This window comes from Astatotilapia calliptera, chromosome 6 (genome assembly GCF_964374335.1).
Source record: "Astatotilapia calliptera chromosome 6, fAstCal68.1, whole genome shotgun sequence".
Taxonomy (NCBI): domain Eukaryota; kingdom Metazoa; phylum Chordata; class Actinopteri; order Cichliformes; family Cichlidae; genus Astatotilapia; species Astatotilapia calliptera.
The window spans coordinates 29,545,057-29,686,230 of NC_137427.1; the positions used below are offsets into that span (position 1 = coordinate 29,545,057).

At 42.5% G+C, this 141,174-nt stretch overlaps 9 protein-coding genes and 2 non-coding genes across 15 annotated transcripts; 6 read left to right on the plus strand and 5 right to left on the minus strand.

The window, feature by feature from the left end:
- Positions 1-1,516: 1,516 nt before the first annotated feature.
- Positions 1,517-16,706, minus strand: chtf18 (CTF18, chromosome transmission fidelity factor 18 homolog (S. cerevisiae)). 2 transcript variants are annotated; one of them, XM_026171530.2, is made up of 22 exons: positions 16,342-16,706; positions 13,673-13,762; positions 13,444-13,594; positions 12,651-12,840; positions 12,432-12,524; positions 11,621-11,673; positions 10,751-10,892; positions 10,424-10,648; positions 10,239-10,336; positions 10,001-10,124; positions 9,781-9,917; positions 9,576-9,669; positions 9,399-9,497; positions 9,179-9,309; positions 8,509-8,623; positions 7,905-8,129; positions 7,629-7,778; positions 7,214-7,344; positions 5,642-5,786; positions 5,460-5,555; positions 4,275-4,344; positions 1,517-2,739 (listed from the first exon to the last, which is right to left on the minus strand). In XM_026171530.2, the coding sequence occupies exons 1-22, from the start codon at positions 16,427-16,429 to the stop codon at positions 2,618-2,620; spliced, it is 2,769 nt and encodes a 922-aa protein (XP_026027315.2). In that variant the 5' UTR covers positions 16,430-16,706; the 3' UTR covers positions 1,517-2,617. The 2 variants fall into 2 exon arrangements, with proteins under 2 accessions (XP_026027315.2, XP_026027316.2); XM_026171531.2 differs by lacking the exons at positions 1,517-2,739; positions 4,275-4,344; positions 5,460-5,555; positions 5,642-5,786 and adding an exon at positions 6,436-6,806.
- A 3,386-nt stretch (positions 16,707-20,092) lies between these two features.
- On the plus strand, positions 20,093-41,104 carry slc5a10 (solute carrier family 5 member 10). Its single transcript, XM_026171538.2, has 15 exons — positions 20,093-20,428; positions 20,516-20,587; positions 21,134-21,238; positions 21,709-21,768; positions 22,835-22,939; positions 23,055-23,160; positions 23,351-23,431; positions 23,532-23,737; positions 26,145-26,280; positions 36,188-36,295; positions 36,386-36,536; positions 36,618-36,786; positions 39,205-39,420; positions 39,930-40,023; positions 40,201-41,104. The coding sequence occupies exons 1-15, from the start codon at positions 20,321-20,323 to the stop codon at positions 40,395-40,397; spliced, it is 1,914 nt and encodes a 637-aa protein (XP_026027323.1). The 5' UTR covers positions 20,093-20,320; the 3' UTR covers positions 40,398-41,104.
- On the minus strand, positions 24,991-34,216 carry fam83gb (family with sequence similarity 83 member Gb). Of its 2 annotated transcripts, XM_026171535.2 has the most exons (6): positions 33,958-34,216; positions 32,917-33,853; positions 31,284-31,451; positions 30,247-30,371; positions 27,645-29,031; positions 24,991-25,916 (listed from the first exon to the last, which is right to left on the minus strand). In XM_026171535.2, exons 2-6 carry the CDS (start codon positions 33,406-33,408, stop codon positions 25,545-25,547), a joined length of 2,544 nt encoding a protein of 847 aa, XP_026027320.1. In that variant the 5' UTR covers positions 33,409-33,853; positions 33,958-34,216; the 3' UTR covers positions 24,991-25,544. The 2 variants fall into 2 exon arrangements, with proteins under 2 accessions (XP_026027320.1, XP_026027319.1); XM_026171534.2 differs by having other exon boundaries at positions 32,917-34,216.
- LOC113024435 (GRB2-related adapter protein-like) lies at positions 36,916-49,607 on the minus strand. Its single transcript, XM_026171537.2, has 6 exons — positions 49,096-49,607; positions 48,914-49,011; positions 48,509-48,628; positions 42,573-42,882; positions 39,873-42,463; positions 36,916-37,546 (listed from the first exon to the last, which is right to left on the minus strand). Exons 1-5 carry the CDS (start codon positions 49,171-49,173, stop codon positions 42,284-42,286), a joined length of 786 nt encoding a protein of 261 aa, XP_026027322.1. The 5' UTR covers positions 49,174-49,607; the 3' UTR covers positions 36,916-37,546; positions 39,873-42,283.
- A 149-nt stretch (positions 49,608-49,756) lies between these two features.
- On the minus strand, positions 49,757-60,241 carry brat1 (BRCA1-associated ATM activator 1). The gene is made up of 12 exons (XM_026171533.2): positions 59,857-60,241; positions 59,089-59,237; positions 58,846-58,993; positions 55,582-56,038; positions 55,142-55,249; positions 54,897-54,988; positions 54,707-54,810; positions 54,171-54,357; positions 53,726-53,799; positions 52,952-53,036; positions 52,577-52,863; positions 49,757-51,643 (listed from the first exon to the last, which is right to left on the minus strand). The coding sequence occupies exons 1-12, from the start codon at positions 59,981-59,983 to the stop codon at positions 50,723-50,725; spliced, it is 2,739 nt and encodes a 912-aa protein (XP_026027318.1). The 5' UTR covers positions 59,984-60,241; the 3' UTR covers positions 49,757-50,722.
- A 137-nt stretch (positions 60,242-60,378) lies between these two features.
- Positions 60,379-67,260, plus strand: eif3ba (eukaryotic translation initiation factor 3, subunit Ba). The gene is made up of 19 exons (XM_026171536.2): positions 60,379-60,625; positions 62,181-62,373; positions 62,489-62,608; positions 62,712-62,769; positions 62,930-63,058; positions 63,174-63,331; positions 63,575-63,706; positions 63,809-63,875; positions 63,962-64,008; positions 64,087-64,297; positions 64,390-64,462; positions 64,565-64,687; positions 64,780-64,858; positions 65,066-65,204; positions 65,318-65,443; positions 65,685-65,762; positions 66,090-66,198; positions 66,285-66,397; positions 66,694-67,260. The coding sequence occupies exons 1-18, from the start codon at positions 60,526-60,528 to the stop codon at positions 66,383-66,385; spliced, it is 2,043 nt and encodes a 680-aa protein (XP_026027321.1). The 5' UTR covers positions 60,379-60,525; the 3' UTR covers positions 66,386-66,397; positions 66,694-67,260.
- LOC113024877 (small nucleolar RNA SNORD60) lies at positions 64,915-64,996 on the plus strand. Its single transcript, XR_003272739.1, has one exon. It is a non-coding gene; the product is annotated as a small nucleolar RNA SNORD60 (small nucleolar RNA).
- LOC113024876 (small nucleolar RNA SNORD60) lies at positions 65,491-65,575 on the plus strand. Its single transcript, XR_003272738.1, has one exon. It is a non-coding gene; the product is annotated as a small nucleolar RNA SNORD60 (small nucleolar RNA).
- Positions 67,261-71,323: 4,063 nt separating the features above from the next.
- LOC113024437 (carbohydrate sulfotransferase 12) lies at positions 71,324-80,712 on the plus strand. Of its 2 annotated transcripts, XM_026171539.2 has the most exons (6): positions 71,324-71,756; positions 73,045-73,675; positions 73,885-74,027; positions 77,118-77,246; positions 77,349-77,541; positions 79,829-80,712. In XM_026171539.2, exons 2-6 carry the CDS (start codon positions 73,154-73,156, stop codon positions 80,099-80,101), a joined length of 1,260 nt encoding a protein of 419 aa, XP_026027324.2. In that variant the 5' UTR covers positions 71,324-71,756; positions 73,045-73,153; the 3' UTR covers positions 80,102-80,712. The 2 variants fall into 2 exon arrangements, with proteins under 2 accessions (XP_026027324.2, XP_080159214.1); XM_080303088.1 differs by lacking the exon at positions 71,324-71,756 and having other exon boundaries at positions 73,007-73,675.
- A 1,900-nt stretch (positions 80,713-82,612) lies between these two features.
- On the plus strand, positions 82,613-93,115 carry ern2 (endoplasmic reticulum to nucleus signaling 2). Of its 2 annotated transcripts, XM_026171541.2 has the most exons (24): positions 82,613-82,943; positions 83,766-83,883; positions 83,978-84,011; positions 84,552-84,624; positions 84,714-84,786; positions 84,909-85,031; positions 85,107-85,208; positions 85,415-85,474; positions 85,589-85,805; positions 86,018-86,096; positions 86,263-86,413; positions 87,392-87,543; positions 87,638-87,826; positions 88,988-89,117; positions 89,291-89,398; positions 89,554-89,644; positions 90,365-90,554; positions 90,647-90,743; positions 90,867-91,066; positions 91,191-91,338; positions 91,597-91,724; positions 91,965-92,088; positions 92,210-92,277; positions 92,375-93,115. In XM_026171541.2, exons 1-24 carry the CDS (start codon positions 82,854-82,856, stop codon positions 92,555-92,557), a joined length of 2,928 nt encoding a protein of 975 aa, XP_026027326.2. In that variant the 5' UTR covers positions 82,613-82,853; the 3' UTR covers positions 92,558-93,115. The 2 variants fall into 2 exon arrangements, 1 of the variants encoding a protein (XP_026027326.2); XR_013909740.1 differs by lacking the exons at positions 92,210-92,277; positions 92,375-93,115 and having other exon boundaries at positions 91,614-91,724.
- A 5,701-nt stretch (positions 93,116-98,816) lies between these two features.
- gna12a (guanine nucleotide binding protein (G protein) alpha 12a) lies at positions 98,817-125,840 on the minus strand. Its single transcript, XM_026171542.2, has 6 exons — positions 124,214-125,840; positions 118,900-119,118; positions 103,527-103,577; positions 103,244-103,444; positions 102,720-102,926; positions 98,817-99,802 (listed from the first exon to the last, which is right to left on the minus strand). Exons 1-6 carry the CDS (start codon positions 124,529-124,531, stop codon positions 99,641-99,643), a joined length of 1,158 nt encoding a protein of 385 aa, XP_026027327.1. The 5' UTR covers positions 124,532-125,840; the 3' UTR covers positions 98,817-99,640.
- Between the last annotated feature and the right edge of the window lie 15,334 nt (positions 125,841-141,174).

A 141,174-nucleotide genomic window follows, 5' to 3' on the forward strand; every position in this document is an offset into this window, starting at 1 on the left:
CGGTCTGCACCCGGCAGCGCACACACTCGAACAGCGGTCCTCTCCCCGGTAGGCCTGACGGTAAGAGCGGCTTTGTCATTCACTCGCTGTCACCACACGTTCACGACGAGGTACATTTATGTCCTTCCTTTATGAGAGGGAGGACAGAAGCTGCTGTAAAATGGGAGGAAGACCGTGATGGGGCTGTAGCATTGCCTGTAATTAAATGATGAAGGCCTTTTCATGGACCGGTTGGCTGGTGGAGAAGCGCAGCAGGATGGATGCTGGTGGTGGAAACCGGCACCGGCAGCCGACCTACTTAGATCCATTAAAAAGATGAAGAGCAGGAGGAGGGAGACAGCTTCCAGTAGAGAGGGCTTAACCGATCCATGATTGAACTCTCTGGCTGTGTCTTGCTGCTGTAATGTGGCCTGAGGCAGGGTGGGGCAGGGCACAAATAAGATAAGAACACGAGACCTGTTTTCTAACATTAAATATATTAAAATATCCTGAGGTGTCTTAAGAAAGAGACAAAACGCGTTTTACCCTGATTATTTACATTTAAATGGTGTAACTCGATCCTTTTTCTGGGAACAAGAGAGAGAAAAATGGAAAACAGTTCATGACCTGCTCTTCTTTTAAGAAATTCGCTCTGTGACTGTTTTTCTTTGTGCTTTCCGTCTCCACTAAACGAATCAGTTTATTCTTGCTCTAGTATAAACATTTTACATGTCAACAGGATTCAAATACAATGGATAAACCTAACAAAATGAGGAAAGCACAATTTTAATGTGGCGTCATATTTTCCCACTAGCGCTGTCCCATACTGCAAATTTTGGTACGATCCAATACCAAGTAAATACAGGGCCAGTATTGCCGATACCATTACCGATACTTTTAACCAATAAAGGCAGCTCGTGTAGGGCAGAGCAGTGTGGCATAATGTAAGAGTTGAATCAGATTTGCCAAATTCTCCACACGTTTTAATGATCACCAAATCACTGATTTTGAACTTTCCACAATAACGCGTTAACACAACAATAACACAACTTTAAGCTTTTTATGTATTTTGAAGACCTGGAATGTAAACGTGCTGAAATTTGCTCTAGGCTATAAATAAAATAGATGCGACAGTCAACACAAAGGTTGAGACATTTTTCATAGCGCATGTTTGAAGCATATATTTTCTTTTTTTTAAAAAGAGAGAATAGAAACAAAATATCAAATCCTGTTGCGGCAGTATCAATCTGATGCCAGTATCAGTGTTGGTATCGATACTATCAATATTTGGATCACTCCTCCCACCTCATTAATTAAGTCAAGCCCTTTTACTTCTGATCATTTTACTGGCAGTCTCTCTGAAACCTGCTTCTCCATTATGTACATGGACACTGCTGTATGCCTAATCCCACACAAACCATCCTTCTGGAGTCAGAGGTCAACAGCCAGTAAAATCGTATTCATCCACAGCTGAAAATAGTCCACAACACAAGCGCAATTTACAGAGTAATGTTTGAGTTTGAGAGTAATGTTAGAGTAATGTTTGCAAAAAGTTGTGTTTATTAGTTTTTTTTAAACGTGAGTTTTATTTTGAAAAATTAGAAAATAACACAACACTGGTTCTCTGTGCAGAGCTTCTCCACGCAGTGAATTATGACTCAGAGCAGAAGCGACAACAAAAATACTCCCGCTTCAAAAAGGAGCTGGAGCAGGATCAGTCGGCTGCTTTTACTTCTTTTAGCACTCTAAAATTGGCGCAGTTGCAAAACAAAAACAAGCTTTAATCATCTGTGTAGTAGAGCTGTGCTCTTTCAGTCTCTGATCTGCGTGTGTGTGTTTGTGTGTATACACAACAGTAGCATCATGGAGGAGTGGGACATCCCACAGATGAAGCGCGAAGTGGAAAGCCTTCAGTATCAGCTGGCAATCAACAGAGAGAAATCTTCCATCACTGTCACTGAGTGAGTCCACCTGCTGCACACACACACACACACACTCGTTCCCTCTCTGTTCAGTACAGCGTGTGACCCGTTGCTGACCGTACGACTCTCTCTTTCTTTTATCTTTTTTTGTAGGCTGGTGAAATGGATCGAGGGATGTGTTTGTGAAGATCCATTTTTGAATCCGGAGCTCATGAGAGCCAATCCCTGGGTGGAGAAGGGCAAGTGTGTGATTCTCTAGCGGTCACACACACACACACACACACACACACACACACTCATATATATAAATATATACGCACGCACGCACGCACACGCACACGCACACACACACACACACACACACAATCACGGATGCATACAAACTGAAGGATGACGCACTGCACTAACTCACATGCTCGCTCACACACACGATCAGTGCTATCACCGCTTTTCTCTGAATGCTTTCTGTGGAGACGAGTGTATGTGTGAGTGTGCAGCACCGAGTAGCTTTCTAGAGGTTTGTTTTGATGAACAGCACCTTTTTATTGGCTCTTTACACTGTCAATCCAAATAAAGACTGTTTTGAATTTAACACGCATTGATTAAGATTCTTTCATATGATACAACAACAAGTGCAGCTGAGAATGAGACAGTAGCGTGTGTGTGCGCGCGTGTGTGTGCGCGCGTGTGTGTGCGCGCGTGTGTGTGCGCGTGCGCTACAGCAGATCTCTGATGTAAACATTTCGTCTGACAGCGTTGGACATGCCCTCATTAAACCGGAACCACACGTCACTGTTGCCCACTGCTGTCCCCATAGATAGATCTGCTCTCTTCTCACCTGCGGAGACACAAACAGGCTTTGAGTGCACTCATTCGGGTCCAAGTATTTTCATATTTGATTAAGCTGGTGGCTTTTTTCACAATGAATTAAAAAGTTCATACTTCAATTAATATAAATTTTCCAGTCCAAGTTTCTTAAACCAAAGAGTTTTCTGTCATTTCAGCTCAAACCAATGACTTTTACATCAATAAATCCCACAACAGAGCCGATGCTGATCTGTGTAACTAGTTTAGCTCCAGTTTCACACTAAGGGTGAATTCTTTTTTTTTTTTCTTTTTTTTTTTTGGATGGAGGACTTGAGGAGGTGGAAATAAGTTATGAACATCATCAGCCTTCAACTTCCAGTGGAAAATTTGCAGTTAGGCAGCAACACTGTTTATTTACAGTTTATTTTTAACTTGTTCTGTTAGCTCTACTTTTGGTCTCCTTCTCCTGAGGAGCTAAATGCTAACTACTTGCTAACAGTGGTGTCTTCCAGTGAAAACAGCCGCCTGCTGTAGTGTAAAAACGACACTATGAGAGCAGTGAGGCTGAAGCCGCAAGTACAATAAAAATCTGATCCATCGGCGTAAATATCTGTGTATCTGTGGCTCAACATAAAGCTCTGTAAAGACGATGAAAGCTGCAGACTGATAATCATTTAATCCATAGCATCCTTTCACTCTCACACTGTTGTCTCATTATTGCATAATTCAACTATGCACCCATCTAAAGTACTGATGCATACCGTTGACGCCACCAGATCCAAATTAGTGCTTCTCAGTCCTCTCCACAAACCGATCCAATCAAAATAAAAGTCTGGGAAGCATTACAGAGGATGTGGAGCTGTGCCTGTTTTAGTAAATAAATCCTGCTTTGACCTACAAATGACCACAGGTCTGCGTTTCCACCCTGATTACACTGCTCATCAATGCCCCTGATGGTGTGGTTTCAGGAGGGTTAGTGCTTTTAATGGGACTTTTTGGTCATACGGTAAATAAGACATGCACAGAGACATGTTACGGGTCCTGAGCTAACGATGATGCACTTTTCCAGAACTGCAGGAGGGGTGGAGATTTAATGTATTCAAACAGCAGTCACAGTTGCCTCCACTGACTCAAAAGCACCAGCAGGCTCAGAAATGACCTTGAAGAGTTTTATTAGCATCCAAGGGCTACAACTGCTACATCTCAGGAAAATGTAGTAAACTGATTTTGAGGAATGCTGGACACTATTATTAATGTACATTTTAGGAAATAAATATTAAGTATGTTTGTTCTATTGGCTGATGCATAAATATAAGGATCGCGCTGTGCAAAGTAGTTTGTTTGGCTAACAGAGATCTGATAATAAATGCAAGTGGTAACAGTGCTGGCAGTCCAGCAGCTCTGCCTGCAGACTGCAACAAAAACGCTTAATTACCAAAGTTACATAACACACATTAGTTGTTACCTCTGGTGCGTGTGGACCTGATGTGCTTCGAGGCATTAAGTATTAAAAAAAAATCAGAGCAGCCTGTGTTTTCCACATTTGAGATAAATGAAGTCAGGTACCTGTGTCTGATGACGGCTGTGGTCTCTGGGGTTTAGGGGCAACAGCTCGACCAAAGAAATCCACCTCAGGCTGCAGGACGCAAACACAACAACAAAGTGATGAGAAGGATGAAGTTAAACAGGAAGTTTCAAACGCTTTGTCCTCAATAACGAGGTCAATATCAGTGAACAATCACACACACACTCTCTCTCTCATTAGCCTAATTTCCCAGTTGTCTCCATCGGGGACTGTGACCCAGTGGCTTCTTATTAGCCTCATTCCTGCCCTCTAGAGGGAACTATTATAACTCATCTAGGCTCAGTGCAGACAGGCTGCTCCACTCTGGCTCCACCAGCAGGCACCAACTAACACCCACATGTGTGAGGAGCACAGTGACCACACCCTGAACATACAGTAGAGTCTATAACAGTAAACATGTTACCGGCAGTGGAAACTTGAGCTCTGTGGTTTTTTTCTTTTGTGCAGTGCTGCGAAAAACTAAGCACACCTCATGACTCAGTAACTTTAGCAGCAATATTGAGGTTGAAGGCATTCAGAGGAGTTTGCATGACTCAGTGACTACAAGGTGACCATTTCCTGTGGTTGTAAAACCGCCTCAAACCATCACCCCTCCACCACCGTGCTTAACAGCTGGTGTGAGGTATTTGTGCCAATATATTGTGTTTGGTTTCAGCCAGAAATACGTTGTTCTTCCTAATAGACAACGTTTCACCATGAAAGTGTGCCAAATGATAATCTTAAAGAATTAAAGAATAATCCCAGTGGATTATTTCAGATTTTTTTTTATGACAACATCACCAAAACAAAAGGCAAACATGTTGTGCAGCTAATGTGGACCAATCAGAAATTAGAGAAAATTTAAGATCAGTTTTGAACAAATAAACGAAGCCTGTATGTGGTTTATAAAGCTTTCTCCTACGGTAGTGCTTCTCCTCCCCCCCCCCCGGTGTCAGCTGGTATACACTCCCACCCCCATGAACTGTATCAAAGGTTAAGAGGGGGCACTTTCAAGTTAAAAAAATAACAAATAAATTATTTAAATAAAAGAAAAAAATAAGTGTTTTTTCTGTGTTCAGGCCAAAAATAACAACTACAAATCAGACCATATTATCAGGTAGTGTTGGTCCAGAGCAGCAGTGATTTTCCAGCAGCTAACAGCGTGTCAAAGTGTTTGTGCGCCTCACCCTGCTCTCCACTGTGGTCTGCTTGACGATGTTCTCCAGCCTCTGCTGGTGGTTCCTGCTTGCTTTAGGACCGGCGCTCTTTTTGTCCTCCGCTTTCTACGTCACACAGACACGGTGCATTACAAACACGTCACGTTAATTAGCACGCGCGGGGCCAGGTGCTACGCGTGCCCGAGTCTCACCGGTGCTGGGTTTCGCAGCAGCATCAGTTGCTCGGCCCTCCTCATCTTCTCCTGCTCCATCTCTCTGCTGATGGTTTGTTTGGCCTGGTACGTCAGCTGGCGGCGCGGAGGCAGGCCTGGAAACCTCACCACCTCCTCGACGCGCCTGGAAACCCGCAGTAAACACAAACAAACGAGACGCTCGTTGTTTACACGCAGTAAACACAAATGCACTTGTGATGCAACTGACACTCGGCTGAACCCTGTTAGATGACGAACAATAACAAAGAGCTTCCACTTCTGGTGCCGTGGTTGTTGTTTTGGTTTCCCCCCCCCAGAATAAAACCCAGAATCTCTCATTCTCTAAAACTTTAATCCTCTTACTGCTGATCTCCAACTCAATCCACACACACACACACTCTCACTCACAGCCCTGTGGACCAATAAATACAATAAAAGCAGTCATACGGTTCAGTCGGCTATTTATTGTGGAATAGCGTTATGTCAACCGTGTTATCATTAGCATCTACATGTGCAGATATCATCTTTAACATCTGAATCCACACAATTCAACAGCAGTTCTGTAACAAACAATAAAAATGAACAACACTGGTTAAACTTCATATTACTAAAATCTAGCCGCAGGTTACTTTTAAATTCATTTTTAACCGTATTAGGACATATTAGGGATTTATAAGGACACACAGTCTTCTGCATGAAAGCAGACATCAGTTCTAGGGTTTATTTTAAATGACCTCTCCTCATCTTTCCCACTCTTCTTCCCTGCACATCTCCTCCTGCTCACAGCGTCCGACATGACCAATCACCAACTGCGGCCAAAAAGAGAGCAGTCCAATCAAATAATCTTGTCCTGCCTGAGCGCATCCGCTGTTTGTGATGTTAAATGTTTAGATCCACGGCTGCACTCTGTGCCTTTTATGCGTGAGATATCAGAGAGTGGAGTTGTGGTGCGCTTGAGAGGGCAGGTACAGAAAGGTGTAGATCAGCAGCAGCAGCAGCAGAGCCAGCACTAGAGGCAGGCCCCAGTCGCTGGTGACCAGCACTTCGTCACAGCGAGCCTGTAGAAAGGAGCCGTCCTGGGCGTCCCGCTGCTCCTCCACACGGGCCGGCATGGCTGAGGTAACAAGCTGGTTATCCCATTCTAACTGCAGCAGGCGCCGGCATCCTCAGAATCACAAAAATGAGGGTGAACATTAAGTAAAAGTCTCTCAAGTTAAAAATGCTCTTTTTCTTCTTTTATCCTTTCATTCCTCGACCTTTCAAAAGGCCACCTCGTCACTTACTGCCTACTAACCTATCTAACTTAAACCCGCCCCTCCTTCCATCCTCTCCTCCATTCACCTGCATCCAACGGTGAGGCTTTACTGCTTGCTACCCTGCTTCAACCCCGACCATCACACACACACACGCCCACCAGGTGTTAAGGGGATTAATCTCTTAAGCCTCCATGCAGAGAACCACAGTGTGGACAAGAGCAGTGACCTTCAACACCCCTCAAACACACATCAGCTCTGCATGAGTCCAGTGTACAGTGGAGTCCAGCCAAGTGTGCGTACGTGTGCGTGTACTCACGGCTCCAGCACGTAGGTGTACTGTCCCTCTGGAGTGCGGTCCTGCCTGTAAGAGAGATTGTATGCCAGCATGGTGTCGATCAGCTCACGCATCTGCTCCTTCTCTCTGCTGCTGAACAGCTGTGGATTCACCTGAAAGAAGAATAAGAAACTTTGATATCATGACCCACCCACATCTATCTAAGCAGACACAGAGGCTAAAACCTGGCATTTCAGGTCCTACATTTACAATGCTTTTTGTCAAATTTAATGTTTGATGTGCAAAATTTAGGTTTATAAGATCTGCACCATAAAACCGTAGATTTGTTTTAAAAAAAGGCATCATCATCATTGCATTCTGCACATTTTGCACAGTTTTGGAGTTTGGGCTGAACATACAGGCATGTACCAAGGTTACAATGTAAGCTTTTACATACGGGCCGTAGTTTGGGACAGATGATGTCGAGAAGCAAGGTGAGGATATCGAGGGTCAGGCTGAGCTGACTGATCCTCGCTCTGATGCTTGCTGGGGTGTCGGCCAACATGGTGGACAGAGCGTTCTTGCAGCTGAGGAGCCGGGAGGAGGCCTGGACGGGACACAATAGTGACTGATCAGCAATGATGCCTTAAAAAAACCCAAACAAAAACGTCTTCTTCTCCTTTTATCACTTTTCCTTCGCACTGCTGCACAGGTGTGTGTAGGAGAGTCGTACCTCGTGCTGGCTGTGGGGATAGCTGATGCGGGGCACGTTCGTGTGGGCAAACAGGAAGTGAAATGTGATGGAAAGGAAGGGCAGGTATTTCATCAGAGAGAAGTTCTGCCCGTGCAGAATCACGTGGCTCAGCTTGTCTGAGAAGGCCAGCCAATCCAGCGCCTCGCACGCGCTCTGGAGGTTTGGGTCCCTCACACGCATGGACAGATAATTATCATACAGACCCTGAGGAAAAGAGATGTAATGCAACATTACACAGTGAACCATGAACTACTTTATATTCTGGAAACTTCCACATGAGTCAGTGCTCCTCCTCAGCTTTTCTGTACTGCTCCTATTAAGCACGGTTAAAGTTTCAAACATTGAGGTCAGCGTGAGTTAAGAAATCCCTGTGAGCCAAAAACTCAGAAGCCCCACCCACCTGCTTTTCAAACCTTCTGTTTATGACAAGCAACCAATCAGAAGAGAGTCGGTTTAAAGGTGCAAGAGTTAAAGAAGCTCGTTTCAGACAATCGATGAGCTGAGGAGCGGCGTGAGGGCCCGATATAAGATAACAAGCAATTTGAAATGAGCAGAGCAGGTCCCATAGAGTTTCCTGTATTACCTGAGAAACCTTTTCATATTCTCCACTAGACGAAGCCAGATGCAAGATGTGCTGGAACCTGTGAGCTCCACTTCCCGAACCCGGTCCGTCCTCAAACCCCTCACCGACACGTTTCCTGAAAATAATGAATATTTATCAGTAATTTGCAACATATGGTCCTCTACACACCTCAAACACCTGCTGTACCTTTTATTTGTGCCAAAGATTTAACATTATCTTATGACTGTTTACGATGGTCTGGCGGTCGTTTGTTTTTCAGGCGATTCAGTTTTATTTATATAACACCAGCCACCTCAAGGTGCTTTATATTGTAAGGTAGAGACCCTGCAATCACATGACCGCCTGTGAGTAAGCACTTGGCAAGAGTGGGAAGGAAAAACTCCCTTTTAGCAGGAAGAAACCTCTGGCAGAATCAGGCTCAGGGAGGGAAAAGAAAAGACACAGTGACTCGTTTCAAGGCTTCCTACGACTTTCACCTGCTTCAACTGAAGACTTTAAAAGACATTTTAATACTAAGCTCAGTTCATATGCGCTATGATTATCTTCAAGGTTTATCTATTTACTTAGTGATATTTGCATAATTTTCACACCCATAGGTGTGAATCGTCATCTCTCTCTCTGTGTTAGCCATGTGACAGACTGCTGGCCTGTCTCGGGGAACTCGCCATACCGTTTTGTACGTGGTAACTGGAAGATTTCCTGCCATAGATGGAACAAGCCTTTGTTCTGGTCCTTCTGCCCCACAGAGATGCTCTGAATCGTCTTGCTGTCCAGCTGCTTGACGCCACGACTATGAAGGAACTGGACAGAAGCACAAACACATGTTTACACCGAATTCTTCACACTGGCTGTGCATCTGCCGGGCTTTCCTTCTCAGCCGCGGCACCCACCTGCAGCGTGTTGATGCAGGACCGGATGTCGTTGTCGGTCTTCTCGCACAGTGACATCAGGGTGCCCGTGTCTGCCTTCAGCCCCTGGCGGAGTGAGATCTGCAAACAGCGATTTCGTTTAAACAAGCATCAGCAGCGCGTGTCGAGATGTGTGCGTGCATCTGTGACTATGCTGACCTCTGCCAGTCTCTGTGCCAGGCGGGAAGGCTGAGTCTGTGGGAAAGCCAGGAGGAAAGCCTGCTGCCTGAGAGGCCGGAGAGCTGGGACATAACTTAAAAAGAAACAGATGACTTTAAAACGATAAAGAAGTAAAAATAAAGTAAAAACAAATAACAGGTATTCACAGTTCCCACTCTGCTGTTAATGCCACAGTTTCTCTTACAGGTCGTTACAGATGCAGATGATTGGTCGCAGTAAGATGGACTCCCTCCTCTTCTTCTTCTTCGCCGTCTCCGCGCCAGCCTCACCCCCGTGTCCGTCTTTCCTGTTCAGAACTGCCAGCAGTATGTTGATGGCAGCCTGCGGAGCACATCAAAGGGCAAGGCATTAAGAACGGCTGCGGTCAATTAGCTGCTCTTTACCAATTTAAAGCAGGAGTGTACCGCAGGTGCTCCGTCAATCTCATCGATAATGAGGCAGTTCGGCCTCTCATTGGCTCCCAAAACGGACTTCATCTGTGTCGCTGTGTCGATGCGTTTCTGGAACACCTCGGCGCTGCGATCGTCACTGCACAAACATCAACAACGCCAAGTGAGGCTGTGAAGGAGGAGGATGACAGTAAACCTGCCATCTCCATGACTTACTGCCACTATCTGCTCACTTATTATTATTGTGACTAACCTGGCATTGATTTCAACCACGTTGTACCCAGCATGCTTTGCAATGACATGAGCCAGGGTGGTCTTCCCCAAACCTGGAGGACCGGATAGCAACGCCACCTGGAGAGAGGCCAAAATAAATCACACCGTGTGTAAAAGCCAGGTAATCAAATGCAAACAGATGTGACAGATGTGCAGCTTTTAGACCTTAAATTTGGGTCGTTTGTACTGGTCCAGTTCTGCCTCCAGCAGCTCCTCGGTCACCTCAATCTTGCTCTTGAAGCGATTTTGATTCTGATTTCCTTGATTGGGTTTAAATGCGTTCTGATTGGCAGCCTGTCTGTCGGATCGGGCAGGGCGGGACTTCCTCTCTCTTCCAAACACTACGGTGTCCCACAGCTTCAGCCACTTGAGCAGACAGCGGTTGGTGAACTGAACGACACAAGACGCGCCACATCAACAAGCCGCCTCCACAAAGACTTTAGAATAAGCCTTCCTCCTTAAAGTCACACAGAAACACTGCACATCACTTACATCGTCGCTGAGCAGCTCTGTGTAGTGACGCGGTGAAAATCTGTCCACCCACAGCCGAGATGCTCGGCCCTCTGTGTCCTCTGGATCCTCGTTTTCTTCATCTTCTGGGTTTTCAGACTCAACTAACGCGTCGTTTACACTGCTGGAATGTGACATAAACACAAAAACGCAGTTAAAACTCCTGCTCGTGTATGTAAACTCAGTCTTGATGTGTCTCAAACGAATGAGATTGTGGATATTAGAGGGAAATGAGCTTCTTCCAACAGGTGGCTTGATGCTCCCTTAGAGATGGGGTGAGGAGTTCAGTTGTACAGGTCAAAGCAGAGTGGTTACTCCTCCGCATCAAAAGGAGCCTGTTGATGTGGTTTGGGTATATCAGACTGAGGGAAGACCTCGGGCCAGAGCCAGGACAGGCTGGAGAAATGATGTCTCTTGGTTTCCCCCCAGGCGAGCTGGAAGAGGTGGCTGGGGAGGGGGAGGTCTAATTTTCCCCTCTGAGACTGATACTCCCGTGCCCCGGATAAGCGGCAGATAATGGATGGATGGATCACACAGCACTTATTCTGTGCACTTCAACCACTCCATCTACCCCATATCACACGACCCATATAGAATCACAAACTACATAACGTGCTTGTGTTTGGACTGTGGGAGAAAGGCTGAGGAAACCCACTCCGGGACATCAGGTGGGATGTAAACCAAGAACTTGCTGTGAGGCGACACCGCTAACCACTCCACCACTCACGCCATCTTATCAGTCTCAGCTGATGTTTTCTGTTTTTGTTATTTTACAACCAGCCCAGTCTGTGTCCTCTTTTGAGCCCCACATGAGTGTGTTGATGTCTGTGAGTGAAACAGGAAGTGAGTTACCTGGCTAACAGCTCTGTAAGACGCTGCGATTCCTCCACAACCTGTTGGTGGCGCTGCAAGATTTCAAAGGAACACGAGACATTGATGTGACTTTACAATAATTGTATGTTCTGCTATTAATGTAAGGGCTACAGCGCCTACATTATATCACACATTTTCAAATGAATTATATTTATAGGCTTTTGTCACACTGGAAATCTAAACGCTCTTATTCTTAGATCTTCCATAACGAGACGAGCAGATGAAAAGTCCCTCTACTACGTGCTGTAGCTATGAGAGCTGTACATGTAGAAAAACTGCTAAGTAAGCTACTCTTCTATATCTCCCAGTCCTTCAACTTAGCCCCTGTTGTGCAGAATTAAAAAGTTAACGATGACAAAGTGAAGCAGAGCGTTAAAAAGCATGAAAGCTGTCCACTGAAGCTGCGCTTTGTGTTCTTCATTCATGCTTCTTTGAGCTTTGAGGAAAGCTGATGCTGCGACAACTGAATATGTGAAGATTATTTCTTGGGTTTCTTCATCTTCTTATTAGCATTTAGCCATTAGATTAACACAGAACACTAGCCAATCAGAGTTAGGGTCGGGACTTCGTGGTCTCTGTAAGTAGCGTGATGATGAGATTTCTTAATTTGCTTTTAAGTTTATACTTTAAGCACATCTAAGGTCATCTTTGAGGTCAATATTAATTCTATTAATAGATTTCAATATAAATCCACTTTTTTTTTAAATGAACACAATTTTAGTGGATAAAAAATATTCTTGGTAGATGCATTTTTTAACACTGGGTGCAGGGAAGGTAATGAGTCACTCACCCTGTCTGCTTCTTGCTCTCTCAGCAGTCCTATCGGCACTGCCAGCAGCCCCAGTCCACCCTGGGAGTTTGGTACTATTCTGGAGTCTGCTGTCTGAAGAGACACATGGAAATGTAGAGAGAAATAGAAATATTAACCAAACTCTGGAAGCTGCAGCTGCTGCACATGCTGCCTGTGCGAAATTCAGCCTCACGGATAAATAACCGGGGGGCATTTAACCTTTGTCTCTGCGTTCTCTTTCTGTCGGAGGTAGACCCGATTCCCAGACGAGTCCGTCACACTGATGTAGTCTCCCTCTAAAGGAGGTCGCTTCAGCACACGCAGGGATGCCGGCGCCGCTGTGGGAGGTCGCTGTGGAGTCAGTGGAATCTCAGCAAAGCCGCTGATATCCAGCACAGCAGGGGTAGAGCTGGAACACAAAACATGTTCAGAAGTCTCAGATTTATATTAAAGGCTGAAATCACGCTTTTGTACAAGTATGATTTTAAAATAACAATTTTATCGTGCAGGTTATTGTTATGCCCATCTCCACGTACAACAATCCCATCAAGGACAAAAACAGAAACTGCTTAAATATGATGGAAAAAAGACGACTGCATTCAGCACCAGCTACATCTGCTCCTCAGGCACCTGTGCGCCGCTGTGCCCCCAGCAATACTCGCCACTTTGCTTCAAATGACTGTCATGTATTGTTTTTAAGTGCATCTTACTTGTGTGTGAGTTTCTGCATTAAAATGTATTTCCGCTAGAAATGTTTGGGATTTTTAGGAACATCTTTTTGCTCCGGTATCAATTGAAAGAGATGCAGATGAATGTTAATATAATACATGTCTATTATTGATCTCAATACAATAGTTCAATAAAATCGCCACAATATAACAAAGCAAATGAGCTCAATAAGTAAAAATCAAGGTAAAAATAAAACATAAATAAATAAAACACATTGAAGGTGTCTCTGAGTAAAACAGGTCAAATTCAATGATGCTAAACAAATCATTTAAAAAAAAACTACCTGATGGCGTGAGAGGGCTCATAGTGCTCTGGAGAGGATGGCGGTGTGATGTCATCACTCAGTGAAGGGACTTTGCTCTCTTGAACTTGTGCTGCGTTGAACAGTCGCTTGACCACACCAACGTCCTGCTTCTGTCGCTTTGCCTTTGGAGCTGGAAGAGGCAGGCTTAGATTAAAGCTGCAAATTAGACAGGTGTAAAAATACAGGTGCACCCCGAGGGTGAACTCACTGATGGGCTGATTGTCCAGCAGGTGCTCTATATCCGAGATGTCGTCTCCTGGACCCTGACTGTGGCGTTTCCCCGGCTTGCAAGTTTCGTCTACGATGTTAAAGCACACATAAAATCATACATTAATTACTTCCTGGAGACTTAACCCTAACTTTATCTATCTTAACTTTATCACCACCATCCTCCTGAGCCTGACCGATTTGCTATCAGACCAGTATGGCTGTTTGCTGATCAGCTGACAAATGAAGAGGATGAAGAAGTGGTAGAAACACCCTTCAACCATGTTATAGGTGCTGAAGTTGCAAAGTCTGTCCTCAGAGGGCGCTCTGCAACTTCCCTGTTCCCAGCATGTTTATATAGCCACAAACAGCCAGCTGAGCAGTCCGTCTTTATTGGGTCACGGGGGTTGGAGACAGAGAGCACTCACATGTACAATTTAAAATGAACCAAACTGCATGTCTTTGGACTTTGTCAACCAGTTCTCGTGTTATCGCGTTTCAGAATTTATTTTATATTCTACTCTGGTTTATAAACGTAACAATACATACAAATAATACAGTTTGACAAAGGGTTAGGTATTGTATATAGCTATGAATAAGTATGAATTAATGATGTCAGAATCATGAACAACTGTACCACTGTGTGGTAAATGATTACTTTAAACTCTTCTCATTAATATGGGGAATTATTAGGGATAATAATGGAGCAGATTACATACATCTTCTGATGTGTGGAGCCTGTTTCATCAGAATAGACAAAGGACTAAACAAAGAATTTAGTTATAAGTCTTATTCAAATACCACATAGTATGTATAATCATGGAGTTCACACACCCATTGAGGGAATAATAAACCAAACAGAGACAAAAGTCAGCATTTTCTTGGATGTATAGTCCTGAACAGAACAGCACCATCAGTGAGGTGTCAGAGGGGTCCGAATTAGTTTTGCTGGATGATGATAATGTTAACTTCACTTGATTTATCTGGTGTTGCTAGTCCGGTTTCCTCTGCAGTTATCTGCTGGTGTAGGAGCATCTGAAACTGTGACACCAAGAAACTGAATAGGCTGACTGGGAAGGCCAAGGCTGTGCTGGGGAGTCACTGGTCTGGCTGAAATGACCAAAATGCATAAGAAAAAGAGCATTCAGGCCCCTTTTTCCCTTCGTTTTTCATAGCATAGCTTCAACAAAGTGATGGAAACATTCCTTAGAGATTTTGGTCCATATTGACATGAAAGCATCGCAGTTGCTGCAGATTTGTCAGCTGTAGATCGATGATGAGAATCTTGTGTTCCACCACAAGCTAATGGATTGCAGAGAGGCCATTCGAATGCAGAGAACTCGCTGTCATGTTCAAGAAACCGGTTTGAGAGCATCTGTGCTTTTGTGGTAATTGTGTTATCTTGCCAGGAGCAGACATCAGATGATGCGCATACCATAGTCATAAAGGGATGGACATGGTCAGCAACAACACTCAGATTCTCTGTGGTGTTTAAATTATACTCAGAAGTATGCCAAGAAAATATATCACACTACATTTCACATTCACCAGCCTTAATCATGGATGGATCTATGTTTGTCTATGTTTATGAGTAAAGTCTGGCCCTATAATTTGAACACAGCAACTGAAGTCACAGCAGAGAACATTTTTCCAGTCTTCTATTCTCCAGTTATGATGAGCCCGTGTGAAGTGCAGCCTCATTTTCCCGTTATTAGTTCAAATTCAAATTTTTATTTGTCACGTACACAGTCATACACAGTACGATATGTAGTGAAATGCTTGGACAATTATTATTATTAGTTATTAGTTCACAGAAGTGAAGTCTGCTGTAGCACATCTGCATCGAGGTTTGATGCAGATCTGCAGAGATTCTCTTCTGCATACCTTGTTGTAATAACAATAATACAAATAACAACTTATCTCCCTATCAGCTCAGAGCAGTCGGCCCCTTCTCCTCTGACCTCTGGCATCAAAAAGGCACAGAGAAAACTGCCACTGGGTATTTTCTCTTTTTGGGCCATTCTCTGTAAACCCTGAATATGGCTGTGCAGGAAATCCCCAGTAGATCAGCAGTTTCTGGAATACATGACCGTGTTTACATGCCTAAATGCATTCAATTGATACGACGTGACTAGCTGGTTAGATGTGTGTGTTCACATATCTACACATATACTGTATATTAATAACCTATTTTTTACTTTTATAAAGTCACAGCTACACATATCTAGATGTGTGCGTTCACATATCTACATATACGGGTGAGTGTATAATCACTGCCTCTAAGTCTTATTTGCAAACTCTACTTTTTATTGCACCTGTACAGATATCTCAAACTCTATTTTCATTATATTTATTATTTTTCTTTATCTTGTGCTATTATGTTGTAGCTTGAATGTATGCACTTCTATTTCTTTTTATTCTACCCGGAGTCTGTTTTTGTTGCGTTTTGCTCGATCCGAACTCACTGACACAGCTTTCCCAAAGATCCTGAAAGCCATTTAAACGCACCTCAAGAGCCGCACTGTTCAAAAGCAAAGCAGCCCTAAATTAAGTCTACTCCTAAACAAAAACTCCACTTTTCTACGACGGTTTCCGAGAAGTAGCTCGGCGATTTAACAGTTGAATCATAGGCTAGCTACCCTTTTGGTAACTTGAGTGTTTTGGACTCACCCTCCATCTCAGCCAGCACCTCCAGCTCGTCGGCAAACTGCTCCTCGAAGTCGTCGTGTACCTCGAACAGTTCATCGTATTCGTCCATTTTGCCTGGTCCGATAAAACCCGAGACACGGCGGCTAAATAATCAGGAAAAATATATTTCCCCCGATAGCTTCTTTCTCAGCTTCGACAGTAGCTTTGGCACAGTCGTGTTCCCGGCAAATTTTTTGTTATGAAGTATTACATCCGGGTAAGTCCGTTGCCCTCACTCCTGATTGGCTATCGCAGTTCTTTCCTATTTCCCGTCATACACTACTTAGCTAAATGATCTGAATATCTGAAAAAAATGCCGACATTTCCCTGTAACAGTGCGACTAAATGTGTGCCAAGCTGTCTCCCTTAAAGCAGAATCGTTTCAATTTCAAATAGATAAACCTTGTTTCTGCTTGTTTGACCAGAGGGTGGCGCTGTCACTTCTCTTTAGTGACATAGCTCGGATGTGTTCATTTCCTGCCCGATTCAGATAATATTTTTTGCGCATATACCTTTGAAGTTGCTTCTTTGACATTTTAATTTGGATTAATTTGGAAGGTTTTCTCTTGAATTAACATCAACTAACTCTGCACATATTTAGTTAAAATGCAGTCAAACTTGCAAGTATTCCAATAAAATGCACTAGTGTTGACATCAAAGTCTATCTCCCAGCCCTAGAGAAGATTTTCTTTATTCATTACTATATTATTAATGGTAAATGGTAAATGGCCTGTATTTATATAGCGCTTTACTAGTCCCTAAGGACCCCAAAGCGCTTTACACAACCAGTCATCCACCCATTCACACATACAGACCTCTATGCACACCAGTTATTCTTATCGCTTTTACCAATACCACATATGATGTTGCACATGGTAATATTGTATATTAATAAGTTATTTTTAATTTTATAAGGTCATATTTCCACTGTAAACAATGCACTGCACTGTTAAAACTCATGAAACACAAGTTATAACATCCACATGTGTGAATATTACAAATAATAGACCTTCTGATATCTTCTTATATATTTTTTCTATGCGTTTTCTCAGTTTGCTGCTTTTTACCACCAAAAGCTTGAAACAAACTGCAAACAAATTTACATCAAGTGGAAACTTAATTAAGTGATATTTTCTTAAAACGTGACTGGTGGGCTTTCTGTTACCTGTTGCTGTGTGTTTTGCGAGTGTGAGAGTGGGGTTTTGTGTGGCTCTGTGTGAGAGAGAGATTAATGATGATGGTGTGCGTGACGTCAGGCCGTCTCCATCATCGCCATCTGCTCCTTATAGCGGACAAACACCGGCCAGCGGCTTGTGTGTGACACTGAGTTAATTTCACATCAGGGAGCACAAAAGCAAGACCGATAAACTCTCCCTGACACCCACTCTTGGACTTCTCCATCCTTTCATGCTGTCACCGATGAAAAATGTACAGGTGTGCTCAGAGAAAAGGCTTTTTCACTGTGAGGCCAGCAAAAGCAAACATGTCAGAAAGCATAGCTACAAACAAGTGTGTGAAACAGTAAAGGTCAGAACTCTTCATACTTTATACGGATGAAATATCCAAACTGATGATGACTGATGAAAGAAAGGTAGAGGAAAAATAAACACTAAAATTGAAAAATACATGTATTTGAGAAAAAATAGAGCTTTTAAAAACTGCAGTCAGGTCCGTATGATTTTTGAAAATTAAACATATTTTCTCTAAACCACCTCAGTAGAGTTTATGTAGTTAATCAAAGATGTACAGACTAACACAATTTGACTGATAATTTGATTGTTTTTCATTCTTGGATGAAGTCTCACCATAAACTGTTTCCTTCACTTATCATACCTCCAGATCTATTTTATTTCACACGCTCTTTGTCTTTCCACATCATTCATCATAATTTAGTTGTCTTCTGTGGTCTTTCGGGCGTTCTTGGTGCTGCAGAGCTGACCGCTGCATTCCTTCTTTTTGAAAATGAACCAAATAGTTGATTTGGTCACTTGTAAAGTTTTTGTCATCTCTTTTTCGTTTGGTTCATTTTGGATTTTAAACCTAACGATGGCCTGCTTCACTTGCATCAACGTCTCTCTGGACCTCACATCAAGAATTCCAGTAAACAGCTACCAAATGCAAGTTCTGCTTTTTGTATCAACTCTTTCTATATACTTAATGTATCATGAATTAGCAAAAGAGCAGATTTCACCTGGCCATTAAGCTGTTTCTCAGTCAATTGTCCCATTAAGTTTCAACCTCTGAAAATGGGGACTGTGAATTAAAAACACCTGTAATTCCTAAACTTCAGGCACATCTCGATCGACTAATCTAAAATCCGCTGTGGTGGTGTACAGAGGCAAGATTATAAAATATGTGCTACTGTTCAGATATGAATGGCAAATGATTCTCATATAAATGGTAAATGGTAAATGGCCTGTATTTATATAGCGCTTTACTAGTCCCTAAGGACCCCAAAGCGCTTTACATATCCAGTCATCCACCCATTCACACACACATTCACACACTGGTGATGGTAAGCTACATTGTAGCCACAGCCACCCCATATAGTGCATTTATACTCTACCTGAAAAGTCTACCTGAGCAATCAAAGCACTTTATACAACTTTCCTGGTTCGTACAAGCACTTTGTTGTCTACCTAAGGGTTTTCTCACACGTTCATATTCTCATGTGCGATGACCTATTTCAGCATCTTGCCCCCGGATATTTGGCGTGCAGACTCGACCTGCTCTACCTCCTGAGCTATAACCACCCGATGTCTGTATTTATGTACCCAGTATAAATAAATAAATGACAGCACAGTGGAGAGCATACAGGAAGAGACAGAATGGCGAGGACATACAGCAGAGGGCTGCAGGTCAAAGTCAAATCCGGGCCGCTGCATTCAGCCTTTAGTGACATATGGTTTCCTGCTCACACTGTTAGCTAAACTGGTGCCACTTAAAATTTAAGCCTAAATACATTTTTACAATCTCATGACCTGCACAATGAGGCAAATCCTTTTTTTTCTTCATTTTATCCTTTTGTTAAGATCTCATTCTCAAAATAATTTATGTAAAAAGGGAAATACAAATTTTACACACATTAAAAAAATGTTTGTGTGAATGAGTTTTTACAGACTGTAGCACAGGCAGATTTTACAGCAGCAAATTTGCAATGAAGTAACAGGTAAGCATTAATTAGGGGTCTGATATGAAAGCATCCAGGTGTGTGAATTATACTATAGACAGAATGAACTAAACTACTACTATTCATCAGAATAGCTGCTGTAAGAAGAATACACTATATTTATTATCCATTTGTGGCACTTTTCCAGCATTTCCAGCATCTTCTTTTGTAAAGAAAGGCCTCTATGGGGTCTTATTTACTGTATCACCTCCTGAAGATATCAGGATGAAACCATAAACAGCTCAGACACGTTCTCACACACTTCCACTGACCCTGCTTAGCACTTCCCAGAACAGATTTTTGTGTGTTTAGACGCTAATGATTATAAACTTGTCATCGGCAATGATTGACCATCTGTGTGTGTGTGTCACCGTGGACTCTGATTTACATCAGTACTTCCCTGCTCGCACACACTGTGCACTCCATTATCCCCTAGCAGAGTGTGTGTGTCAGCACTTCAGGTGCCACATTAAGGTGATGTGTTTAATCATCAGTTCAGCCACTGGTCTGCCCTCTTCACACTCAGATGTAACAGTGTGCCTCGAGATGTTTTGGTAGCAGACCAGTCAGCTCGCAGGCGAGGGCCAGGTGTGTGTGTTTGACAGCGTGAGTGCATTGGATGGGAAGTGAGCATTTAAAGGCAAGGATTTGCAGATTTTTAGGGTGTCTATCATCTTCTTCTCGAGTTTATGGTGTTTGCAAAGTTCCAGCGTCAGATGAGAATCTAATCGCAGAGGCGGACAGGTGTGTGTGGCCGCAGGGAACCTTTCGACAGTGCCGCGAACGCTCAGGATGTCTAACTCCACCATCAGCTTCTACGCCCTGTCGCAGTCTTTCAGCTTCTCAGACATCATTGTCATTGCGACCTACTTTCTTCTCAACCTCGCTGTTGGCATCTGGGTAAGAATCGAGAGGCGTGAATGAATTTGTGCCGTTCTACTAATTCAGCTCGTTTTGGATGTTTGTGCAAATCAGTTTGTGTGTCAGTCCTCCTGCAGGGTGAGCAGAAACACACTGAGTGGATATTTCTTGGCTGGGAGGGACATGGCCTGGTGGCCGGTGAGTCCATCTGACATTAACTGTGGAAATAAAGCGTGACCTGCAATAAGTTGATTTTAGTTTTCACAGATGGTAAAAGTGATAGATGTAGGCTACACTGACTTTTTTAAACAATTGTATGGTTCTTACAGGCACTTAAAAGGGTGGATTTTTTGTGTGTGGGGGTGGGGGGATAGAAAAATGTAGAAATCAATTCTCCTTGTTTTACTAAAATTCAGCCACCCCTTACAGCTAAAACTGTAAGGCCAAGCTGGGTTCTGAACTTAAGAGAGACTTGGTAGACTTATGCTTAACGGAAACTGTTTCTCATTAAGTAAATAACAATGTGATGATAAACACTGACGTTAATGAGGCTACATGAGAAATGAAGGAAGACAAATGCTACAGTTGCAGGTTTAAAAAAAGAAAAGTTTTGAACCCTCTGAGAAGATTTTCCATCATTTTGAGCACAAGCATCAAGTCCACAAACTCTGCATGTAGGTCAGGTGTTTGCAGCAGAGTATTTCTGCAGTAAAACCTCCAGACCTTTTCTTCTGTCTTGCACAGATTGGATCGTCTCTCTTTGCCAGTTCAGAGGGCTCGGGTCTGTTCATCGGTCTGGCGGGGACGGGAGCTGCCGGAGGCATCGCTGTCACCGGCTTTGAATGGAATGTGAGAAACACAAAACCGCAGTCAGAGAAACATGCGTGCTCATCAAAACAATACGAGATGCTGTTTTGTTGTATCTGTTAATGGTGATTAAATGCATTGTGGCATGGAATGAAGCAGAACAAGCCTGCCAATCCTTCAACAACTTCTCTCTTTTGTGGTGTGCTGACTAGACAAAAGGAGGGGGGGGCATATGACATTTGCAGCTAAATAAAAATAACATCAGTTGCAATTACCTGCTTTACAACAGAAAGTTTACCTAATATGAACATGGCTGTCTAGACCACAAAAGTTTGTCATTTCAATGTCTTCCTCTCTTCAGCTGTAACAGGCAGCTTACAGCAGGGGGCAGCAGCAGCATAGCTGTCCTATGTGGACGCAGAGCATGCGTCTTAAATAAAGAGACCTGTGAGCTGACTCTGGCAGATTTCTCATTAAACCCCTCTGTTTTCTATCTGACCCCTTCTCCCCAGGCCACCTATGTGTTGCTGGCTCTAGCCTGGGTATTTGTGCCTGTCTACATCTCCTCAGGGGTTGGTCGGCACACACAAACACACACATGCACACACACTCACACAGGTACCCATCTGCTTGTTCAGGCTGGTTCTGCAGGTACATTTTGGTGCCAGGAGGCTTTTCCCCAACAAGGATTCCCCCGCCTTGTAAATTCCCCAGAAGGGTGTTACTGCACAGCACTCACACACACACACACACACACACACATCTTAGTACTCATTTTATTGTTTGTTGGCACATATTTTTAAAAAAAATAAAGTCATAAATACAGTTGTGAACGTACTAAACTTCTTCATAGTTGGTATCTTGAATCCATCCAGAGTTTTCTTAAGGAAATAGGTCACTGGACATAACTCGCATTTTTTCCTCCCCTTTGGGTTATTTATCCAGCCACATCAGGGGTGTCAAACATAAGGTACAGGGACCAGAACCGGTCGGGAAAGATGGCCCACTGGACAGCTTTGGAAAATGTTATGGCGTGCATAGATTTTGACCTGTGAGCTGTGTTCTCATAAGTTTTACAACTTTTCCTACTGATCCCACAACCTTCCACAGAAATGTCTGTTTCTGCAGTAGTTAAAAAAAGACAGTATATGCATTTTTATAATTACAGTCTGGCCAATGAACTACCAGCACCTTTTCTGTAATTTGCACATTTATCACAGTTTCACTGGTCAGACCCACTGCAGATCAAAGTGATCTGTGTGTGGTCAGTGGTATAAATAGACTTTGACCTTATTGATCTACCCGTCCTTTTTTTGTACAAGTCACTTAGGGTTTTTTCCCCCCCGCACATCTTGTGATGCAATTTCACAGAAAAGGGAAGCTCGCAGCTGAGAGCAAACATCAGTAGTGTTTACTTCCTGTCACATGCACAAATGTTTTCTCCCAGACAGCTCACACTTTCTTCTACAGACTGATATTGCATTATCACTGAAAAATAATCAAAATGGCAATATGAGACTATCAGGCCATGAAGAAAAATATATAGATTTTGTAGCTTTTGGGATAAATTGTCTCTTAAAGTATGCCTCCTCCGTGTAGCTGTGGCACGCTGAAGATGTTGAACTGTCTTGTGTCCAGATCGTGACCATGCCAGAGTATCTGGGACGTCGCTTTGGAGGAGAGAGGATCAGAACCTACCTGGCTGTCCTCTCGCTGATGTTGTCCATCTTCACAAAGATTTCAGTATGACTATGTGGCACAAACACACCTACATACAACCCCATCTGACTGTACAAGTGTCTCAGATGTGAGTTCATTTGTTTGCCAACATTGCTGACTGGCATGTTTCTCTCACCAGACTGACCTGTACTCTGGAGCCTTGTTTGTTCAGGTGTGTCTTGGGTGGAACCTGTACCTGTCTACCGTCCTCATGCTGGTGGTCACTGCGCTCTACACCATTGCAGGTAGATATGAAAGTGCATTACAATTCGCGTTTTTTTGCTCTTTTAAAGAATTTCAACAATTCTGATGAACGTTAATTCTAATATTTTATTATGCAAACAGAAATCCCAGAGACAAACATATTACATATTTTGGAACGTAAGACTCGGCACTTGTTTGTTTCTTTGCGCAAATAAAATCTCTGTTTTTCAGGTGGTCTCGCTGCTGTCATTTACACAGACACCCTCCAGACGTTTATCATGCTCGTTGGTGCAATTATCCTAACAGTTACTGGTATGTGCTGTTTCATAAACACAAAGTATTGCAGGGCCAATTTGCAGAATCAATATCAATCAATAATTGTTCAACAGCAGCAATAAATGTGCATCCACAGCTTTCAATAAGATTGGTGGCTACAGCCAGCTGGCCGAGCGGTACAGCAGAGCGATACCAAGTAAAATTATTCCCAACAGTACCTGCCACCTGCCACGGCAGGACGCCATGCACCTGTTCAGAGACGCCGTCACCGGAGACCTTCCCTGGCCCGGGATGACTCTGGGGCTCACCATACTGGCCACATGGTACTGGTGTACCGACCAGGTAAGTCTGGAAGGACGAAATTCAAATACTCAAGGTGTGAGGATCGATCTATATACTGGTATTGGTATCAGATTGATACTTTATTTGTATCTTCTGAGTACAGAATTATTGCTTTTTTTAAGAATTTTTTTTTCACCTTTTTGTGTTGACTGACATTATTCAGGCAGGTGTTTTTGTTCCTCATAGATCCCTTGTGAGTTCCACAAAGAAGCATTTGTGAAATGCCATTGTCGTGTTTGCTGAGGAATTTTACATTCTTTTTGTTGTCTTTTTAGTCTTGGCGGGGCTGTCAAACACTTGTCATGAAGTCACTTCATGCTGTTTCCCAGTTGTGCTCAAAGATCTGCATTCTGAAGCACATTTCTTTTACAAACCTCAGTGTGTTTGGCTCTATTTATCCTTTCTAGCACGCTGACTAATCTCAAGATTGAGGCACTGAAAAGCACGTCTATACTAGGATGCTGCTGTCATGCTTCACTGTTCCCGCACTTCACCATAAGAAAAGCATTAGACAGGCGCTGAGCAGTGGAGACTGCAAGTTTTGTTTCAACGCACTGCCATGACCTCCACGTTTCTGCTGAATAACTAAATTATCAAGGTCTACACACATTGGAAAGGATGTTTCTGATGACAGTTTGGTCTGCCATAGCACAGGGTCTGAATACTTATAATACTAGTTTTTTAAAGAAATCTGAGAACGTGTTTATCTGCTTTAACTGTGGGTCATGGAGGACTTTGAAACTGGACTGTTTGGAGAGCCACTCCAAGAAGCTGAATTCCATTCTGGTCAATATTAATTTGATCTCTTTATGAGCCACAACACTCCCAGTTTCTTATGCGGCACTTTGGAAACTAGACTTTGTTCCGCTAGTGTCACTGCATCCTCAAACCTCTGCAAAAAGAATAAAGGCTGGGCTCTGCCGTGTTGCCCAGATGCTGATTGCAAGCCAAACCTCAGCTCCAGGCTACAAAAATCCCTTCAGAAAGCAAGAAGCTACAATTATATTTTTCTGCAAACCAGGAAGCAAAAGCAAACATACCTAAAAATACCTCGGAGTGTTCATTCACAGTCATTTACCCTGGAATATTTCCTGATCAGCTGTCTGGGTTGTCAGGCGCTGTATGCTTGAGATAATATCTTTCATTTTTAGTAATGATATGCTTCCTTCAAATATTAAGATGTTTGTACAATACAGTGGCATTTTTAAATGAACTAATGCTTTATGTGAGCTAGTTGAAACAAAACAATGGGACAAATTTAACTGTCTTTTTATTTACAACATTACAACTTATGGTCCCATGTTTTTCACACATGTTCATACATCTGCAAAGGTAATCAGGGAAGTCTGCCAGTGATTTCAAAGCAACACCCTCTCACCATCAGCAACCAGTCCCCATGATATCAACACTAGAGCCTAGAGCCTGCATGTCACAGATACACTGCACGGTGCGTGACATGGGTTGGCTGAAGAGAATCACAGCTGACCAAACACAGTACCATATCTTAAAAAAAACCCAGATCACTCATAAATCAGTTGCAAGAGTGCATGCTATCTTGTTTTGCATGTTGTAAACACAAACACCTGATATGTTATTATCAGAGTTTATTTCCGCACAAACACGTCAGCAAACTTTCTTTTTGGTCAGTCACTCATTTGAAACCACCCAGAGATATCAGAGTAAAGCAGATCTTGTAAGCTTTGCGTCGCAGTTTCCAAACAAAAAGAGGATTAAAAACAAAACAAAAAAACAACACATCCCACAATGAAGCATTAATGTCCTCACGTTCCCTGACCGGCCCACAGATCTACCTGACAGGCTTATTATTCTGAGGTGCTTTCTTCTGCGGTGCTCCTCCTCGTGCTCTTAAGTGTTTAAAAGTGTTAATTTTTGAGAAAGAAACTCCAAGTAATCCCGTCTGGTTGGCTGGTGGCTGTGGTGACGTGTGGGCTTCCTTCTTGTAGCCGGGACTGTGTCGTCTCGGTGACCGCCCGGAGCGGGTCTCTACGCGCAGCTGGGCCGAGTCAGGCTGGAGCATTTGGCCCTGCCAGTAGCGGTAACCTCCTATCACTGGGCCAGCTGCTCGGGTGGGCCGATGATAACTTCCTGGTTTGGCGATAACTACTGTTGGTCCTCTCGCTCTTGCATCACGACCCGGAGATCTAGAGGTCTGAAACAACTAAGCAGAAAGAGCACAGAGAGGGAATTAAAACTCTAAATCCTCCATTATTCTCTAAGGAGTACCTCAGGGGTCAATTCTGGAGCCACTGCTATTCATTATCCATGTTTTTCTCTACTGTTAACAGGAAATGTTACTATTTATTATATTCATTTATATCTTATTACACCATATGTTACCTGATTATGTCTTATGGAAATATTTTTAAGCACCTTTCTGTGTGTTTAGGTTATCGTACAAAGGTCCCTATCTGCTAAGAACATGAGTCATGTGAAAGGAGCCTCCATCTTTGCCGCCTATCTAAAGATGTTGCCCTTTATCTTCATCGTCCTCCCTGGCATGATCAGTCGAGCTCTCTACCCCGGTGAGTGTACACGAGCGTGGGTGCTCAGTCGCTCATGCGCACAGACACGCAAATACCTTTTAAATTGGAGGGGAAAAATATGTCATGTAAGCATGTACCGCAAGCAGGTAGGGACTTGCTTTTGGTACCACTGATGAGACACACCTATTTTGACGTGGGTTACATAAATGTGTGCTTTTCCAGTAAGTGCTGCATACTTTTGGACAGCAATCACAATTTCTGGGAATTTCAGCAGTGATTACTCATTACGCATTAAAAACGTTTAAAAGATTAAGCATTGTGTCATCTAGGGCAGAAACTTCCCTAATGGATTAAGCTGTTTTGTCTTTTCTTTTTCTTTTTTTAATTGAATGATTACGCGACTCATCAATATAGCCTGACACTGACATCTTTGTAAAAGAAGATATTCAATATAGATTATGCAGTAAAACAGTGTGTTATTGTTTTTAAAAAGCTTAAAAATGTCACTTAAACTCTTGGCAACACTTTATAGAAACACAAATACATTTACTTACTGTTAAAAAATGAAAAGATAATAATTCATGTTTATTGTAAAGTGGTAAATTATGTTTATAAGGCTTCATTTTAAGTGGTAATAAATATTGAAAAGTGAAGCTATAAACATTATATGGATATCTGTCACAAAGCAGTTTGTATTGCTTGCTTTAAACCGTGCCTAAACAGGCGTGCGGGTTGGCAACAGAGTAAATCACAAGACCGGAGAGGAGAGAAGTGCACGTCCTGTTTCACTCACGGCTTAGTTTTGTTTTCATTGGCTGTTTGGTTTTCTTTTGGCACTAAGATCTACTTAAAAAATGAGATTTAAAAAAATAAAAGTTTGAGTCAAAATACACTCCTCTCTGAAAGACTACACCACAGGGTAACTGAGGTTTTAAACTGTGACTTCGAGAGGTTCTTCCTGAGCTTTCATATGTGACGAATGTGAAGTGAGTCCAGCAACAACACCTTGTGTGTACATCTGACAAAATGTGACTTGACACTATGAAAATGAGTAATGAACCTTCTATTACAAACTCACTAAAGCTTCATACTACTTGGTAATCATGAACAAATAGAACTTTTTTTTATATATACTGATGCATGGTTCGGGTGAAAGAGAGGGTCAGAAGGTCAGCGACTCGATCCCTGACTCCTCATGCTTGTATGCATTCTTGGGCAAGATAGTGAACCCCAAATGACCTCTAATGCATCCTTCTGTGTGTGTGTGTGTGTGTGTGTGTGTGTGTGTGTGTGTGTGTGTGTGCGTGCGCATGCATTGATAAAGTGCTGTATGGATGTGTGTGTGTGATTTCCCATTTTTTGATTATTTTAGCATCACTCGAGCAGTAATACCGAGTGCTCACCTGTCCTATGTGCCTGTGTGGGGAGAGGTGCTCCTGTCTGCGCAGCTGCTGTGATTGGCAGATGAGAGCAGCACTGTCCTCTGATTGGTTGGGCTCTCGCAAGTCCAGCATGCTCTGTGAGAAGCGGGCCATCATGTTGAAACCGTCTCCTTGGCGTTGTCCTCGGCCGGACCCTGTTGTCACTCCATTGGTTAGCTGGTTATTGGGCTCTGGCTGCGCGCAATCGTAAAACTCCTCATCCGATGCTGTGGAGTTACTCGAGGGTTCGTCATTGACCGCTCGGTCACAGTTGACCTTGGTGCTGTCTTGGCTGTCATTATCGTTGCTCCCAGAGTCCTGGTCATTGTCCTTTGACGTTAAGCGGCCACGTATCAGGGTCACCTCTTTCTGGGGTCTCTTTTTCTTAAATGAGCCTTCTAGACTCTCCAGCTGGTCCATTTTTACCAGAGTGACCTGCGCTTCACCAGGTTTCTCTGAGGAGGCAGGTTCTATGAGCAGCTGCAGGGTGCGGCGTTTAGGAACAGGAGGTGCTACAGGTTGTGTCTGTGGAGGTTCTGCAGCATTTTCTGTTGGCTGTGAATCAGCAGTAACACTAGGTGGTGAAGTGGAAGTCTGTGCAGCTGGTGTGTGTGCATCCTGTGCTGGGGGTGTGTTGGGCTGTTTAGGGGAATCAGTTTGGTCTGTGTTGGGAGCTGCGGGGGATGGGAGCTGTTTGTTAGTTGGACTCACAGGAGTCGAAGGCTTCAGGCTTGTATTTGCAGAGGGGGTGTCAGCTGATCCTGCAGCTTTTGCAGGATGTGAAGCAGGCTGCTCAGTCTGTGCTGGCTGTGAAAATGGTGAGCTGAAGCGTATAGCCTGACTAACCTCAAACCTCTCCGACCTCTGCAAGTGAACCTGATTGGCCCGCTTATCATCCCTGATGTTGATAAAGCCAATCACGTCACTTGGTGGGTCTGGCTCAGGCCAGGTGGGCAGGTACGGAATCAGGTATGCTTTCTCCAGATTGGCTAATCCTGGATGTATGGGTGGCTCTTCAATAACGCCCTTCAGCCGTGCTTTCATCATCTTTAGCCCAGTGGGATTCTGGGAGTTTGAGTTCTTGTTGCTGGAGTTCTGGTCAGATGAAGTGGGACTTATGTGGGTCCCCGTGGTGACAAGAGCGTATTTGGGGTTGATGAGCTTCCTGGCAACAGAAGCCGGCACAGGTGCAGGAGCCGCCTGAGGGAGAGGGTCAGGTACCGGCTCGTCTGTCATAGGAACCTTGTTGAGTGACACGCCTCTGGACGTGAGGTAAAGCTCCCGAAACTGGAGGTCAAAGGTCTCCACTGCCTGTCCTGTGATCACAGTGATGAGGTTACGGTCCAAACGAGACGAGGACCAGGTAAAACTGGAAAAAACACAGAAATGGAGAGAAGTCTCAGAAGGGACTTCAATGTTTTCTTTGCACATTTTTTTTCCTACCAGCTCTATTCCAGTCCTGTTTATCACATCTAAACTCCTTCTTCCAAGTCACAGCTCCCACTGAGAAAACAGAAATCTGAGATTATAATAGTTTAATCATTATAACACGCTTTTGTACTCTGATGTAATGCACCACATTTTGGTCTTTGATCACATTGCATAAGTACTCCTCCTCAAATTCCTTCTAACAGATCCAGTCTCACATTACACCGACATTTCAGTAAAGAAGCAACTATAAATGACAGTAAACGGTAAGGATAACACACCTAATTTTCAAAATTTGCTTTGGCCGCTAACAAAACCGTATTGTGACTGTTATGACATGTAACTGCTGGCTCCAAAGCAAAACAAGCAGAGCAATGGACTTTAATATACTTCCCTTACACTCCGTCAACATCTTTAGCCTGACACTGAGTCTGCATTTACTCTGTAATTTCAGCTGGGGAGGGGAATCAATTTTCCCCAACAAATCAGTCTGAATCAAACTATTTTAAGCCAACACTGATCCGCTTGTTTCTCAAAACACAATTCACTAGCCATGCCTCACAATGCATAACAACAAGCTGACAGTAAAAAAAACCCCATTCGATTCATGTCACACTTCCGGAGGAATCAGGCACCTGGATCAAGTGGATTCAGAGGTCAGGACCCTGACAGGTGAGAAACCACGATAACCATCAATAATGAAAAAAGCTGGGGTACAGTGGCTTTAAGCAGTTGTCCACATTGATGCTACGCTTTTTGTGTTATCTTAGCAAACACAGAACAGCAATCACTCTCCGTGTAGCTCTGTTTAGCTCTTCACCACAAATGGTGGTCAAAGGCTCCAGCATGTTCACCAGTTAGTTACTAGCTCTGTGTGTCTTGTATGGAATGCATGTGTATGACTGATTTATTAAGGCCATTTCCTGCAAGCAGCTGCATGCTGCAGCAGGAAGGACTGGGTAAGACTAAACCAGACCAGTAAACCTGCAGGTCAGAAAACCAAAACAGCGAGCTGAAAGGCTCTAAAGCCCTCCACAGAGGTCATGGGAAATGCACGGATGCCTGTTTATTTTTGAGTGGAAAAGGTCATGCAATTAACGGCTAATTTAAAATATGCAATTGTGCAGATTTAGAGACACAAATGAACGCTGCTCACCTGTAGGAGCCAGAGATGGCTCTGTCTCCATCTACCAGAAGAAACTTCTGGCTCAGAGATCCACGCACCTTCTGTGCCGATCGCGTAAAGAACTCCACGCCTCCACAACAGCGTACGCGCAGGTTCTGCACATGCACACATACATAAAGGGTTAGTGCTTGGTAACCAAAGCCTCTAGAGGGTTTAGTGCTGATGGATGGAAAGGTTTCAGTGAACAAAGGGCAAAATAGAGGAAACAAGAGAATGGAGAGGCAGAAGAGAATGCGTTTCCTTGTTACTCAAGAGCCGGTGCTCAGCTTTAATACCTCCATAGTCTCCCACTGGGTGCCTCTACAGGTTAGAGCATAGACTTTCTATCTACGTACGTGCATGCCTGTTTGACACACCCTGTGGTGTTTGTGTTCGGCTCTGTGATAAGGGTGTGGTTGACAGGCTGAGCGTTACCTCGTAAGTAAACGCTGTGTGTGAAATCTCACAGGGGACATTAACAACGGGAGTGATGGCGCTCACAATAACGGAAGAGATGTCAGATAAAAAAGAGACTGGCAATGCGGTAAATGCCGTGAGGAAGGAATAAGGAGAAGCGAAAGGAAAACATGTTACAGAAAGTAAAAAGTCTGTGTGGTTTTATTGCCTGCAGCATAGACAGGAATTTAACTGCCGTCGTTCTGGCCTCCAGTCCAAAAAAAATCCCCCGTGAAACTCTTAAGTATTTTCTGTTACTGCCTAGACCAGTTCAACTCAACTTAAGAGAGCCAGAGAATAACAAAGAAAACCAAGCTATTGCAAACTAGCTGCAGCATGCACCTCACAAATACCCGCAGGCACAAACCTGGCAACCTACATCAATCATGGGCCGCCCAAAAATGTTCCTTTGTATAGTGACAATATAATTTCAAAAAGGTGTCTTTAATAACAGATGTTTTTTCCAATCCTCCCCCTCCCCATTACTGTATACTTATTGGGCGTACCCTTCTTTATAACTAGCCCAGCAAAACATCATCCATGCGTACATGCATGTGACTGGCAATACAAACCTTTAGGTGTCCACGGTGCATATCAGCTCTGCCACACATGGAAAGAAAGCAGGGCACCGCAGCCATGTCGATGATTATGTACACAGGAATCTTGCGTTTGTAGGCCGCATCCATCAGGTCTCGAAAGATATCCACATCTGTAAACACATCCATCACCACAGCTATCACCTAAAAAAAAACAAAAAAAAAAACAGCACACATACACATAGAGGAAAACCACAAATGTTAGTTTTAGTGCTTCCTGGTCTCTGAGGGTGGGTTCTATTTCAGCTGCTTTTATCAGCGATATTCAATCCCCAAAGGAAGCTGGGAACACAAGAAATTTGAGCATAATATTCCTGTAGTTTAGAGCCTGTTAGGAACAGAGGCTGTTTTTTGGCAGAGAGGTGATAAAATGTGGGTGGACAGTATGTGCTGCGCAACACTGCAACAGTAGAGACAGGCGGCTCTCTTTATGTGATCCAGCTTAAAGATTACGTTTAAAGCAGCAGCATTAGGTAGACTTTGGAAAATGATGATAAGTCTTGAAATTTTTCATGTTTTTTGTATTACGTTTATTGTGAAAATACATGTGCATTGAAAACCAGCCTTTCTCTTTGACACTAAGTCTGATTCATTTAAGCCTCAATGTTTCTTTTGTCGCTCAGGTGCAAAGCTGGACTACTGCATGAACATGTACCAGCATTTATGGATGTGACAGGAAGACTGCTGGCATGTGACAAATTCAGTGATGTCAGGGCATTTCCCCCCCCCCCACTTTTTTCTGTTCTCGTGTCAAGACAGGACTTGTTTTATTTAAACTATAATGAAGGGAAGCGGGTTTCTGAGACGGGTCTGTGGCAAATTATGAAATGAAGACAGAAAGGTGAACTGAACTTGGAACATGTCCAAAAAAGTCAGGCGAACATAATGTGCTGTGCTCTGCATCATAGGTGGCAACAGACAAATATTAATAACAAGATAAAACGATCATGCAAACAGCAACAGCCAACAAATAAATAGATTGATAGAAGAGTTATTGTCATTAACAATTAATCTTAATTGCCAAAGTGTTTTTCAGATGAGGCACAACAGTAATTTCCTGTCAGACCACTAACTGATTACTCGCCTAATCATTTTAACGCCAAGCAAAATCATTTTTATTAAGTGCACAAAGTGATTTTTCTTCTTTGCTTTAATGTGATGGTGAAGCATTGTTTTGAAACTTGCGGGTTTGTGGCAGTGAACTTCTTTATACATTCACTGACTGGAGAAATATTGAAAACAATTATTCACTGTGGTGCATTCACTGACAGCACAGAAAATGCACTCCAGTTTTTGATGAGTTGTTAATGCGGTTTCCTGTTGCTGCGTTGACTCAGTGCTGTGGTGCGTTTCAGGTCTCTGTATTATGCTGCTCGCCATGAATTTGTACTCAGCTAAGATGTGTTTTGTCCCCCACATTTTGGCTACATGAATGGAGGAGTCAAATAAAAACACCTTGCGATAAAAATCCAAGCATCAAATCGCGAATATTAACATAATTCAACATAAAGAGGTGAAAAAACAATAAGCTAACTGGTTAATTCTCGTCACTGTGAAGCGTTTCTGTTTTGGTGGAGAACCTCTAAACTCCATCTTCTTCTCTGCCTACCTTCTGGGCTGACGCAATGCTCTTCCGCACCACTTCCTTGATGTGCGTGTGCCCCTCGGTTGGAGGCTGTGTGTGCACGGTCACGCGCGTGACCCCTCGGTATGAGATGGCCTCGGGCCAGCCTAGGTCCAGCTCTGCCACGGAGCCCTCAGACCGGTCCGGCCAGTACTCGAGAGACACCTCATCGTCTCCGGTCTCTTCCCAGGGCCCCGGAGTTGTGTTTCCTGGCCCTGGCGTCCCGGGTTTCTGGAGATGCTCGTAGCCGGGCCTGTATGCTTCCGCCGTGTGTACAATCCGCTCCAACTCCGGTTCCGAGAGGAACTCCCGGACGCCATGCTTGCTGATGTATTCCGTGAACGCGTCGCGGCCCTCGACGATGAGTGCCTCGAGGGCCAGCCGTTGGTCCTCGCTGTAGAAAAACTCCGGTTTGCTCTCGCTCACGCGCCAGTTGACGTGGTGATCGTCTAGACACTGGACCTGAGATAGCGCCATGACCCCCAGTAAACCCGCCGGTCAGTAAATAGTTAAACACTGAAACCACTCTGACCCACTTTCCACTCGTCCGTCCGGGGGTTCAAACATGGAAGAAGTGCGATCTGTCATTACGGTCCATTTCGGGTCCGCGTGACCGGGGACAAACCAGACCAGTGGCAGATATTTTCATCTGAGGCAAATAAACCGCTATCAGTTCCTCAACCCGGGCAGGCTCCAGCTCAGCCCTGCTCTCGGGTTACAGATATCTCTCTCTCTCAGGTGTGGTTGGAACAAAGCCCCCCTCCTCCACGCCCAGCGCCACGCCTTACACCTGACAGGAGCCGGAAAACTGCGGAAAGCTGCGGCCTGGCTCGGCTGCTTCTCCAGCCTCGGGGCCCGGCAGACACGGAGAGAGACGAGCAGCTGTCTGGGTGGATGAGTGTGTGTCTGCCAGTGAGTCAGTCTAAAGCGGAACAGGCAGTCGACACAAAGAAAGAAGTCATTAGTCCTTCGGTAAAACTTTTAAACTGTGTGTGACTCAGTCTGACTGAGGCGCTGACGACTCACTTTTCCACTTTTTCTTTTTTTTTTGTTGTGTCGGAGCGCGAGCCTGAAGCCAGAGGTGTACAGATGTTCAAAGAAAGGAAACTTCCCGGAAAGAACACAAAGCAGTCTTCGCTAACGTGGCGGTACCGAGCCTCTTTACTTTAAAGTGTCGCTGCAGTCACACGAAGTTCGTCCAGGTCCAGCAGACTGTGTGGCGGAGCCGCCGCCGAGTGTCTGACCCTGGAATCCGGCAACGGAAGCTCGGTGTCCGGGGGCAGAGAGGCGGAGTGTCCGGTAGTTGGTTAGGAAAGAGAGGCATTAAACTCCACCCTCCTGCCAGCACACAGGGGGAAATCTTGTTCTTCACCCCAAATTAGAACCCTTACGAAAGCCCGTGGAGCTAACCCAAGAGGCTATAACAAGTTATACAATATATGATTTTATTATTTGTGTGTATATATATATATATATATATATATATATATATATATAAAACGTGACTACTCTGTTTAAGCTTATACTTTCACTATTCATTCATTTAAATGAACCTAAAAGTTAATAGTTATTCTACTGTTATATCAGTGCAGGCTTTTTCCCCGGTTTCCTGTGATTGCTGCTTATCCACGGGTCTCTGAAAGGTAACGCTGAAAAACAATAGCTTTATCAGGGTTAATATATAACATTAGCCAGATAGAGAATCAAATAGGTCACCCTTTTTGCGCTTTTTAACATGTAGCAGACTTGTGAAAATGAAATGTGTCTCAGGTCTCCTGGATGTTTCAGCTGAGCTGTGGGTGGTGATTTGGGAAAAATTATTGAGTAGCTTTGATGAAAGACTCCAGTCTTACTGGAGCCAATGAAGCTGGAGCGTGTGTAGCTATGTAGTGTGTGATTATGCATATACATGTTAAAGTTTGTGGCTTTAATATATTCCTTTCCTCATTCTCGTCTCACAAGGCTACACAACAAGTATCCAACATTTGGTCATGATGCCTCTGAGCCAACTCAGCTGTTTGTGCAAACACTTTTCCCACAGATAGTGTTTCCTAGTTCCTAGCTGCACAATGGATGGTAACTCGAAAAGGATTTTATTTTTTTTTACTGAACAGGCAATACATTTGAACCCATCTAGCTCAGACTGACCCTTTGAAGTACCTGGAAAGAGTCATTCCAGGAAAACTCAATCAATGCCGTCCACCTGACCCAGAATCAGTTGTTTGTTAGATTTCTTTTAACAATAACAAATTGTCCATATTTAATAAAGCCATGCCAAGTGTAACCTTCTGTTTAACTTTATAAGTATAAATACAGGAGCTAGACACATGAAACTTTCACGGCTGAAAACTACGTTTAAATTCTGTTTTAAAAAATCGATTTTACATTGACCTCAAATGCCACAGTCTGAAGCCATGATCTAATTTTTCTATAAACAGGTTTGAGCGTGAACATCATGGGACGCAGTTTTAATAGAGAAACTCCACCAGTTTAACATCAGTGACATAAGTTGACAGAAACCTTATTTGTGCATGGATGTTGTATCTTTTTTCTGATAGTTCACTGGAGAAAACTTTTAAAAAGTCCAAGGGTCATATCAACACATGGAACAAAGTATTGGTTTTATCTACAGTTTGACCCCAGCCACATCTTCTACTCATGATTTCTACTAAATAACTTTGTCATTTATTAAGTTAAATTGGTTTATGGCTATGAAATGAAGAAACAACATTCACATGCTCCATGTACAGGAGCTTGGACACATTACACTGATCAAACGGCTTTAGACCCAGATTTTGACAGTGCCCTGGATCACAGAGGGTCTCAGGATCAGTGCATGCTATGAGAATGAGACAGCTGGATGGGCAATGCATCAACCACAAGGGTCACAGCGATTAGATGTGTCCGCTCTAAACTTCGGTAAGGTGAGTAAAGGGACATGCCATCTTATGTCACAAAGAAATTTGTCATCAGCTAAACAGGTAACGAAGCAGCAAATTGCAAAGCAAACCAGTGGTGTTCAGGGTGGTTAAAGAGGTAGAGCAGTGGATACTAGCTGGCTACTCCAGTGTGACTGTGAATGAGGGTTGTAGGTAGTTGGAACAGACACATTTGAATGCTTTCACATGGAACAACCCTGAATCTGCCCTTTAGTACCTTTCGTGGGACTTAAAGGGAACAAACTTGAATTCTGGATGAGAGGAAAAGTCACCTTCCACTCATGCACACAACTTTTGACTATGCCTCCATGTTTCAGACTCTGTAGGCTGTGTGGATCCAGAGGAGTGTGTGCGAGTGTGTGGAGCTGAGGTTGGATGCTCCAACATTGCTTTCCCCAAACTGGTCATTGAACTCATGCCAAGCGGTGAGAATGTGTTTTTTTTCCCAAGCAGCCACACAACACTTTTCAGGTGTTTTCACCTGCATCTGAGTGTCTGCGTATGCATTTTTGCAGGCCTGCGGGGACTTATGATAGCTGTGATGATGGCCGCTCTGATGTCTTCGCTGACGTCCATCTTCAACAGCAGCTCCACGCTCTTTACCATGGACATCTGGAAGAAGCACCGGCCACGAGCCTCTGAGAGAGAGCTGCTGCTGGTTGGCAGGTGTGGCACTCATGTGTGAATGAGCTGGAGGTTGATTCATAAAGAAAAGAGACGCGCTGACACAGTTTGCCTTTGCCCCAGGATTGTGACCGTGATTTTGGTGGTGGTGAGCGTGGTCTGGATCCCCATCCTCCAGTCAGCCAACAGCGGGCAGCTGTACGTTTACATCCAGTCGGTGACAAGCTACCTCGCTCCACCCGTCACTGCTGTTTTCACTCTGGCCATCTTCTGGAAGAGGACCAATGAGCAGGTAGCACACTGACAATCAATATAATAAAGTTACAGCTGCAACTCGAAATTACTATTTTGTCTTTCATTCATGATTTTTCTGTGACATGATGAAAATAGCAAAAATCACAGCGGTTCAATTACATCATGATGTAGTTTAAAAAAGCTATTTTATTCCAAACACACTTACAACACAGAAAGAAAAGACATCTGTAAGTTGTTGTTACACACTGAAGGAAGCTTAACCCTCCATCCCGGATACCTGCCCTCAGAACATTCTGGACTTTTGAGGTTTTCCCCTGTTTGCTCTGTTTGTCCTTTCACTTACACCGTAACGGCTGCATAGTTTTATTAGCCTCAAATGGGATCAAGCTGTGTGCAGCTCTCTCACACACACACATGCGCACAGAGTGCTTGGTGTGGTGTCCCTTGTGTGTGAGCTCAAAGCTGTGTGTATCAGTAATTCACTTCATGAAGTGTATTGTTTATTGCTTCCTCTAGAGGAGCCGGAGTTCTCACTTTAAACAATAAAAGTCATTGGTGATCTTTGATAACAGACTGTGAGCGACAGAGGCCTGCTGTGACTGTCACAATTAAAACCTGCAGAATGAAGTGCAGAGGAGATGAGAAGGAAAGCCATACTGGGTTAAATCTGATATCATACGTGTTCAAGCGTCGATCGCCAGCAAGTAAAGACCAGTCCTCTGGATATTCACGATCCCTGTTTTAATAGAGCACGTCCTGGGTGTGTCTGCTCTCGCTGCTGGCACGTTGTCCACAGACTGAAAGAAAGAGCATTTTCTCAGGTTTTTCTAATGAACAGGATTTCCCTTCCCTCTTACTGTGAATACTACTTCCCCTCCAGCTCAGTTAAGCTGCACAGAATCTACTTTAGAGGATTTTTATTATTTTGTGTTTGCAGTGAAATCGCCTGGGGTTACAACATGAGCTGGCAATCACCAAGCAAACACACATTTGGTGATTTGCAGGTCAAAGGACATCTCTGTTACGTAAAAGAAAATCTTATCCACGTCGGCTCACTTCGTTGGCCAAGGCTCAAATATCTCAATAGCTTCTTTAAGTTTTCCTCTGGCATCATAATCAGGCAAAACATGGATTAGAAGAGCACTTTAGGTTAGTCGCCAGCATTGATTTAGGCTCTTCAGTTTTGTTTGCTACTAACATTACACTACAGTGATAATAAATACTGTTGGCCATCAGTGCTACCCCTCAAACTAATAGCAGGTGCGCCAATTTGAAAATCCTAGGTGAAAATCCTTCTTGAAATATCCCATACGTCACCTTGTTCTCAAGTTATTGCATACACGAACTTGTGTGTCCACACCACCCGCCTGCCCACCCAACACTCCCAGTAGGGTGATGACCATTCCAGATTGGCCTTTTTTTAGCCAAAGGGTAAAAATGTGGCAGAAAAAGTTTGTTAAATGACCTCAGTCTCTGAAACATTTAATCCCAAAAGTGAGCCTATTAATAAACTGTAGAGATAAAAGTACTTGGCCACCTGAAGGAGCTGCTCAGACATGGAAACCCATGCCATGAAGCATGAATCCTTAGACCAAACCAGTGTTTGTAAAGGCAGACTGCCTTTACAAACACTGTGGCAATGGGACTCAAAACACCTGAATTCAAGGATTAAGAGGCGTGTCCCAATACTTTTGTCCATATAGTGTCTCATATGGTGTCTCTGTTTCTTTTCTATGTTACCATTTCACTTTAGACCTATTAAAAGGTTGTTATAAAAGGTGAACTACATGGTTACACAAAAGCTGTGAGCTTTGTATGTTTGGATAAACACAATAAAAATATAAATGATATTGAATCACGGGGTCAAAGGACACACATTACAGCACGGGTTGAGTCACACGCTGAGCAGAATGACACTGTAGATTGCAAACAATCGAAAGTGTTTGCACAGGAATGTGTGTTGTGTTCAAAGCTGGGCAGTGAATTAAGCTCATAAAAATGTCAGCTAACCTTGTAATTACTAACACAATATCTGGATCCTAGTTAGTATCTGTGCATGTTACATTATAGGAACTGTACATGTGAGGTATGTCTAAAAAATAAGAACAGGTGGAATGAAAATAAAGGAAAAATAAGATCAGATATGTTCTCTGTGTGTGGCTACAAGGCAGTTATTTTCAAACTGCACAGATCACATTCTTCACTGAAGGCTGAAGGAGTCGGAGAGTGATCTGTGCCTCTCTGCGTGTTTGTGTGTATTAACAGTAAGTGAGAAGTGAGTGATGTGACGATGACAAATTATATCTCTGGGAAAGTGATGACATTAGCTGAACGCACCCATGTGTGGTTCACAGTTGCCTCGGGAATGAGACACATGCTTCCTGTCCAATTAAATTCAGCTACTCGGCTCAGAAAGGCATGTAATCCAATCTAGGTGTATTTGTGTGATTTTTAGGGCGCCTTCTGGGGTCTGATGGTGGGTTTGGTGGTCGGCGTGTGCAGGATGGTGCTGGAGTTTGCCTTCCCTCCTTCCAGATGTGGCGTTGAGGATTCGGCACCTGCGGTGCTACGTGGTGTCCACTACCTCCACTTCGCCATTCTGCTCTGTGGGCTCACGGCAATTGTGGTTGCCGTTGTATCGCTGCTTACACCACCGCCCACTCACGAACAGGTGTGCACAAATGGATACAATAGATAATACGACTATGAGGGAAGTAAGCTTAATCAAGTATGGTCTGTGTCTGGTGGGGAAAACACTCTGTCACTACAGAGAATTAAACAGACTTGCACTCATCTATAACATAGAGTCTGCACTGGGGTTGCTTTAGGAAGGGCGTCCGCTGTTATACTCAGCCAAAACAAACAGGCAGAGCATGCTGTGATGATCTCTCATAAAAAGGGGGCAATTGAAAGCAGCTTTTATCTCTAGCATCAGATAATCGTGCCTATCTGCATCGTCCCTTGTTTACAGCTTGTGATAGCACGTTATACGCACTATAAATGCACATGCAATAAAGATCTTATACATTTTTGCAAAAAATAGCAAGTGGGGGTAACTTTTGAAATGTTAAAGTCAGGGTGTTGTCAGGGTCACCTCATGTCAAAATGGCAGTAGAGTTTTACCTGCTTGATAGTGAATAAATGAAACTTTCTTGGTTTTGCTTCTTCGATTTTTCCCAGGTGTGTAACCTGACCTGGTGGACAATAACTGAAGAGCCAAAAAGAGACATTCCTCTGCAAAAAGTGTCCTCCATCAGCCACCGTAGCTCCCAGGGTAAGTTTGTCAGCAGTCACGGGGAATAACCAGCTATCATGTGAAAAACAAGTCATTCTCACACACACACACTGCTCCTGTTTTTGAGTAACTTACTGTGTCCGCTCTGTGTGTGTGTGTGTGTGTGTGTGTGTGTGTGTGTGTGTGTGTGTGTGTGTGTGTGTGTGTGTGTTGCAGACTCTGAACCAACACGGCGGGTGACGACATGTGGTCAGAGGGCAGGACTGTGTATCTCAGCAGTACGGAGATCAGAGGAGACTCCAGCTCCCAGAGTCCCCAGCATTCGAGAGAGCGTGTTGTGGTCGAGGTTCTGCTGTTTCAACGCTCTCCTGCTGGTCAGCATTAACATTTTTCTCTATGCATACTTTGCCTGAGGTGAGGTCAGATTTAACATCTGGCCTCAGCTGAACTGTAGTCCCTCCAACACGAGCTGGAAAGTGATCCCTCTAGATCCAAGAATGTGAAGAAACAAACAGGTTTTTGCTCAGATTTCACTCGAATCATTAAGACATCGACTGACAGTGTAAAGCCGGTAGATGCCGGTGGACAGCACAGCACACATATCTATTAAAACAGTTACATTTAGATAATAATGGAAATAAAATGTTGAAGTGTGTGGATTATAACAAACCAACAATAAATAAAAGGACATCAAATATCACCTTTAATTTAAAGCTTCACAATATGCAGTGAGAGCACATCAGTGTGGTTCAGGCTCTGCATGTGACATAATATTGTTGCCTAGAAATGACATGCTCAGTGTTGATTATTTAGTTATGTTTAGAGCTTTGTGTGAATGTTTGCACTAAATGTTCTTTTGATTTAAAATTTTATTTACATGATTTATGAATTTTAATCAGAACTTCTCACACATGACCTAAAGCTGTTATATTGAAGTCTTTACCAATGGAAGCAATGGAACAGTGAGTGTAGCTCCAAATGCATCCCAATGAGAAACAATGTGAAATTTCATGTTCATTTTATCAGTAGTAATATTTCCATGTGGTCCTGTAATCTTTTTTTCCAGGTGATATCAAAACTGAACTGAATGATGTGTGCATAAAAAGATAAAAAAACGGAAGTTTGTGTCCAGACTCTTTATTCGGCTTCTGTGTAGTTTATGTACAATAAGCACTGGTGTGGTGGGTGGTGGTGGTGGGGGGGGGGGGGGGGGGGTACAAGCAAAGATAAGATGGCTATACAAAGCAAACATGGAGTTAAATTTCACTTCATATTTTCAGTATAAGCCGTTCAGAATGACTCAGATTAAACGGCACAATTTGGCTTATGATGAAATTATCTGTAAGTTGTTATTAGTTTTACTGATAAGTCTGTAAAATTACCCCACAAATATGAAGCACAGCCAAGCTTTGCTATATAAATAACTTCCAGAGTTATTTAGGAAATAAGGATAATGGTGTCAGACACAGAAAGCGGCAAATCCTCAGATCTGTGAAGAGGGAACCAGAAGCATTGTTTGCTATTTGTCTTTATTACTTAAAATGGCATACATTATTTTTTTAAAAAAGCAACAAAAACCTGAAAAGTGCTACACTGATTTTGCACTGAAGTCCTCCAGCCTGCCTACAAAAGGCCGTTGGTTCATTTCTTTATAACTAAATAGACGTAAATCCACTTACACTCGCAGGTATTAGGTAGAGTTTAACAGTCAAAGGGTAATCCGGAGCGTAAGGGTGTGTTTTTGTTGTGATTTTGTGTAAGTGTGTGTGTGACATCTCTTCCTATCCAACTGTATTCAACCACAGACTGTATATAAAAGATTGAAACAGCCTTGGGGTGTGAAAAATGAAGCCGCCGGTGAGGTGAATTAAACCTGGATTCTTTCTAATGGTCAGCAGCATTGCCGGGCAGCAGGCCTGTATGAGAAAATGACTGCAGTGCTCATGGATGTATGACCTCAGGATCTGAACTGGTTCATGGTCTCAGTTGCCGTTTTCAGATCTTGCTGTCTACAGCGTGGTGTTCATTTGATAAATGATGGTCCCGTTTGTAGTAAAATAGGCGATATGATTTAGGGCGGGCAAACCTTGAGATTGACAAGTCGCTATCGTAGAGACAGGACCTATCATTTAAAGGTCATAGTGAAAAGATGACAGGAAATAGGTCTTTAATCAGTAATGAAATCTGCTCAGTCAGTCTTTGACTAATCGTTTCAGCGATTGGTCACTGGATAAGAAAGGTGAGTCACTGCAGGCTGACCGATAAGTGTCAGCAACGCAGCCCCGGTCCTGATATGGCGTCAGTGGTACAGCGGCTGCACGTATTCTGGTGGAAAGACCCCCACCCGGCCTCGGCAGCGACCCCTCCAGCTCAAGGAGCTCGAGCAGTCCAGCAGGTCGATGATGTCACCGCGCAGGAAGTGGAGGTGGGCGGTGTGAGGGGGGGTGTAGTCGCAGAGGGCGTGAGCCAGCCGAGGCTTCTGCACAAAGACGGAGCCAAAACGGGGAAGTCAGACAGACAGGTGCGTGTTTAACAGAAGCACGAGTCGTTTATGAGAAACAGAGACGCGTCGAGGTGGTGTGTCATACCTCCACAACTGGTTTCAGCAGACGCGATGATGTATTTCCCTCCGGGTGAGAGGGGTTAGAGTAGAGACGGCCCGAGGGGATGGACTCCTGAGAGGTGCTTTTGTAAGGGTTAGGATAGGGGTTACGCGCCAAGTGCGACAACAGCTGAGGGGATGAGGGAGGATCTTTGAGGCAGACCACCTTCTCCACAGCAATGCTGTGAGTTCTGTAGAAATCCACCAACTGGTTGAGGGAACAGAACGACTCCTCCCAGATGCAGTACTGACCGCCGCCCTCCAGGACGCGGAAATGCTCCACCCTGTCGCCATAGCTGCAAGATAAGAGTGGTGAACATGGAAAACGAGAGAGCTGATGAGAAGGAAGACAAGCATGTGCGTCCTCATTCTTTGTTCGGGAACTCCCTCAGTCACACCACCAACTAAAATCACACTCCATCATTTTCAAATGTCTTTGTGTGAGCAGCCACATTAACCTGCACAGAGCAACCGTGAAAGGTGAGGCCATGAAATGACTAGGCAAGCTGTTATTAACACTATTTCACTATTTCATCAGGAAGATTCAAACATAGACCCCATAATTTAGTCAAAAACAATTATTTTTCAAATGTTATTATTTGTATTTGTTTTATAACGTGTCCCATCACAGTCACTGGGGTACTTTTATCTCGACTTAAAAGACGCACAACACTCGGATCTATTGCCTGCTGACTGCCCAATAAGAGTTCTGATGGACGTCATGCACTGGGTTAAACTTCAACTGTGATTCAAACAGCACAGCAATGCAACCATGGCAACTTTCAAACCCAGGAAACCCTCGATTAAAAACATGGCTCAGCATAATTCCTACCATATATAAACATATGACCTTTACACTTATAAATCTCCACATAAATGACAATAAAGATGATGATGAGTTTGTGTTGAAAGCGGTAGTGATGATGATCACGATGATGATGAACATGAGGAGAAAGATGATTAATATTCCTGATGCTTCTTATCATGACTGTTGCTCATTAACTTAAATTTCTTTCTTTCTTCCCGCTTTCTCTTTCTCTCGAACTCTGTTTAAGAAAACTGGCGTACACACATGCAGCACCTCTTGCCACACACTACACGTCATAGTCATTCACCTTTCCCAGTATCTACCTGTCCTGATATCTTAACCAACCTCTCCCTCTCTTTCTATTTTTCTTTGGTCTGTGCTGTTTGGCTGTTTTTTCCTAATATGTCCTGTTCTATTCTTAGTTTAGTATTAACAACAGAAAGGAAAAGATGGATTAATCAAACAACAAAGACTTGTGTAAAATTATTTTTGCAGCTGAACATTAATATATAATGAAAAAAAATATAATACATATTTCAACCCTCCTTCTCTCTCTTGCTGGGAAACACACTGTGTTTTCTCAGGTCGACTTCACGAATTACAAAGAAGGGTAAGCACTTTATTTAGGGAACACATTTCCATCTCCACTATGAAACCTTATTACATTTGAACTGTAGCTTTGACCAACACACTCTCACTTCACATAATCTCTTTTGTTGTGTTATCTGTTTTGTGGGGAGTAACTGCCTTTGTGACGTTTTAGATGTGTAATCATTGACAGACTGAGATATCTTTTCAGTTTCAACCATGCACCTTATACTACATATACTACTGCATTTCTGTTGTGTGTAACTTAGATGTCAGACCCGCCCCCCGCCAACACACACACACACAATGCCGTTCAGCTATCTTAGTGAGGACCTTCATTGACATAATGCTTTCCCTGGCCCCTTACCCTAACCCTAACCATTAAAAATGAATGCCTAACCCTTACCCTAAACCTAACCATAACCTAATTGTAACCCTGACACTAAAACCACATTTTGAGCCTCAAAAATGCCTTTAAATGTCTTCACATTTGTGAGGACCGGGTTGTGTGTCCTCACAAGTGACTGTTGGTTCTCACAAGTATAGTAGAATGCAGCTTTGGGTCCTCACAAAGATAGCTAGACAGGAACACACACAGACACACACACACATGCAGATAACTAAGTCTTAATTAGACTATGCAATGGAAACAATGGATTTACTGTTGTGATGATCTTACACAGGCATAACTGATAAATTTAGGGACCTTTCAGCAAAATGTTTTGCGAAATGAAAAAAAAGGTAATCTATTATTTTTAGTTTTATGAGATGTTCCTGGAACTGTTTAACCAACAACAACAAATAGTTTCAAAAGTTTTTGCTATGAGGAGTTTTTCACTGACAGGAGCAAGAGGCCCATTTTGACATGATGTTGCAGGATAGGCACAGGTGTGATTTATATAATATTGATTATGGCACTTTTGTACATGGATAGTACAGTACCAAGATCCTGGTACAAAACACGATGGGACCGTCCATTCTCTTCCACTTAGCCAATTCAGGGTCGCAGTCGTGGCTGGAGCCTATCCCAGCGTTCGTGGGGCGAGAAGAAGGGTACGGCCTGGACAGGTTGCTAACACATATTGAGACAGGCAACCATTCACACATACAGCTGATTTAGAATCACCAATTAACCCGACGACTGTGGGAGGAAGCCACACCTGCAGAGAACCCACTCAGACACTGAGCATGCAAAATCCACACAGAAGGCCTTGGACTAGAGTTAAACCCAGGATCTGCCTGCTGTGAGGAAATGGTGCTAACCACCACACCGCTGTCCCACTCCCAAATATTATTATCATATTTATGAATAGTGTTTATGAGAAACGCGCCCAAGCTGAAATGTTTTTAACATGTGTCTCAGCAGTGCAGATAACGGATTTCCCCGTTAACAGCTCCATCTGCTGGGAATCCGAACTCTCACTCAGCGCGTGTTACAGAATGATAACAAGCCTACAGACAGTTCTGTAAGGGTCAGAGGTCAGGGGTGTCAAACATGCGGCAAAAGTTTTGGAAAATGTGGACATTTCAAAGTTAATAAATTCTGAACGTTCAACTGTATTTTTTAGAGGGCAACGATACACAAAATTCACGGTTCGGTTCGATACTTTGGTGTCACGGTTCGATATTTTTTCGATACAAAAAAAATGTTCATGCATTTTTAATTTGTCATTTATTAAAATTATAAATATATATTTTAACTCAAAAGTACAGTTTTTAAATTTAACCCTAACCCTTGTGCGCGTTTTTTATTTTGACAGCGAATGCGCACCTGCGGACCACTTATGTGCAGCCCTGGTTATTTAGCTCGTCATATTGCAGCCACAGAAATTCTTTTGTCCATGAAACCATGAAGCTGCACTTTCTTTTTGCCTTATAGTCTGATTTGTCATAACTTCTCCGTTTTGTGGTAAGCTTTTCTTTGGCTGTCACTTCTTCACCCTGACCTGTCTTGTTTGGCTCAGCAGAACTGAAATGCTTTTACACACTCACTCACATAAGCTCAGCGATTCTCTGCGCGATCAACCTCTCACATGTTTAAGCTTGCTGCGGGAGATTTCACTTGTCATGTTTGCATAGTAAGCTAACGATTAATAAGACGATGTCAGAGGAATTGGTGCGCAAATTATCATCACTCACAGATCAGTGCTGTCGCTCTCTATACACAGTTCGCACGATTGCAAAGTGAAAGCAAAAAAACAAGCGCAAATTCAAACGCGATTTCAATATGTCACATATTGACAGTGGCTCACCGATGCCAATGACATAATTACCCAGCTACATTTCTGAAAGAATGCAAAAGCATTGACATATATTTTTCCTTCCTACAATAGCCCGACGGGCAGGGTAGAGATAGATTTTGGTAGCCCGACTGAAAAAATCGCTAGCCCCAGGATGTCAGGCTAGCGATATTGCAAGCCCTGTATCTGATTGAGGAATCACTCATCTTTGGAAAAGAGAGTTTATTACAGAGAAATGTCTCTTTCCAAAATAAAAGCTATACTATCTGCTTCTTCTGGGCTATATTCTCAGCAGCATAAGGAGAATCATGTGCTAACAGCTGTCTAAATGACTCGGCTAAAGTTAGTAGCATGCTTGTTGTTTTTGTCTTTGCACTAGGATGATGTCGGCGTAAATGTGCAGTCATATTCGTTGTGTTCCCACTAGTGCTTTCAGGTTAATCTCGTTGAAATGACCTTAACACCACAACACGGCAAATCTCCGTTAACGAGCTACCGCCGATCGCCCTGTGCATGGGGCTGGATGGCCAACACGTTAATGAGCTAACTACGCTAACACACTAGTTCCCACCCATGTAATTGAGCATTGCATGGCACATCCAACATACTGTTTTACTTTAGTCCATGACTCGCTTACCTTCAGGGTCATACGTCACATGAAAACCAAAATAATTCCAAACGCCAGATCTGAATGAGGGTGGGGGAGGTGCCCTGCGCTCTTCCTTCTGACTATGCTGTCTGTGTGGAGCGCTCAGTGGATCTGCGCTCGACAGTGCAGCCTAGGCGGAGTAGTCGAACGCAGATTCACTGAGCGCTCCACACAGACAGCATCGTCAGAAGGAAAGTTGATAAAATAAATTACAAATGTTGTATTGTTCGATACATATGCGTACCGAACCGAAAGCACTGTATCGAACGGTTCAATATCGATACGAATATCCTAGTATTTTTGTTTGTTTTAGCTTCTTTACTGTCAAAGACACAACCAATGGGCTGTTATCCACCAGTAACAGATAAACCATTAACTGCAAGGAAATTTCCTTTTTTTATTGTTAATATTCAGTTTAAAAACAGGAAAAATCCCTTCATAATCCCTGTTTACAAAATAAGTTTCTTTTTACAAATGAATAATGCTACACTCAATTCACAGATGATTTCTGTCACAGCAAATAAACGAAGTCCTTCATTTCTTTATTTCCTTTACAGTCTGAGCCCAATGACCCTGCTGACAGTTTTTTTTTTAAATTTACTACAGCAGTATTTCTTTGTAATGATAAAAAGCAGAAGTATTGTTTCTGAAGACATCTCTGGCAATCAAACTGTAGTTTACCTTCTTTACATTGAAAATCTTTTAAATGAGTTACTGTGCGTTAGCTTTACCGCTCCAACCCACTTAAGATGAAACTGAGCGTATGTGGCCCATGTTGTAAAACTCCTGGTTTGTCCTGGAATGTATTGTAATGTGTTTTCCATGATAATAAAAACAAGACTGGGCACAGACTACACAGCCATTCTTCGTGAATCTTTATCGCCCTCTGCTGATCGACTTTAGCATCACATTGTTTTGTTTCTGTACACCTCTCATCTCTCGTAAACCTCGCAGGTAGACAGATGTTACGCCTTAAAATGTTAACATGAGCACATTGTGTACGTGCCCGTCTGTGGCATGTGTCCATTACATAATGTACCTGTGTTTAATTAAAGACTGTCTGTTGTTACGCAATGGCCCGATTATTGAACACATTCAATTTACCCTTAGTGATTAAATGTGTCCCACGTCACTTTGGTGACCCAGATTGCACCGCCCCCTCCTCCTCCTCTCTGTGCTCTGTCTGTGCTGCTGTGATATTTTTAGTTCAACCGGTTCTCATAAAGCAATTTAAATAGTCTGGCTCTCCTATGTGCCGACCCTGACACACGCTCAGAGACACGTGGACGCTTTAATGTGCTCATTTAGTCAGTGGGATGGAAAACAAACATCCAACAGCACACTTAATACCGCAGGGACACGCTGCAAGGATGTGTGCGTGGGGGAGTGTGTGTGTTTCACGCAGCATGTGTGGTTTGAGTTCAGCCCCAGCTTTGAACAGTCGTTGATCATAAAGATGGAGTTTGATATAACCGGTGGATGAATGGGTTATTTAAGCAGGACAGCAGAGTGAGCCCATGAGAAATGAACATGGAAATGGACAGATTTAAGCACATGGACAGATTTAAGCACATTCTTTCATCCCGACTGAAGCTGACGTTCTTGTTTTTGTGTGTGTTTGTGGTGCATTCACTGACCTAACAGAGAGGGAAAACTCTCCCGGAGCTGATTCACTCTCCCTCACCAGGAACACTCCAGTGTCCTGCCAACGCAGACGCTGTTCAGCCTCAAGTCTTGACACCGGTCCTGCAAACCACCTACCAGAGCACACAACAGCACACACTTCTCACACACTTCTCTTGGCATTTAAAAGACAATTAAAGCAGTATTCAAATCAGTTATGTAAGGCAGTGTTTCCCCCATTAGCTCACAAAAGGAATAAAGCACAAATGATGACATCCTAAATTGTTGCTTTTTTATCTTTAGGCCTCTAAAACTCCTTAAAATGATACAATCCAATCACAAGAAAACAGTCTGACTACACACTGAAGCCTGATAAGAGTTACTCATGCAGCACAAGTGGACAAAATAGTTCTTTTTACGGGTGTGGAAGGAGGGAAATGTAGTTCCCGGGCACGTAGCCACGCTTCCCCTGGATCTCTGCTGTCACCCAGCAAGAATCCTCCTCCATTTCTGTCACCTATAACACACATGCACACGCACAATTACTCTGCGTCGACATACAAAACAAAACATTTCTCAACGCATTAAAAGACCTACTTACCTTGATGATATCACCTTTGTGAAAACTGATCTCGTCTGCTTCTGACGCTGCAAAAGAGAAAAGAGCCACAGCCTCCATCCCAGACAGAAAGAGTGCAGCGGAGGAGCCTCGGCAACAGTTTCACTTCATGAATGGAGAGATACTACAGCTGAGTAGAGGACAGCACGGGGTGATGACATAATCACTGTGTGTGTGTGTGCGTAGTGGCTGATATTCTGCTCTTAAGTTAATGAGCAGAGTTTTTCTGCGTCCCTTTCTGCATACATGTGACAGAGTTAGAGCGTGAACACGTGGAGATGGCGACCGCCTTTTTCCATTCCCAGCTTCTCTGCCTACACACTTTAAACTCTGGGGCTTTATTAAAGCATGTCCACCAGGGAAACCAGCGACAGTGGGAGGCTCACACTTTGAAGCAATGGAAAAGGACCTGAAGTAGACTGCAATGCTAAAAGATCAGGACAGGAGGTAACAAAGTGGCTCCAGCGGATTTGGTTACTCGCGCTTTTGACAGGGAAATGCGTGTTTTGAAACCTGAGCCTAAAGATTGCCTGTGTGTGTTTAAGCACAACAAAATAACATCTACGCAGTCAGAGGATGCAGCGGAGGACGCCTTCACAGATTCCCTTAGTGACTGATAAAAAAAAGCAATAAAATAACACGCTTTTTTTTTTTTTTTACAAAATTTGCATTTATTTAGAGGATTTTGATGTGAATAAACTTCAGTTGAGCTTTTAGATCCCACTTATGTGAGTGGCCACTGTGACATCATTCAGTGGCAGGTTGGACAATGCAAAGAAAGTGTTTGGCAACTCTTTTGCTTCACATCAACTCTGGGATTGTCTATATTTAGCTCATATTCTCATTTAAAATGGTGCACGAACAGCAAACAAATGCTGACAATTTACTGCGACACATTGCTATAGCTATATGTTTTAAATGTGGCTGGGGTCCTTATAGGATGTTGGGTCTTTTCTTTTAATTAATTACATGAAATATGATCAAAAGGTTTGTAAGTACAGGTGTAAAAATGCTGTCACTGTGCCTTTATGCTTCTCTCCTCCTGAGGGCTGGATCTCCTCCACTGCGAGCCTTCAACTTGAATTTTGTTGCGGAAGAGAGGACAAAGTCGCAGGGAGCCAAATCTGCTTTTTCATTGAGCTGTGTGTAATTTGGAGTGAACGTTCTCCCTTTGACGCTTCAGGGTGCTACGGGAGAACTTGGCACTGAGGGGGTGATCCCCCGGGACAAATTCAGAAGTAGGTCAGCTCAACAACCACTCTCCTGGTCTTACCCACAGCGCCACCTTTGGGGCTTTAGACTACACTGAGTCTGAGTCATAGCTGAGATCCAGGATTGATCCTGTACATTCAAGCTGGGAGCGATGCATAGCAGCGGCACTGTGAGTGGTGTAAAGGTGCAGGTGACAGTGGGCACATTTAAATCAGTGGAGTGGAGTCACAAAACTTTTTGATTACAACTCAACTGCTGCATTACAATTACCCAGGTGAAAGAAGTAAACAAGCAAACAAATAAAAAAACTACAATTAGCGTGCTCCTCTTGGATTCAACGAATTTGAATATTGCAACAACATGAAGAGAAATGTAACTTGATTTATTCGTGTGTGCGTTAGTAGCAGTCCACTATGACCTCTTGCCCTGGTTGTGTGTTTGAATGAGTGTGAGAGGTGCTCGCAGTTAGTATGTCCTGCAGTAGTGAGAGGGGCGAGTTATGCACGTGGTCACTGCTTCTACTGAGGATCTCCAGCTTGTCGTCCAAACCCAGAGAGCCCAACGCTTCACACACGCTTACGCGCTCGCAATGACTCACAGCGCTCGCTCCTTCCTCGCTGTGGTCTTCAAAGCTGGTGGCATTGAGTGCATTTAAATCTCTCTCAGCATTAGCCTCAGTCCTTACACCCAGTATCTTTCTGATCTCTTGTGCCCAACCTGCTCTGGGCAGCTCACAGGACACTCTGGCAACTGTTGCCGTGGCATCAGATACATCTGGGTCCCCTTGCGATGCCGGACAAACTGTCACTCTGAGTGTTATCAGCAGTCTACAGGCCTTTAAAGCTACAGGCCTATCGCAGTCGACCAGACCGCTCAGCAATGCAGAGATGACTCCCTGCTCAACCAGACTCTTCAACACGTCGACTAAATCTGACTCCGCGTCCTGTGCGCGCGTGTCTCCGTGTGTGTGAAGTGTGTAGGCTCGGTCAGGCATCACAGCGTATGCGTGTGGTTGGGCCGGACGTGCGTCCGAGCCCTTCGTGTAACTCCCGTGCCCCAAAAAGGCTTTGTCCAGCAGCAACTCCGCCAGCTCCAGCGTGTGAACTTTGACCTCCCAGTCCAGATCGGCACAGCCTCGTGAGAGGACGGAGCGTACAGACTGCATGAGGAGAGAGCAGGAGGGGGAGGCAGGCGACGACGGGGGCGTGTGTGACGTATGTGAAGAGAACCAGGCGATGAAGAACTTTACAACAGCCCTCCTGGCAAACCCTTCTGTGTCCTGGGAGAGAATCTCAAGCAGCCGGGTCACGATTTCAGTCTGGAGATAGACGGGACATCGAGTTAGCAAAACCGGGCAAGTTCAAATCAAACTACAGATGAACTATTATCATTTAAATCTGATATCTGTTCTGAGCCCCACTATCTCTATCTTGAGTGTTGCTGTTATTCCACAGAACAAAACAAAAAGTGGAAAAATTCTTCCCTAATGCAATTGATGCTTTGAACAGAAGCTGGAGGCGTTTTCAGCTCAGGCTGTCTACTATTAGGAATGTCCACAGTTCGACGCCCAGCTCATCTAATGTCGCAGTGTCTTGAGGCACAACAATAAACGCCAAATCCTACTGCATCTCTGCTCTGTTGCCCTCTCAGAATAAGCCTTTTACTTCTACTAAACACAGCGTGTTATTGCCTTTGCTACAAAAATACCTCCTTCCAGCTGAACAGTTGACTCAAACAACGGCAGGTTCACACAGAGCACATGTGGCAGCTGTGAAAGAGTCTGGATAGACCACGGCAAAAATTATATAATTATTGCTGATGCAAGATCATCTGTGAAAACAATGGGGCACCACTGGTGAACCTGCCAGTTCAGGTGTTTTCTTACTAATGCCTGTGCCAATCTGTGACCACAGGCTCCACTGAAGGATGCTGGGTACTTGTGCCACCCTCATGGAGTCTTCTTCTGACAGCTTGGTGATAAAGCCTGCTGGAGGACACTGTGCTGGCCACACTGTGTGATCTTCTTGTTGCCTCTTCAGTGCACATGTTGTCACTTTTATTTGCACCAAAGCAGGTGAAATAAACCAGTTTGTTATAAAAATACATGCTACATATATAATATCGGTGTTAAGATTCTAATATTTACTGTTTTTGAGTATTCACATGTGTCTTTATCCTCCTGTCACGCATGCACGTTCATGTACACATTCCTCGGTCCTATTTCGACAGGTTTGCCTTTACTTCTTCTCACCTGCTCCTGTGTGGGTGCTGCCCCCTCCTGCCAGCTGTGCATCACTGTCTGTGCCAGTGCTTTGATCGCGCTGGCTCTCACATAACTCTCTGGATCCTGCAGAGCCTCCCTGAGGAGAGGAGTGGTACAGCAGCAGCCACCCAGCAGGGCCTCAGAGGCATCGCACGCCTGCTCAGCTGGCGCCCGGCAGACACGCATCGCTCCCAGGTGCCCTAGAAACTCCATCGTTGAGTCTCTTACCTCCCAGCGCATGTCACACGCACGCTTCTTCACCACCTGGACGAGATCTAACAGACACAAACAATGTGATTTGTTGTGCAGATCTATTGCACAGGCTTTATGAGCTACAGGGAAGATGCTAACGCTGTGATTTACCGTGTCTGAGCTGGTCTGTTATAAAGGAGACGTCTGTGCAAACACTCATCCACTTTACCAAGGCTTGGTAGGACTTATGTAGCACCTGAAAAACAAAGACGCATTCATCTTATCACGATGTTCAGTCCAAAAAACATTTTTGTTCCCCTCAACCTGCCTTTTAAAATCTTGAACCTTTCTCTATCTCATTAGTTCTTGTCCATTCAAAAATAAAAAGCAGAAACTTGTGCTTTTTACATGACTCTATGACAATTACAGAAAATTGTGTAAAGAAGATTTTTGATGCTTGAAAGTGAGCAAAAGAAATTTAACTTTGACCTGTGTAAAAACAGGTTGAGATACTCAGGTTACTGACGCCATCTGCTGGATGGTTTGGGACTCTTAGTTCCAAATAATGAAAGAAGTGACAGTCCTTCAACGTACAGTGATTCTCTCAGACAACAGTGTGTTACGACCACAGTCTGGGGAGAGATATTCCTGGCTTTGTGCGCTATGGAAAAACTTGACTAACTCCAACTTTAACCACATCCATCACCTTTACAACGAACTAGAAATGAAACTCTAAGATAGATCTTCCACAGGTCAGGATATTGACCCAACCCAGTGTAATGGGATGAGAGCCAGGGTGCATCCATATTAGAGCAAACACAGTGAAACAGACTCACGTTTTAATTCACACCTACAGCCAGTTTAGGTGTGAATCAAAGCAGCTGTACAAATCTCTGATAGTTGTGATCATCTTGCATCTGTGAACAAAAACACGCACAAACTTACAGTGGGATCAGAATCAGGATCGTCCAGATACTGTATCAGAAGTGTGAGCACGTCAGTCAGCTTGCCATTTGCTCCTGAAACACAAACAGACACGTAAATTAACTCAGCGTGTTCCTTTAACATTTGTTTTTCCCACATATGCCATATACTACTTTTGTTTTGTAGAAGTATCTTACAGAATTTTTAAAAACTCATCACTTTACTTTTCTTACTTTTTTTCATTGATTGTACTCAATTGTATTTTTGTATTTCCTTCATATATCTGTACTTGAGCTGAGGTGATGCAAAAATTTCCCCGTTGTGGGATCAATAAAGTCTTATCTTATCTTATCTTAATATATGCACTAAAGGTCTTTATATCCTCCATAAAGAGAATGGTTGTTTTCAGTATTCCCTTTTAGTTCCATTCATGTAATATGGATTCTAACTCTAATGACAGCTTCACCTGGGCTGTTACTGACAGCTGTCAGAGCCTCTAGAGCACATTTCTGAACTTTCCCACTGCCAATGACATTCCTGAAAACTTCACTACAGCCAGCGGAAGAGGAGGACGAGTCGCCGCTGCAGATCCTCAGTAGCGACAGAATTCCAGACACGATTAAATCCGGAGCGCAGGGGAGGCAGTCAGGATCCTGAGGGAGAGAGGCAGATTATAAGCCTTTCCATGCGTTAGAAACAAAGCTAACACCTTATAACATGGCGTGTTACTTCTATCATTCAGATTTTATCAGAAATTACAATGTAATTATGTTTACATGCATCTACTTAAGTGTACAGTACAGGAAAGAATTATTATTATACCTGTTATCCCCTTATTCTAGTGTGCCTGCCTTTAATTGTGTGTATGTAAATATAATTACATTGTAATTACAAATAAATAACCTAAAAAGCCTGCTTTATTACAGAGGAATTAAAAATTATAGTGTTAACCGAAAAAGATCCAATATTTACTTAGCCACTCTCTCCTGTCCTTACACTCACCATGTGTGCAATCTGAGGTGTGTTTGTTAGACACACACTGATCATGGAGATGCAGGAGGTTTTGCTTTTCAGCTGCTCAGTCATGGCAAACCGATGCATGTCTCCTATAGGCCCAGATCTCATGTTACTCCATAACATAAGTGCAAGATAACACAGATTTTTCTCAAGAGTGTACGTCTTTGTGGGTCACCTGCAGTGTTTGTGCCTAGTCGGTTCTGGCCAGATATGATGTCGAGGGGTAGCAGCAGTAATCTCACAGACTGAGCTGTGTGGACACGGTCACTGCACATAAAACCAGAAGAAGAAGAAGAAGAAGAAGAAAAGTTTGCAGACAAGACACTAGACTGACAAATCCTCATGGCTTTTTAACAGAAAACCCAACCTCTACAGACTTTTGTGTACAGAGTTTGTGTTGGCTGAACAAGCTGTGCTTACTGATGGCTGCCGCGGAGAAAAGCAGCTGCAGCATGGACGAGGTCAGCAGGTTTCCTGACGTTCAACATGAAAGTTAAAAGACGGGTGATGCGCTGGTCTGGGACGCGGCTGTAGGAGCAAGCACAGCAAGAGTCTATAAACTAAACCAGAAAGAGGCTGAACAGCAGCACAGTCACTAATGTATACTTAAAAACAACCACTAAGTAAATGCTGTGAATGATGGCTGACCATTACACTGTCCTGTTGTATTGCATAGATCAACAGAACAAAGCCATTGATGCTATATCTATTAGCAGATTTGCATATTCAGCCAGGAAGCTCCACTGTCCTCACCATCCTCTTAAAGTCACTACTTAAAATCTAAATAATCTCTAGTAGAGACAAAAAAGGACAGACAACTCTATAAAGCTACACTCTAGTGTGTTTTATGAGGGGTTTACCTGCATGCAGCTAGAATGACATCCATCAGAGGCAGTGTGAGTTCACTACAGTCTGCTGCCACCATTTCCTCCAGAGAAGCTGTGACTGTCTGCAGCAGCTTGTCATGCAGAGGAGGCTTGGTCTGGCCCAGGAGCAGAGCCAGCAATCGGAGGGTCTGCTGACACTGATGAAGCTGTGCGCTTCCCTTGGGAACCCCCAGCGCCCTCTTGAGGTACTCTGAGATTGCATCGACAACAGCGGTGCAATCTTGGTTTATTTCCATGGGCTCGGCTGGGTTTTCTACAACTGCCTTGGACACGCTTGTGTTCTGCTCATCTTCCTTCTTATTGGTGCCATTACATCCTATAGATGAGACAGGCTGACAGAACAGCAGGACGTGGGCGAGCATTTGATTGGCAGCTGAGGCAACAAATAGGCTTGTGTCTGTCTGGAGTTGCAGAAGCGGCTCAATGAAATCTAAAAAAAACCAAACAAAGATAATACATATATATGAGGATGCGCAGTGGCGTGTCCAGCAGGGTCGCCTGGGGGGGCACAGGCCCCCCCCCCCCCAACCAGACTGGCCACCCCAGGTGCCACCCCGAAGCTAAAACAATAAAATTTAATGAAATATCAAATGTACGATTATGGTTTCACAGTGAAGCTCAGATATCCGAGGGTAAGTGAATGCAGCACCGGCTTCTGCACTATGAGCATCATGTTAGCAAAGGTAGAAGAGCCAAGCACAAAAGACGGCACCGCAGAAAACAAAAAAAAAAATTTTCCGCGAAAGATTAACAAGTTAACATAGCCATCGGACATTTGCATGGTGGGCTGATGACTTGTTTTTTTTTTGTAACGGCATGAACAATGAAAGTGGTGGATTGGCCAGATGCTGGCCGATGTGTAAAAATAACTCAGTTGTTTGGTGGTGGCTATGGCGGAGCTTCCACAGATTCAGTAACATTAATAAGTGGTGGAGGCCAGCAGGTGGATGAGGGAAGGTGAGGCAGGAGGAGAGACCCGAGGTGGCCGCCGGTCCGAGTGTCAGGTGAACTGAACTTCAGGTAAGAAGTTATGACCTGCAGTCTATCTGGGTCAGATATAAACCAAGTTTAGGTGCAGTTTATTTTTGTTATGCTGACTTTTTACAGTCAGTTACAATACCTCGTACTGCGTGAGCTAGAATGACGAGTTTCTATACAGCTGTTCGGTTGCTATGATGTTACTGATAGTGAACTTTATTTTATTCATAAGGTTAGTTAGTAGAGTTGCCAACAGCTCCTTAAAAAATGGAATGGTCCCTCATTCAGAGAAAATATTACACGTTTTGTATTGAGCTGAGAAGAGACGCAGTTTGTCCCGAACTTTAGCTATAATGGAAAAAAGACACACAGCTGGAGTTATTCTGTCTTTACAGCTGCCTCTTCTATTGCTACTTCAATCGTGAAACTGATCAATGATCAGCTGATCGGCTCTCTTGTTTGTTTATCGCTCACTTTGCGCCAGAAACAGGAAACCAGCGGATGTCGCGCTAAACAACAGCAGCACGTTTAAGCTTGATCAGCTGTTGTTAGAATTTATTTAATATTAATTTCTACTATCAGCTGATGTTTGCTGGAGCCACAGCTGTAAACCTGCTGGTCATGATGTCGGTTTGGATATGTGGTGAGAGGGAAACATGAAGATGAAACCAGGAGACGTCCTTACTGGATCATCAGAGCTGTGATGGAGAAACAGGTTTACCTTTTAGGTGACATGAGTGAGTTGAAGGGAAGTTATGAACTGTTTCTGAGAGACAAATAACACCAGGATCCTTTTCTAAGTAGCTGACAGCTGGTAACTGTGCAGGGGCGGGTCTAGCAAAGTGTTGCCAGGGGGCCAGGTAGGGCATTAACAGGGAGAGGGGGGCACAAAGAAATACTTTTCTTTTTTATTCTCAATTCAAATATCTAGCTTTTATTAAATAATTATCTGAATCTTGCGAACAAAGTTTTTATCTGACGTAAAATGCATAGAAATCATACATATACCAAAAAGACTGTACATCACTGTCACAACAGCATTTGTTTTCATTCAAAGTCTTTATGGCTTTAATACCTGGTGGGCCGGTCTCTAGTCAAAATGCCCAATTTTTTGTCCCAGTCCAGCCCTGCAGGTTAATACTGGCAGTGTCACCATGCCAGCTGACTGTATTTCATCATCAACCAGTGTATATCTTTATTTTAAAGGGCGACCGTGGCTCAGGGGGTTGGGTAACGTATCTGTAACCGGAAGGTCGCCGGTTCGATCCCCGAGCTCTCTGTCCTGGTCGTTGTGTCCTTGGGCAAGACACTTTACCCTACTGGTGATGGCCAGAGGGGCCGATGGCGCGACATGGCAGCCTCGCTTCTGTCAGTCTGTCCCAGGGCAGCTGTGGCTACAACCGTAGCTTACCTCCACCAGTGAGTGAATGAATAGTGGCATTGTAAAGCGCTTTGGGTGCCTTGAAAAGCGCTATATAAATCCAATCCATTATTATTATTTATACATCAATATTACCAAAGTTTACCATAAGGCAGCATAGAAAGTATTTACTTGCTTTCAGGTTTTATTCAAATGTTAGTCTTTTCATTTGTTTCCCCACTTTTTTCCTGTTTCAAAATCAAACACCAGTTTGTGAGAAGATTATCTTCTTTTTTGTAACAGGCATTGGTTTTGCATTGGCATTGGCTAATTTGCCAATTGTATGTTAAAAATGTTCGTATTTTAATATTCAAAAATGTTTTTGCCCAAAACATATGTGCACTACATGTCAGTAAAAATACTATGCAAATATTGCTGTCCTTGAATACTGAGTAAACACTGACTGATTGTATCTCTTCTACTTTATCAACGCAGTATCTAAAAACTTTGCACCGTAGTGGTTAAAATCTCATTCTAATAAGAGTTAAAAGCGCATTCGGTTATTAGGTTTACAGGGTTATTGAATTATGGTTAACGGTTGGTAGAATTGTTTTTAACATTATCTGCCAATTACATCTGCCACCCTTCTCCAAATCTGTGCCCCTACCTGGCCCCCCCAACAAAAATTTTCTAGACACGCCACTGAGGATGCGTCAGAATTACAACAATATAATACCTATAGCACAGTGCCTCTCGCCCTATGGCAGCTGGGAAAGATCCAGCCCCCAGTGACCCTGAATTTGATATGCAAGAGCAAACAAATGAAAGGATGAACAGAAATAGCATATTATCCTTAACACTAATGATCCCCCTCTCATGAATCGATGCACAAAACTCACCTGCTTGTCTAAAGAAGCTAAGACCATTTGGATGCTGCAGTGTGGTCCTTAAGCCCTGGATCCAGCCAATCCGTATGCAGGGATCCTCCCAGAGCCCTAACTCCTGCCAGTGCTGACAGCTAAAGACAAGATCCAGTACTAAGGACTCCTGCAAGAGAGAGAGGGAGGCACAATAATAGAGCAGATAAGTACTGGAATATTTTGTAACAGTTTACTAAATGCAACAGGCGTCAGAAGCTCTACCTTAAGAACTATGAAGTCATCCTCAGCAGCAGCCAATAAGCCGATGAGTCTGAGAGTGAAGGAGAGGACACCTGGGGCTGAAGCCGTGTCATGAATCACAGCAGATATGAACTCAAGCAGACACGGACAGGCCTCCAGCAGAGACTCCCCTTCAAAGAGTGAAAGAAAAGAAAAACAATGATACAGATTTGAAAAAGGAACATTTTAAATTTTAATTTATCTTTATTAATGCAATATAACATATATATATATATCATAAGTATCTTTGAGTTTTGGGATCTTTTACAAAGTGTAAATGTTATCTGCAAATATCGGTGATATAATCTGAGTAATAATCACCTACAAATACAGTGATTCGCTGCATGGTATTAAGTTTAGATCAGTTCTCTGGAAAATGAGGGCTCTTTAAAACACACCTTTCAGCTTTTCATGTATTTTGAAGCTGTTTTTTCGAAGAACTGGAATGTAAATGTGCTTGTCTCTGTCTCAGCTTGTGTCGTTTAAATATGCTATAAGCCATAAATGAAGCAGAAGTGACAGTCAACACAAAAAAGACAGTCATCGCATGTTTGTTTCATTTTCAAAATATCTGTTATTCAACCCAGGGTAGAGGGTTACATACTGAACTTAAAGAAAAGAAATAAAGTATCGATTAGATGGTATCGATACTTTTAATAATATAATTTTTGAATCGATCCTCCTATTAGAAAGATAGTGGGAGAGGAGGAAGAATGAAGACACTATCCTGTTAGGGTCAGTACTACTAACCAGCCTCGGTGAGCGCTGTGAACCAGTCCAGCAGTTTCTCCAGAATGGTGTCATCGGGCAGCGAGCTCCCTGAGGCCGCCAGCACCTCACAGACCCGGGGCAGCAGTGACACACACTCTCTGTCCATGGTGCTAAGGTGTGCGTGTTAATAACCGCAGTTGCTAGCTTAGGTCTTTACAACTAGGAGTTATATAACGTCTACACATTCTCTAACCACTCATGTCAATGTAAATGTGACCTCTAGCTAAATTGTGCAGTACAGACCAAACTGAAGCAGCTACTTTAAACACACAAAGTCGTTGGTTTTTGTACTTTACTAAACGAACGTCTCGCGGGAAACAGTTTCGGATCTACCGGTGTGTCGTTTCCTTTTCCGTGCTTCTGGGCGGGTCTCACGCCCCTGCGCTCTTCGCTGATCTCTAAACATCACTGTGGGGGGAAAATTACCACCAGTAGCTGTTGTACTTCCGGTCCCTATGCTTTACAGCTTTACTGCTTCTGCGCAGCCTTTCCACGCGCCTTTGAGGAGGTTCCGGTGTCGCGTTTCCGTCACGTCGTCCATTTTCACGGATCCGCACATGGTGCTACACCGGCTGAGAACCGCCAGCCTTTTCGTTTTCGGGATTTTTGCTCCGCTGTAGACAAAAGTCCGTGTCGTAGTTCTGTTAAATGAAAGAAACGGTGGATATGGTGGACGACCCCGAGTATGAAGAGGAGGAGCCTTCCTTCAGCGACCCGGAGGACTACGTGGACGATGTCGACGACGACGGTAAGCAGTCACAGAAAAAACGCCGGCTTTCCGGCCTGCTGTTAGCAGTTAGCTAAGAGCTCAATGGTGGGGATGTTTTAGATGCTACAAAGCTAGCTAGCTTGCCTCTCTGCTCACCGGCACGTAGTAATAGTGAATAGTTAACAATGAACATGAGCTGGATGCATAAGCGTAATTACCAGGAATACAACAGCGACACCACCCTTTTTCTCCAAAAAAAACCTCCAACATAACGTTATCACAGTGTACTTAACGCCCGTTACAGCCTCACCCAGACCCCACACTGGGGCCTGTGCGATGCGATCTGAAAAACCGAAACATGATTTTAGCTAGTAAAGCCGTTAAGGCGCATTATTTTCTCTGTGCTGTTTGCCTATATAAAGTAGTTTGAATGGGGCAGCTGGTTGTAGCTCAGTGGTAATCCTAACCCAGGTCTGAGGGGCGTTTGCTCAGTAGAGCTTTTCAATTGTGCAAGTTTTGCAGTTGTGGTAAAATGACTCATCAGATACACGTGTTTTGTCTGTAGTAGTCACAATATAATTATTTATGTATATAGAAACTTTGGGGGTAAATTTACAACAAAATTAGTACCATTTAATATTAATATGCAAGCTTAAGTTAAACAGAGACTCAAATGAAATAGCTTCTGTGAAGCTAAACACGCCAGCATAGCGGTTCTTTATCCTCATCAAAATGATGTATATTAAGCAGTGAGTGTAAAGGAGATGTACTATTGAATCAGCTTTATTATGATGTGATTATATGTTGTCTACTTATAATCAGAATCAGAATCAGAATACTTTATTGATCCCTGGGGGAAATTATTTTTTGTTACAGTGCTCCATTTTAAACCAACATTAAGACAAGACAGACAATACGCTAACTAAGAATAGTACAATATATACATATATATATACATACATACATACATAAGTCACTTATAAATAAATATTTGGAAAAGAAACGTGTAGTTGTAGCAGCAAACAGTGTGTTAAGTGGATGCGTTGTACAGGGAGATGGCCACAGGCAGGAATGATTTCCTGTGTCGTTCAGTGGTGCTTTTCGGTAATCTCAGTCTCTCACTGAACGAGCTCCTGTGACTGACCAACATGTCATGGAGTGGGTGGGAGGTGTTATCCAACATTGTCTTTATCTTGGACAGCATCCGCCTCTCCGACACCACCTTGAGGGAGTCCAGCTCCATCCCCACAACATTGCTGGCCTTACGGATCAGTTTATTAAGTCTGTTGGCATCTGCGACCCTCAGCCTGCTCCCCCAGCATGCAACAGCATAGAGGATCGCACTGGCCACAACAGACTCATAGAAAATCATGAAGCGTAAACCTACACATCTCTAATGGAAATTTAAACAAAAGAATTATGTCTTTTTCAACGATGCAGTCTTCCCTACCAGTAACTGAAGTGGTGGCTATAAAGTTTAGATTGGTTTTTGTATATGAAAAGAAGGTCGTCATTAAAATGAGATAAGAACCCCAACCCCACACAGTCCGATGAGCTTGTTCATCACCCCTGACCCTCCTCCTTCACTTTTCAGAGCTTCTTGATGACATCCTGAGGGAAAAACCCCAGGAGGCAGACGGCATAGACTCGGTGGTGGTGGTGGACAACGTCCCTCAGGTGGGCCCGGAGCGTTTGGAAAAGCTCAAGAACGTCATACACAAGATCTTCTCCAAGTTTGGCAAGATCACGACCGAGTTTTACCCAGATGCAGATGGCATGACCAAAGGGTAAGACCACAGATGTTTTCTTTTGTGCATCTGTTTTGATTCAAGGTGGATTTCTGGATTTGAAGCAGAGAGTTTGTTTTATTTTTTAGTAATTGTTTTTTTCTCCTCGTTACAGTTACATCTTCCTGGAGTATGCTTCTCCTACTCAAGCCCTCGAAGCAGTCAAGAACGCAGATGGATACAAACTCGACAAGCAACACACGTTTAGGGTCAACCTCTTCACTGACTTTGACAAGTGAGTATGGAGTACCACCCAGTAAATGCATTGTCCAGGTATTGCTTGCCAGACTTGGAATACAAGTAAATAATCGCCCCTTTGTTTTTGTTTTGTTTTTTAGATACATGAACATCAGTGATGAATGGGAAGCTCCAGCAAAGCAGCCTTTCAAAGACTTTGTAAGTGTTACCTTAACTTTTCAGTCATAAGACTTAGAATTTGTTTGACAAAAATAGCTTCATGTCAGCACTTTCATTATTAAGTTGACCTTTATAAATCAACAGGACAGTCTCTATCCTGAAACCCTGCAAGCGACAATTACTTTGTCTGTGTTTTCAGGGGAATATGCGCCATTGGATCGAGGACCCAGATTGCCGTGACCAGTACAGTGTGATCTATGAAGCTGGAGAGAGGACTGCCATTTTCTCCAACGACGCTAAAGAGCCAATCACAGTTGAAGAGAGAGCAGTGAGTTTTTAATTACTCACACAGAGTTGGTGGGAAATGCAGGGCTTGTATCGAACATGATTGGTCAGTAGTCACTGGTTTGGAGAGTTCTGATGTTTTTCCTGCTTTGATGCAGCGCTGGACAGAGACGTACGTCCGATGGTCTCCTAAAGGTACCTACCTGGCTACGTTCCACCAGCGGGGAATCGCACTGTGGGGCGGCGAGAAGTTCAAACAGATTCAGAGGTTCAGTCATCAGGGTGTGTCCCTCATTGACTTCTCACCATGTGAAAGGTAATAAAAAGTCGATTTTTTTTTTAAATCCAAAAAAGCACATTATAGTGCACAGAGTATCCTGTTCTAGTATTTATTTATTTCCTGTAAATAAGGCAACGTCACCTAAATCCTGTGGGTTGTTGCACCATGACCTGGGGACAGCAAAGGATGATTAATGTGCAGATAAAGCACTCTAAAGAGGTGCCGAGTTGGCCTGTGAGCCACTGTCTGATTTTAATGTGTGGTTGTGTTGGCTTCCAGGTATGTGGTGACCTTCAGTCCACTGATGGACACCAAGGAGGACCCACAGGCCATCATCATCTGGGACATTCTGACCGGACAGAAGAAGAGAGGCTTCCACTGCGAGAGTTCTGCACATTGGCCTATTTTTAAGTCAGTATTATGCTTTCTCTCTTTTAAATCTAATTTAAGTCAAATTTGCAGAGTCCTTGCAGAGTTTGGATGCGTCTTCTAATTTTACATGTTTGTTGTCAGATGGAGTCATGATGGGAAGTTCTTTGCAAGGATGACACCAGACACACTGAGCATCTATGAAACTCCGGTAAGTAGGCCTGAAAACAGTCTAGATGTGTTTAAATGAAATGTGCAAATGATATTAAAGGTTTATGTTTTGTTTTCTTCTTGTAGTCTATGGGCTTACTGGACAAGAAGAGTCTCAAGATTACTGGGATAAAGTAAGAGTCCTTCATACTCTCATGCTTTAAAAAGCAACGGCATTTTGTATAGAGGTATTAATGTTTGTGCATCTTCAGGGACTTCTCGTGGTCTCCTGGTGACAACATCATAGCGTTCTGGGTACCCGAGGACAAAGACATCCCAGCCAGGGTGACTCTGATGCAGATGCCCTCCCGTCAGGAGATCCGCGTTCGCAATCTCTTCAATGTCGTCGACTGTAAACTGCACTGGCAGAGAAACGGGGATTATCTGTGTGTGAAAGTTGACAGGACTCCCAAAGGAACACAGGTACTCATAGAAAGAGGACAAACCGCTTATATGTCACAGATTTCTTTTAAAAAAAACAAGAAATAATAAGTTGACTTTTTTTGCCTTCTCAGGGTGTCGTTACCAACTTTGAAATCTTCCGCATGAGAGAGAAGCAGGTTCCTGTCGATGTGGTGGAGATGAAGGGTAAGACATGTATTTGTACAAACACAGAAATGAGCTGCAAGTAATTCTAATTTCCACAGAAAGGAAGTTAATCTGTTTCCCTTCGTGTTGTTTTCCTTATAGAAAGCATCATAGCGTTTGCATGGGAGCCCAATGGCAGTAAGTTTGCTGTCCTCCACGGCGAGTCGCCAAGAATCAACGCCTCCTTCTATCATGTCAAAAACAACGGCAAGATTGAGCTCATAAGTGAGTAGAAGGACAGGCATGCAATGTTATAGCAGAGCGTTGTTGCTTCTAATGTGTCCACTAAACTGAATGTGACACTTTTCCTTTCACAGAGATGTTTGACAAGCAGCAGGCCAACAGTATCTTCTGGAGCCCCCAGGGACAGTTTATGGTGCTGGCTGGGCTCAGGAGGTAGGTTTTATCGGAGTGTGTGTGTGTGTGTGTGTGTGTGTGAGATGAATATAAGAAGCCACTGATGACAAACTAAACATTTTTTCTGACACCTCGTATGAGAGCTAAGCTCCTGATTCTAACGCTAATCTGAGGCTTGTTTCATTGGTATCTGTAGAGATGAGTGTCTTTGTACATGGATGTAACCGCTTTGCCTCTCCTTTGCAGTATGAACGGAGCTCTCGCCTTTGTAGACACGTCAGACTGCACCATGATGAACATAGCAGAGCATTACATGGCCTCTGACGTGGAGTGGGATCCAACGGGTCGCTACGTCGTCACCTCCGTCTCGTGGTGGAGCCACAAGGTGCGTAGCACTCCACAGGCCTCGCCAGTCCTTTGCAGATGAGAGGAAATGCAGTCTGGTCTTTTTCTGTCATCCATTCACTTCGTTTTTCTCCACCTTTACGTGCGTGCTAGGTGGACAATGCGTACTGGCTGTGGACGTTCCAGGGCCGGCTCCTCCAGAAGAACAACAAGGATCGGTTCTGTCAGCTGCTCTGGAGACCAAGACCTCCAACCCTGCTCAGCACAGAACAGATAAAGGTACAGTTTCTTCTCTATACTGTGTGTGTGTGTTGTTGAGTGTGTGGAGCCAGTGATGACAAACATAATTTTTCTGACACCTCGTATGAGAGCTGCACCGTGGCTCCTGATTCTAGCTCTAATCTGAGGCTCCCAGCTACACCACATTATACATGTGTCCACCATGTACTGCGATGATGCGTTTGTGAAGCCATCTGTCACGTTAACATGCTGTCATATACACTCATCTGTTCTCTTGCAGATGATCAAAAAGGATCTGAAGAAATACTCAAAGATCTTTGAGCAGAAGGATCGTCTGAGCCAGTCCAAGGCTTCTAAGGTTTGACCTGTTTATATTTATATTTTAACTTATCTTTGGGAGAGTTTGTTGGAAATGCTTTTCCCAATTTTTCATGTGCTGTCCCCCACCTCTTCCATCAGCATTGGATAGGCCCCTTTTTATTGTCCTGTTAATTTGCAAGTTAATCATCTCCTGTATCTCTTTAAAGAAATTTAAAGCGTTTTGCTAACTTTTATATTGACTCTATAGTATAATTCACTGAGGCTGCTAACACTTTACATGCTTTCATGGTAATACAAGCTGTGTGTTCACACTGAAATGTAAGCTTTGTGGGTTATGATGCTGAACTCTGCTCTGTGTGAGTAGGATCTGGTGGACAAGCGGAGGGCAATGATGGAAGACTACCGACGGTACAGGGAGGAGGCGCTGAAGATTTATCAAGAACAGAAGAGCATTCGCCTCGAGCTCAGAGGAGGTGGGACCTCTCACTGTTATCTCACTCACTGTTAACTTGCCTTTGAGGCTTTTTCTTAAGAGTGCTGAAATTTTTGTGTCATGTAGGAGTGGGCACAGATGAGCTGGACAGCAATGTGGACGACTGGGAGGAAGAGACCATTGAGTTTTTTATCAACGAAGAAATCATTCCCATTGGAGATCTGTAGTCCCCTACGCAGGTAACACACTGCACAGGTTGTTGTGGAGTCTTGTCAGCTATTTGTCTTGCACCCTTTGATTTCACTGTGGAGATGTGTTCATATTTTAAACATCCGGCTATAAAACTTTACATTAGTCCACATAATGCGGCTGCATATAAATTAGGGGATGCATGTTGTCTTCAGTTTTAATCTGAAGTGGCGAACAGAAAAATTAATGCCATTCCCGCATGCTCATACAGTCAGCAGCATCTTCATCACCCCCCCCTTTTGCTCACAGTCTCACTCTGCATTTCCGCTCTTGTCTTCCCCTTCAGTCCATCCGTTTTTGTGTGGAAGGAGGAGAGAGGAGCTACGTCATTGATTGGAGAAGGACGACGACCACGCTGTGAATCTTGGGGCTTCATCTCAGGCCGCAACGTTCAATTCATCATCAAAGTGCGCCTTACGGATCAGCAGCTTCATCGAGAGACAAAAGAGAATACTTTGTATTGCCTAATTTCTCTTTGTCTCTCAGCATCATCTTCCCCATTTTTTTTTCCTCTGTGGACTTTGATATTCAGCAAAACTGCCTCCTACTCTGTTCATTAGTTGGAGTCTCAGTGTCTAATCTCAAACTCCATCCTGTTTTGGACCTTCCTCAACCCCCCCTGGGGATTTATTTTGAACTAGCCTCACCATGCTAGTCTGTTGTTACAGGGCAGCACAGAGTGCCATACCATTCAGGGGTGGAGGTGTTGTGAATAAACAAGTAGCCTTGTTAATAAATGTGCTGATGTGGCGCTATAGTGGCCTGTATCCTCCTCCTTTCAGACTAGGCTTTCACACAGGGAGGGGGCGCGCAGTGGGAAAACCTTTAAATAAACAAACAGAATACCACCTGACTCTGTCTCACGGTTTGGTTATTATTAGATTGAGTCCATTCAAATATGGATTGGTCACATGATTGCATGTGATATCAGAAAATTAACCTGCATCAGTCTGGAGCAGTGTTTACACAGTAAATATGCTAAAACTGCTGCGGGCTTGATAAAATAATTCAAAGATGTACATGGCCGTTGTCGTTCACTGATGTCTAATAAAATATTACTGCGTACCCTGATCATACTAATTAGGGCATGTGGATTATTGATAATCTGGATTATTGGTAAAGATGCTAAGATTAAAATTGTAATTGTTTATTATATTTCTGTATCTGATTCTTTGCTGTTTCACCTTATAATTCCTGAGGGGAGGGGGCGGGGTATAGGCCAGCTTGTCATCACATCAGGATATAAAAGCTGTTCTTACTCACATGCAGCACCCTCCAGGAGACACATGTACAGCAGAAGTACTGTGGTTTAGATTGTGTTTCCTGAGTAATTAAGGCAGACCAGGGCATAATCGCCCACTAACTGTGAATATTCCACACAATTACACATGCTAATTTCACACCAGTGCAGGTTTTGTACTAGTGAGATGTCTAATTGACGTCCAAACCTGCTGCATTGGTCATTTAAACTGTTAATGCACCTCCACGGAGTCTTTTCTCAAATAAATGATGTTTGGGTGTGCATGTGAAATCCACTGCAAGGAAAACACCGATCCTGATCATGGACAGTGCTGGTTCTCAGCTGAAACAAGTTCCTTCAACTGGGCCAAATGTGACAGCTACAGATGTAGAAAAGTGTCAAGACAAAAGTACCAATCAGCATCAACAGGTTTGCTCACATCTCTTCAGTATTAACAGCATCACAGTCACATGTACCTTTTCTCCATTAGACATGAGTTTGTTTACATCCAATCAGGTGAGTGTTTACTGTGTTTTGTTTTGTTTTTAGCTCACTGCAGTTAAGAATATAAAACGACTGCAAATCTTTGTTGTTTGTAGGGGGAAAAAGATCCATCTCATAAACAGATGACTTCAGCCTCAAGCGTGGCAGCTAAATGCAGGGCTGTGTTTGAGCCTAAACTCAGACGTCATCTAGCTGCCACTGAATTTGCCTTTGAAAGCCATAAATTGCAGTGAAATTGTGCCCATTTCTGCTCAAATGATTTTAATATTCCCACATTTCGCTGTACTTAAAATATTTGTAAGCTAAGGTCACTTGCTCTTTTGTATCTGCTGTTTGAGTTTTGTGGCCTTGAAGTATTTGCATCAACCAAAATCATGGGTTTTCCTCTCTGTCTGTTCCTGTAGATACCTGGTCTGTCATTAAGGTGAAATTCTAGCCTTGGCTTTTTCCACAGATTTGAAAGTCATCCATACCTTCACCCCAAGGCCATATGATTTGCTTGCAAAAAATAAAACAAAGTGGGCCATAATTTCTACAATAAAACATTAAATAGTCTAAATGTGCTCGATAGGAAGGCCTTAAATACAGTAGTTTTGTTTTCTCATCAACACTTGCGTCATTGTTATTGTGAAAAACCCTTTCAGACCTCAACATACAGCTGACATCCTAGCACCATTTGGGTTCATTAGTCTTGCATGGCTAATTCCCAATGGGAGCGGGAGGCCACTGTTCAGCCACAATATAGACTCTATGCTGCACGGATCTCATTAACCTCCCAAATATCTGCGCATACTTTTAAACACTTTCACTGTGGTGCTTTTCACTGTGAAATACTCTTATTATCAAAGACGTTATCTACCAGTTCGCCATGTCACTAAATGTTCCACAAACCACCTGAAGAAATGTGGCTTAACCACAGTCATAAATCAGTTTTGTATCTGCAAATTAAACGCTTAAAGTGTGCATGTTTTAACTGGATAATTGTGGGTGAAATTTTGCACTCTTTCAAATAACTGAATAAAAAATACATGAATAAATAAAATTTGCAGACAATGTGCGCTTTATTATGAAGGAGGTCCTGTTTAAAGCCCAAAAAAAAAGAGATAAATTTTACTGAGAAAAATCAAGTTTTTAAAAAAAAAATTGAAACTTTTTGACTGTACAGAAATTACCAGATTATAAAACAAGTTCAAATTCAGACTTACTGAGAAAAAAAAATCATAGTTTAACATATGAAAGTTGGCTTTTTATTCAAACAACAAAGAAAGTATAAGCTACTGTGTCTTCAAATAGAAGTCAAATTTGATGACATACTGAATAAAAATTTTGATACTAAGTCCCAAATATGGTTTCCTGAAATTAAAAAATGTTAAATTATAAGATAGAATGTCGACTTCCTGTCTCATAGTTCTTCTTATTTTATGAATGGTTAAGACTGTGTTATATGACATTTCTGTCTCTCAGCAGCTGCTCATCTGATCCACTGCAGACTTGGGACCTTATTATCAGCAATGTCAAATCTGAGGTCCTTTCAATCAACGCTTGTTACATTTTAGCTCAAAGTTGTTCTCTGTTAACCAGATGACACTCACTGACTTTAATGTATTCCAAAACATCTCATTACTAATTTTAGTTTACACAACCAAGTGCCCAGTCTGAACCTTTAGCCTAGGCTTGTTTAAACTTTAATCCTAAAACCAAGTCTCCAAGAAGCAATTTCAGATTAATAAATACATTTTTATTTTAGGCAAATAAAAATGGAGTAAATACCAAATGCACTTTTTAAATCACAATTTTATAGAAAAAAGTCATACAAAGCTACCTGGCCCTGTGTGGAGAAGTAATTGCCATCTAAACCTAATTACTGGTTTTGCCATCTTTGGCAGCAAGAACTGCAATCAAGTGTTTGCAGTAGCTGACAATGAGTCTTTCACATCACCGTGGAGGAATTTAGGCCCACAGAACTGTTTTAATACAGCCACATAGGAGGGTTTTCCAGCATGAACGGCCTGCTAATGGTCATTCTAGAACACCAAAATTGGATTCGAGTACAGACTAGACCACTCCAAAACCTTCATTTTGTTTTTCTGAGCCATTCAGCGGGAGGCTTGATGTAGTGTGTTGGATCATTGTCCTCCTGTCTAACCCAAGGGTGCTTCCGCTTCAAAGCATGAGACATTCTTCTCCATGATTTTCTGGTAGAGAGCAGAATTCATGTTTCCGTCAATTACTTTTCCATGTCCTGAAGCAGCAATCCAGCCCCAGACCACCACCACCAACTTGTTTAACTGTTGCAATGATGTTCTTTTTATGAAAGGCTGTGTTAGTTTCAGTGTTTGTCTCGTCAGTCCACAGAATATTTTCCCAAAAGTCCCAAAAGCTTTTGTGCCCCCCCCCCCCCCCCTTTTTTTCCCAGCAGTGGTTTTTACCTTAATCTCTCCCATTGTTGCCATTAACTTTTTTTCTCAGCTACGTCCTTAGATTGTGACATGAAGTGTTGCTTTTTGAGCTCTCTGAGCTCTACTTTACCTTGTCAGACAGGTTTTGTTTAAGTGGGATGTCTTGATTCAACATGCCTTGCAATTATCAGGCACGGGTGTGGCTAGTGAAACTGAAATTGGGGGTATGAGTTTGCTGAATGGCAATTACTTTTCACATACAGACCAGGCAGATTTATATAGGTTTCATTTTTCCCATAATAAAACTAGATAATGTATAAAATATAAATACTTAATTTAAAGCACTGTAGCGGAATAAAAAAAACACCAAATCTTTATGCTTTTGAAATGTAATTTTCGTTATATCTGTTCTCTTTTCAAAACACTGACTTTATTATTGTCTGCATGTGAAGCACTTAGAGGATAAGAGTACACTGTAGCTACAAAAAGATGGATTATGGTCTCCCCGGGCTCTGGACCAACAGAGATTTATAATTATTTTAGTTTTTCCCTGGAAGTCCCAAGACCAGTGTGGGAAAAGAAAAACGTGTGTGTTGGGGGGGCGGGTTGGAACACGTGGAATAGTGCGTGGCTGGATTCTGAAAACAAAAATCTATTTTCAAAATCTCGCGAGCCTTTCCTCATTATAGGGCTCATTCCGTCGTCGCTGCTGCTCTGTCTCGCCCTACCTCCCGCCCGCTTGGTCTCATCACCGGGGCAGCCGGACACAGCGAGAGAGACGGGGAGAGAGAGCGAGAGAAGCGGACTGACTATGGAGCTCCTCTGCAGGGTGATATGAAGGATTTAGGTCATGAGCCGTTTTTTTTTTTGTTTTTTTTTCCCTCACAGACAGATTAATGTTCAGACCGGCTTAAATTGCTGCCGTGATGCTCCCTGAGTGAGAGGCGTAAAAGAAACAAAAGGAGGCTTTCCTGCTCCTCAGAGCCTGGGTATGATGAGCGGAGTGTGAGCGGATGAAAGTGTGGAGAGAAAGAGGTGCAGTCCTTCTGTGGTTGGCTGCTGCAGGGAAGGAGAAGCTGGAAGAGTCCCGTTTGCGTGAGAGAGAAGGGACTGGCCGGTGCGGCCGCAGAAAGGGCGCATTGTAACCTCTGTAGGTTACTCTGTAAACTGAGATTGTTTCCGTCCGACGGCCGGGAGGAGGTCACGGTGAGTCTGCTGCTAAACGAGGAAAATATTAACAGAGATAATAAAGCCTAGTAAGCTGCTTTCAGTGAGAAATGGTTAAGATATTCTAAGGGAAGTAGGGCGAAGGGCCTGCAGCTTGTCACTGAACATTTGAAGTTTTGGGTCTTTTCCGTTGATCTCTGCGCGTGCCTTTGCGCGCGCGTGCGCTTGTGTGTAGCGCGTGGCAAGACTGAAGAGACTGTGTGGATGTTTGATTTTCCAGACAGGCTCGTCTTGTCTTCGCGGAGTTTAAATTTAAACCAATGAGAGGAAAAACGCTGCGGAAAAAAACACCTTTCGCTGGAGGATGCTTCTTGCCCTGTCTGAATTTTTTCTTCTGGTTTTAAAAGGCACCATAATTTTTTTCCACTATAGCAGATGTTTTTTATGGGACAAACAATCAGGGATGTGAACCCTTAAGCAGCCCCTGGTTTGAAGCTGCTTCATCAGCATAACCATTTGTTCACATCTCCCTGTGACAGCTGGGCGCCCCAGGGTGCAGCCTGAGGTTCTCACGGCCTCTGGTTGACATGACACAGGTCAGGAACACAGCCTGGCCTATCATAAAGCCCGGCATCAAGTTAGTAAGATACTCTGGCAGCTGTTCTCTTTAAAATGGAAACAAATGCCATAGAGTACTGTGCACCACTGTGCACATCCACCCAGCCATTTTCTTCCCTTATCCAGTTTAGTGTCATCGGGTGAAGGTCGAGCTTCATCTGTTCATCACCACAGTGAATTTTAAGTCAAACAATCAGATAAATACACAATACATGCTTTGCAAATCAGTCAAAATCGATATTTTTCTCAGGAAAACCACCACAGGGGCACGTTTAGCACTGTGCTGCTTCACATTCCTCTTTTTAACAGTGCTCTGTAAGCATTTGAGAGCTGAGGAGTACTTTTGAAACCACCCTAACGTGATTTCCAGCACGTCTCTCTGAAATCTGCGTTAGTGGGGTCTTCGCACACTCCACATCTGCTCTGTTATGACTGTTACTGTGCTTCTTTGCTACTAATGGTTTTACTTTTTGGTGTGTGTAAATGGGATGGAAGAGGTGTAAAATGATTTTAATGGATTTAAAAAAAAAAAAAGTGTGGTATTTCAGTTTTTTAAATCTGGTGGTTTCATTGCTTCAGTTTTTTTTTATTTCTTACAAACTTGAACATTTTAACCACAGTCTAAATGTGCCTAGTAAGGCTATAAATGAGAAGCCGAGGTTTAGTAATGTTTCCTGTGTTTTTTTTTTCTTTCTTTCTTTTTTTTAAGTTGAATCTTTCAAACAGGAAGTCTGTCCTTCCGTAAGGCGGCCACAATGGAGCTGAGATAAACTCTTCCTCTTTTATTCACCAATTACGGCTCTTGCTGCACTATAAACATGGGAACGTGGCGTGGTCTCCGAGTGGCTTTCATCATGGGATCTTTGTTTATGATCCTGCTTATCATTGTCTACTGGGATGATGTTGGGGGCTTTAGTCTCTACCCGCTGAAGGACCCCAAACACGAGGTGCTTCAGTCCGGATGCTGTGCCCCGACGACTATGAGCCCGCCTCAGACTACGCCCGCCAGCAGAGCCCACACGACTTCTTCCTCCATTGTTTCCACCACCGCTTCTAGTGCTTCATTTAGCCCAAAGGAAGCGGCTCAGGAACATACGGAGGAAGGGAAGGGGAAGCAAAATCATGCACAGAGGAAGGAGGAAACAAAGGAGGATGTAGAGATGGAGATCTCTGCTTATGATAGGGAACAGGAGGCGCGAAAGAAGAGGATTGGCGACGTGTGTTCAGGGAAGGAAGACGTGGAAGTCCCCGAAAGGCCTTTTTCACAGATCCCCAACAGGGAACTGGATCACCTGATAGTGGACGATACACACCAGATTATCTACTGCTACGTTCCCAAGGTACTGCTGCCTCAGTGAGTGATTATGTGTGGTGTGGGGTGTATATGGGTGGCGAGTCAGTTCACTGTGTGGGGAAAGTAACAAGAGGAGAAGCAGATGTTTAAATCACACTGCTTCATTATTGTTCTTCTCCTTTATGGTCCCCGTTGTCTTCTAAATGGTTTCCCTTTTCTTCCCTCTTCTCTGCCTTGCTGCTGATCTCTGTTTAGGTGGCGTGCACCAACTGGAAGCGAGTGATGGTGGTTCTGTCTCAGTCTCTGATCTCAAGCTCCTCAGGGAAACCCTACACTGACCCAGAGGCTGTACCTGCTGACCTTGTACACAACTCCACGTTGCATCTAACATTTGCCAAGTATGACACACAAATATTGAACCTATAACACGGACAAATATTAGATCAGTTTTGGTGATGTGTTTGCACCGTCATAATAACTCTTTACTTTTGTAAATATTTAATTTGGTGAAATGAAAACTGGTTTATCAGGTTTTTAATGATGAGTAAAATCTCACATCATGATTTCTGTATCTATTTTTTGTGCTCTGTGCCCTTTTTTACCATGCACGGCGAATATTGTGATTTCGGTCTATTCTAATCCAAACTATAAATTGGTTTATTGCTTTAGCTTCATCCTAGCTTGCCATTTATACCACCACCAGCTCATTTCTCTAAAAAATATTATACGTATCAGTTTCAGCTTTATAATAACTATCCAAGTACTGTTGATGTGATAAATGTTCATTTAGTAGTGATCGGACTTGTGAAAAAGAAAAAGAAAGTACTTCTTTCAAATCTAAGATTTTACTTATCAGGAGTCAGGACATAAAATATATCTAGTCACTATCAGGCTCTGAAATTAATTAAATGGGATCTGAGCTGAACAACAACAGACAACTTATAACCCAGTATCATTATTTATTTGCATGGGAAAACCTGGCCGCACACCGTGATTCAGTTGGGTGTAAAACCAGTTTCACTTGAATAACTTGAAGTAATTATTTTCTATTTGACTTTATCAGTCTCGAACATTGATATGGATGAGCTTTGGCTTCTTTACAGAGTTGCTAAAGTTCATTGAGGTACGCGGGAATTCATTTATGCACAGCCAGGGTACAAAAGCCGATGCTCTGGATTGTTTCCCCTCCCCCTTTCCAACAAGCCAAAAAGAGAGTGAAAACTACATTAACTAAATAAAAGAGAAATTAACTGGATTCACAGCGTTAGGAGACTCAAAACTGTCCTAGAAATACTCTCTGCCAGCCACTCGCCTGATCATCGACATCAGAATTTCTTCTTTCAAGTTGTGATGAAAAGTTACATGCAGAAGAAATCAAACCCACAGTTTCCTGGCTTTGCAGTGATGGGCTGATAGAGAGGGGCGGACAACCACACATGGAAAACATTCAGTCCTAATCTGAGCATCATTCATTGTATCATTCACAAGTTAGAACCTGTGGGTTGTGATGCTGTAAAAGATGTTACAGAGCCAAGTCATTTATTTATCAATAGCATCTCAAAAGTATGCTGCAGATCGGAGTACACGCGCAGAGGTCCCCGTCCAGAGATAAGCAGACGCGAGTAAATGACGTGCTGAAGGAAAGCAGAAAGAGTTTGTCATCAAAGCAAACTGTTGTCTGTTTGAGATGAAGTGATCTACTGTATTAAAGCTGTAATTGTAAATCTGCCAGCATTTTGTGCTGCTGTAATTTGGGCTTATTTCTCATTAATGTTGAAGTTAAATGCCACAGCTAGCCAAGTTTAAGTCTTTTGACCGGATCACCTGTGTCTGAAGAGCGAAAAATCAGACTGTTAATCCTCATAGTGGTTCTCATTTAAAAATATCTTACAATATTATTGTAAAAGCTGTGGATATATGTTTAAGTTCTGAACTTTTCGTTGTTTAATTACACAATTCATGAATGAGAGCGGTAATAAATATCCTAACAGGTTTTAGAGGATCTGGGACTATTTAATTATTTTCTAGGTTCATCTTGGCTCAGCCCCCGCTGTTGTTTTCACAAATCCCACTTTATGCACAGCTCTCTTAAAGTTCTGTCACAGCATTTCAGTCAGGTTGAAGTCTGGGCTTTGACTGAGCCTTTGCAATGCTTGGATTATTTTCTTTTTCAACTATTCTGTTATAGATTCACTGCGGCGCGTGGGATCATTGACCTGTCGCATGATCCGATTTCAGATCCAATGTCAGACAGCTGGCCTCGTATTTGACGCCATAATTCTTTGGTACACAGCGAGTTTCATATTCAGCCCAGTGACTGCAGAGTGTCCAGGTTGTGGTTTGTTCAGCTGCAAACCTAAACTGTGCTGCCAGGTTCTTTTTAGTGAGAAAACACTTTTCCTGGTTACCCTTCCAAACTTACAAGACATACTTGTTCAGTCTTTTGCTAATTGCGCTCTCATATTTACATATTTATACATTTAAAATTATATTTTCTTTCTAATTCTTGCTTCCTGAATTATATTTCAGAATCCACACTGCACAAACAAAGCTATTTCATTAGCATTCCTGAGCTGATCTGAGCCTGTTTCTTGTGATTTATTGCTATAATAGCAGAATGACCTTGGTGTCCTCAACAGTACCACTTTTTTCCTACTCTGAAATTAAGTTGCTCATTCTAATAATTTTTGCACTCTAATGGTCTCGGCCTTAATCCTACCTCCAGGGAAGAGTCAATGATTTGAGAATAATTGAGATATTGGCATTTACTTTTTAATTAGTGAGCACCAGAAAGAGGAACGGCAAATGCTAAACAGGTGATGCTTACTATAAATACATCACTGTAGCTCTTCAGAACACTCTGCCTGCTTAGTTTCTTGGGAAAAATGTCGATAAGTCATAAATAAAATTGTCTCCTTAAGCCACACAAGGAAATCAAGACCACCATAGTTTTAAATAACCAAGTCCTCATGCAAAATGTTCTGGAGCAGGAAGGCTGCACAGCCAAGAAAAATATATACTCCAAGATGAATGTCTCCCAAACAACTTTCTGAAATGTGAACTGGACTGAATTGAAAGTATGTCAAGCATTAATAAAAAGGAAGGTTCCCCAAAACCTGGAAGTAATTATATTCTCACTTTAAGTTATTTAAAAATGTGTTTCGCAAACAAAATGTGTGAGTTGACGCTTGGAAGGCCGAGCGGAAAGGACAGGCGGAGCTTGGTGCTGCAGCACAGGCAGACCGCTCTGTAGCCCATTGAAGTCGAACATGTGTTTTCCTGTCTGCGTCGTTACACAAGACCTATCCCTTTCCCCTTTGGATGTGATCTGGCTTTGTTCTTCATTCATCTTGTGACTCAGCCACAAATTATCACAGAATTCAGACATGCAGAGTTTGTGTATCCAAGTCATATCTAACTATCACAACTTGAAAAGGAGGTAACCCCAGAACAAGATCTTTAACAGTGCTTTTTATGTGTATTTCTAGATTTTGGCGCCGTTATGGTTCCCTGTCCCGCCACTTGATGGCACTGAAGCTCCAGCATTACACCAAGTTTCTGTTTGTACGTGACCCTTTTGTGCGTCTTATCTCTGCCTTCAGGAACAAGTTTGGAAGGTGTGTGTTTGCTGTTCAAGGAAATGTGCTTCACTTTGCATTAAACAGTAGCCCATGTCATTGATGAATCACTGAAGTGTGCGTATTTGTGTGTGTTTTAAGGCCCAACCAGGACTTCTACAGGCAGTTTGGTTCAGTTATGCTGCGTCGTTATGGCAATGTGTCTGGGGATTTGCCAGAGACCGCGGCCGAGGCATTTAAGGCAGGAATCAAACCAACATTTCAGCAGTTTATCACATACTTGCTAGATCCAGAGACTGAGAAAGAGAGCATCTTCAACGAACACTGGCGGCAGGTGATTGCCTCACACAAACAGACGCATGCATTTTAACACGTGCAGGTTAAGGAAAGATCGTTCATTAAAATCAGGGGGTGTATTTAACACATTTATTAGACCATCACCCACTGTAAGGCTTATTCCACAGCTTCCATAAATTAACAGTACTGGTAGTTACTTAAAAAACCTTCTTATAATAGGTAATCCACCCAATGATATTTTTAATACTAAAATATAATTATTGTGTCATCCAAAAAAAACAGAGGAGAAAAAACTGTAAAACACATGATTATTTTTTGATTAAGATGCCAAATCATTTATTTGAATTCCTGAACAGGAAAATCTGGTAGTGGTCGAATTTTATGCTTGATTACTTTCAGACTTCTTAGAGAAGTCCTGGTCGACAGTATAAAAATGAATTCAGCTTGTTATTTGACTACAAATAAAATAATTTCTTAGTTTTAAACTCGTTTTTGGCAGATTTCTAAAATATTTGTGTTTCTTTCTGCTGGCAGACAAATGGAAAATGGCAAATGATCTGACATATTGAGTATTGTTTCACTACCTGGTCATTAACAGGTGAATTAGCATAGCGTTATTCACATTTTATCAGTTTAACACTTTCAAGTTTCTGAGTTTTGATGATTTTAAACATTTCAAGTATGAATGTTTCATATTTAAGGGTTTACGTGGACTTGCTTCACATCCTTTGAATGAATTTAGTTGTCAAAAGATGGACCATACAGTTTGTACTAATGCAACGTGCATTAGTACAAACACAACGGTGCAATGTATTTGGACAAACTGTGCTGTCAGTAAAGGAAACTACACACTGGAACAGCATAACAATGGCAATAAAGCAGCACTTTCCCTATAATAGGTGATTTCTAGGCTTTTCCTTGAGTTTTTTAGCACAATACCTGCATCACAGTTATATCTCAGCCATATTAGATATTCAGAAAGAGAGATGAGATGAACCCAGGTGAGATATTCAGAATGAGGGGACAATAGCTAAAAAGAAAGGACAGTAGTTAGCTGGAGAGCTATGTTTTGAAATAGAGATCAAATAAAATATTACATAATTGGTATTATCAAAGCACCTCACAGTGAAGTGCTGCATGTCTGATGGAATACATAAATATAAAGTGAAGGAACATTGTGAAAACACATCAGATCTCAATGGGGAGAAATTCATGCTGGACATCTCTACTATTATGGACTACATAATATGTTAGGAACCAAAGGATGTCACATTGTTGATGGAAATGAAAATTCAGCAACTCATAATGTTGTTTGAGTTGTTGTTATTTAGCCCCCCATGTGCTTGTATATATGCCTGTCAAAGTTGGGGCATTCTCCTAATGAGATGATGTCCATGGACCAGGGCATTGCTGAGCTCCTGGACAGTCTGAGGTGCAACTGGCAGCACTGGGTGGAGTGAAACATAATGTCCCAGAGGTGTTGGACTTAGGTCAGGTGAGCGTGGGGGTCAGTCAATGGTATCAGTTCCTTAATCGTCCAGGAACTGCCAGCATACTCTTGTCATATGAGGCTGGGGATTATCGTGCACCAGGAGGACTCCAGGACCCACTGCACCAATGTAGGCTCTGACAGTCGGTCCAAGGATTTCATCCAGATACCTAATGACAGTCACCGTGCTGTTAGCCTAGCATACAGAAGTTTGTGCATCCCTCCAATGCTATGCCTCTCCAAACCATCACTGACCCACCATTTACCACAGGCATGCTGAACTATGTTACAGGCTGCATAACCTTCTCCACGACTTCCCCAGACTCTTTCACGTCTGTTACATGTGCTCAGGGTGAACCTGCTCTCATTTGTGAAAAGGGTAGGGTGCCAGTGGTGGACCTGACAATTCTGGTATTCTATGGCAAACGGCAGTCAGGCTCCACGGTGCCAGGTAGTGAGTACATTCACACCAGTGGCCTGGCTCTGGCAGTGCTCATCTTGTTCCTCCTTGCACAAAGCAGAAGATAACACTCCCACTTATGGGTTAAGGACCTTCTACGGCCCTGTCCAACTGTCAGAGAGTAACTCCAGAAGGCAGGCAATCTCCTCCATGACTTGATGCATGACTCTGATTAAATAGCGTTTCTTTATTTTTTTGTGTATTTTGGATGGATTAATGAGGAAGCCTGTGTATTCAAATCCATTTTAGTAATAAACACAAGAGTAGAGTTGTGTGTCTCCTTTTTTCTTGAATGCCAGTATATGTGCACAAACAGTCAATTATTAAAAACTAATGCAGTTTTTAAATGATACTCCTGCTTTTGCTGTGTTTCAGGTCTACCGTCTGTGCCACCCCTGCCAGGTGAAGTATGACTTTATCGGAAAGCTAGAAACCCTGGAAACAGATGCAGAGCACCTGTTGAAGCTTCTGAAGGTGGATCATCTGATACGGTTCCCCTCAGGGGCTCAAAACAAAACTGCAGCCAGCTGGGAAAGAGACTGGTTTGCACAGATTCCCATTTCAACACAGAGACAGTTGTACAAGCTGTATGAGCTGGACTTTGAGCTGTTTGGATACCCCAAACCTGACAGCGTGCTTCACCAGTAGACCATACCAAGCCAAAGGCCCGGACGCTGCACTGTGTGTAGCGCCTTCACCTTCCCTGCCTGCGCACAACGAGCACATGCCTTTAAAAAACAGTCTGTGAAGCTGTGTGTTTAATTTGTTTTATGCATACCTCAAAAGACAAAAGTGCCTGTCTGCATTATTTTATTTTTGACATTATATCATATCCAAAGTGCACCAGCTTACAAATTACTTTATCCCAGTCTGTGTTTCCTCATGCAATGGCACTTTAAAGAGTATTTTTTGAATGCGGTATTTTGGTAAGTCATGAGTGAAGGTCTTGGGCTGCATGTTAGCTCACATTTCTGAGGGGGAAGTATGCAGAAAAATAAAGAGTTTTTAAATTACTGTGTGATCCTCTGTAGGTAATTTGTGTTTAAACTTTCTCAATTCAAAATTTGATTTTAATCTCTAATTACTTATCACTGGAAGTGCTACGAAGCTTGAGAAAACATCTATAAATCCTCTGTCTGCTTTGGTTCTGGAGGCATTTTGTCAAGTCTTCAGATCTCAGGTTGAGGAATAAGTGTTTTGCAAATTAGGAGGAACTGTCACTCATTTTTAAAAGATCCATTAAAGCCATTTTTTTTAAATCTGTATGTGAGTGCTTCATGAAAGTGGAGTAATAAATCCCTGGTCTATTTACCTTTAAGTATACTATAGAGGCAGAAGTTTGAATAAAATAGAACACATTAGTCCATCCATACTGCACAGTCTCGACACAAGTCACTTCACACTGATCTGAATCATTTGAGCATAAAGAATTCAGCTAACTCAAACGATGAACCTGTCTTGTTTCTACACAAAATAGACAACTTTGCAAAGAATCAGTTTTAAATTGTAACTCTAGGCACGTTGTTACTCACAAAAACACATACAATGTGTAACAAAAATAATATTTTCCCCATTTTCTTAGTTGATTGTACAAAAGTTCCAAAGTTCTATTTTTGACAGGCATAAAATAGAACTTTTGTATCAACAAGGTGATACCATTTCCCCCCTTAAAGTTTGTGAAAGTTGAATTCAAAAGAAGAAAAACTATAAAGATCAGATAAACCATATCTGAAAGTCGTGTATGTAAGAAATAAAAAAAACAAAAACAGTAAAGTCCTGACACAGGACCTGAGAAATCCCTTCAGCTGATCTATCTACTGTTCAGTGAAGCCTCAACAGGGGTGACCGACAAGAAGCCATTCTTCATGAAATAGATAGGCTGAGATATGCTAAATTACACAAGAACTGGACTGAAAACACAGCACACAGAAAAGTACAGTCTGATTTTGCTCCACCATTTAACCCTTGTGTTGTCCTTGTGTTGTCATCAAGAGTATGGGAATCCTGAGGACATTACAAGGGTTAATTCCAACTGGAAAGGATCTGATCAGCGTGACAGTGATCACAAACACACCTGACACAGCAGTAAAGCATACCTGAATAAAAAAACACAGTGGAACACCATCAGTCATTGATTGACCTCCCTGGAGCCCGGACCACAACATTACTGAAGCAATGTGGGATCATCTTACCAGAGGACAGAAGGTAGCCAACACCCAAAGAAGAGTTTTGAATGTCCTTCAAGAAGCCCAGAGAACTATTCCCGAAGATCACTTAAAGAAATTAAAAGAAAGCTGCCTAAGAGAGTTCAGGCTGTTTTGAAGAATACCAAATATTGACCTACAGGCTACACAGAATTATAACAACTGCCTTATATACTGTATTTCCATCTATTTTTGGATGTTTAAAAAAACCCCCACTGCATCTCTTTCCCATTTTCCAGTAATGAGACTAAAGATGATTTAATGGTAATGTATGATTCAGAGCCAAACTGAAATTAGATACTTAAAAACAACAACAACAACAACAACAAAACAATGTCTTTTTATTAAGAGTTTTTCCTCTATACATATACACAAAAAGAGAGGAAAATGATTACAGATGATCAGCACATTCGGGGTAATTAGCCCATACACTTAAGGTTGTGAGATAAAAAAGAAAAAAGAAAAGAAAAAGAAAAAAGTGAAATAAAGAAAAAGAGAGAAATGTAAACATAAGTATAATATTTCCCCAGATAACATAATCCCTGCAAAATAATCCCATTCATTCCCACCGAGGTCAGATACCTTTTTTAAAACTAAAAAATAACACAGTATTTCCTTCCCTGTATTAAAGTGAAGTGCAAGTATAATTCGTTATATTACCTAACTAAACGGACTTTCCACCACTGATAGGTGTGTATAGGCTTTTTTGGGCGGGGTGCTGAGAGAGAACAAAAAACAATGCCTCCACTACTTTCGATTGCACAAAGACCCCCTCTTGTTGCGTTTACACCTGCCCTGTTGTCTTTTTCCACGTGTTCCAGCCATTTCCACAGTTCCTCCCCTTCTGCTCCAAATATCTCCTCTCATTGGTGTAGCTTCCTGTCACTCAGCTGGGGTAGGTCTTTGAAAAGGGCCCGCCCACCTGTCCGCTTGACAGTTCGTTACTGACGTCACCGAATCCGTCCCATCACGGAAATATGGAGTAGTGACAGGAGATGTTACGCTGCGTTTGTTATGGCTTTAAAGCGGCACTTCGAGCTTTGAATGTTCGTTTTTAGTGGCTGTCCGCATGGATTTAGCGATGTTAAACGCCCGAGGTTAACTTACGAACAGTGGCTGGCAGGCGCTGGAAATGGAAAGAGACTTCGACCTCTGTTTTTAGTTCAGTACCGTCAGTTGTTCGTTTATTAAGAGCCATGAAACAAAGTGTTTTAGGGGTCATGGGGGCTGTGGGGCGCCTGATCCTGTCTCTTCTCCTGCTGTCGTTGGAAGGCAAGCTGGTTCAGGTAAACTTTGAGTTGTGTGGCGCTTTCTGCTTCTCTTGTTGTGAACACTGTTTTTGTGTTTCTATTTATGCCTAACGGAACTCCCAAATGGCATGTGTGTCTATTTCAGGCTCTAGCAAAGTTGCGGTGATATGATGGGACTTTTAACGTCTTTAGCTAGCTAGCTAGCTAGCTCACTCGTCAGAAGAAAGTTAATTGTGTGTGTGTGTGTGTGTGTGTGTGTGTGTGTGTGGGGGGGGGGGGGGGTGGAAGAGAGAGAGAGTCAGCCAGCTTAGTTTGCCTGCTTCACTTGTACCTCTGCTTCAGGTTTACTCTCCTGCTAATGTATAAATATGGGAGAGGTGGACTCTCAGACACAGTCGAAGGGAACTTATCTCGACTTAAAGTGATTTAACTTTAATCTTAACATAAATTAAACTTAAAGGCAGTCAAGTCCCCACTTTGGTTAAACAACTGTATCTGCCCACAGCGTGAGTAATACAAATACACTTAGGTTAACACCCCTCGGCATATGGTGTCGAGTTTTGGAGGGCAGGGCAAATAAGGATATCCTGCTAAATCAGGAACACAGTGCACTTATTGAGTAGAAACTCACTGCAGGCCATTACAATCAACCCCCCACCCCCCAGTGGTGGACCTGACACACACACACACACACACACACACACACACACACACACACACACACACATACGCGCGCTATGCTGAAATCTTCGACACATGACACGACTGACCTCAATGTCAGACAGCTGTTCTAAAGTGTGTGTGTGTGTGTGTGTGTGTGTGTGTGTGTGTGTCTAATTTCTTCTGGCGACCCTTCAGGTTGGTGGGGTCAGATCAGTCACCCTTCCAGAGTCCCTCCTGTTTGTCTCCACTCTGGACGGTAGTCTGCATGCTGTCTCCAAACAGACAGGAGACATCAAATGGACTTTAAGAGAAGGTCTGTACACAAGGAGTCAGTACTGTTTACTCTGTTGTATTTAATTATTTTTTTAAAAACATACATCATGAAGTTGCTCTTCTAATTCTTTCAGACCCCATTATTCAAGTTCCTGTCTACCTCACAGAGTAAGTAACATAGAGACACACAGACATGGGGCCCTGAGTACCACTACTCAGAATAATAGCTTAACTTTCCTTAAAGTGTCCGTTTTCCGTTTTTGTGCTTTTAGACTTATCTCAGGAAGAGTGAGCCACAAGCCTTATCATCTAAATGCATAAACAGTTTACATAACTGTGGAAATTCTTCATCAAGTCTTGTGATTGCCTTTAAGCAAAGCATGGATCACACCAGAAAATCCTGTTTTTAATAATAAACTCCAAACCTTAGTTTAAGACAAAGCTGATATAATTAAGTTTGAATCATATATTGATAGGGCAGCACGGTGGTGTGATGGTGCCCTTTCTGTGTGGAGTTTGCATGTTCTCCCCGTGTCTGTGGGGGTTGCTCCCACAGTCCCAAGACATGCAGTTAGGGGGGTTAGGTTAACTGGTGATTCCATATTGCCCATTTCTATAAGGAAGTTGTGTTATTGTTGTATAGATTGTATAGATGTTCTCTTTTTTTTGATAGTGATTCATTTCTAAATTTGTGCACATTTCATTTAGACCAGGTTTCCTCCCAGACCCCAATGATGGCAGTTTATATGTACTCGGTGGAAAGCACCAGGAAGGTTTGATGGTAAGGATGCTTGTTTGTGTTATATTTCTTATATTTAAAAAAAAAAAAAAATAGAACTTGTTTGATTTATTGTATTGATAAATCTGCAGAAACTTCCTTTTACCATCCCTGAGCTGGTACAGGCAGCTCCCTGCAGGAGCTCTGATGGGATACTCTATACAGGTCAGATTAGCACATTTTTGTTTTGTTTTTTTTTTTACATTTTTTATCAGCATGTGTGAAACAGACTGTCATAAAAGGAGACTCTGACCTACATCGCTGCTGTTCGTTAATAATCTTCGCAGGTAAAAAGCAGGATGTGTGGTTTGTGGTGGATCCTGAAACCGGTGAAAAGCAAACCAGTTTAACAACCTCCACCTCTGACTCCATCTGTCCCAACAGTCCCCTGCTCTACATTGGACGCACAGGTACGTCTGCACAGGTGGCTGCACCCGCTCGCGTGGCTGAGGGTTGAAGGTTGATGCACTGTTTGTTTTTCCCAGAATATGTTGTTACCATGTTTGATACGAAGACACAAGAGCTGCGATGGAACGCCACGTACAACGATTACTCTGCTCCACCTTACGACGAGAAGCAAGACTACAGTACGTCCCTGCACGCACAATCAGTTGCTGAGTGTGAATACAGTTGTTTTGCCAGGATTATTGTGACATTGCACAAATGTAACTCATGATTATCCATTATTGTGTATTTTGATACAGACTCTAGGTTATATTTTACATGTAAACAGCTGGTTAAAATGATCCCAGACACTTCCAACACTAACCTGTTGCCTCTGGTTTCCTTATAGAAATGGCCCATCTTGTTTCCAGTGGTGATGGTCTTGTTGTGACAGTTGACAGAGAGTCAGGTAGGGGGAGGTGTGTGGTTTTATCCCTTTGTGAATATTTTAACATCTCATATGACTGATGTGTTCCTTAACAGTCATATTGAGGGTTTTAAGTCCCGTATTGTTGTTTTCCAGGTGATGTCCTTTGGAGTCAGAACTATGGGTCGCCAGTGATCGGCGTCTACCTGTACTCTGGAGACTCGCTGAGACACGCCCCCCACCTGTCCCTTGCAATGGAAACACTGCGTTTTCTCACATTCTCGTCTGCTGGCAACCAGGCAGATGCACACTCCACTTTGAAGTGGAGCTATCAGTTTGTGAAGGAGCAAGCCACTGCACAGACTCAACTTGTGTAAGAAGAATTGTGTTCACTGAAGAATAAAGGATTGTTTTGTTCAGTCTCTGAGTTCCTTATTGATTGTTATTCATGATGATCTAACGCAGGAAAGAGCGTATGATGTTTTAAATTGCTACACAGTCATGACTCTCATTTGATGCACAGTTAGGTTCATGAATATTTGGACAATGACTGAATTAAAATAACTCAGCTTTTATTTCCTTAAGGCCCACTCTCTATGTGGGAAAGCTGGACTCCCACCTCTATGCTTCGACTTCTCTTGTGCACCACGGAGTCTCATTAGTGGTGAGTTCAAATATATAATCAGTTTTAATATCCAAACATCAGCACCCACTTTCCTCTAATATCATCATCTGTAAACGCTAAACAGTGTATCCAGTCAGCTGATGATTGAGGTGATAATGGGGAAAGTCCACTCCTGACTCATCTGTGCTCTTTGTTGCCACGGCAGCCTCGGGGACTGACCCTGGCACGGATCGACGGTCCACTGACGGCTGAGGTGACGGTCAGAGAGAGGGGGGAGTGTGAGATCACACCATCCACCGATGTGCGCTATCCTCCGGGGAGCATAAACAGCCAGAAAAACCACTGGCTGCTTATAGGTAAACGTGTTCAAACACACAGCTTTCTTTATTAAAAATAAATGAGTCCTTCAGACACTAATCAACAGAAATGACAACATTTGTATTAATGAAGTTATTGTCCAGAACTAGACAAATGGCTGCTGGTTTGTATTTCTGTGTATTTAAAAAAAAAAAAAAAAAAAAGCTGACCTGAACATAACAATGACACCTCCTTGCAGAGAAAATTGCAGTGAAGAAAAACGAGTGAGCTGCAGGCTAACCTCACAGGCACAAACTCAGAAATAAAAGTGTTGACATAAATGACGTTTAAATCAATTAAAAATAATAATAAAATGAAGCATTTATCGATTCACAGAACGTAACATGAATTTGTGTGTTCATTTGCTTCTGTATTTATTTACCTTTCTGCTAATTCATCTATCCTTTACTCAAAAAATTTGCATACTGCTTCAGTATGCAAATGAGTGGGCTGCTATCCAAAGAGTGCAATGGGGTCAGTCTTATGCATATTGTTTGGCTCACAAATGTAATGGCTGCCTCCACTTGTTAGATCGCTGTAGACCTAATTAATCTAGCCGAAAACAACACTGTCAGTAAGGAATGATTAATGAGGAAAATAACTAATTCAGTACAAATGTAAACAAATACACACCCATGTCAAAATGGAGATATTTATTTAGTGTATCATTTTCTAAGTTAGTGCATATATACTCTTGCTACATTAAATAATTATCTATTTAAATATATTAAAAATGATATTCACATAAGCAGTGGAGCATTAAGATTAATATCCTTTTTCTTTATTTTTCATGGTAAGAGTTCTGGTGTAGGAGCAAAGTCTTTGATTTATGCATCAAACCGCCCCCCCCCCCCCCCCCCCAAAAAAAACCCAAAAAACAAAAAACCCAAACAAAACAAACAAGCAACAAAACGACAAAATCCCACAAAAAACTTGTGCAGATGTAAATGTATTTGATCTGTGTTTTGCTGCTTCAGGTCACCATGAGCTCCCCCCAGTAGCCCACACAACCATGTTGAGAGATTTTCCCACCACCCTGCAGCATTCTGGTGAGGCGGTCATCCCCCCTCGATCTTCTGCCTCCACTGCCTCCCCGTTGTCCCCTGCCTCCCACTACCATCAGCGCTATGTGAGTCACAACTTAAAAAAAAAAAAAAAAAAAAAAGTATCCTCATCATCTAATTTTTTTTTTTTTTTTTTTTTCTCTTTCTTGTGTATCTCAGTTTCAAACATTAGCTGGCAGACATAGTGACGCTAAGGCTAACCAAGGAGGGGCTGATGGGAAGACATCAGGACAGGATCAGAGGTCAGCCACCGTGCTGCCTCTCTATGTGACTCAGGACCGTCTGACTCTGGCTGTCGTGACTCTGCTGCTGGGAGGATGGCTCGCCTTCATGTTCACATATCCCATCGTGAGTTTTTGCTTCTTTTTTTTCTTTTTTTTTAAAGAATTAAATGAGGTGATCACTAACCCTCCTTTCTAATCAATAATATGCAGTATCACCCATATAAGCTTATGAGCATGCCTTAGTATGAACATGAGAAATGGGAGTAAACCGCTGCTCATTAATAAAGTCATTACATGTTTTAGAAAGAAAAGCAAACTACAAAGGTGAGAATTTATGGTTTTGTCTGGGTTTCTGACAAAGGTGCTCTGATTTAATGGTGGCAGGTGGGATGCCCCTGTAAGTGACCTGTGATTGTCATTAAATCCAAAACAGTGTGATGGAAAAATTCCTGCTGCTCCCAGTTTTCCTCCACCCACCTTGTTCCTCTACTTAAGTTAGAAAGCTGTGTTCCTATTCCAGCATGTCATTCATTGACCCTTAGAGAACAGAGATCATTGTTTCATCTTCAGCTGTTGTTTACTCATGCGGGCTTGGTAATGAATGGTGACAGTACAAGCGAGAGATGAAGAGCGTTTCCACTCTGTTTGAAAAACCGAGGGCTGTAATGCTTTTTAAAATGCAGCCTCTTTTGTGTCTGCGTCTCATTTTTTGGGCTGTTGAAGCTCCCCTCAGCAGCACTTGGAATAGAAACAAATATGCTTTCTGGACGGGTTTCAGCCAGATACAGTAACTAAGCCTCAGGCTGTTATCGTGTCACGCCACATATCATGAACAGGACATTCAGTTATTGCAGCAGGTTATTTGCTCAATGCCACTGCGTGATAGACAAATCATATTTACAGCAAAGCTTATCCTCACAGCTTCAGTAGCACCTTCCTGCATATATATGCATTTCCTAAGTATTGTTTTTGCAGAGTTTAATAGGCTACAGAGTGTATGTGATTAGCAAAGAAAAAAGTATATTCCCCACTTAATCTAATAAATCATAGTTTGAAACAGCGATTATGGAACAAACTGCAGATAAAGTGCACATTTATTTGTCTTGTTTTTGTTTTTAAGCTTCTTTTAATTGGCTTATGTGGAGTTTCCACACTACTGAGACTGAATCGCAGTTGCCATGTTTTTGAGTGTGTGGACAGTTTACTAATCTTATATTTTCAGTACTGACCTTTTGAACTCAACCTTCTTGTTTGATGTGTTGTATATCGATATGTGTCTCTCCAGCGTGCAGCTCAGCAGTTGAAAGCTCAAAGACAGCTGGAGGAAGCCTTTGAGTCTCGTCTCCAGCGCATGCAGGCACAAACCTTGGTTTCTTCAGACCCACCTCCTTCTACTGATGCAAACATCTCAAGCGGTGTGTAACTTAAAAACCAAGTTCTCTATCGCTCTGTGCTTGTGAGTGCAGTGATGGTGATGAGAAATGAAGAATTAATAAAACCTGTCATTATTGAGGCCCAGATTAACCTGGGCTCAGTATAAGTTTTAATACCTGCAAGAGTCTTATTCAGACTGCATATCTACACCTAGACCCGTTGCCTGCATCTACAGAAGCTCCACCTAGTCCTCACAGTCGCAGCAGCAGCAACACATCGCATGGAGATAAAAATGGCAAGAATGGACACAAACCCACAGCAGGTGAAACGCAGCATATTTGGCAAATTTGCCTCAAGATGCTTTTGGGTATAAAAACTCAACAGAAAGCATTACTGGGGGGGAATCACTGTTGCTCCTTCACCTTAAAGATGAGCTACATTTAGTTTTCCTTTCTTTATTTTTTTTCTATTTCTCAGAAGAAAACAGTGAGGAGGTGCACGTGGGTAAAATCTGCTTCAGTCCCTCTGAGGTGCTTGGACACGGCTCTGCAGGAACATTTGTCTTCAGGTACGATATGTTTGTAAGCAGAAAACTGTATCAGTGGATTTTCATGATTTTAAGCAAAAGAGAAAACTTGTATCATATTTTTGTCAAGAATTCTTAAGCATCTAAAACGTAGCACGCTGTTTTCAGTGCCCATCACAAACAGCACTAATTCTCTGTATGTTTTCCTCATGATTACGATATTAATCATTATCCTTAATAAGGATGAGGACGACACCTCCTCTGCACCCAAAATGATGAGTTTTTACACTTCAGTGTATGTCAATAAAGACATGGTTTGATGACCATTAGGATAGTTTTCTTATTTTATTTTTCTGAGGGTAGCTGCTTAGGCAGAGACAATCCTCACTAACCTGCATGCATCAATACAGAAACGCTCCAATCAGGAAACAAAGGTTTCAAGGGTTACTCCTGGTAGGCTGTGAACGGGTAAAGAGTTAAAAACTAGAGAGGGAAGAAATGGATGTTTATCTGATTGTGTTTTTTGACTTTACTAAGGTCTATACTATAGCTAGTGGTGTGACTGGATGTGAATAGGAACTCATTCAAAGCTAAGGTGACCACAGGTTGAAAAACTTGACTCATGTCTTTGAAAATATTACAAGCACCAAAATATAGAGCACACAGATGTCAGTATTTCGTACTCCTACTCTCTATAACAGCAAAACATCGAAATCTTTTTGAACAACACACATGCACATAATCATGTTATGGGGATTTTAGGGGTAAATTTGACGACCGCCTCGTTGCCGTGAAGCGAATTCTGCCAGAGTGTTTCGAGGTGGCAGAGCGAGAGGTGCAGCTCCTGCGAGAGTCCGACACGCACCCCAACGTCATCCGATACTTCTGCACAGAGCGAGACCACCTCTTCACCTACATCGCCATCGAGTTGTGCACCGCAACTCTGCAACAGGTTGGCGCTACAGTGGACTGTCACTGAGATCTCCGCTTTGACTGTTAATTGAATTATCTCTAAGACATTTGTTTTGTCTGTATTCACTGCAGTATGTGGAAGATCCGTCCTCCTTTCCTGAGCTGAGTCCTATAACTCTGCTGGAACAGACCATGTGTGGCCTCTCACATCTCCACTCACTCAATATAGGTCTGAGACACACACACACACACACACACACACACACACACACACACACACACACACACACACACACGTACGTATATTTACATACACTATTACTTACCTTTCCTCCATCCTTTATCCGTCTAGTCCATCGTGACCTGAAGCCTAGAAACATCCTGCTTTCTGGGCCGAGCGCACTGGGTCGGGTCCGAGCTCTCATCTCGGATTTTGGGCTCTGTAAGAAGATTCCCGACGGTCGGAGCAGCTTCTCTTTGCGTTCTGGAATACCAGGAACTGAAGGGTGGATAGCTCCTGAAGTGCTGCGAGACAACCCTGAAAATAAACCGGTAGGCTGCAAACATCTTTATAAAAACTGCTAAACTCTTCTCAATAATAAGCCAGGTTGGTCTTTAGAGTGAGAAGTACTTCATTGGCCTGTTGGTAAAGGTGTTTCTCGTCTCATCTTTCCAGACAGCAGCCGTGGACGTGTTTTCAGCAGGCTGTGTGTTTTACTACGTAATCAGCAGGGGGCAGCACCCCTTTGGCGATGCACTGAGAAGACAGGTCAACATCCTGTCAGGAGAGTATTCGCTCTCACACTTTATGGAGGATTTACATGGTGAGTGTCTTTCACTCGTGCCTCTCTCCTTAGTAGGTCCTATGATGTGAAAATGGAAAACTGTCCATGCTTTCATACGTGAGCACCGTTTAGCCACCAGACTTTGAACCGGTTCATCAGTTCAAAGATGCTTTTGGCTGCAGTTTTTCCAGTTACCTGCGTGAAATTGATGCTTTGATTGGCCTCTTTTGTAAACTGTGCTCAGATCACATCACATGTTACTAACTGGAAAACATTTATATTTGCTGGTCTTATTAGATGATGTCATCGCACAGGATCTGATAGAGCAGATGATCAGTGCTGAGGTGGAGTCACGCCCCTCCACCGCCTGCGTGCTCAAACATCCGTTCTTCTGGAGCCCCGAGAAGCAGCTGCTATTTTTCCAGGTGTGTTGCCTCAGTTGCTCTGTGGTCACTCGTTTATAGCTGCATGTAGACATTGAAATCTAATAATAAAATGATTACTTTTATTATTTCTACTTTAAACGTTCTACTTTATTGATATTGAGATTTAGAGATGGGCTATGAAAAGATGTTGTGGTGAATTTATTTTTGTTTGCTTTGTGTTTGCAGATTCTGTGAGCAGTGTTATTTATTTATTATTTTTATGTCTATGTTTGTTTAAAGGATGTGAGTGACCGCATAGAGAAGGAGCCTGCAGACAGTCCAATTGTAGTCAGATTAGAAACTGCAGGAAGATTAGTCGTCCGAACCAACTGGAGGATGCACATCTCCGTGCCTCTGCAGACAGGTTTGCACACACAGACACAACCTCGTAGCTCTACATGCATGCTTAACATCTGTGCAGGACAATAAACCTGTAATGCTTTGTTTTGTTTTTTCTCCCCCCTCCTCCTCCATGGGCGCCCCAGACTTGAGGCGGTTCAGGACCTATAAAGGAAACTCGGTGAGAGACCTGCTGAGAGCCATGAGGAATAAGGTCAGCCAGCATTACAATCATTAGATTCATGCAGAATTATCTTCAACTTTTTATGTTTTTGACTTTTTTTGTTTTGTTTTTTGCATTTACATTACAGAAGCATCACTACCACGAGCTCCCACCAGAGGTGCAGGAGACTCTTGGTGAGCTGCCCGAAGGCTTCGTCGGGTACTTCACATCACGGTTTCCACGGTTACTGATGCACACACACGCTGCGCTGCAAATCTGTGCCCATGAAAGACTGTTTCACCCTTACTACCTACCCCCCAATGCCAAATAGCTTTCACAAGGCTATGCACTCCACATTTCATGTGCAGGGCCAAGTAAAAGAAATCCCTGACTGTACCCTGTTATTGCTTTTGTAAAGCCTGTGCTGTTCTTCAGGGGAAGTTGCAGCTGCTCTGAAAATATTTTTATAGAACTTGGTTGTTTTATAGATTTTATTGTATTTTTTATTTCTTCCCTACTTAAAGAATGTATATATTTGTATTAATAATAGGATATGTTTTTAAACTAGATCTCAGTCAAATTACTTTTTTTTTTTTTTTTTTTTTTTTAAAAGAGAATTGACTGGTCATAAGGTGCTGTGTTTATTTGTGTAGAAAATAACCTGCCCTTGAGCAAGTACATTGTGTAGCACAAGTTAAAATCAAAGGTGAAAACACAGTGATGGCCGCTTTTATTGAACTGAAACCAAATGAAGTAAAATTATGATAAGTTATATTAACTACTGAAAATAGCCTCTCTGACAGTGGGGATAGTTTTACAGGTTGACAGAATCATGTAGACTGATGCATAATAACTCTGACATGATTAAAGAGTGTGCTGAAGAACTGCAGCAGATCTTGTCTTCATGTTGTCAGCGTAGAGGATAATAACTGGGTGTGCAAACGTTGTTGAAGCTGTAGGTAAAGCACACACCGCAGATACTGAGGTACACAGTTACACAAGGCTACACACTAATGTTCGTGCTGTGCTTTCTTTAACTGTTCTGGAGACAGTGCCGTACCTGCATAAGTGAAGGTAGTTATACAGCTCCACCCAGGCATGTTGCCCACTAAAGAGAATACAGTGAATATCACAGTCAGACATCACTGACACACTTCATACGTGGGTAAAGCTGTGAAAACTTGGAAGTTTATTTCTGGTAGAAGACTTGAGGCCACACATCTCGCATGCCCATCCCAGCAGGAGAAGAGGGGAGGCCCCAGATTGGGTGCTCACGGCCAAAGGGTGAGAGTCCCAGCAGACCCGAAGCAACGGGCAGTTGACCGTGGTAGAGGCTGGCTAGCCTGGTACGAGTCAAACTGGTGCCCAAGAACCACCCAGCAGCCTCCCGATAAGAGGGAGGTCCAAGCCGCCTCCAGGGCACGGGCCAACAACCACACCAGAACGCACACACACACGCACATATGTGCACAAAACACTCCGACCATTCGCTCATTCACTCACACCCACCCACTAATGACACACAGAGAGACATAAAGACACTTGCACACACATTGACCCCTGGTTTTATGCCAGGTACACCCATTTTTGTCTTCACGTTGAAGAAAAATTAATTTGTTCAAATCTAAGTTATTAAATCCTAACAGGAGCACTTGCAGCATTAAACTGTATACAGCACAGAGTGAGACATGGTGGAAAGCAAGACTTAAAGATGAAGAAGGTAAAGATTTTTTTTTTTTTTTACACTTTGTTGAATAAGCAAAGACTCATTTCAGACATTTCCTTTTCTGATGTCAATTGTTTATCCTGGTGAGAAAATGTCATTCCTGTGCAGATGAATGTGCCAGAGAGGTACTTACCATTTGAAAATGTCAGTGGGTATAAAAAAAAAAAAAAAAGACAACGACAAAAAAAAACTACTAAACTGACTTTGCTTCATTTTTATGTATTATTTTTATTATTTATTCAGAGTTACACAGTAAAAACAGAATCATTGAATCACAGTAAAAATGCTGCATTGCCTATTTTACTCCAGCAGAGGGAGACATGTGCCAAGCCCAGCGCTGATCATGTAAATGACTTTTCTTGGTAAAGGCTAGAAGTAAAGAGGAAGTCGCAGGCTTCTAAATTGCTGTCATACATTAAACAGAATTGTGATTGTAGGGCGATTGTGGCTCAAGAGTTGGGTGTTCGTCTTGTAATCGGCCGGTTGCCGGTTCGAGCCCCGGCTCGGACAGTCTCGGTCGTTGTGTCCTTGGGCAAGACACTTCACCTACCCCCTACTGGTGATGGCCAGAGGGGCCGATGGCGCGATATGGCAGCCTCGCCTCTGTCGCTTGCCTTCACCAGTGGTATTGTAAAGCGCTTTGAGGGGTCCCGAAAAGCGCTATATAAATGCAATCCATTATTATTATTATTAAAGTTATTAAGTAACAGATTAAAGCTGTGTACTTGTGTATATGCGGTCACCGTCCAAACATGTAAAACTGTTCTCTTGCGTTCGCTTTGGCCTGATTAACAATCTGCCCTCAAAAACACATCCCGTAGAGCAGATAAGATGTCAGACATCAGTTAATTCCACTGTCAGTGTGAACTTAAACAGAAGTGGTTTAATGATCTGAAAGCCTGGGGTGCAGCTATCTGTCATGACCAAATCATCAGCTAATGAACCACTCGTTCATACTTTATGCTCGTTTATCTCTGATTCAGTCGTTTGGTGTGTGTGTGGGTGTGTGTGTGTGGGTGTGTGTGTGTGTGTGTGTGTGGGTGTGGAGAAAAACAGAGGGAGTACCCGGCTCATTATTAAATATCAGAGTTCAGCTGTAGGTCCAATCAAAACAGCCTTAGGGAAACATCAGCTTAACCAAAGTCATGAGACCAAATTCACTGCGCTGCACACATGCAGCTGTATACACACTCGAACCCACAGTCACACACACTCGCACACAGATAACAGATAAATGTGCGTGATGGCTCTCAGGCCTGTGGATATTCGGGTAGGCAACAATTACGTTATGTTACAGAAAATTGCTGTAACAACAAACAGAAGTCCTCTTTTGATTTCTGTGAGGTGGTTTGTGGCTAAAAATGGTGTTTCTACATTATTCTTTATTTACTTTGGTTGCTAGAGGCAAAATAATAAAAATGGCTACAATCACCTTTTATCCATTGCATTAAAAAGCTTTGCATTATTTCCTGCCATTTTGTGTTTATTTTGGTTTGTTTTTGGCAGAGAAGTGAGTCGTTATTAGCAAGCTGCACATAAAGACTGGATGGCTGCAGTGCACCCATATAAATACCCATCTTAATTAGTGCTAACTATCATATAGATAATATGCAAGTATATAGAATATTCACTGTCCAAAACTGAATTAGGCACCTTACTAATACCTCTCTAATGCTTAACAGTGTGACATTATTATAATGTGCTACCCCAATTTTATATTTTCACTTTGAAATAAACTCCTCCTTTGGTTGAATTGAATTCAACTATAAGAATATCCTGCACAGGCCTGCTGGTGTTGACTATGGTGTAGAATTTAGCATTGATACTCTCTCTCACACTCACGCACGCACACACACACAGGCTACACGTCAGACACAAACGTTGAAATGCAGTGCGAGGACGAAATGTCCTGTGCCTCTCAGCTTCTATAAACGAATGCTTCCTTATGTTTCAGAGACCACTGGGACATATTTTTCTGCTCCCTGCTTTTTCCTCTCATCTCCTTTGTACGACACCGCAGGAGGCTGGTTGGGTTTTCTCTGATCTGTGTGTGTGTGTGTGTGTGTGTGTGTGTGTGTGTGTGTGTGTGTGTGTGTGTGTGTGTGTGTGTGAGAGAGTTTGTGCTGTGGGGTGAAGAGGGGCAGGCGATCGAAACAGCCTGAGCGATGTCGTTCTGAGTCTCTCCATTTTGGGATCAGGACAGGAAGTGGGCTCAACAGAGGAAACATGACCTCCTCCCGCTTCTCCTCTCTCCCTCCCTCTATCCTCTTACTTTTCCCTGTATTCCCTCTTCCTCCCTTTGTCCCCCCCCCTCCCCCCTTAGTCTGCGCCTACCCATTCACAAGGTCACTCCAGTGTTCTTTTGGAGCCGGGAGCTCTCGTATGGCTGTCACATTCATTTCTGCGGCGTGCCTGAGCGGACCTTAAATTACACTCTGCTTACTTCCTGTGTAAATAAATCTATGTTAACCAGTGATTTCTAAAACAACACTAAAACTCTGGTCTAGTTGTTTCTGGGCTCCCTCCCTCTCTCCTGAGACTTGGAGTCTGTTATGCAGCAGAGCTCCTCTGATTAAAAGCCAAAGCAAAGGTCAGACTCTGCTGGGTAACAGAGATATTGCCCGACTTCAGCTTTACTCTCATGCCCAGTGGTCTGATAGCTCTGGCTGATGAGTTTCATGTTACATTATGTGGGATGAGGGCCTACGGTTAGCCTAGGTTGTAGATCAGTGTGACATTGCTTATCAGGAGCTTCAACTCTCTGGCTTCGCAAGAGAGCTTCTCGTGTTCATAAATACTGATTAAACGGCCCCAGGACATTAGAAAAACATATTTGAATTTATTTCCCCCCGCGTTTCTCCTTCGGAGCTCAAAAACATTTCTTAAAAATCCTCACATCTATCTGCCCCCCCACTCCTCCTCCCTCAACTCCTCTCCACTAATCTTTCTACCACTCTTCACTTTCCAGCTCAGAGGGTCTCGACCTCTTGCTTTACCGCATACACACTCAAGCACACAAAAGACGGCCACACTGAGAAAATAAAGAAACAGCGTGTCAGCAAACGGCAGTGTATTTCACCACAGAGCACAGAGCCAAGGCACTGGAAAACAAAAAAACAAAGGCAGAAGACCTCCCTCTTTTCATCCCCCCCCCCACCAACCCTCCCGACCTTCATCCTGTTCGCCTTTCAGCGTCTGCATCTGTTTGTTTGTTTCATTGCCTTTTTCTTCCCCAGGCGTTTTCCTTTCTGCTCATTTTCTCTCGGACACATCCAGTGCAATGACGACAATTACAAAATTAAACAAAACAACAACAAAAAAAAAAGTTAAGCGTGAGAGGAAAACAAGGTAGGTTAGCTAACAACACCAACAGAGCAGTTATAGTTACAGTGATACCGTTAGACAGAGTGCCGCTTGTATTTTACGATGTGCACACAGTATCAGTCACATACTTACAGTAATTAATGTACAGGATTTATCCACACAAACACAGTTTTAATACAGTACTGCTGAACAAATATCTGACATTTCAGCTGCTAAATAGTCCACTATGTTCACAGGCTGGCTGCTATTTTTGTCCGGCTGCAGTTTAGCGTTCGGAAAGAAGTGTAGTGTGGTTGGTTTTTAGGACTTTTTTGGGATGGAAACAAGGCCATGAGTGGTGAGAGTGAACCAAACAAGTAACGTTGGAGACTCTAAAACCAAAACAATGAGCTCAAGGACACTATGAAACTTCATATAAAGCTGGAGGGAACTTTAGAGGAGCACGGCGATACACATATTTGTATATATATGCATAGAAATTGTCTGAAGGTCAACAGGCACCAAAAATGCTCTGGTTTCCATTTGCAGTCAAGAACGTCTGACAGATGAACAAGAGGAACACATTTGCCGATGTGCAATTTGGAAAAAAACATCTGCCATCACCTGATTTTTAAAAAAAACCCCAAAAAAACTGCATTCATAAACAATCGGCAATCAATGGAACAGGAAGTCTTAGATCAGACTTACGCTGGACACAGCCGAGGGTTTTCAGATGATGACCAATGATCTGTGAATTTGTTACCTTGAGCCGTTCTTTCCCTTTCATATATGCAGCATTGACCAAAGCTTTTTGAAAATATTGGAACATCTTTAGTGAAATTGTTTTGATTGCAAAATTTAAGTATGTTGTATTTTTAAAAATTAAAATCCGAGTTTTTTTCTTCTTGTTTTCAATGCAGCAGACATTTAAATAAATGATCTCTAGCCGTCGCTTATCACTGAACTTGTATTTCTGACAGTAATCAAATATTTGGATTTGAAGGCAGAACTTCTTTCTGGCAGCTTCCTGTTTTCCTTACACGGCCAACTATTTTGGTCAGGATACTTTCTAGGAACTCATTAGGAAATCACAGACTAGCCAGTCACCAGAACGTGTTTAAACTCGCTTCCCTGTGATGATTTTTTAAAAAAAAAAGTCTGGCTTGTGTAAGTCACTTGTCATTGTCTCAGTGTTTTTGCTAGGAAGGCTTCCCACCCCGACTGCTACAAGTCCAAAATGGCTACAAGAAACAGGGGGATAAGGTCATCTGCAGTTCAATCTCTTCATTTTCTGCTGTTCCCGGCACGTTTACGGGACAAAGGGAACAGGAACAAGCAGTGTAACCAGAAGCCAAAGCTTTTTTGTAGATTTTTTAAAATACTTTTTACTATATTTCTTTTTATACTGCCTCAGGTCAAGTCTAGGCTATTGTGGTGCATCTACTGGGATGCTATGGAAATCACAGAAGGGAGAGAAAAGCTCGGGAAAGGTGTATGGATTCATACGAAACCAGGAGCTGCGTGCACTTTTCAGAGCTTAGATGAGACTCTAATTTGACCGTCTACTTCTGAGGAGAAGAACAATGTGTCTATTGTGCCGAGAAGGAGTGGGATTAGAAGAATAAGACTTGTTATCTGCAGCTGTTGATCTCTCGAACAATGGCAGGAACAAGAGAATTAACACAAGACGAGGAAAGAAAAGACGGGGCAGGAGAGGACGAGCGGTGTAGCGCAGCTCAGTCTCACTCCTCTGCTGAAGTTCATTGACAGGAACACTTGTGCAACCTTTTCACATAACACAGCATATGACCAGTATGGACCCCAAACCCCCTTCCCTCTGTCAGGTGTACTTTAAGACAGTATTTTTCAGCTCCAAACCTCATGTTTTTCCTCCTCGTTTTCTTTCTTTGCGCTTATTTCCCCTCCCGCGGCGTCTTCACACAGCTCGAGCTACATTTCAACAGGCAGCAGTCTGACTGGGTTTAGTGACATGTTGTCATGAGTCTTATATACAGAAGAGAAAAACAACGTTCAGTGCTCATGTCATGTAGTTGGTGCTTTCCTCTACATTTTTTACACATCTTGGAACCTGTGCAAGGAGAAGCCCACTGTCTTTTTTCTTTTCTTTTTCTTTTTTTTTTACAGCATTCACACATTTATACAGGTTAAACATAGAGATTCCACAGGGGCCAAAACGTCCAGAGTTGCTTCAGGGCTCCACAGGTTCAGAGGTCACTAAGATCCACTCTGCGTGGGTCAAGTGATGGTTCCACAGGTCAGTGTTGCTTCAGATCAAAGGAGACCTTCTCAGAAGTCCTCCAGGCCTGGATTCACGGCTGGTTTCACAGTTAACAGTCAGAGAGGCCATCGTCTATGACGTGAAGGTCACTGCAGCATTATATCTTTGAGGTTTTCCTGCAGGATGGTGTCCTTCACGGCGTGGAAGACAAAGCGGATGTTTTCTGTGTCTACTGCAGTGGTGAAGTGATGGAAAAGCGGTTTCCCTCGGTTTCTCCTCTTACGACTAAACAACTGCACCAGGAACGCCTGGAAGAAGCAGAGGAGGAAGAGTCTTTATGTGCGTGTGTTCACATGTACTATACTGACGTAAATACAAGATCAGACCGACTTTTATGACATAGCAGGAGGATTGGACTTTTTGGCGGTAAGATATTTTTGTTGTGGAACTATTGTCACATACGTAGTGTTAGAGGGATGGATGTTCATGTTACACATGGCCTAAGCTTCAGATAATGAGGTCAATGTACAGTGGAGAAAAAACACTATTTGATCCCCTGCTTAATTTATACATTTATTCACTTACAAAGATGTGAAGAGTCTCTAATTTTTATGGTAGTTTAATTTTAATAGAGAGATATTGCCCCAACAACAAAAAACACACACCCATTACATAAAAGTTATAAATTGATTTGCATGTCTCCCACAGATTGACTATGTTCCACTGTGGGACACAGATTACAATCAATAAATCAATCAGTCAGTTACAGATACTCCTGATATCAGCTTGTCCACTAGACACCGGTCCAGAGAATCAATTTCTCCCATTCCAACCTCTCCACCACCATGAGCCAACTGCTGAAGGACATCAGGGACAAAATTGCAGACATGCACAACTGTTGTAGTGATTGTAAAAGATCAGTCACCCTCGCGATCGGGAGCTCCATGCAAGATCTGGCCTCACAGGGTGAGGTTGAGCATGAGAAAGGTGGTGGATTGGGATAAATTGCTGTGGTCAAACTGAGCTCTTTGGCATCAACTTGACCCGCTGTGTTTGGAGGAGGAGAAATGTTGAGTATGACCCAAAGAACACCACCCTCACAGTCAAGCACGGAGGTGGAAACATTATGCTTTTGTTTTCTGGGGCCACGTACTGCAACAGCCGGAACACTGAAGATGAGTCACGGATGGGCCATCCAGCATGACAATACCCCAAAACATACTGCCAGTGCAACAAAGGAGTGGCTAAAGAAGAAGCACAATCAGATCACGAGTGGCCTCGCCAGCCTCCAGACGCCAAACAGACGAAAATCTGTGGCTGGAGCTAAAGCTTCGAGTTGCCAAGTGGCAGCCAAGAAACCTAATTTATAGACACTTCTGGGAGTTTCTGTAAAGTTGAGTGAGAATCCCTTCAAACCTGTTGACCAGCTACAAGAAACATCTTACCATCTTGCAAAAAAGGGTTTCTCCATCAAGTACTAAGTGATGTTTTGCTGGCAGCTCAAATGCTTATTCCACTCAATGACATGCAAATCAATTTCAAACTTTTATGTAATGTGTTTTTTTCTGGATTTCTGGTTGATGCACTGTCTCTGTCTATTAATATGAAACTTTCATAAAGACGAGACACTGTTCATTTCTCTGTGAGTGAGCAAACTTATAAATTCAGCAGAAGATCAAGTGATTATTTCTCCCACTGTATGTGCAAGCACTGCTCTAAACACTGTTTAAATATTTCTACTCTTGATGCTGTAACAACAGCAGATATCCTTAATATGGTCAACTAAGGCTCTGGCTGCAAGCACGGAAGCCCCACCCACCTGCCGTTTAAACCTTCTGTTTGCACAGGAGAACCAATCTGAAGAAAGGAGCTAAGAAAGCTTGCTTCAAACAGTGGATGAACTGAGGGGCCTGATCAGAACAGTGCAAGATAAATAAATCATGCAAAATTAATCCAGTAGAGTCCAAGAATAAAAATCTAGAGCTACAGGGAGCATAATAAGTCTTTTCCAGAAGGTTTCTCAGTAACCAGATAGCATGGAGTTGGAAGCCCTGAAAACAGCTCTCAGTGCTAAGCAAATGTGTTTCAGTGACTCCTTTTCATCCTTCATGAAAGGAAAGGAGCTAATGCTGCTGCTCAGTTTGAAGCGATGCTCTATCTGACGGTTAAAAACAAAACAGTGATCAACACGGCTTACAGGCTGTGAGAAAAATACTGGTGTATTTCCTCTTTTATAACTAGTTAAAATGCTCACATGTTTTAAACCCTTAAAAATATGCTGAAAACTACTAATCTTGTGCTTCTGCGCTAAAATCTGCTCGTCACAAAGCCGGCGTCTACAGGAGAAAGGAGCGAGGAGAAAGAGCGAGTCAGCTAAAAATTGTAAAGGTCAGCGGTTCAATACCTGACTGCATTAATGTGCATTTTGAACCCCGAGTATGGATATTAGGTTTAAAGGCATACATGGGATGGATGAGATTTGTAGTAAGAAACCAGTACCAGTACTTAAAAACATTTAGAAAGCTGCACTGTAACACACAGGTTGCAGAGAAACCCAGGTAGTATTAGTAATGCGCTCGTTTTGAGTGTTGCTCTATAATCCAGCTTTTAGGATTATCATTAATTATCTTGACTTCAGTCACGGATGCTAAAAGCCTTATTAAAGAAGCAACCTGGATTATCTCTGCAGAAACGAGAGAAAATATGAGTTGGCAGAAAAACAAGCCTTTAATTAGCAGTATTAATGTTAACTGTATTTCTTTTTTAAAATAAAGCCTTGGTAATAAACTGATGTCTTTATAAATGCTCCTTTACATCTTTCATTGTTGCCCATAACAACCTACGTGTGTGATGACAGAAATTTCGGTCCTTATTAGCTTACATGGTAAACAGATAGAGCCTTTCTACTCTACTGAGCACTCAAAGCTCTTTATACAACTTGCCTCAGTTACCCATTCTCTCCCATTTATGCAAACCCTTCCTTATGTAAGTTCTTTTTATCTAACATTTACACAACTGGGATTACTATCTTGTCCGAGGATATTTGGCATGCAGACTTCCGATTAGCAGATGACCTGCTACAGCGACCCATGTATGGGCAGCTTCTTCTGGAATGCATGAAAGTTACCACTGTTGCAAAGCTGCGTTGAGAAAGATAATGGAGCACTTTAGGAAGACGCTCAAAATCTGCAACTGCATTCAGAGTTTTGTGAAACCTCGGGTTACCTGTACGTCCTCTAGCCTGCGAGGGTCTCCTCTGAACTCAGGAAAGTTCTTGCGAATGTCGGCCGTGCGAATCTTTTCCACCAGCAAGTCCGTCTTGTTGAGGAAGAGGATGATGGACACGTTCAGGAAGAGCTTGTTGTTGACGATGGTCTCGAAGATGTTCATACTCTCGACCAGACGGTTTGTCCTGCGGTCCTCCATCAAGACCTGGAATCACATTGGCTCAACATTATTCTTTGTCTAGTTTTATTTTTTTCAGGTCTTATCTGCATGCCAATTAAGGGTTCAGTCGTCATCATATGACCGCTGACTTGAACTCGAGCCACGACTGTGGGAACAATGAAGTTTCCTCAGCGCACCACAAAGAGAGCTTTGTGTTTACCGCAAATGTTGTGTGTCTCTCTGATGTTTCTTGTGCATTTCGCAATCCCAATAGTCAAGAGACTCGTCTGCCAAACGCTCCGACTGCATCAGCATTTCATAATTAGGCTGATAACGTGTTTTTTTTTTGTGTGTGCACGTACCTGGTCGTACTCCGACGACGAGGCCATGAAGAGTATCGAGGTTATCCCGTCGAAGCACTGAAACCACTTCTGCCTCTGGGACCGCTGCCCTCCAACATCCACCATCTTAAAGGGAATCTTTTTGATGACAAAGTCGTGCTCGACAATCCCTTTAGTCGCCTTCCTTGCAAACAAAATGTCTTGCTTGCTGGGAATGTAGCTCTGAAAAAGGATATGAGAACATTGTCTTGCAAAGTAAAAAGTACAGAGTGTGCTTCAGATTAAACCAGTCACTATGACTCACCAGTTGTCCAATACGATCCAAGTTATCCAAGAAGTATTTGACCGACTCACTCTGCAGACGAGAAGGAAAGAATCCATTACAGCCGCGACACAGACCTGAGTCATCTTATACGCATTAAGCAAACTTAAAAGACTCAAAATAATCAAATTATGGCTCTTGATCACATTATCGGAACGATTTCATTTCTTGTATTTCTTCCTTCTTTAATTCTCATTTCCATGGAAGCTGTCGTATTGTGGTTATTAATTTAACAAGACATCAATCGTTGCAACAAAGGACAGAAACCATGTGAACGACCACAATCATATTAGTCCCATCACATCTGTGCAGCTCGCAGCTTGATCACATCTAATTATCGTGTCACACAGAACCTGCCACGAGTCCACAGCTCTTCAAAGCTCAAGATGACATTCAAGCTGCACTGGTCCACATTTTCCAATCAACAAAGGATCAAACAGTGACTTTTGATATGAAAAATCGCGGTTACAAACCCGCAGAGAATATAAACCCGAGGTGCGGCTCACCACAGGTTTTGGCTTCTTTCGGCTCATTGTGCTGGTGTGACAGCCCCGTGTTGTGATCTAAAGATCAGCCGTTAGAGAGAAAAACTGTTTTCTATAGAGGCCCACAATCACACCCCCACAGTTTTAACGCTGTTCTGACATCGCGTTTATCGAGTTTGTGGCAGAAACGACTCGGATTTGCCCTGATGATCATTTTAGAGTAAACATTAGCATGCCAGATACATTTAACTAGACATATGTGAACGTGGGAAACAATAAGGTTGTAGTTATATTCCCATCATGACTTATCTGTGCATGCTTCACATCGTGACCCCTATGCAAATATGCGTTTTAAATATCTCTTTGTTTTCGACTTCGTCTCTGTAAAGCACTCTGAACGACCTTGTTTCTGAACACAGCTGTTTGATTTGACTGCACCAATTTTCCAGCTGGAGCAGAGAGCTATTTTCACATTTAATAAACTTACAGTGAATAATCTGCCTAACGGCAAACAGCAGCCAGACAAAGTTAAACACAGAGATATTTCACTTTGCGTTTCAGGACACAATAAAAATAATCTGCTCCCTACCAGCTCTTAAAATTCAACAACATCCTGATAGATAGTTACACTTTGTTACTATATATTCATTAAAAAAGTGTGTGTGAAAAGCCAAGTACATCCTTACTCCTTATAATGGTAATTAGCAACCAGGTGCACTTGATTAACTGATCATCAGCAAGTGTAAACACAGCAATTAGGTGTTTGTTAGCACAACGCCAAGGAGGAAAGCCTTTACCGATGATCTTAAAGAAGTTAATTGTTTCAATGTGGGAAGGACTATAAAGCCATTTTAAAGTAACTTTAATCCCATCACTCTGCAGGGAGAAAGATTATTGACAAATGGAAAACAGTCAAGACAGATGCCAATCTTTGCAGGGGTGGAAGGTCCAAAAAACTGAAAAGCCACATCTCAGGCTCTGGAGGCCTCAGTTAGCATGTTAAATGTTAAATTTCATGACAGTACAATCAGAAAAACACTGAACAGGCATGGCTTGTTTGGAATGGCTGCAAGGAGAAAGACACTCTGAAAAGATCATGGCAGCGCAGCTTTGCAAAACTGCATCTGAAGAACTCAGAGATCTGGAACGCTGTTCTTTAGACAGATGACAACAAGGCAGATGATGTTTAGAAATAATGCACAATGCCACTAAAGACAGTATATCAACGCAAACGCCTCACGACAGCTGTCAGCACGGTGATGGAGGGGTGATGATTTGGGCTTGTTTTGCAGCCACATAACCTGGGCACTCACCTAGTCCCTGAGTGTATCATGACCTCCTCTGTGTACCAAAGTATTCTAGAGTCTAATGTGGGGCCATCTGTCTGACAAGATAAAGCTTTGTCTAAATTGGTTCATGCAATATGTCAATGAGCCCAAGCACAGCAGCAAATCAGAGGAGCTGAAAAAGAAAAGAATGAAGGTGCTGCAACGGACAAGTCAAAGTCCAGCCCTGTCTGAGGCTGTATTTACATCATTTTAAGACTTGTGCTGGCTATGGTACACAGATGGTGTCCTTTCTTTTTACCATGACTGTATACAGACCAGAAATACTCACACAAATGAGAGATTATAACAGACAACACACTGCACAAAAGGTAGGCTGTGGCGTCACAAGGCGACCCTGTGATGAATAAATCTGGTCGCACGTGGGCACGTATCAAAACACAACCTGACTTCCACACACAGCCGATTTACACGGAGAAGGGAAATGAAACCGAGGATAAGAAAATGTGATGAACGTGACTTAATTCACAGGAATAAGGAAACACAATAAGATGACTCATGCGTCACGCTGTACAGTTTCACCATGTTCCAGTCTATAGAAAGAACATGATTCGAATCATTTCATATCCTCTGCAAACATCCACCGAATCAGTCATCAGGGAAGTACCTAAAAATGACCACAGTGTCTGCGCTGAACACACAAAACTTAATTTGGTGGAATATCCCAGTGTGCTATCAACTCTTTCACTTTAGATCACACAAGATTATCCAAGATCTTCGCCGACTCTTTCTGAATGCATATAGCACAGCTGAAGTTTTTGGATGTAGCTTTCCTGATACTTCAGACAGCGGTTGGTTCCTTTCATGTTTGCTAGCTTTGAAACTCAATTAGACAACTGTTGAAACTTGAGATGTGTAGTCCATTACTATGAGCACCATGTGTGCTTTTTTGTCACTGCTCCACCATCCACTGTTGTATAGTAATGTGGTTTAAGCGCACACCGATCTTCACTGCAATGGATCGCACAGCTCACTCAGGTTTTAAGAGGCTGCTAATTGATTTTCATGCTGCTTGGAAATGAATGGAGACCAGCGGGTGCCTGCAGCAGAGGAAAAAGGTTTATTTGGTTTCTCTACAGCACGGGAGCTTGATCTTCAGAGTGTCGTGCTATTCTCATGTGCTGTAAATGGGCTGAAAGCAAGCAGGAATAATAGGTATATGCATTTCAAACTGGAATCAGGCTGATTCCCAACAAAAGTTTAAAAATGAACCTTTCTCTTCCTCCCTCAGGAAACAGCTGTGCGTGTGAAAACAGGAGAGGAGAGGGGGAGGGAGGGATTAGCGAGTCAGACAGAACTCAAAGTTTCAAAGTCAGTTTAGCACTTGCATCACACGCACACACTACAATATAACATTATTCCTCTGTAATGCCGTGCTGACAGCAGCTTTTTCCAGATGTTTCGGTTTCTTTCAAACTGATCAACGAGCAACAGTTACAAAAAAACTCCAAAAAACAACTCTTACTCTTCATGTTGGCCCTGACATGCCCCATAACAACCAGGAAACGTGACCTCTGAGTGGGTGAGATGTGAACCGGTGACCCCGCTGCTGACCTACGGTGTCATTGGCAATAGGAAACACAAAGCCGGGGGGCTCTGATTGGTTCAGCCGGACACGAACGGCAGGGGAGGCTGGTTGGAGGGAAAAGCAGGGAGAGGGGAATTCCCAGAGATGAAGGGATACGCAGACACACCAGACAGACACAGACACGCACGTGAGTGTGCGCCCGCAGACGCAATGACACACACGCACACGCGCTCAAGCACAGATCGTTTCCACGGCCGCTTCAACTGCCATCAGCACAAATGAAACAGTCCGATCATTCATGCGGTCGAAGCTTCAGACTGAATTTATTTTATTAGATCAAGGATGGATTTTAGTGCCTGGTAATGCAGAGCTGTAAATGAATAAAATATAGCTCTGGGCGTGCATGTGGGCGTGAGCACGTATGTGTGCGAGCGTGCATGTATGTGAGCCCGCGTGTGAGTGTGCATTTGTGTGTGTGTTGAGTAAGGCAGGAGGAATGTCTCCATTCATGGTGTGAATGGGCAGATTAGAGGCTTTATTCCAGCAAAGACCTGAATAAGCTCCTGTTCTGTGTGTGTGTGTGTGTGTGTGTGTGTGTGTGTGTGTGTGTGTGTGTGTGTGTGTGTGTGTGTGTGTGTGTGTGTGTGTGCACAGGTATATGTGTCACTGAGTGTGGGACTAAGTGCAGTGCTACTGTGGGTCAGTCCTTTCAATTCAAATAATAATAAATACTATTTTTTATTAACTAATGAATAATTTTAAAATTTAAAATGTCCACTGACCTTTCCAGAGTGTCATTTTATGACACCACATAGATACATTTTTATTTATTTATTAACAAAGAATGAATCAACACTATTACACTTCATGCCCAAAAGCTTTGAATGACACACCATGAATCCAGTTCTTGAGGCAGGCAGACTGGCACAGTCATCGATGTGCTTGGTGAGTCAGGCAGAGAAGTTGTTGTGTGTCTCATGCAGCGATGATACGGGATTTTTAAGACCGATATTTAGTCCTGTAAAAATCAGATATCTTGATACGTTGGCCAATATTTTTTCCTTTTAGAGACACAAAACAAAAAGACATCGCCTTCATTTATATGTCCATTTGTTCACACTCTCCCGACTCTGCTTAGTCTCTATATTACTATTTTGTCTATTATTGCAGGGTCTTCACCGTACTTAAGGCGACTCGTGTTATGATTTGATGCTAAATAAACACAACTGAATTGAATAGATCAGCTGGTTGTTTGTTGCAAACTGCCCTCTAGTGGACAATCTATGCAACATCACCACTGGTATCACGATTGTAGGGTGTTTCTCCCCTGTCCTCGTTACTTTTTAATTGTCATTTTTCCAAAATTTAAATGTCAATACAGATTAATCAACAAGTAGCTAATACTGGCTAGTCGGGCTTTAATCTCCAGAGCGTTGAAACGAATCAATAAATTAATAAAACTGAGTGCCAAAAACTGCAGTTCCTTAAGTGGCCACTTGAGGCTGGCTCCAAAAATGAGCTGTTCCCCAGAGACCAACGACACATCTGAAACAAGCAATTTTACAGGGAAGAATTTTCATGTACGTGACCTGTTAAACTGAATTACACCTTAAAGTTTTGTTATCTGTGTTATGTATGCCTGCACAATCTGAGGATGTTTGCTGCTGTTAGCTAAAACTGTGCCTGCTGTCGACAGCAGCTTCAAAACTGGAGTTGACCATCTTTTCTTTTCAGTCTATGCTTATTTCAGACAAAGAACTGTTCACAAATTGTTATCTATTAAATTTACAGTATTGGACACAGCAAACTGCTACATTTAAAAAGTGTAAATTTTGCTTGTCAACCTGTGCATGATAAACACGCAGGCTGGGTGTGACAGAAGTCAAATGCAGCATCATCAATTTTAAAAGGGCGAGAAGTAGGAATTCCTACTTTTCTAATACTGAGGGGGAAGCAGTTTCAGTTTGGATTTAAATTAAATCCAGAAAACTTTACAAAACCTCATCAATGTGGCAAATCAATGAATCTAAACCAAGTGTTTCAGCTGTAATGCTCAATGTGATCTATATTTCTGAGCTGAGTTCAAGAAATCTCTAGAAAAAAAAGCGTTATTTCAGTTCACTTTTCTCCAGATTTGTCTGGAATAGAAACTGTTGCCGATACTCTTCAACACAGCTGTGCTCAGCTTCAGCTCAGGTTTCCTGTTCAGGGAGGGATTATGTTTGAAATCTATCAGTCTAAAACATGCACTCACTAGCTGGTGCAGATCCACCACTATCTTATTTGCAATCCCTGCTCTGGGGATATTTTATGTTTCTTCCTATCAAGGCAGGGATATGCATTATAGATAAAATGGGGTACCACAAACACACTATACACAATGTTAAACCTCAGCAAGGCCCAAGTCATCGATGAAATGTGTGCGTGTGCAGCGTCGCACGCATTTGTGCGTTTATAGCCTCTTTACACCTTTGTGAGACTTCAAAGTCCTCTGAACGGTGCAAAGTCTAAACCTACGCTGACGACAGCAGCTACCACTTACTGTCACTCCTCGATCTACAGCCTTGTTTTCCTCGAGCAGGGGAGGTTCGATGTTTATGTCCTGTATCAAACTGCGTGTTATCTGGGTGTGGTGGGAAAACAGAAAAGCCTACAAGTAAACAAACTCCTTGCCTGTGCTTGCTTTGGGTTTGTTTTTCCCCTCACTATCTCCCCTTTTCCTTCGCTCCATTTTCACTGTGGGAGACTCCCCATCTCAACGCTCATCTCTTTCCACTCCCTTTCTCTCTTCCTCTCATCGGACTCTCCTCCCTCTCCCCCGTCTGCTCGCGGCCCAGCTCGGGCCCAGTTGTGCCTGGGAAAAGCTGATTGCGGTGTCCCCGGAAAACCTCTCCAAGAGCGGCAAGAAAGTGGAGGCGGAGAGTATCTAACTCAGCACATTTACTCCACAGCAGACATTTTGGTTTCTTGCTGTCGAGAATAAGGCTGCTGTTGCTCCATGTTTTGTCCGAAAAGTGAACAGAAAAAGAAAACCAGCACTTTTTTAGGTAGCGTTTAACTTCCTTTATCCTCGATTGGGCCCCAAGCACATGCACATAAATCATTTAAAAAAGAGATGACAAATATAAAGTTAAGTTTGACATCCCTGACTTAAACTATTTTACATCATGGGCCACTTTGATGTTAGGTTAGGGCCAGTGAAAATCCCCTTTCTTCCAGTGTCTAACCACACATTTAATCCCTGAGAAAACGTGTGCAGTTTGGCAGGTTTATTCAGGCCCCTGCGCCTTATATTTCACACTCTTGGTCTAAGTAATTTCAAAAACAACTGGGCACTGTAGTACACGTTAGATGTGTTGGGAACTTACTGCTTGAATTTGGTGCATTGGTAATAACTGCATGCAGCAGGACAGTGAATCAGGGATTGCCCAATATTAAATAGAAATACAGTGTTCATGGGCTCACTGGTTAAAATGTTTTAGCTCTACTAGCAGCATGAATGAGATCTGCAGTGTTGCTCAATTCCAATAGTCCAAACTAGATGATTTCAGACAGTGAATTTCTGGAGAGATGAAAGGAATCAAAAAATAGAGTTTAAGTTGTAGATCGGCACGGTAGCTCTGATATGCAGTTCATATTCATTCGTGCTTTAATACCAGTAGCAATTGACAGCAAATAGTGTCGTATTATGGGTCACTGCTGAATCATCCACTGACATTGAACATCTAGAAAGCCACAAATGCCTATTATTTTTATTTATTATTACTTTTTTTACCACAGCACTTCACTTTGCAAGGCTGGATGTACTTCATCACGCCACACACGCCACAGACTGCCATGTATAATACATGTAATGCACGATTTTTACACTCCATTTATACTTTGCAGTAAGAAAATGCTGTGATTTTAGTCGCGAGTTTGCAGAAGCTTGTTATCAGAAGCGTCGGCTCTTTGAAGAAGCTCTGGAATGAGCTGACGGCTATTTTTGGTATCAGCTTGTAGCTCCTCACTAAACTCACAGCATTTCCTGTTTACCTGTGACCTCTGGAGTATGATGAGGGCCCTGTGAAGTGAAGCAATCTGATTTCATCAGGAAAGAAAAACACATTTTTTTCCCCCCTTTAAATTTACAACTTTAACCCCTTAACGCCTCGAGTATCATATTTCATACATTCAGTTTTTGTGAATTTTTGACACTTCTGCATCATCAGTGTGATTTCTTTTCCACCCAAAAAACTAAATTAATGAATTTTTAAGTCATACATTGTAAAAAAAAAAAGCCAGATGTAGCAAATATGATACAAATCAAAACGCATATATGCAAATTAAAGGGTTTTTCACTACAAGCGTCGTTCACCCAGTCTCACACACATTCAGCCTCTGTTTCTATACCAAAACATTCACGCACACAGTCATCCTCCGATTGGGTGAAACTCTGGGTATTGAGCCACTAGACAACCCGCTGTACCTCCCGAGCCACAATAATGATGTCAGTGGGACAGAATTTAAACATGGAGGCTAAACTACTGTTTTACATCATAACCTACACAAGCGTTCCCTTTACACCTGCGGTACACATCTGCTAGAATTGCTTCAAACTCAGTCTGGACCCATGCAGAAGAAAAGGAGTGTTGTGCAGCGCGTTCGCTACACAGCCAGCAGGTGTTTAATGCATTGCTGTTTTTGGTTTCTTTACGGAATTTGCTGACAATCAGAAAAACACTGACTTTCACCAGCTTTACTCCACTTTAAAGCAAATCAAGAGCTGAACCGAAGCACTCAGTCCACTTAGCCCACACAGACTGTACATCATTCACAACACTGGAACAGCAGCGATTTAAATAGCTGTCTTGAGGTGACGAGCAGATTGCGCGTGTTTCAGAGTCAGTGTAGATTGATACTTTTGAACAAGTCTGCTGATAGAGTGGCACCAGGCCACGAGCATCAAAAACGCCTCTAAATGCGAGTCCTATGCGTGCTGGCCTTTAGAGAGAACAATGCCTGCAGGCCTGTGTGCGGCTGTAACACACTAACTTTATCACGCAGCAACTCCAGATAAGACAAAGCGGTCTGACCCAGAGCTGTACATCTCAAGCACGCGCACACAGTTTGTTGAGTGTGAGACAGCGGAGACAGAGACGTAAGCACCTTCTATGTGACTCCAGCTTGTTTTGTCACCGATAAAAGCGTAACAAGGTTAAAGGTCGTCCTCACAGCCCCGAGCAGACAGTAAAGCTGCTGCGTCACTTTCAATAAAGTCCAAATAAAACTAGCTGTTACAGCCAATGCACGGAGCACAGACAGCGAGCCCAGCTGGTGATGCCGATGCCGTGAGACATTCCCTCTGTTGACAATATGGTTAGCGATCATTCATGACATTCTGCTCAACCATTGAGTGTCATTGACAAGCTGTCCGGCCCTTCACAGCATATCTGTAGACGTTTATTGGACAAATGGTTTCTCTAGCCGGTCTGTTTCTCACAAAATGTTCTTTAAAATATAGCAAGTGGCTGTTGAAAGGAGTCTATTTGTTTTTGTTCCTGCGAGACGGGAGAATAAAAGATGACCTTGGAAAAAAAAGCAAAGGCTGCTCGGGCTAAAGACAGCAGAAAAAATATCTGCCAGACGTGACTCATCTTAGGAAGTTTCATATGAGTTTTGAGCGTTTCACTTATTTTTAAAAGCTTATCTGGTTCACTGTTTTGTAAAATGACATAACGAAATGTTATGATGCCTTCTGATGATGATTTTGTGGATGTAAAACCTTAGGAAGAGAGACAAAGATGATGATAAAAATGTCCTCCATCACTTTCACTGTAATAACTTGCATATCTTCTGTGCACTCGTGGTGAGTGGTCGTTGCCTATAAAGAAAACATTTCTTGTGCAACCCACTGGTGTTGATCTGTGTGTGTTTAATGTTCTGCACGTTGTTAAAAGGGAGAAGAACTGCTCTGCTGTCTGTGAGGAGTTTCACGTTTGTGTTTGCTGGATGTAATTCAGGAGAAGAGACTCCACAGAGTGCACTTCAGTGGCTCCATTTACAGTCAAGAGGAAAATAATTACATCTTTGCAACGTCTCCAAAACAAAAAAAAATGAAAGCGAGCGAGCGAGAGAGATAAGGAAGTTATGCGAAAAGACAATAAATACTTTGGCTTCACTCGGTGCAGTACTAAACAGTTAACTGCAGCTTCTTTTTCAGCTGGCAGGTATAAACATTTCTAATGTGATCCGGTTGCTCTCTCGGATGTTTTGAGCACATCAGCGACTATTAGATCAGAGAAAACAGGCTGAGGTAAATCAGTTACCATGCAAATATCTCCTGCTCTCCACATCAATATGACTACAGAAGTGGAATGCAAGGCTACAGTGCAAAGTTTTTTTCTTCTTCTTTGCAATATTACTCAGTCAGACCGCTAAGAGCAGAGGAAACGGAAACAGGACAAGAGCATGATTAGTAATGAGTAGCAGTTCTTTTGTGTTTGCTGTAAATGTTGTTTGCCATCATATTGAAACTTAAAAATGCAATTCTAAATTTAAATGCGGACACGCATGAAATCATCAGGTCAGCCAGTGACTATACCCAAATCAGAGAGTGAACTGAGAGGTGCTTTTTTTGCTGAATGGGAGATTTAACATTTAGTAAGGATTTTATTTAGAAATGTAGTTGTTTACGGATCCTGGGATTTGGTCAGGAAATCAAACACGAGGAGCTACCTGTGGTTGCAACCCCTCCCAAGAAGGGGCAGATATACCAGATATATCAGGCTAACTACTCAGTGCAGCAGAAAGGCTCAGGAATGCTTCAAAGAACATGAAAAAGAGCCCCGGGAGTTGACCTTGACAACCAGCTTGACAATTTCGGAGATTCGATTCAGTTCAATTCAATTTTATTTATATAGTGCGACATCACAACAGCAATCGCATCAAGGTGCTTCATATTGAAAGGTAAAGACAATCAAATGAGCCCGTGAGCAAGCACATGGCGACAGTGGGGAGAAAAAACTCTTTCTTAACAGGAAGAAACCACAAGAAGGACGAGGCGCAGGGAGGCGCGGCCATGTGCCACGAATGGTTGGGGGTGAGGGGGACAATGGAGAGCCAGAAATGAATAATAACTAATGGTTAAATGCAGAGTGCAGATAAAAAGGTGAGTGATAAAAACTATGTGTTTTCTCAGAAAGGAAAGTTTTAGGCCTGATCTTAGTAGTAGAGAGGCTGTCCAAACTGTGAGCTGGTGACAGCTGAAGGCTATGCCTCCCATTCTACTTTTAAATATCCACGAACTACAAATCACACATGAGACGATAATGATCCCCGTCCCAATTATCCCAATGCAAGTGAGCATCTACACAATGCAACAGGAAAAATGTGATCCAGGAAGGCCCCGGCAGCCAAAGGATCCACTGCTCACATCCCGCTGCTCAGGACCACAGAGGACGTGTCCAAGCTCCAGCAGGTCAGCTGCGTCAACAGTGTACGGAAATCAACACTATTAGACCCGTGGCTTTGCGGTGGCTGATCGCTGTTTATAGTTTATGGAAAAGTTAAAGCCTGTTAATTAAATGCATTCTCACCCAAGAGAGCTGAAGATGATGAACTGGGCTAAAAAGCAAAAAGGGAAACTAATATATCTGAGCTGGACAATGTACTGCATTATTACGGCTTTATCGTTTTTGTGTTTTATTGCATTGTTATGCAGTATATACACACACTACAAGTTTACAACAAGCTTTAGTAAAACAACAGCCCCTCTTTCTCTCTCGCGCTCTCTCTTAGCATCTCCCTTACTCTTACAAAATCATTATAAACAATGTGACAATTTCAGCCTCAGAAGCCAGCGGCACCTTCAAGAAGAAAGGCACACCATTACAACAACCTTTTAAACATGTCTCCCACCGATTCTGGGGGTTACCGCGGCTTTAACCCGAATAATCATCTTCCCGAGGTGTCTACCAGGAAATTCGTGCTCGAGTTTTGCAGTTAAAAGCAATGATTTGTTTTGCTCTCGATATAGCAAAATAACATGTACATCCTTCAGTTTGAGAACTGAGATCTGGACACAATGCATTCGAATGCCGTCTTGGACTCTGGAGGATTATTTAGAAGCCAAGTTATCATAATTTCATTGTTCAGCTCACCAACCCCTTTTTGTCACACCGCCAAGTACAATGCAAGAATAAACGTTCCCCGTATTGCGTTACATTTAAAACATGCGTCGGACACATTACTGTTACATTCTTCCAATATGAGAGCGGGTTACATCAGTTCACATACAACCAGTTACATCAAAGTAGCTCTTAAATTAGCGGTAGCTGTTTGTGTCAGAGCTGTTCCAGTTATTATTTTGAAATATCCTTTTCTTAATCTGACCCTCATGCATCAAGCTGCGATATTGAGGTTTCATGGAAGCCAGATGAAAGCCAAGAGAACACTAATGAAATCAAACCATTAGTGTTGCAATTCCTGGTAATATTTTGTTAAGCTCAGGAACTGAAGAGACCAAACTCCAGAGCTGTAGATATTCAAAGAAATGTTCACTTTGGATGTTAGATATCAAAGATACGTCCTCAAAAGTCATTTAAGCTGCTTCTTTAACAGAAAGGTCAGACGTTATTTTACTTGACATTTTCTTTGGCCAAAGCTTAAAGCCAGTTTATCTGGTTTAAACAACAAAACCCCCAGACTACACTGTGTCAGAGATTTCAGTATATTCATATATTTCTTTACATAATACCACATAAATCATGTTAAGTATTATAAGGTGGGAAGTGTACAGAAGAAACTAGAAAATAACACTAATGAAGAACTGGACATTGTAGAGTGCCGTGGGAAAGTATCAGCCCACTTCCAGATTTCTTATTTTTTTTCATATTAGTAACACTTCAATGTTTCAGATCATCAAACACATGTTCATTTTAGCCAAAGATAACCCGAGGAAATACAAAATGCTGTTTTTAAAACATGATTTCACTTACTAAGGGAAAAATCTATCCCAACCTATGTGAAAAAGTGATTGCCCCCTAAACTTAATAACTGGTTGCGCCACGCTTGGCAGCAAGAATTGCAAACAAGTGTTTATAATAACTGGAAATGACTTTCAAATCACTGTGGAGGAATTTTAATTTTGTTTGCATAATTGTTTCAATTCAGCAACATTCGAGGGTTTTCGAGCATGAACGGCCTGTTTAAGGTCACGCCTCAACATCTCAGTTTGATATAAATCCAGACTTTGACGAGGCCACTCCAAAACCATGTTGTTTTTTCTGAGCCATTCAGAGGTGGACTTGCTGGAGACGTTTTAGATCATTGTCCTGCTGCATAACCCAAGGTCTCTTGAACTGATGTTCGGATATTCTTCTTCGGGATTTTCTGGTAAAAAGCAGAATTCATGTTTCCATCACTTACAGCAAGTCGTCCTGAAGCAGCAAAGCAGCCCCAGACCGTCACACTACCACCACCATGTTTGACTGTAGCTATGATGATGTTTTTATGACCTGCTGTGTTAGTTTTACAGCACATGTAACAGGACACAAAAGGTTCAGCTTTTGTCTCGTCAGTCCACAGAGTGTTTTCCCAATGGAATCGTGAACTCTGACCTTAACTGACTCATATGAAGCACGCAGTTCTTTAGACATCGTTATTGGCTCTTGTGTGACCTGATGGATGAGTCATCTATGCACTCTCACTTCAGTAGGCTAGTGACTCCTGGGAAGGTTCACCACTGCTCCAAATTTTCTCGCTGTAGTCACTGGAGTCCCAAAGCCTCAGACTTTGTAACCCTTTGTGATGGACAGATGTCAGTGACTTTACTTCACTTTGTCCGGCAGATTCTATTTAAGTGATTTTTAAAAATTCAACGGGTCTGGCAGTTATCAGACCTGGATGTCAATAATGAAACTCAACTTTCAAAAACTGTTTTTCACACAGGGCCAAGTAGGTTTGGGTCGCTACTTTCCTTTCATAATATGAAATCATCATTTAAAAATCCTGCCAGTGCTACCTGTAACAGGGCAGCCCTTAGCGGCTGGAAACAGTGAGATGGACCAAGGCAAGTGTAGTGGAACAAAAAGTACTTATTTGCTATACAGCTCTCCTTACAACAATTCACTCGTCGAGCTTCTTCACAGCACAATCAACCCTCTAATGACAACCGGCAGCCTTAAATATGTTCAGCTGTCACAGACTAAACCATTCTTCCACTCTCAGGTAAATTCTTAAATCCCAACCTTCCACCACAGTATACAATATATCAATTAGAATAAATAAATACATATCACGTTTTCATATTAATAAATATTTCACACTTTAATTTTACACCAAACCCAATATTCTAAAAAAACCCAAAAACCCAAGCACGAAAAGATTCACCACACTCGCTTTACCAATGGTCGTTCCCGGAAAGGTGGGTAATCATATCTTACAGACACTTTTTTGCACCACTTTTATCCCTAGATTTCCCACACACACATTTGCATTAGTTTTCCTTACTGGTAAACCTTAATCTCAATCTCAATCACCATTCTTCTCTCCTGACAGACAACCACCACATTCCTTGATGAGGAGCAGCAGTGCTGGATCTGAAACAAGGCTACCAAATGATTTTAAAATTCCCAATAAATAGTCAATAAATAATTAAACTTATTGTGTGCAAATGTTTTACTGTGCAAATCCATGCTTAAAGTGCAATGCTAAAAAAAAGGGCTTGATAAGGTGATTTTAATAAAGTTGAAGGTGTGCTCTAAAGTGCTATACAGATAATATAATATAAATAAATGTAGTAAGGAGTCCTCTTCCTTATACTACCCCTTATCCAGTAGACACACCTATGGTATCAATTTCAAAATCCTATGTTGTCTTGTTTTCAAGCTATCACACGCACAAGATTTTCAGAAAGCTTACTCTAACCTTGAGGTCAGAAGAAAAGATTTTTAGTAGATGCACCTATAACATCAATTTGAAGCTCCTACGTCGCCTTGTTGAAGAGTTATCGCTCCTAACTTAGGTGCCGACGCTGCCCGCCTGCATTTTGTATTTGCTCGGGTCATCTTTGTCTAATATTAAAATTTGCTTGATGATCTGAAACATATAAGTGTGACAACAATTAACGAATCTGGAAGGGGACAAATACTTTTTACAGCACTGTAACTATCACTGACAGAAACACGAGCATCTTCAGTGCACACTCATAGGCCTCTGATATGTGTAAAGGTTGGAAGCTTCTGCCTTAGACTGCTGAACGAGTAAAACATTTTGAACCTTTGCTCTTCTTTTTCTATTGACTGGGTTTACAAAAGACAACAAACACTTTTTGAGTGAAATGCCCTTTTAAACAGTTACAAAGAGTTTGCGTCTATATACATTGTTTTTCTTTAAGTCTACAAAATCCCAAAGAGGGGTATCTGCACCACACGGGAGATTTCTGCAGCAGCAAAAAGGATCAGGGAAATATTTTGCAATGGTTCAGCTAATCTAAAAAACATCCACATATGTGTGTAAAGCAGGGGAAAAGAGTACAAGTAGGATAACAGTTTGTTTCACTGGTGATTTGCTTTGGTTTAACTATAACAAACACAATAGCAGCTACATCGGTGCATGCCCTGGCATCATATGTTGCAACTGAAAGCACATGAAAAAGCACTCGAGCAGAAAAGTCATACTAAATTGCTCAGATGATAATAAAGCTGAATATTCCAAACAACGCTTTGATTTAAGTGCTCATTTTCTGCAGCACTGGCACACGAGCACCTTGCCCTCCCTTCTTGCTTTGCACCCTCTCACCACCTCAGAGTACTGCAGCTTGTTGCCATGAAAAGCACAGACTGACTTTACTGCATCTTGCAGAGTTTCTATAGCAATAATCACTTTCATATAATTACAAGGGTTAAACATCATCCAGTTAAAATTACCACTTTTGGATGTCTCAGGTGGTTAGTGATGAAAGTTCGTAGGGGCGTGGGAGGATATTAAAAGGACTGAGTATAATGTCTACTCACCAGCTGGAACTCGGAGCGTCTCGTGTAGGCCTCCTGTATGCCGGCGTCCGCCCAGAGCGCGCTCAGCGCCATTACGTACAGCTGGAACTCACTGGGCTCGACCCCCGAAGCGCCTACGCGGCCCTCCCACGACATCACCAGCATGCCCTGCTTCTCATTTTCACAGCTCTGCCAGCTGATACCCAGCTTGTCGCGGGCATCCACCAGCACACGCATGCCCTGCAGACACACACAAGAAGAGCAGCCGCCTGTCTTAATGTCGCAGATATTTTTCTTACCACACAGATGGGAGGAAAAAAATGAGTCTAGCATTCCTCGTAAACATGGAGTAACTTTAACGCTGAAACTCATGCATTTAAGTCACACTCTGAACGCATACACGTGTGGCTGCTGGTGGTTTTTTGAGGAGAACCATGTGGGATCTGTGTGGGAGGTCTCTTCCTGAGACTGAATATTCCTCCTTCAGTTCTACTTTTTTCTATTTCCGCCATCTAGTCTCTTGAACAGCTACTCCAGATGTCAGATTGAGGTGGGCTGTAACTTTCTGGAAGTGATGATGCAGCATTTACGCCCGCTTCACACAGCAACTATAAATATATACTTCTTTTTTCTCTCTCTCTCTCTCTCTCTCCAGCCAATTCTTGTGAACAACTGCGAGCATCACCAAAAATGTAAGTTAGCTATAAAAACCTTTGATTTTTGAATCGGTGAGCTCGCGCCGATCCATTACACCCTCACCGGCTCTTACTAACTCACTGCAAATGTGAGGCGTATTTCACAGCATCTCCAAGTCCAGAGCGGCTGAATTATTAAAGAGTTGTTGCTCATCTGTTCTATGGATCGTTACAATGACTCTGCTGTGAATAATTTAAGAGTGTCTCAGGGGTCAAAGTACGTGTGCTCTGTGTGTGTCTGTCAATGACTCATGACCCATCTGAATCTTTTGCAATAGTCAAATTTATTTGTATTGCTTAATCTCACACTGAAGAGGCTTTTACACACCCACAACATCAACGATGTCTTTACAAATAACATGTGAAAACCAGGAAGTCAAAGAGAGAGAGCCCCCACCACCCACGCTTTTGAACATGGCTATAACAAAAAAAAAGGCAAATGCAAAGAGTGAAAAGAAGGTTTGACTAATGTATCTACAATGTATGTCTATTTCATGTGCGCGTGTGTGTGCAGTCTGACTTGGCTGCCCTCTGTGACTCAGTGTTGTGGAGTGATTTCAAGTCTGAGCCTGTTCAGACTTTTTGTGCAAAAATGCTGTTTTTGTTTTTAGGAATGAGTGAGATGGATGTGAACCTAAACAAGTGAGGAAATCCCACAGTGGTGCTTAAAACAAAGACACACACAAACACACATGCTGCATTAATGTGACGAACATGCAGACCCACTACCAGCGTGGACGCAGCGAACTTCCCAAAGCAGAATGACCGTGTGAGCTTTGAGTGAGTCACATCGACTCATGACACGAGCCTTATCAATTTACTAATCTGCCTCATTTGTATCATAATCCTCCATATTCCTGTCTGCGTCTCTTCCTGAGTGCCCGCATGTTTACTCCACTGTCTGCTTCCATGCCGATCAGCCTGTCACTGTCTGCCTGTAGCAAGTCAGTTATGTGCGGCTCAGTTTCAAAGCCTCCGAAGAATTCAGATGACTGACGTTGCCTTTGCTTTGGCCGATCTAAGAGGTCAGTACCAGAGGACTGCACACATTCTCTAACGAGAACTAGCTTGTGCGTTATCCGGACGTTCAGATGACGTCAGCTTGTGTGCATTTCTGGTCTGCCGCTCATGGGTTACTGTGAATCTCAGCTAGAAAAAGGGGAACAAAGGTAGGGCTAAACACTGGAAGTCAGGTTTGCTTACTGTTATGAGTCTGAACATGTTGGTAATTACACAGAAATGACAGACAGATGGCTGGCACTGCTGCCTCACAGCGAGGAGGCCCCAGGTTCAAATCCACCAGCTGGGACCTCTGTGGAGTTATCTCCCTGTGCTTGTGTTGGTTCTCCCTGGGTTAGGTTAATTTGCAATTCTAAATTGGCCGTAGGTGTAATTACGAGTGTGAATGGTTCCAACCACTACCTTCCCCCCACTGACCAGAAACTGGATAAGTGGAAGGAAAGGTGGATGGATGGACAGGTGTTGCATGGATGTTGTAACTCTTGTTGTAAACTGATTCAGAGTAATTCTAGTTTATCACTGATTATCTGGTTATAAACATTTGAACATATGCATGCACAAAGGCCATAAACAACATTCGCTTTACTTCCCAGGAAGTGCAGGTTGCATACTTCCCACAACTATGACCCAGTTTTTGACCGGACAACTTCCTTATGTGACTGACATAGGATACTTCCACACATGCACTGGCACCCCTGAACTTTTCCAAGCTATACCTTAAAGAGGTGAAAATGTAAAATCCTCCCAGCTCGGCAGCACAAAGTCTGGGCGATCAAGTTAAATAATTCCCAGGTTAAATTTATGCAGGAAGCAGTCTAGCGAATTCACAGCGAAGGAGTGGTCGTACTTTGCTGCGGGCCCTGCACGCGCTGCTCAGGCAGCCTGAAGCAAACAGATAGTCAGACTGAATGTGAAGCAGACTCCGAGTGTACAATATCCTTACTTCATTCGCCTGACATCCACGTGTAAAAACAGCTACATAGAGTAGACGGAGGAAATATCAATAAGACAAGAAAAGGAAAAAAACAGCTCAGAAGATTTTTTTACATAGGATATATGGGGATTTAGTATTTGAATCTTCTGCTTCCTGTTAACTCCAACCAAACTTCACCTCCTCCCCAGCCGTAGAGGGCAACGCCACAGGACGCACAAATTTAAATGAGTAACAGACTTTGATTGAAAAGCTCATTTTATGTGTTACTGGCCCTCAGTATCTGACCACACGGGGCGAAAAAACATTAAAATCTGATGTCTGAGCTGATGGGCTTCTCACAGTCATGGCGTGGTCAGCAGCGTTAGTAGCAGTTGCCTCCGGCAGATGGCTGGAGCTGGCAGGGTTCAGTTTCATTTATAAATGTTGTATTGAAAAGCGGCTCTCTTTCCTGCGTTAATGCAGTCCACCCCGCGAACTGCACTGACCTCCTCCTCCTCTAAAGCGACGCCTGCCTTCTGAGCCCACGGAGCCCCAGTGAACGATGGGACTGCAAGTGACATCAACACCAGCCACAAAACACAACACATGAGCGGGCAGCCGGTGCCAAAATATCTGCTGTGAACCAAACGAGCCAAAAAAGAAGAAAAAAAGAGAGAGAAAAAAAGCAGGCGAATACTTCAAAGAAATTCAAGAAAGGCAATGAGAGATAAAAGCTACCAGAGATAAGAGAAGGGAGCAGCCATCACATGCTCAGTTTAGAAAAATTAGCTCTTTTTTATTGCTGGTATTTATCTTCTATTGTGATAAAGAAATGCACCTCAAAAGTCCAAAATGACTCAGTGATCATTTACTTGCTAGTTAAGGCTAACTTAGATCAGAGGGGTTTTTTGTTTGTTTGGTTCACCTCTGACAATGGTTAAACCACAGATTTATCCACCGCTTGACAAGATAATCACTCAGACCGCATCTGAACTCCACCTCTCCGCTGTTTATTTCTGCAGGCCTAATTGTGCAGCACACCTGTGCATTCTCTTTCAGCTTTATCCACCCTTCTTTCCTTCCTTTGCCACTTTGCTCTCTCACTCTTCATCAATAGGTTCCCATAAGACAGGGGGTTCCCCGCTACACCTGGTAGGTGACACTGATCTTCCACCAACAACCGCATCTAGCACACGATTGGCTGTTATTCCTTTGTGATGTGGGAAATCCAAACAGCGGCGTCCAAACTCAAAGAAGGCACATCATGTAGGATGCACACACATCATGTAGGATTAACTTTTTTTAAGTTCGGTTAAGCTGGGATTGCTTCAAAATGTCCTCGTTTTCCAACACCAAATTATCCAGATATGATTTTAACGCTCATTAATTCAACCACTGATGATAAATTCGTTATTATTGCTGTTGTATCATCTACATAGATGCTCAAAGGCCTTTTTCCAGCAGCCATCAGTCCTTCAGTGGCACATTGTGTCGCCCAGTGAACGTTTATCACGTTACAGGGCTGATTGATCATCGGGAAAACCGTTTTCCAATTATGTTAGCACAGCTTGTGCTGATTAAAGAAGCCATAAACGTCGAGTATGCGGAGCATCACCCAATTTGCCTGCATGAACCTCCAATAAACTCCAGATTTTACAACCACGTGTGCTACTCTCTTCAGCAAACAGCACTGAATCTGCAACTGAGCAAGAGTGCATCACTTCTCAACCAGAAGCTTTTTTTTTCTTGCAGTGGTGAGGTCACTCCAGGATCGTGGCCTTCTGTGCAGATTTGCAAAGAAAAAGCCGCATCCAAAAAGACGGGGAAAAGAGCAGACACTGAACAGAGGGATAAAACAGAAACGATTAATCATTAATGAAAATAACTTCCACTTACAACCCTAATACTAACATTCGCTCTTTATATACTTTACATGACGAATGACTGCAGCGCTGGTGAGGGAATTACAGATGTTTTAAGCGGGGTAATAGCTGGTAGTTTTGGCCTGGCCTATCAGCTCCTACACATCGCGCATTGTGTGTGTTTTCCGGAGTTTGGCTGCTGGTAAAGTATGTGGTGTGTGGGAAGATTGTGTTCTTGATCTGGCCCGAGACAGGACGGTCACTGTATACTTGTGTTTGGGGGAGGGTACTGAATACTGTCTTGTCTGTGCAGAAGTGCAGGCTCTTATCATCCTCGTCTGGGCTGTGTGGCACTCAGGACGGATGTGCTCATCCCTCAGGAATAGTCTGGTATTGTTAGCTGGTGAAGGAGGCCCAGCCATGACAGCAAACAAAGGGACAGGACGCACACACACACATAGACTCACTTCAGGATAAAAATATGCACTTTGTCAACAGACCTCTGTGTGTGTTTAAATAAGTGTGTGAACCTTAGTCGCTAATGGCCCAGGCCTGCAGATATAAATTGTTCCCATCATCTTGATTTTCCTCAGAAAATGTTTTGGCTGTCTTAAAAAAATAAAAATCAATCAGATTTATTATAAAAGCTAAGACATAAGCAACTCATTAAAAAAATCTGAATAGTTAGAGCCACAGTGACCTAAAGTGTCAATTACTTGTGAAAACTTTCAAAATGCCCCCTCACTGTTGTCCTTCTCAGATATAAAACACGATTTGGATGTTTAACAAACACGGCAAACATTAGATATGTGGAGGATGAAGGCCCCCTCGAGCCACGTCTTTACCTTCAGTATATTCTCATAGATTGTGTCCCGGAAATCCAGAAGTGCCTTCTGATCAAACTCCTGCCCGTTAATGATGCGCATCTGTTTGAGGAATGTGGACTTTCCGCTCTCCCCGGCCCCGAGCAGGAGGATCTTCACCAGCCGCCGAATGGCTCTCCTCTCCCGGGCGATCATCGCGTCTATCTCCCGACTCCTGCGCCTCGCCTCCCGCTCTTGCGCCGCGTCTCTCTCCCGGCTCCTCTCCTTGCTGCCGACAGGGTCCCGGCTGGCCTCGGCCGGGAGCAGACAGCGGCTCAGGGTGCGGACCACTCCCGACATGGCGAGTCGTGGGAAAAGTTTACCGAAACTCCAGTGGGAAAATGTTCATTATAGGATTTTGATCCCCCACCCCCGGGATGGAAATGGTGCGACTACAAATTTCACGGATAAACACGATAAACACGCGTAAAAAAATAAAGTCTACATTTAGTTTGAGAAGCCGTTATCTAGTCTTCAACCGGCAGACAGCCCGTGTCCATCTTGGTTAGACCTCGCCATCCACAGAAATCACTCTGGACACAGAAACAAAGCCAGAAAGCAACAAAAGAAAGTTTAAACGCTCAAATGTTAGAGGCCCGAAAACAAAAACAGAAAGTTGACCTGGAGTCCGTGTGTTCATCCAAAGCACAACAACTGTAACAACGCTGAGGCTGTGGTATCTGACTCCGTGGGACAGCTATCCAAACTATCCAAACACAGCCAGCGGTTTGTGAACTTGGAAGCTCCTGCGGGCGGCGCTGGGACGGCCAGACTGCTGAGAGTTACTGATAATTCCCGACAGGGGGCGCTAGCAGACGGAAGGAAATACATATAGAAGGAAAACAGAAACATTTAGCGCTGCTGGTGATGCTTTCTCCTGCTGTGTGTGTGTGTGCGTCATCACTGGGAAATGTGGTCCTGCTCGGTTTGAGCACTTTTACAGCTCTGTTTGTGGATGGTTTATTGTCAGCGTCACACAGACTTTACATGTGGTCACAAAGGTTTACAGGCCAAGGTCAAAGATACCTGTGGCCCATTAGCACTGAGTAAAGTGGGGCACCCAAGGGGCTATTGGCTCGGCACTTTATACCCCTGTTGCACACCCTGTTTAATTTTTAAGTGTGCATGAAGCAGGAGGTACAAAAGTCCAATTTACCTTTGTGGCATAGCTGATGATGTTTGTGAGCGTGGGTCTGCAGGCATTAGTTTAGCAAAAAATATGAGACAGAGGCAGTTTGAGTACTAGATCAGGGGTGTCAAACATAAGGCATGGGGGCCAGAATCAGCCCACCAAAGGCTCCAATCTGGCATGCTGGGGGACTGTGTTTTCATAAATTTTGCAGCTTTTCTCCTGAAGTCCTCAGCAGTGGAAATTCATACGACACTGAAGTAAATAAGTAACAGGTAAAGAGTTAAATGACAGAAAGTTAATGTTTTTTCACTGCCAGACAGTCTGGGCAATCGGATACCAGAACCCTCTCTGTCTTTTTACATGTTTGTTTTTCAGAATTTAAGCTGAAGAGTCGTGCTGACAGATGTCTTTCATTTACTGCTGAAGCATTTCTGTATCATGTAGAAAAACTGCACTTCTTTTTCTTTAATTAAATATAGGATTAAATGTGTAGTTAAATTTCTTTACGCTGACAAACAGGTGAGTTTCACTGGTCCAGCCCACTTAAGATCAAAGTGGGTTGTAAGTGGCTCACGATGTAAAATAACATTGCAACACTGCAAGCTACCTTCACAAAAAGGACACCGAATGCTGCACTAAGTATTGAGTACTCATGTTAACATGTAATGAGGTATTAATGATTACTGAATACTCTTGAGTTGGAGTGTTGCCAAGGAATACTGTGGCTTGTGTGATCGCACACACCAAGATGATCTGTAGTTTTATACAGCTACACATGTTCTCTTTTCAAATGTTCGCTCCCAAATCCTGAAAGAAAGTCACACTGGCTAATCAAAATGTTTAAAATGATTGAAAACAATTAAGTTTAGTGCATTAGTTTGAAGTAGTCTCATGATATTTCTGAGCTGATGCAGCTTAGATCCATCTTGAGATATTCAAACCATTTTCTTTAGTTGAATTAGTCCAATCAGATTTCCGATTCGTGGTCTGTAATTTGTCAGTTATAGCTCAGACCAGAAATCGGTCTTTACTGACACTGATTTTTATCCATATTGCTGCAGTGCATCATAAAGCTCATCCTTTTAGCTTTCCATTTCCAATAATTTATTTTATTTAACTTTCACGTCTTCATGAAGCTCGCAGTTTTTACAATTTTGATCTAAATATTTTCCCAAAAGCCTCAAAATCTGACCACGTGTTTAGTGATCAGTGGAATTTCAAACAAACACAGCAAGCAGACAAACTTGCATTTTTCTACACTGTGTGTAATTGAGTTGGAGACATTCCAGGTGCTGGATATTACCAATTTAACTTCTTACTATATGTGTAAACCAGGCCATCCCTCTATTTTCTTTACTTCTTATTCTGTTTAGGGTTACAGGATGAGAGGTGTGTGGCATACCCCAGCTGTCATGGAGTGAGAGTGGGATACACCCAGGACAGGTTGCCAGTCCACCAAAGGACTCATTCATGCTCACATTTGCATGTACAGCTAATTGAGAATCACTAATTAACTTAACATGCATGACAAGGTGCTGGCCAGACAGTGGATTCAAACTCAAGACCTGCAGGACCAGACCCTGATGCCCCTAAACAGATTAACAGATTTTGCCTCATTTAAACACATTAAACCACAAGATTTGAGTAGCAGCCAAGAGTTAGGGTCCCCTATTCCCTTTTGCTCTCAGAGACATGGGGAGAACATGCAGACTGCACAGAACATCTCCTGTGGATTACCAGACTTTTATTTTGGTAGAAATCTGCAGTGTGGTGCAAAAAAGGTTCTGGGTTCAGATCCATACTGGGACTTTTCTGTGTGGACCTGTGTGGGTACTCTGGCTTCCTTCCATAGTGCAAAGAGTGCTTGTTAGACTTATTGGTGATTCTGCATTGGCCGAAGGTGTTAGTGTGAATGGTTATCTGCCTGCGACAGACTGACAAGCTCTCCAGGGTGTACCCACGACAGCTGGAATATGCGCCAGCCCACCATGACCCTGAATTGGATGAGTGGATGAAAATGGGTGGAAATTAAAATACATCTGCAAGCCTGACTACACTGGAAAACTGAAAAAAGAGGAGGTATGCAATTTGGACTGTGACACTGTGTTGTTATATAACAATTTAAATGGAAATATTGTTGTGATATGTCAAATCAGAGTTAAAGTACGGTACCATTATATGTTGAAAAATCAAACAAGACATGTAAATACAACACAAACTAGTTTAAATGTTAAACTAATTAGCCTACAGCTTAACCTGTGCAAACTGATGTAGTCCAAATCTGTGTCATTTACTGGGAGAGAATGAAGTAATGAAGAATGAAGTCGGCATGCAGAGAAGACTGGGGCTACAAAGTGTAGTTTAATAAAAGTAGTTACAGAGTAGTTACAAGACAGCCTGCCTTTGTCTTCAGCACACTTCCTCGGGCTGCATGCCTTCTCCTCATTCACTCTCTCCACTCTTTCACTTCTTCTCTGTTGAGCAAGCCAAAGCGTAGCATCCATGCCTGGACCAGCCAGGCCAAGCCTTTCACTCAGCCAAACCAACAGGAGACCCTCTGCTCCACAGTGTCCCTGCCAGCTTGTCTGAGTCTAATCATCCACGGGATCCAGGTTGTTTCAGGGCTAGTTTCCCTACAAGAATAATCTCTCTCACACACATGCCAGTTGGGTCTGTGGACCTCCAGCATCGTTGGAGACGTCTTTCTGCCCACCAACTGTCCGCCGTTACCAAGACGGTGATGCGAGTCAAAAGGAAGTGGACTCAGCCGAAACCAGCCAGCTGGACGAAGCAGCAAACGCGGAGGTGGGGGTGGACTGCGAGGAGGAGTGAGGTCCAACAGAGAGAGTCCATTTGGACGAGCTGATAGCGTTCGCAGCCACAGTTTAAATTTGATTTCATTTGTGTTGTTTTAATTTGGACTGGTATCTCCTCATCCAAATCTTACTGGGACACAGTATCATGGTTTTACAGCCCATAAAGCATCATACATTCTCTCCTATGAAACATTTTGCTTGGCTGACTTCAAAGCAAATCCATCTTTATTTATATAGTTTGTAAAGATTTAAGGAAATCCAAAAATGTGCTCAGTCTTTACTCATTTCAGATGCCTTCAAAGGACACGAATGCTGAAACTCAGTCAGATGTTGAAATAGACACAGACAGCTGTTTGCTGACATAACTGAGCGATTATTACAAATTGAATATTACACTTGAAATTGTAAAAATGTGATGAAATTGAGGTTGTGAAGCAGGCAAAAGCATTGTTAGTTCAACACACTGATATCAGTATAGAAGACATTGGTTCACATTGCAGTTTTGTCAAGTCAAGTCAAGTCAGTTTACCATATTTGCATGTAAAATTATATTACAGTTTATGAGGACATTGGAGGACAATACATTTTAACTTGCAGTTCCTCAAGTGGCCACTTGAAGCAGACTCTAAAAGGGAGTCAAGCCTCATTGACTCCTATGTTAAAATGTGCAGGTTTAAAGCACATTTAAAGCACATTTGTTCTCTATGGAAAGTTTATCCTCTCATCACAACAAATGACTTAATAACCCATCTACCTGGATGATTTAGTTAGGTCTGTGGCCATGTAATCAGATGGATGGAGCAAATCTGAGTCTGCTAAGCCTGTGCTGTGCGTGTGCAGTTGGAGCCTTTTGGAATTTCTTTTTAAATAAATTTCAAACAAGGAAAGATCTCCGGTTCAGTTTTGGGAGGAGAAATAAATCCCATTAGGGTTGCATCAGGACGGGTAGCCCGACTTCTAAATACAGTTCAAAACCAAAGGGTGATGACATCCATGTTCATGCTCTCTATATCTGTGACACACAAACCTCTGATTAAATGGGATTAATGGGATAGAAATCACATGATTTTTGGATCATGTGATTTCTACATGCTAACCTAACTCAAGGGCATTCATATGATTCATACTTTCTGAAAGCATGAGCAGGAGAATTATCTGAAATATCTTGCCAGTGGATTTTTAGTTTTAAAAAAAGGAATAAAGAGAAACCAAGAATTTGCCAAATGATTAATGGCAGAAACAATTAGAATTTTCAAAGCCAGTGCACGAAAATTATTAAGCTGAAAGTGAATCTAATTTGCCCATCCATTATCCTGCTTTTAAGTGTGACCAAATGAGCCCATGTTGTAGTAACAGCCTCGCACAGAAAAGCAAAAGTGAAGCATAAAAAGGTTGTTTTTGAGTTTGCAAATAGAAAAGTTCTATTTACTTGACATCCTCTTTGATCCACTATGCAAACACATCTAGTGGTTTGTTGTTATGATCCATGCTTCTCTTTTACATGCTGCTTGGGCTTCATTACAGTGTCTAATGGTATTTCTTCTTTAGTCTTTTGGTCCATGAACCTGGAATCAAGGCTATCGTAATAACCCAAATCTATATCGTCTTACATTTTTATCTTCATATTTCCTCGTATCAAATGTCATAGGCTGTCTACTTATCTGCCTTTGTTGCAACTTCAAAAGAAGACAGCACTTAATACTGCACTGATTGCAATCTACTTTTGAGGGGATAAAAATGGGCTCTGTGCCTTTGATTTGAGATAGAAGCTGTTTGAAAATGTAAGGAACACTTTTTCACGTGGAAATGTCCTGTTGCAGTTCTAACTTCCTCTGGACAGAGGGCACTGTTAGATCAGATTTTAAAAACAATATTTTTTTTAAAAATCCAGTCATTCCTCACTTCAAAATCCCCCTTTTATCCCTCAATTTAAACAGTAGAGGAAGGAAGAGGGGCCAAATAAAATGCATGGTCAGCAAACAAGGTATCAGAGGCTGTGTGGGTAACGTGTGGTCTTTATTCACTCAGCTGTTGGGTTTGGAGTTGTGGAAGACGTCACTGTGCACACATGGACACATGTTAATAGAAGTTATTCTATTAAAATGTCTCCCTAATTTAAAGCACATCTGCAGCAGAGTACTGACCTAGAGCTGTGTGTGTCTACACATTTTATTTGTGTGTATGAGAAAAAGAGCGAGAGAGAAAGATGTCAGCGCAAGATTAAAATTCATACAGATAGCAACACACATGTAATTAGCCTAAAAGCCTTTTCATCAGGTTTGGCACAACGCTCACTCTCTCACACACACACGCGCGCACACACCAACACATACTAATGGACACCAGAGTCTGCTCATACCCACTAATATTCCACATTCACCTCTTAACACCACCGCAAATGGCATGTGTGTGATGGCACCGCTGCCTTGTGTGTGTGTTTTGTGTTTTACGAGTTATTTATATGCTAATGAATCTGGAAGGGCACGTTGAGTGGTGTGTGTGTGTTTGGTGTGTGCGTGGAGGAGAAGAAGGAGGAGGAAGGAGTTGCTACAGCTGAAGAACAGGGGAGGTAGGAGGAGAGGTAGAGGAGAACCTTGAAGACGTATGTTGCTTTTTTGTTGTAAGACATAACAACACGACTGCAGCTCCATCCTGAACTATGTTTACTCCCCACATCCTGTTCCCTGTTATTCCCACTTTACTCTGATGAAATATTGTTATTCAGGTACACTGTCTGGATGCCTGTCTGACTTGAGGTAGTTTGGCACAAAACACACTTTTTGTACCTGACTGCAATGCCAAATGTAGCTGTAAGCAGTGATTGACGGGCCCACAGTGCAACAGGCTTCTCTTCTTCCCTCTCTAATGGCAAAGCTGTGCTCGCTCCTCGATGTCAGCGAGAGGAGGCACAGTGGGTTGAATGGCAGTGTACGGCATTTTGCAACTTCTAGGGCTGGTGCATTACACCCGCTTACACACCTAATTTTGCATACGTTTGACATTTTTGGTGTATTTTTTTCCACCGTATCATTCACAAAACCATGTTAGTATCTGAGATCTGGGATTAGAGTGACAACAGCGCAACAAGGTTCTGCTGGGCAGTAACACAAGCCGTCCAAAGACTTCACAGCCAGCAGTTTATCCACATGAATCTTTTAGTTGCCATGCTCCAAGTACTTCTAATTTATGACATTCTTCATGCAGCCACCAGATGTCCTCAGATTCCTCTGCTATTTTCAGTCATTCTGTTGTGAATTTGCTGCCCTGTTTGGGATCATTTTCCTGTTGCATGACCCAATTTTAGCCAAGCTTTAACTGTCAGACAGATGGCCTCACTTTTGACTCTTTGTATACAGTGTGTTCATGGTCCAGTCAACGACTGCAAGGTTTCCAGGTCCCGTGGCCGCAAAACAAGCTCATTTCCATCCATTCATCCATTTTCCTCAGCCACCTCCTTCAGGGAGTACACTGAGGTGTTCCCAAGCCATCTAAGCAACATCTTTGGTTGGACATGCCTTAAACACTTCACCTAGAAAGTGTGGGAAAGAATCACAGTCAGACATCCAACCCTCCTCAACTGGCTCCTTTTGAGATGGACCCTCTCCTGAATGACCGAGCTCCTCACCCTTTCTCTAAGAAAAAGCCTCGATACTCTTTGGATGAAGCTCATTTCTATTAGCAACTTTTGGTCATAGGTGAGACCACAGATTTACCAGAAAGTCAAGAGGCTCACTTTCATACTCAGCTCTCCCTTTACCACATCAGACTTGCACACAATCAGCATTACAGCACACTCTGTACTCAATACACTCTCATATCATCTGTAAGCAAGACCCTGAAATACTTGGTCTCCTCCGTGGCCTCAAATTAAAATATGCTAATTCTCATCCCAGCTGCATCACTCTCAGCAGCAAATCCCCCCAATGCAAGTTGGAGACCATTGTTCAATGAAGCAAACAGAACCACATCATCTGCAAAAAAGCAAAGACAAGATCCTGGGATTGTCAAAGTACCACCCGCCACCACCCTTTGATTGCACATAAAAATTTATTCACAAATTTAATTTATGAATAAATATAACAAAACTTTATTATAAGAGCTCAAAACAACCCCCTGACATGGTATCATAACCATACAGAAAGCCACAGGAAACCCTGTGTATGCTGAGTTTTGACTCATTAAAATGCTATAATGGAGTACAATAATATGTACTTCAAAGTCAAATGACCTCTTTAGACAACAAACCCCTTTTGACATTTAAGTTACAAAAACATATTCAGCTTATAAAATAATCATTATTTACTTTAGAAAAAGTGTTTCTAGTAATACAAAGCTTTTTTTAGGCAGTTACTACAGAGTCTGACCCCTATATATATACTTGTTGCTAATAATTCAATCTTTTTCAAGCTGCCAGCAGGTGCGGCCCATTTATTGTTCACACAGGAGCCACGACTCTGGCTGACTCTTTGCATTAATACCAGGTATCTGAAAACTTCGACACCTGCCAGCTCTTCAATGTCTGCAAGCCAGAGTATTTCCATTTTCCACCCGAGGCATTAAGGCAGCGTGCCTTGATTGAATTGACAGACTGGAGTAAACTCAGTGGGACTAAAGCGCGACTTTGTGAAATCAACATCATGCTCCTTTTTGATGCCGCTTTATTGCCTTGTCTTCTGGGCAAGAGTGAGCGAGGCTGAGTAGAGTTAACACTTCCTAATTTTCTCCTTCAAAGAAGTGTGACAAGAGCCATCAAAGCCACGCATTCGCCATCTTGTCTCTAGCTGAATTGGTGGACTTTCAGCTTCGAAAAACGAAAGATAAATTGTGTGAAAATGAATTCTGCAGTAATTCTCATGTCATTTAATTAGTAAATCTTCTGAATCACAATCTTTGAAGGATTCATATTTGATAGATTTTGTACAAAGTGGAGTTTATTTCATCATCCACATAGCCGCTTCATCCTGATCCATTCAGTGTGTCTGCGGAGCCTCCAATATTAAATTGGTTTATTAAGGGTCTCATACAAGCTGGTCTTTCAAGGAAAAGGTTGTACTTTAGGTAATTTTGCTCTTTTCTATTTTCTTCTTCAGACCGAGGCATTTTTCACTTTTCAAGTTATGTAGAAGGCTTTATTATGTACAAAGCAGATTGAAGATTTTCCTGAATGGTGAGCATCTCTGCAGCAGTCAGACTTAAATCACAAGCGTTTTTTAAATAAATCTTTTTTTTTAAAGTCTCTTCAGGATAGCACATGTGCAATGCTTGTTTGATATTTCCCTCACAGTCGTGTAGACTTTCTTGCATATGATAGAAATTGTTCCCTATAGTTTATCGAACCAAATAATGTGTTTCAGCATGAGTCTCTTCATGATTGATGACATAAAGTCACCGACTTCACACTCTTTACTGTACATGTGTTACTTTGAATTACAGGTGTTTTAAGCTACACTTCATTAAACCTTCAGTGCTAACCTGCAGGCCTGCTTACATGACAGCTAACCTAACAAAATGAGAGACGATCAGAAAGGAACCCTCTCAGGCATACATAATTTAGTGGTGAAAAAAACATAAACTGTTAAGAAGAATGTTAACAACACAGTCTTGAGACAGGGTTTTGGATCCAAATGGACAACTATTGCAAAGGAAAGAGCTACAGCACTGAAAACTACCCTGGGCTTTAGCCTTGTTATCTGGCTAAGCCTCGGGTTAGCTGTTTATGGTATTTGATGCATTTAAATCAGCTGTTAATATTTTCAGAAGCATTGTGAAAGAGATTAGAAGGGCAGGAAAATAGCATACCATCACCTCCCAATTTCACCTGAAGACCCGAAGTGCATCTGAAAATATTCTGCAACACTAAATCCACACAATCCAAAGGGTTTATTGAACAAGGGCTGGTACAATATTCAGTTGCTGTACAGATACAGGGGGAAGGAGGGGTATCTGTATTTCAAATTTAGCTCGTTCATCCCAAAATGTGATGAGAATGAAGAAAAGTATTGCACCATAGCAACTACAAAGAACAAAAATTGCCATTTTTGAGAGACAGAAAAAGTAGTAATAGGTCACTTTATCTGTGGAGGAAGGGAATCCCTTCTGTCTCGTAGCATCTCTCAAAAAATGAGCAAAAGTTTGCCTGGTGCAAACACCATATCCCTGCAGCCCAGGGTCAGCGGCTGCTACAGACAGGTTGGTATAAATCTGTTCCCTTGGGAGTAAACCAGCTGTCACAGATGTTATCCAGGATGTGGGAAGAGGCAGAGAAAAGTCTTCTCACAGCGACGAAAACCTAAGAGGCACTGCTGTACAGAAACTCTGTGATGCGGGAAGAAATGGGAGATCATGCCAGTGTCTGGACAGAGGTGAAGCATTTTATATAAACAGAGGCTACAGCATGAATTGTAATTTATTCAGGCCCACCGCAGTGAAAAAATAATTCTGTTTCCAGTGGCAGAAAGTTATAGCTTGAAGTAAGGCTCTGTCACATGCTGAAAACATGATACCGATTAAGTCATATACAACATGAATGACAAACTCAGGTGGTCCAGTTGTGTGGTGCTGCTCCCATTCCTCAAGAAAGTTCCAGCATATCCTTACTGATCCAAACTGGCTGATACAATTACGCTATTACGTTATGACAAATAAAACTGAAAGCTGAAACTGAGATACCGATACATGAAGGTCATCAGTTAGTGTAATTCACCTGGGCCTTTCAGACTCTAAAACCTAGCTCAGATGAACAGCTCTGTATTTTCATTTTCTTCTTCTCCACCTGACATCAACCTTCTCTGGTGCTGACGTCTTGGTTAGTTTAGGTTTAATACGTTATCTTTTATTTTACTAAACCTATTTTGTGGACTCTCTCTTTGTTTCCTACTTTGAGACAGTTTCTTACAAAGAGAGGGCTCATTTGGGATATTTAAACTTATTGGTAGATTTTCATGCATAACTTCGTTAGTGGTTTGCTAAATGTTTAGCTGCAATTCTTAAATGTTTTTTGTTAAGTACTTGAGGTATTTGTCATTGAGGCAACCATTTATAAAGATGGTGGTCTTTGAATTGTTTAATTGCTTTTGTTGAGTTAACTTTTTGTTGATGTTGGACGAGAGTGGCATTAGTCCCCATGTAGCTTCACCTTCAAAGGTATCTTTATCCAGATTTCAGTTTGGATAAACTATACATGCTACATTTTGGAGTTGCTTTCCAGCGGTGTGGTCCCAATCCAGCTGTGGAACCATTTGTTCAGTAATTTACTAATGCTGTTAATTATGACTGTGAGGAAAATGACAGTTTTATTTTCATGTGGTGGCATCAGAGCAGCTCTCTCCTGACACAGACACACACACTTTTCTCAGTTAGTATTCACCTCAGGCCATGAGGAGTACAAATATCAGGATTTTGTGTAATGGATGTATTTGTGACACTGCTGGGTAGCCTGTGTGTTTGATTAGTTCTCTCACTATGCTATTCTACACTAAGATCATCACTGTTTCACTAAAACACTGCTGGCTACACACACACACACGTATGACTGAACAGCTGTGTGTATATGTGTGCTCACTATGTGTGTTGACTTTGAGCTTTCACTATCTGAAATGGCATCATCGCTATCTTACCCTTTATTACTGTGTGTATGTGCGTGAATGTGAATGTCTGTGTGTGTGTGTGTAATGAGGAAAACTGCCATTTGGGAAAACCAATTACCACAGGTAAATAACATAACCCCTCGCTTTAAGATTTGCCCAAACAATGAATTTATAAAGAGGAAAAACCTCCTGTCACACACACACACACACACACACACACACACACACACACACACACACACACACACACACACACACACACACACACACACACACACACACACACACACACGCAGATATGTTTCTATCACTTCTGAGGACCTTACCTTGACTTATTTTCATTTCCTTCAGGCTTACCACAACCATAACTACAACTCTTCTAAATCTAGCCTTTACCCTGACCTAAATCTAAACCATAATCTGACTTGAATTTAACCTTAAACTAGGTTTTTGTTCTAAAATGTAATAATTTACTTTATGGGGACAGTTTGTCCCTAAAAGAGGAGGCAGGACCACATAATTTCCATAATACAAGTACACACACACACACTCTCTATATACATGCATATTATGCATTTGAGAGCATTTCACTGCCTCTTTGATTTTCCCCTTAGCAGTCTTAAATGTAAACTTGTAATACAAACCTGAGGGTCTCATGCATTGATCTTTAAAATATCCTGTTTACTTTGCGAAGATCAGCAAGATTTTTGTCTCCTTACATTTCCTCACAGGTCCTCGCAAGCTCATATAAACCCCAACACATGCACACATACACACATCCCCCCCTGAGAGTATGTAATTATGAGTTTGGCCTGGAATGGTTTGATAGCTAATAAAAGTGAGATTTCTGGGGAAAATAAGGACGAGAAAATTAAAGTGTTGGAGTGTACAGATCCTAATTAAAATAACGCAATGTTTATAGTGCGCAGGACATACACAGAGGAGGAGGAGGAAGAGGGGAGGGGAGGGTCAGCAGAGGTTGAAGAAGTATTGGCATTAGAGCTTGAAGGGAGAGGGGAGGGACACAGTGGGTGAGGCGGGAGGGTTATCATATTTTCACAGGAATGTCCTCATTTAAAATGTTCATTAGGCGCTCGCTCACTTTATATTTGTTCTCAGCTACTCGATCACTCCACAGCCGCCTCTGGTCCTTGGCTGTGTGGAGCGATATGCTCCCCGTCGTATACATGTCTGTGTGTGTGTGTGAAGCAGTGTGAATGAAGCTTGTGTTTCCAAGTGCACGCGCATGCTGCCCCCTGATTATCCTTTGACTTTATTAATTACAAGGCTTTGTCATTCATCCAGGTTCTGTCAGCCGACACGCACTAACCTTGCTCCTCTCTTATGCCCTCTTTTTCTTTAGTTTCATTAAGTTTCTGCTTCCACTCCTCCTCCTTCTCTGTCAGCCTTATAAAGTAAACACTGACATTTTAAGAGAATAAGAACAGATAATTTGTTCTTCTTCACAGTCACTCTCTTGAAGCTGTCACTCTCTGCCTGTTGATGTGTTTATCTTTTCGTTTCTGCAAACAGGCCCTTCTGGCGATAATTGTTTGACACACACATAGCTAGAGATCTTAATCTGGCTAATCCTGGATTACAACTCAGATATCGGATGCTCTATGTGAGCGCGTGTGTCTGATATTTAGATCAGTGTAAATCCTTTTGCAGTGTATGTTGCTGTGCGTGTATTTTCTCTTTATGGGGAATTCCTTTTCCTTTACCTTACTATCAAATACACAAGAAAAGGCCGGACAAATGAAATAGCACCTGCATTATTGTTTAAGCCTCTGGTCATTGTTTAAATAATGGCTGATTTTTTCAGAGGTAAAGTGGAAGCGCTGACATTTTTTAACCTCTTAGAGTGGAAGTCAGGAAGGATGGTTGAGACACACCGATCACAATTTTCTTGGCCAATTTTAACTTCTCATTTTATTTTATTTTTTTGCTGATTACAAATTTCTCTCCAAGAACAATAACTGACAGCATGTATTAGCAAAAATGAACTTTTCTTCATTTTTGATGCACAAAATATTATTTCTGTAATAAAGAAATTATTAAGCTTCGCAATTTCCCCCAAACTTTGGTAAGTCACACATTCTCTCTCTGAAAGAGCTAAAACTAAAGCGCTCTGCTACTGGAATGAGATTAAAAAAATAATGAAATTAAATTTTATATACATATTTCCCAGTATGCTAATAAATTCACCAGATAACAGGACACTGACAATTTTCTCTTTTTCACTCATTTCTATAATTTCCTCATGTTTACTTTGATTCGTTGCTCATACCGAGGCTGTTAGCCACTTTGCCTTTGTTAGCTTGTATCCATGTTTAGTTTGGTGAAGGAGATTTAAATGTCTGATTAGGTTTGAATGTTTCCATGCTGAGCCTCCTGCGGTTTGCTTTTTGGCGAATTTTACTTCTTCACTCATAGCGAGGAGCTTCCACGCTAACCTGTTTTAGCAGGTGGCTGTGGCAGCCTGCCTGCGCTGCTATGTAGGTGTGTGCATACATGATATAGACCAGCTTTTAACTGGATAGCTGACCGGCCAGGTCACCTGTGTAATTGCTGGAGGCTGACTGGACGATCAGTGCACGTCTAGTGTACAGAGGTTTTCAACAACATGAAGGAGTAAAAGTGTTGTCTTTATTCTGTATTATCACTAACATCTTAAACATCAACATGCATCTCCAACCTGCTGCGACTAAAGTGGTTATTTCTAGTATTTCCCACAAGACCTTCTTTCTTCCATTTAACTAGATACATATATTTATATATAGTACAAACACTGACAGTACTTTAAAATGTAAAAAAGACTGATTACATTTTTTTTTTTATCAGACCTTAACAAGAATTCCTAACTATGCATTAAACAGACATTAATCGATTTAAAACAAGTACCAGAACGTAACCCACACAATGGAAAGCTGCTTCAGAATTAAATATTCAGGTATCACAATAATAATAATGCTATAGATGTTCATCAGTCATTGCATTCAAAGTATGACATCATATTTAAGAATCAAGAAAACTCTGTCATATAAAATTACTGATGAAGGATTATCAAAAGTGTTCAATGTCAGATGAAGCCAAAAAGTTGTTTTCTGGGAACCTGGCATAAAATAACTACAAGATGAATATTGACAATTATTTTAATCCCTTCACGGCCATCTGGAGAAGCAGGCATCAGCTGTGGTTCTTCTCTTGTTCACAACACAGTAAAGATCCAGCACCCATATTTCCAAGATAAGTCCAGTACTGTCTCATTTCTCTGTGGTCTCCTTTTCTCTCATCTCTTTGCCCTCACTCCAAATGCTGAGCAGACGGCCACCTCTCTAAGCCAGATTCTGCCGGGGGGTTCTTTCATTTTGTTGTTTTTATTAACCTTTATTTTTAATGAGGAAGCGAAACTCCTGAGATTAAGAAGAATCTCTTTTATGAGACTGTCCTGGACTGACAGCATAGAATTTTCCCTTTCCTCCCACTGTAGCCAAGTGTGTGTTCATAAGGGATCATTTTTGCTTTCTATCTCTTCTCGTGTCTTGTGACTGGCTGACTAATTTCATAATAATAATTAAAAAGAAACAAAAAACCCCCACAAAACATTTGAGTGTTGTTGTGCTTACAAGCTTGGTCTTCAAAACAGGAGATTACAAAGATGCACTGCAAGCCATTGTACAGTTTGGGTCACTGACTTTTAGCGCACAACATCCTCAAAACATTTCAATTTGTTTTGCAGTTCTCACGCTTCAAAGCTGCACAAGCTGACAAATGACCTCTTATTAGTTCAAAAGGATATATTTGACTTGCACAGGCCCACAGTTCCAAGTTCTTCTCATTCGTTCCACTGCAGTTGCTGCAGAGCGCCAAGCTATTGTTAACAGACTGGTTAGCACAAGTTTGGCTGTGACAATAACTTACTGGTGATTACCGGTAATTACCAAACTTTTCATCACCAAACTGTAGTCTAGTGCAACTTTGATCATAATTGTAAAAATGTGTTATTAGAATCCAGCTGAGCGGAGCAGAGTGATCTTTTTGCAAGAGGGTCTGGACCCCCAGGACCTCCATAACACTGCAGCTGCTGCAGCTCATTATAGGAATTACTTATTAAATGTATCATTATAATTAGAGTTTTTCTGTAACAAGGCTTGATTTCTTTTGACTATTGTGACATCTTGAGACAAAAGTCCATCACGAAAGTAAACTGTCAAAGATTGTGTTGAAAGACAAGAAAAAGTGCAAAACACAATAGTATCAATGTGAAACTGTATCCGCTTTTGTTTCGGTGACTTAAAGCATAAACCTTTCTTTCGATGTATTGTATGTTTCCTAGTCAACATGTGAGCTTGGAGAGAAAACATCTCATCATTTTGTTTGTGGACAGAAATGAAGACATTGAAATGTGTTTCCCTGATGATTGATATGTGAGCGGTGATAAACAAAGAAGCTGACTTTTCACCAGAAGAATTGTGCTGCGTTATTTCCCAATGACATTTTACAAAAAAATACCAGATTTTATGTAAATTTTACTTTTGCTTCCACCGTGTCCATTAGCGTAAAGAAAAGTGGCAAACTAATGTGGCGTCTTGCTGTTCTTCTGCATGTGTATCCCTTTGTGTGTTTTACTCTCTAAGTACACTATGTTATGTGGCGTTATATTTGTATGAATTCAGCTCGACAGGATTTGTTTTCATTAAGAGCTCTGACATTTTCATTTTTGAGAGAGCTTGAAAAAAAATCTGTTTCCTCCTGCAAATTCTTCATCCCTGACAGCCTAATATCCAACTTTAATAACAATGTAAGAGCGCTCTTTGTGTGCATTGTAGGGGCTTTCAGTGCATGTCTGCATGTTTGTGTGGAACTGTGTGCCACGTATAAACACATATATGACCTGTTTCCCCTGTCTGCTCTGCAAAGGCTTCAGCTTTCCTGCATGACCGAACACACACAATGCAACTGTCTGGGTGACCTGCAGTAACCAAAACACACCCAGTCCCTGACCCAGATGTCTATTATTTGTGTGTGTCGCCTACTAGACTACGCACACATAAACAGACATATCCATGCATGAATACCTGAGAGATATCAGGGCTGAAAATGTTTGAGACCTGAAAGGCACACGGAATAATTGTTAATGCGTTTAGTGATTTAGAAAATATAGAAGTGAATAACTGCATCGGGCACTTTTGACCCTGAACCTGAAATCGATGTGTAAAGTAACTAAAAGTGTTTTGCTGGAAATACAAAGATGCACTTGAGGATCATCAGGTTGATCTTGAACTCAATTTACTTCCTGATAATCACAAAGCAGCGTGAGGTTCAGGCTGGTCTTTAAAGATAATCTTCTGAGATAAACGTAGCTCTCCAGACATAAATGCGGGCTAGCTTTGAAATCTTGCTGCA

Coding starts and splice junctions, on each gene's coding strand:
- fam83gb (XM_026171535.2), bottom strand. CDS start 33,408: ATGGCGCTATCTCAGGTCCAGTGTCTAGACGATCACCACGTCAACTGG. Junction 31,452..32,916: donor GCATTGCGTCAGCCCAGAAG/GTAGGCAGAGAA, acceptor GTTTTTTTTTAG/GTGATAGCTGTGGTGATGGA. Junction 30,372..31,283: donor TGCACCGTGGACACCTAAAG/GTTTGTATTGCC, acceptor GTGCATGTGCAG/AACCTGCGCGTACGCTGTTG.
- chtf18 (XM_026171530.2), bottom strand. CDS start 16,429: ATGGACGAATACGATGAACTGTTCGAGGTACACGACGACTTCGAGGAG. Junction 13,595..13,672: donor GCTGGACAATCAGCCCATCA/GTGAGTTCACCC, acceptor TGCCTCTTCCAG/CTCCAAAGGCAAAGCGACAG. Junction 9,498..9,575: donor TGGCACAGAGACTGGCAGAG/GTCAGCATAGTC, acceptor CGCTGTTTGCAG/ATCTCACTCCGCCAGGGGCT.
- LOC113024435 (XM_026171537.2), bottom strand. CDS start 49,173: ATGGAGGCTGTGGCTCTTTTCTCTTTTGCAGCGTCAGAAGCAGACGAG. Junction 48,629..48,913: donor ATTTCCCTCCTTCCACACCC/GTAAAAAGAACT, acceptor GTGCTCTGGTAG/GTGGTTTGCAGGACCGGTGT. Junction 42,464..42,572: donor TGCTGAAACCAGTTGTGGAG/GTATGACACACC, acceptor GTCTTTGTGCAG/AAGCCTCGGCTGGCTCACGC.
- eif3ba (XM_026171536.2), top strand. CDS start 60,526: ATGAAAGAAACGGTGGATATGGTGGACGACCCCGAGTATGAAGAGGAG. Junction 60,626..62,180: donor GGACGATGTCGACGACGACG/GTAAGCAGTCAC, acceptor TTCACTTTTCAG/AGCTTCTTGATGACATCCTG. Junction 63,332..63,574: donor GACTTCTCACCATGTGAAAG/GTAATAAAAAGT, acceptor GTTGGCTTCCAG/GTATGTGGTGACCTTCAGTC.
- slc5a10 (XM_026171538.2), top strand. CDS start 20,321: ATGTCTAACTCCACCATCAGCTTCTACGCCCTGTCGCAGTCTTTCAGC. Junction 23,161..23,350: donor TGCGCTCTACACCATTGCAG/GTAGATATGAAA, acceptor TCTGTTTTTCAG/GTGGTCTCGCTGCTGTCATT. Junction 36,296..36,385: donor CATTGAACTCATGCCAAGCG/GTGAGAATGTGT, acceptor GCATTTTTGCAG/GCCTGCGGGGACTTATGATA.
- gna12a (XM_026171542.2), bottom strand. CDS start 124,531: ATGTCGGGAGTGGTCCGCACCCTGAGCCGCTGTCTGCTCCCGGCCGAG. Junction 103,578..118,899: donor GACGCTCCGAGTTCCAGCTG/GTGAGTAGACAT, acceptor TCTCGTCTGCAG/AGTGAGTCGGTCAAATACTT. Junction 103,445..103,526: donor TGGATCGTATTGGACAACTG/GTGAGTCATAGT, acceptor ATCCTTTTTCAG/AGCTACATTCCCAGCAAGCA.
- LOC113024437 (XM_026171539.2), top strand. CDS start 73,154: ATGGGAACGTGGCGTGGTCTCCGAGTGGCTTTCATCATGGGATCTTTG. Junction 74,028..77,117: donor TTGCATCTAACATTTGCCAA/GTATGACACACA, acceptor GTGTATTTCTAG/ATTTTGGCGCCGTTATGGTT. Junction 77,247..77,348: donor TTCAGGAACAAGTTTGGAAG/GTGTGTGTTTGC, acceptor GTGTGTTTTAAG/GCCCAACCAGGACTTCTACA.
- ern2 (XM_026171541.2), top strand. CDS start 82,854: ATGAAACAAAGTGTTTTAGGGGTCATGGGGGCTGTGGGGCGCCTGATC. Junction 85,209..85,414: donor CGACGAGAAGCAAGACTACA/GTACGTCCCTGC, acceptor GTTTCCTTATAG/AAATGGCCCATCTTGTTTCC. Junction 86,097..86,262: donor ACCACGGAGTCTCATTAGTG/GTGAGTTCAAAT, acceptor TTGCCACGGCAG/CCTCGGGGACTGACCCTGGC.
- brat1 (XM_026171533.2), bottom strand. CDS start 59,983: ATGGACAGAGAGTGTGTGTCACTGCTGCCCCGGGTCTGTGAGGTGCTG. Junction 54,358..54,706: donor CACCTCAGATTGCACACATG/GTGAGTGTAAGG, acceptor TCTCTCCCTCAG/GATCCTGACTGCCTCCCCTG. Junction 51,644..52,576: donor CAGCACCCACACAGGAGCAG/GTGAGAAGAAGT, acceptor GTCTATCTCCAG/ACTGAAATCGTGACCCGGCT.